The sequence below is a fragment of the Electrona antarctica genome (genome assembly GCF_951216825.1).
Source record: "Electrona antarctica genome assembly, chromosome: 9".
Classification (NCBI taxonomy): domain Eukaryota; kingdom Metazoa; phylum Chordata; class Actinopteri; order Myctophiformes; family Myctophidae; genus Electrona; species Electrona antarctica.
The window spans coordinates 15,447,354-15,591,532 of record NC_136790.1 but is presented as its reverse complement, the minus strand read 5'-3'; the positions used below and the strand labels follow the sequence as shown (position 1 = coordinate 15,591,532).

General features: G+C 43.0%; 5 protein-coding genes across 6 annotated transcripts; all 5 read right to left on the bottom strand.

The window, feature by feature from the left end:
• Positions 1-28,152: 28,152 nt before the first annotated feature.
• On the bottom strand, positions 28,153-29,433 carry gpr61l (G protein-coupled receptor 61-like; the record flags this gene model as incomplete). Its single annotated transcript, XM_079510581.1, has 1 exon — positions 28,153-29,433. One exon carries the CDS (start codon positions 29,431-29,433, stop codon positions 28,153-28,155), a length of 1,281 nt encoding a protein of 426 aa, XP_079366707.1.
• Positions 29,434-38,127: 8,694 nt separating this feature from the next.
• parp3 (poly (ADP-ribose) polymerase family, member 3) lies at positions 38,128-47,438 on the bottom strand. The gene is made up of 11 exons (XM_079510077.1): positions 47,241-47,438; positions 46,616-46,922; positions 44,855-44,980; positions 44,575-44,757; positions 43,575-43,713; positions 42,381-42,607; positions 41,946-42,104; positions 41,719-41,805; positions 41,241-41,418; positions 41,004-41,147; positions 38,128-40,145 (listed from the first exon to the last, which is right to left on the bottom strand). Exons 2-11 carry the CDS (start codon positions 46,880-46,882, stop codon positions 39,976-39,978), a joined length of 1,680 nt encoding a protein of 559 aa, XP_079366203.1. The 5' UTR covers positions 46,883-46,922; positions 47,241-47,438; the 3' UTR covers positions 38,128-39,975.
• Positions 47,098-50,936, bottom strand: LOC306929845 (progranulin-like; the record flags this gene model as incomplete). The annotated part of the gene is made up of 5 exons (XM_079510580.1): positions 47,098-47,160; positions 48,765-48,944; positions 49,194-49,538; positions 50,373-50,516; positions 50,892-50,936. 5 exons carry the CDS (start codon positions 50,934-50,936, stop codon positions 47,098-47,100), a joined length of 777 nt encoding a protein of 258 aa, XP_079366706.1.
• A 6,684-nt stretch (positions 50,937-57,620) lies between these two features.
• On the bottom strand, positions 57,621-105,718 carry grm2a (glutamate receptor, metabotropic 2a). Of its 2 annotated transcripts, none has more exons than XM_079510070.1 (6): positions 105,618-105,718; positions 73,211-73,480; positions 71,679-72,246; positions 67,739-68,811; positions 59,450-59,627; positions 57,621-58,020 (listed from the first exon to the last, which is right to left on the bottom strand). In XM_079510070.1, exons 2-6 carry the CDS (start codon positions 73,346-73,348, stop codon positions 57,950-57,952), a joined length of 2,028 nt encoding a protein of 675 aa, XP_079366196.1. In that variant the 5' UTR covers positions 73,349-73,480; positions 105,618-105,718; the 3' UTR covers positions 57,621-57,949. The 2 variants fall into 2 exon arrangements, with proteins under 2 accessions (XP_079366196.1, XP_079366197.1); XM_079510071.1 differs by having other exon boundaries at positions 104,687-105,706.
• LOC306929844 (uncharacterized protein) lies at positions 99,684-101,258 on the bottom strand (the record flags this gene model as incomplete). Its single annotated transcript, XM_079510579.1, has 2 exons — positions 101,212-101,258; positions 99,684-100,944 (listed from the first exon to the last, which is right to left on the bottom strand). The coding sequence occupies exon 2, from the start codon at positions 100,932-100,934 to the stop codon at positions 99,684-99,686; it is 1,251 nt and encodes a 416-aa protein (XP_079366705.1). The 5' UTR covers positions 100,935-100,944; positions 101,212-101,258.
• Positions 105,719-144,179: the final 38,461 nt, after the last annotated feature.

The window sequence follows — 144,179 nt, the reverse complement described above, 5'->3', positions numbered from 1 at the left end:
GACTCTTGTAACTGCTAAATACTCCACTGTCCGGCACACCTGCTATATAATGCCAACGCCACAGCAGTGTCGTAAGACCTATTGACGACGTCAGTCTAGCCCAGGTGTGAAGTGCACATGGTTCCAGACTGTTCCCAAGTACTGACGTCATATTGATGTTAATCTGTTCATTGCTGTCAGGCAATGCACCTCACACAAGAGTGTTGCAGAAAAGTAGTGAAAATAGCAGATCTACAAGCTCACAGCGCGTCGCAATGTGTTGTGTTGTCAGCTTGTAGATTGGCTATTTTCATTATTTTATAATATTGAATAAAAAAATCACACCCGTGTGAAGTGAGGGGAGCTCTTATCATCATACGTCGTCATCATCATCATCATCATACATCATCTCATTCTGGCCAATCACAATTTGCGTCCTCACTTTTGTCTTCAATGTTTGTGTTTACACGTACACACCCTCAAAGCTGGACATAGGAGGGGCTAGCGCCCCTCAAAAAAGAAACACTCTTGGACTAATAATCTGAGTTCCCAGAAGTTTTACTCTTGGACATACAATTTCCACCCGACAGCGACGATATGGAGTTCCACATGGTTCTCTGATCAGATACTAATACGCATCCTTGACAAACTGCAGGCCTAGTAACTGCTATCCATAACCAACAGATTGCACAGGGAAACCATGCCATTATTAGACCCAATTTCTGGTTATTATTATGTATTATTTATGAGGCGTGGATTGTTTTTATGGCATAGGGGTGAGCTGTCAAAACCAAATGTTCTTGTGCATACTGCCAGTAGGCCAAGGAAGTAAACCCCCTATTTGTCACATATTAGGTATAGTGTTAACGAGGATGCCATCTGTCAGGTTCAGCTATCCATTCAAAACTAAACCGCAAATCGTATTGTTATGAGCCTTACATTTTATTGTATTGCGTTCTTCACCAATAAAGAGTGGCACCAATATAATAGGCCAATGTGAAAAGGGTGCCATTTCTTTTAAATGTTTTTATTTTATTTAATATTTTTATGGAGGGACAGACAGTAGGCTGACAGGAAATGGGGAGAGAGATGGGGGGGAAGACATGCAGTGAGGGCCGTCGGGATCGGGAGTCGAACCCGCGGCACACTGCCAGACTGGATTACCAGCCAAGGTGCCTGGACCAATGAGCCATGGCCCAGGCCAAGGGTGCCATTTCTTGGGCGTTGAAATGCATGATTTGAGGCTTTTTTAGACAACATACATAATGTGCTTTGTTTATTTAAAATAGGCCTACAGAAAATGAAAGATCTGAAAGCATCTTCACACAAATAACATATTTTTCCCCGTCCCAGCCAGATATGTATTACAAAATACAAAAAAGTATTTGACATAAGTAGTTCAAAATAAATCCCTGTGATGTGACACACACACACACACACACACACACACACACACACACACACACACACACACACACACACACACATACTGGTTTTTGTGGTTTGTGGGGACCAACATTTTTTTCATCCCTCGTGGGGACCACCCTTTCTAAAGGTTATACAGCTATGAAAAAAATCAGGTATAACAACTATGGCTTTGTAAGCTTATACACGACTTTAAATATCAGAATTGATGAAGTAATTGCTGGACCATGCCATATGGGGACTTGTGAAAAATCTGGTTAACATGGTTGATGGGGACCTCATTTGAATATCATTTAAATAATTCACACAAGGTCCGCTCTAATGTGATTAATGGGGACCTTGCAACAAGTGTAATTACTAACTAGTAAAACGCCCTTAATTACTTAATACTAGTATTAAAATGTTATTGCCTTCTTTCATGTCCAATGAATTTGTAATTAAGTTATTAAGGTAACATACCATATGGGAAAATAATAATAATAATAATTCAAAACCATAACCAATTCAAAAATAGCTAAAACATAATTCAGTTTTCCAATTAAAAAATAGCCAATCTACAAGCTCAAAACGCATCAAAGCACAACACATTTTGAGCTTGTAGACTGCTATTTTTGACAGTATATGCATTGTGACCCCCTGGAGTGACTGAAAATATAGTGGCCCTCTCCATCATCAAAGTTGCCCAACCCTGACATAGATAATGCACAATGTTGACATAAATAAATGACACATAAATTGTAGAACAACAATTTTAATTGTACAAGCGAACAAATTGGTACTAATATCCTGACTACGCCACCTCCCGCTTGTTGAGGGGGCAGGAGGAACCCCTAGAGTGTAAACTTTGACCAACTTCCCCTTTAACAGGAACAATGTACGAGAGGCATTTGTGGAAAATGTAACAACTTTATTTATATATAACTACACAGTATATATTAAAAGGTTAGGGCAATACATCAGTGAGGCAGATAAGATAATAAAGTGAAAAGTATATAATTAGCTCAAATACATTTAGGGAAAGAAAGGGGACAGGCCTAGCACGAAAAAAAACTTGTGCAATACAACAATAAAATCAATACAAAACATGCAGTGCAGGGGGTTAACAAATACACACCAATAAAACCCAAACCAATAAAAGACAGTCATACTAAATAGTAGATAGATAGTAGGTATTTAGAACACACTTTCAGTTCTGTGATATATGGGGACATTTAACACACTTTAAGCTAATGTGCATCACGGGGCCATATAAAAACACACACACAAACAAACAAACACACATCTTAAAACATGCATCTTGGGGACTCCGTGCTAAATGTGCATCATGGGGACGTCTTCTGAAGTTTCAATTATTTTGCCTTCAAGCTTGCATAAATACACACACACATCTTAAAACATGCATATTGGGTACCCCGTGCTAATGTGCATCATGGGGACGTCTTCTGATGTTTCAATTATTCTGCCTATTATGTGATCTACAATATTTAGACTTTTAATGCTCTTTACATTAGGCTAATGTGCGTCACAGGGACATACATGCTGTTAGAGTTCTCAACGGGCCTGACAATAAAGCCTGGACCCGAACTGGTCCAACCCAAGGCTGGGCCCGGCCCGAAACATTACCATAATGTTAAGTCTGATAAGCCCCAGTAAAGGAAAAAACACCACCAGTTGGCTCTATGTTGTTAAATTTACATCATTATACCGAGTGAGTGTGTGAGAGAACGGACAGTCATACTAGACATTAGGACATTACACAACATCCTTGTAAGGTGTGCTCTCCCCATTTACCTTTTCAATGGAAGTGGATGTCTTGGCAACTGCTGGAGCCATGTGTGTCTGTTGGGGAGTCTCCAACCCCTGTTGCAGGCATGTCATTCAACATCTGTTTAGAATAAGATTCATTGAATATTTAAAAGAGTTAGGCATGTGAAAGTAGTGCACTTGACTATCAATGTTGAATGCACTTATTGGAAGTTGCTTTGGATAAAAGCGAGTTCGAAATAACTCATGTAAGATAATGTTACTAGTATTACAACATCCTGATGTAGTCCAATATACAATTTTGTTACATAGTAGGTATTTAGAACACACTTTCAGTTCTGTGATATATGGGGACATTTAACACACTTTAAGCTAATGTGCATCATGGGGACATATAAATACACACACACAAACAAACACACACATATCTTAAAACATGCATCTTGGGGACTCCGTGCTAAATGTGCATCATGGGGACGTCTTCTGAAGTTTCAATTATTTTGCCTTCAAGCTTGCATAAATACACACACACATCTTAAAACATGCATATTGGGTACCCCGTGCTAATGTGCATCATGGGGTCGTCTTCTGATGTTTCAATTATTCTGCCTATTATGTGATCTACAATATTTAGACTTTTAATGCCCTTTACATTAGGCTAATGTGCGTCACGGGGACATACATGCTGTTAGAGTTCTCAACGGGCCTGACAATAAAGCCTGGACCCGAACTGGTCCAACCCAAGGCTTGGCCCGGCCCGAAACATTACCATAATGTTAAGTCTGATAAGCCCCAGTAAAGGAAAAAACACCACCAGTTGGCTGCGGCTATGTTGTTAAATTTACATCATTATACCGAGTGAGTGTGTGAGAGAACGGACAGTCATACTAGACATTAGGACATTACACAACATCCTTGTAAGGTGTGCTCTCCCCATTTACCTTTTCAATGGAAGTGGATGTCTTGGCAACTGCTGGAGCCATGTGTGTCTGTGGGGGAGTCTCCACCCCCTGTTGCAGGCATGCCATTCAACATCTGTTTAGAATAAGATTCATTGAATATTTAAAAGAGTTAGGCATGTGAAAGTAGTGCACTTGACTATCAATGTTGAATGCACTTATTGGAAGTTGCTTTGGATAAAAGCGAGTTCGAAATAACTCATGTAAGATAATGTTACTAGTATTACAACATCCTGATGTAGTCCAATATACAATTTTGTTACATTGTAGGTATTTAGAACACACTTTCAGTTCTGTGATATATGGGGACATTTAACACACTTTAAGCTAATGTGCATCATGGGGACATATAAATACACACACACACAAACAAACACACACATATCTTAAAACATGCATCTTGGGGACTCCGTGCTAAATGTGCATCATGGGGACGTCTTCTGAAGTTTCAATTATTTTGCCTTCAAGCTTGCATAAATACACACACACATCTTAAAACATGCATATTGGGTACCCCGTGCTAATGTGCATCATGGGGTCGTCTTCTGATGTTTCAATTATTCTGCCTATTATGTGATCTACAATATTTAGACTTTTAATGCCCTTTACATTAGGCTAATGTGCGTCACGGGGACATACATGCTGTTAGAGTTCTCAACGGGCCTGACAATAAAGCCTGGACCCGAACTGGTTCAACCCAAGGCTTGGCCCGGCCCGAAACATTACCATAATGTTAAGTCTGATAAGCCCCAGTAAAGGAAAAAACACCACCAGTTGGCTGCGGCTATGTTGTTAAATTTACATCATTATACCGAGTGAGTGTGTGAGAGAACGGACAGTCATACTAGACATTAGGACATTACACAACATCCTTGTAAGGTGTGCTCTCCCCATTTACCTTTTCAATGGAAGTTGATGTCTTGGCAACTGCTGGAGCCATGTGTGTCTGTGGGGGAGTCTCCACCCCCTGTTGCAGGCATGCCATTCAACATCTGTTTAGAATAAGATTCATTGAATATTTAAAAGAGTTAGGCATGTGAAAGTAGTGCACTTGACTATCAATGTTGAATGCACTTATTGGAAGTTGCTTTGGATAAAAGCGAGTTCGAAATAACTCATGTAAGATAATGTTACTAGTATTACAACATCCTGATGTAGTCCAATATACAATTTTGTTACATAGTAGGTATTTAGAACACACTTTCAGTTCTGTGATATATGGGGACATTTAACACACTTTAAGCTAATGTGCATCATGGGGACATATAAATACACACACACAAACAAACACACACATATCTTAAAACATGCATCTTGGGGACTCCGTGCTAAATGTGCATCATGGGGACGTCTTCTGAAGTTTCAATTATTTTGCCTTCAAGCTTGCATAAATACACACACACATCTTAAAACATGCATATTGGGTACCCCGTGCTAATGTGCATCATGGGGTCGTCTTCTGATGTTTCAATTATTCTGCCTATTATGTGATCTACAATATTTAGACTTTTAATGCCCTTTACATTAGGCTAATGTGCGTCACGGGGACATACATGCTGTTAGAGTTCTCAACGGGCCTGACAATAAAGCCTGGACCCGAACTGGTCCAACCCAAGGCTTGGCCCGGCCCGAAACATTACCATAATGTTAAGTCTGATAAGCCCCAGTAAAGGAAAAAACACCACCAGTTGGCTGCGGCTATGTTGTTAAATTTACATCATTATACCGAGTGAGTGTGTGAGAGAACGGACAGTCATACTAGACATTAGGACATTACACAACATCCTTGTAAGGTGTGCTCTCCCCATTTACCTTTTCAATGGAAGTGGATGTCTTGGCAACTGCTGGAGCCATGTGTGTCTGTGGGGGAGTCTCCACCCCCTGTTGCAGGCATGCCATTCAACATCTGTTTAGAATAAGATTCATTGAATATTTAAAAGAGTTAGGCATGTGAAAGTAGTGCACTTGACTATCAATGTTGAATGCACTTATTGGAAGTTGCTTTGGATAAAAGCGAGTTCGAAATAACTCATGTAAGATAATGTTACTAGTATTACAACATCCTGATGTAGTCCAATATACCATTTTGTTACATAGTAGGTATTTAGAACACACTTTCAGTTCTGTGATATATGGGGACATTTAACACACTTTAAGCTAATGTGCAACACGGGGACATATAAATACACACACACAAACAAACACACACATATCTTAAAACATGCATCTTGGGGACTCCGTGCTAAATGTGCATCATGGGGACGTCTTCTGAAGTTTCAATTATTTTGCCTTCAAGCTTGCATAAATACACACACACATCTTAAAACATGCATATTGGGTACCCCGTGCTAATGTGCATCATGGGGTCGTCTTCTGATGTTTCAATTATTCTGCCTATTATGTGATCTACAATATTTAGACTTTTAATGCCCTTTACATTAGGCCAATGTGCGTCACGGGGACATACATGCTGTTAGAGTTCTCAACGGGCCTGACAATAAAGCCTGGACCCGAACTGGTCCAACCCAAGGCTGGGCCCGGCCCGAAACATTACCATAGTGTTAAGTATGATAAGCCCCAGTAAAGAAAAAAACACCACCAGTTGGCCGCGGCTATGTTGTTAAATTTACATCATTATACCGAGTGAGTGTGTGAGAGAACGGACAGTCATACTAGACATTAGGACATTACACAACATCCTTGTAAGGTGTGCTCTCCCCATTTACCTTTTCAATGGAAGTGGATGTCTTGGCAACTGCTGGAGCCATGTGTGTCTGTGGGGGAGTCTCCACCCCCTGTTGCAGGCATGCCATTCAACATCTGTTTAGAATAAGATTCATTGAATATTTAAAAGAGTTAGGCATGTGAAAGTAGTGCACTTGACTATCAATGTTGAATGCACTTATTGGAAGTTGCTTTGGATAAAAGCGAGTTCGAAATAACTCATGTAAGATAATGTTACTAGTATTACAACATCCTGATGTAGTCCAATATACCATTTTGTTACATAGTAGGTATTTAGAACACACTTTCAGTTCTGTGATATATGGGGACATTTAACACACTTTAAGCTAATGTGCATCATGGGGACATATAAATACACACACACAAACAAACACACACACATCTTAAAACATGCATCTTGGGGACTCCGTGCTAAATGTGCATCATGGGGACGTCTTCTGAAGTTTCAATATTTTGCCTTCAAGCTTGCATAAATACACACACACATCTTAAAACATGCATATTGGGTACCCCGTGCTAATGTGCATCATGGGGTCGTCTTCTGATGTTTCAATTATTCTGCCTATTATGTGATCTACAATATTTAGACTTTTAATGCCCTTTACATTAGGCTAATGTGCGTCACGGGGACATACATGCTGTTAGAGTTCTCAACGGGCCTGACAATAAAGCCTGGACCCGAACTGGTCCAACCCAAGGCTTGGCCCGGCCCGAAACATTACCATAATGTTAAGTCTGATAAGCCCCAGTAAAGGAAAAAACACCACCAGTTGGCTGCGGCTATGTTGTTAAATTTACATCATTATACCGAGTGAGTGTGTGAGAGAACGGACAGTCATACTAGACATTAGGACATTACACAACATCCTTGTAAGGTGTGCTCTCCCCATTTACCTTTTCAATGGAAGTGGATGTCTTGGCAACTGCTGGAGCCATGTGTGTCTGTGGGGGAGTCTCCACCCCCTGTTGCAGGCATGCCATTCAACATCTGTTTAGAATAAGATTCATTGAATATTTAAAAGAGTTAGGCATGTGAAAGTAGTGCACTTGACTATCAATGTTGAATGCACTTATTGGAAGTTGCTTTGGATAAAAGCGAGTTCGAAATAACTCATGTAAGATAATGTTACTAGTATTACAACATCCTGATGTAGTCCAATATACCATTTTGTTACATAGTAGGTATTTAGAACACACTTTCAGTTCTGTGATATATGGGGACATTTAACACACTTTAAGCTAATGTGCAACACGGGGACATATGAATACACACACACAAACAAACACACACATATCTTAAAACATGCATCTTGGGGACTCCGTGCTAAATGTGCATCATGGGGACGTCTTCTGAAGTTTCAATTATTTTGCCTTCAAGCTTGCATAAATACACACACACATCTTAAAACATGCATATTGGGTACCCCGTGCTAATGTGCATCATGGGGTCGTCTTCTGATGTTTCAATTATTCTGCCTATTATGTGATCTACAATATTTAGACTTTTAATGCCCTTTACATTAGGCTAATGTGCGTCACGGGGACATACATGCTGTTAGAGTTCTCAACGGGCCTGACAATAAAGCCTGGACCCGAACTGGTCCAACCCAAGGCTGGGCCCGGCCCGAAACATTACCATAATGTTAAGTCTGATAAGCCCCAGTAAAGAAAAAAACACCACCAGTTGGCCGCGGCTATGTTGTTAAATTTACATCATTATACCGAGTGAGTGTGTGAGAGAACGGACAGTCATACTAGACATTAGGACATTACACAACATCCTTGTAAGGTGTGCTCTCCCCATTTACCTTTTCAATGGAAGTGGATGTCTTGGCAACTGCTGGAGCCATGTGTGTCTGTGGGGGAGTCTCCACCCCCTGTTGCAGGCATGCCATTCAACATCTGTTTAGAATAAGATTCATTGAATATTTAAAAGAGTTAGGCATGTGAAAGTAGTGCACTTGACTATCAATGTTGAATGCACTTATTGGAAGTTGCTTTGGATAAAAGCGAGTTCGAAATAACTCATGTAAGATAATGTTACTAGTATTACAACATCCTGATGTAGTCCAATATACCATTTTGTTACATAGTAGGTATTTAGAACACACTTTCAGTTCTGTGATATATGGGGACATTTAACACACTTTAAGCTAATGTGCATCATGGGGACATATAAATACACACACACAAACAAACACACACACATCTTAAAACATGCATCTTGGGGACTCCGTGCTAAATGTGCATCATGGGGACGTCTTCTGAAGTTTCAATATTTTGCCTTCAAGCTTGCATAAATACACACACACATCTTAAAACATGCATATTGGGTACCCCGTGCTAATGTGCATCATGGGGTCGTCTTCTGATGTTTCAATTATTCTGCCTATTATGTGATCTACAATATTTAGACTTTTAATGCCCTTTACATTAGGCTAATGTGCGTCACGGGGACATACATGCTGTTAGAGTTCTCAACGGGCCTGACAATAAAGCCTGGACCCGAACTGGTCCAACCCAAGGCTTGGCCCGGCCCGAAACATTACCATAATGTTAAGTCTGATAAGCCCCAGTAAAGGAAAAAACACCACCAGTTGGCTGCGGCTATGTTGTTAAATTTACATCATTATACCGAGTGAGTGTGTGAGAGAACGGACAGTCATACTAGACATTAGGACATTACACAACATCCTTGTAAGGTGTGCTCTCCCCATTTACCTTTTCAATGGAAGTGGATGTCTTGGCAACTGCTGGAGCCATGTGTGTCTGTGGGGGAGTCTCCACCCCCTGTTGCAGGCATGCCATTCAACATCTGTTTAGAATAAGATTCATTGAATATTTAAAAGAGTTAGGCATGTGAAAGTAGTGCACTTGACTATCAATGTTGAATGCACTTATTGGAAGTTGCTTTGGATAAAAGCGAGTTCGAAATAACTCATGTAAGATAATGTTACTAGTATTACAACATCCTGATGTAGTCCAATATACCATTTTGTTACATAGTAGGTATTTAGAACACACTTTCAGTTCTGTGATATATGGGGACATTTAACACACTTTAAGCTAATGTGCAACACGGGGACATATGAATACACACACACAAACAAACACACACATATCTTAAAACATGCATCTTGGGGACTCCGTGCTAAATGTGCATCATGGGGACGTCTTCTGAAGTTTCAATTATTTTGCCTTCAAGCTTGCATAAATACACACACACATCTTAAAACATGCATATTGGGTACCCCGTGCTAATGTGCATCATGGGGTCGTCTTCTGATGTTTCAATTATTCTGCCTATTATGTGATCTACAATATTTAGACTTTTAATGCCCTTTACATTAGGCTAATGTGCGTCACGGGGACATACATGCTGTTAGAGTTCTCAACGGGCCTGACAATAAAGCCTGGACCCGAACTGGTCCAACCCAAGGCTGGGCCCGGCCCGAAACATTACCATAATGTTAAGTCTGATAAGCCCCAGTAAAGAAAAAAACACCACCAGTTGGCCGCGGCTATGTTGTTAAATTTACATCATTATACCGAGTGAGTGTGTGAGAGAACGGACAGTCATACTAGACATTAGGACATTACACAACATCCTTGTAAGGTGTGCTCTCCCCATTTACCTTTTCAATGGAAGTGGATGTCTTGGCAACTGCTGGAGCCATGTGTGTCTGTGGGGGAGTCTCCACCCCCTGTTGCAGGCATGCCATTCAACATCTGTTTAGAATAAGATTCATTGAATATTTAAAAGAGTTAGGCATGTGAAAGTAGTGCACTTGACTATCAATGTTGAATGCACTTATTGGAAGTTGCTTTGGATAAAAGCGAGTTCGAAATAACTCATGTAAGATAATGTTACTAGTATTACAACATCCTGATGTAGTCCAATATACCATTTTGTTACATTTTAGAACACACTTTCAGTTCTGTGATATATGGGGACATTTAACACACTTTAAGCTAATGTGCATCACGGGGACATATAAATACACACACACAAACAAACACACACACATCTTAAAACATGCATCTTGGGGACTCCGTGCTAAATGTGCATCATGGGGACGTCTTCTGAAGTTTCAATATTTTGCCTTCAAGCTTGCATAAATACACACACACACACATCTTAAAACATGCATATTGGGGACCCCGTGCTAATGTGCATCATGGGGTCGTCTTCTGATGTTTCAATTATTCTGCCTATTATGTGATCTACAATATTTAGACTTTTAATGCCCTTTACTTTAGGCTAATGTGCGTCACGGGGACATACATGCTGTTAGAGTTCTTAACGGGCCTGACAATTAAAGCCTGGACCTGAACTGGTCAAACCCAAGGCTTAGCCCGGCCCAAAACATTACTATAATGTTAAGTCTGATAAGCCCCAGTAAAGGAAAAAACACCACCAGTTGGCTGCAGCTATGTTTTTAAATTTAAATAATTATACCGAGTGAGTGTGTGAGAGAACGGACAGTCATACTAAATAGTAGATAGATTGTAGGTATTTAGAACACACTTTCAGTTTTGTGATATATGGGGACATTTAACACACTTTAAGCTAATGTGCATCACGGGGACATATAAATACACACACAAACCAACACACACACACACATCTTAAAACATGCATCTTGGGGACTCCGTGCTAAATGTGCATCACGGGGACGTCTTCTGAAGTTTCAATTATTTTGCCTTCAAGCTTGCATAAATACACACACACACACATCTTAAAACATGCATATTGGGGACCCCGTGCTAATGTGCATCATGGGGTCGTCTTCTGATGTTTCAATTATTCTGCCTATTATGTGATCTACAATATTTAGACTTTTAATGCCCTTTACTTTAGGCTAATGTGCGTCACGGGGACATACATGCTGTTAGAGTTCTCAACGGGCCTGACAATAAAGCCTGGACCCGAACTGGTCCAACCCAAGACTTGGCCCGGCCCGAAACATTACCATAATGTTAAGTCTGATAAGCCCCAGTAAAGGAAAAAACACCACCAGTTGGCTGCGGCTATGTTGTTAAATTTACATCATTATACCGAGTGAGTGTGTGAGAGAACGGACAGTCATACTAGACATTAGGACATTACACAACATCCTTGTAAGGTGTGCTCTCCCCATTTACCTTTTCAATGGAAGTGGATGTCTTGGCAACTGCTGGAGCCATGTGTGTCTGTGGGGGAGTCTCCACCCCCTGTTGCAGGCATGTCATTCAACATCTGTTTAGAAAAAGATTCATTGAATATTTAAAAGAGTTAGGCATGTGAAAGTAGTGCACTTGACTATCAATGTTGAATGCACTTATTGGAAGTTGCTTTGGATAAAAGCGAGGTTCGAAATAACTCATGTAAGATAATGTTACTAGTATTACAACATCCTGATGTAGTCCAATATACCATTTTGTTACATAGTAGGTATTTAGAACACACTTTCAGTTCTGTGATATATGGGGACCTTTAACACACTTTAAGCTAATGTGCATCACGGGGACATATAAATACATACACACAAACAAACACACACACACATCTTAAAACATGCATCTTGGGGACTCCGTGCTAAATGTGTATCATGGGGACATCTTCTGAAGTTTCAATATTTTGCCTTCAAGCCTGCATAAATACACACACACACACACACACACACACATCTTAAAACATGCATATTGGGGACCCCGTGCTAATGTGCATCATGGGGTCGTCTTCTGATGTTTCAATTATTCTGCCTATTATGTGATCTACAATATTTAGACTTTTAATGCCCTTTACTTTAGGCTAATGTGCGTCACGGGGACATACATGCTGTTAGAGTTCTCAACGGGCCTGACAATTAAAGCCTGGACCCGAACTGGTCAAACCCAAGGCTTAGCCCGGCCCGAAACATTACCATAATGTTAAGTCTGATAAGCCCCAGTAAAGGAAAAAACACCACCAGTTGGCTGCGGCTATGTTGTTAAATTGACATAATTATACAGAGTGAGTGTTTGAGAGAACGGACAGTCATACTAAATAGTAGATAGATAGTAGGTATTTAGAACACACTTTCAGTTTTGTGATATATGGGGACATTTAACACACTTTAAGCTAATGTGCATCACGGGGACATATAAATACACACACAAACAAACACACACACACATCTTAAAACATGCATCTTGGGGACTCCGTGCTAAATGTGCATCACGGGGACGTCTTCTGAAGTTTCAATTATTTTGCCTTCAAGCTTGCATAAATACACACACACACACATCTTAAAACATGCATATTGGGGACCCCGTGCTAATGTGCATCATGGGGACGTCTTCTGATGTTTCAATTATTCTGCCTATTATTACCATTTTCTTTAATATCACATCATTGCAGAGTCACTGGCTGCACTGCTACAGTGCTACACAGAAAGACAGCAGCTAAAGGAAGCTAATGCTACAACACTACAAACTGGACCAAACTCAACATATATACTTTATACAGTAGAAAGTCCTAACACAAAAACGAAATTGTATACCCATTCTGACTATTTTCACAGAAAATAATAGCAAAAAAAACGTTTCAGGAGCCCACATTGGATTACATTACATGAAATTACCACCAAACAACATCATCCTTATATCTTAACTTTTGTGATGAAGTTAAGTATCTTAACTTCATCACAAAATTATTTGTGTTACAAAACAGTAGTTTTAAGGTCATTACTAACCTGAAAGTACAGGAAAAGCAATCCCTCTAACTGATCTAAACTGTCTTCAGCCCATGTGAGCCATTTGAGCTAACTTAGCTAACTGAGCTAGCTTAATAATCAGAGCTAATTCACAAAATGTTATGAGCTAACTTAGCTAACTGAGCTATCTTAATAATCAGAGCTAATTCACAAAATGTTATGGTCAAATACTGGTTATAGTGATCTTTCAAATATCTGTGGTTGAGCACTGTTTTTATTAATTGTTCATTCAGAAAAAAATAGCTTACCTTGTGTTTTGCTTTTGCTTCCATCTTCACTGCCTTGTTCTGGAATCTCCTGTTCTGTTACGCCTGTTAACACTCAATTTGATGGTATAATCCCTCCTTGTGGGGAACAGGGTGGGTGGGGCCACATAATGATGTGGGTGCGGCCACAAAAGTGTGTGTGAGAATGTAATGAGTGCAATAGCAGCTAAAACCCTTAGGGGGAGATACTGAGCACCACTTACACACACACGATGATCAAAAAACGTCCCTTATGGGCCAAGGCTAAAAACCTCACAGGCACATATAAAGCATCTCCTGGGTTGGTTTTTTAACGGTTTCCCTCATGGGGACTAGGTTTTTTGTCCCCATACCGTAACTGGTCCCCATGACGTGACTGTGTAAACAGATTTGTGTCCCCACAAAGATATAAAAACCAGAGCACACACACACACACACACACACACACACACACACACACACACACACACACACAGAGACAAAGCTTTTATTTTCACTGAATTTTCACCTGCCATGCCTAGAACAGGCATGTAAGGGTTCACGTGCATGGCTAATGCAGTCAGTGGAGTGGTTACTGGTAAATGTAATCAATGAGCATGCAGGGATCTCTCTTTTCCATGCATTGTGATCCTTTGCTCACTTCTCTTGATCCTATTGGTGATTGGACTCAAAGCTGTAAACTGTAAAGCACAGCGGACCTAGCCTGGCGTTGCGATACTCTCGGGGCATATGCATATGCAATAGGGGCGGGTGAAGTGTGGCTGTGCCAGGCTACAGCAGACCATCATTATAGGTTCTTCTGATTCACTCAGAAGGGGCTATATGACTTTGCTTGCGTTTCCCCGCACCTGCGGGTAAAGATGTAACGATAATCTCTAAGGTCAGTGGTTCCCAAAGTGGGGTCCGGGGACCCCCAGGGGTCCTTGAGGGACCCCCAGGGGTCCTTGAGGGACCTTGTAACTCTGAGAGTGTAACCGGGTCCCTTTGGTTCCATTTGTACACTCTACATGATAAAACTATAAAACTACATGATAAAACTACATGATAAAACTACATGATAAAACGTCATGATAAAACTACAGGATAAAACTACATGATAAAACTACATGATAAAACTACAGGATAAAACTACAGGATAAAACCACATGATAAAACTACAGGATAAAACTACAGGATAAAACTACAGGGTAAAACTATAGGATAAAACTACAGGATAGAACTACAGGATAAAACCATAGGATAAAACTACATGATAAAACTACAGGATAAAACTACAGGATAAAATTACATGATAAAACTACATGATAAAACTACAGGATAAAACTACATAACCTGAACATAACCGCGAGCACGGGACCTGCGCAGTTCCAGCGGTAGTCCGACCGTCCCTGTCGGGATTACGCGAGGACCCCCCTGTAAATGACAACAAAACTAATACTAAGGTACTGGTTGTGGTACTTCTGGTTTACCGGAACAGGGTTCAACTCCCTGCAGTGCTCTGCTCAATTTGTTGTATTTACATGGTTTCTTTTTATTATGACATCTGTGCACAATGATACGACACCATGGACTATAGCCTGTCGCTTTTCCTTGATTTTCGCCTTTTTTTCAAATCCCTCGAAATCGGTAAAAACGACATGCTATAGTATGCTGTCTGAGACCATGGACTATAGCCTTTCGCTTTTCCTTGATTTTCGCCTTTTTTTAAATCCCTCGAAAAAGGTAAAAACGCCATGCTATAGTATGCCGTCTGAGACCATGGACTATAGCCTTTCGCTTTTCCGTGTTTTCGCCTTTTTTTCAAATACCTCGAAATCGGTAAAAGCGACATGCTATAGTGATTTTTGTCTTTTTTTCGAATCCTCAAAAATGATGAAAAACGGCATGCTATAGTATGCCGTCCGAGACCATATATCTCATGGTCAAAAATGATGATTTCAAACTTTTTATAATTCAGCTTACTGCTGGAACTTTATGCTTTGAAATGTTTTGTAGTTTCTGAGTTATTTAACTTAAACGCCCAATGCATTCTCAATGGCAATAGCACAAACTTTGGCATGCTACTAGTCCTACATACTTACACCTAGAAACCCCATTCCAACCTATTTAGGTTCATCTTACGGTGGACATGTTTGCCTGAAAAGGAATCTAGAAATATAGTGCTTCCAAATTTGAGACATTTATAATGGGGCTCAATGGCAGCTCTATGGCACGTCAAAAAATCACTTTCACCTAGAAACTCCATTCACACTTTTTATAATTCAGCTTATTGTCGGCACACATACTGGAACTTTTTACTTTGAAATGCTTTGTAGTTTCTGAGTTATTTAAGGTTATTTAGGTTCATCTTACGGTGGACATGTTTGCCTGAAAAGGAATCTTTGAAATGTTTCATCATTTTAGAAATATAGTGCTTTTAAATTTGAGAAATTCAGAATGGGGGTCAATGGCAGATTTTGGCAAGTAAAAATTTGAGTGGGGTTTGAACCCACAATCTCCAGATCATGCAGCCAGTGTGCTAAGTCACTGATCTACTTGCTACCTGCCACAACACAGTCTGCTGTTCCCTTTGAGTACAACATTGATACAAAAATAAAATACAAAAAATAAAATAACAGGAGATTTGTCTATTGTTTATTTTGCTGTTGTTTATCTCTAGACGTTCGAATGTTTATGAACCACAATGGAAACAAGTCTCTGGCTCTTCTGTCATTATCTATTCGGCCTTTTAAGAACAGCATGCACAGTGGCTCACTGGGTACAGAGCCTGCCTGGGAATCAGGAGGCTGCAGGTTCAAGTCCTGGCTCTGACATAGTGTCCCAAAATTATGAAAATATGACAAAATATATTATGCCGTCCCAAACCATGGACTATAGTATGTCGTTTTTTCATAATTTTCATCTTTTTTTCAAATCCTCCAAAATCATGAAAAACGACATGCTATAGTATGCCGTCCGAAACCATGAACTATAGTATGTTGTTTTTTCATGATTTTCATATTTTTTTCAAATAGTCCAAAATCACGAAAAACGACATGCTATAGTATGCCGTCCGAAAAAAATTATAACTTTGGCATGCTACTAGTCCTACATACTTACACCTAGAATCCCCATTCAAACCTATTTAGGTTCATCTTACGGTGGACATGTTTGCCTGAAAAGGAATCTTTGAAATGTTTCATAGTTTTAGAAATATAGTGCTTTCAATTTGAGAAATTTATAATGGCAGATAGTGGCAAGTCAAAAAATATTTCACCTAGAAACTCCATTCACACTTTTTATAATTCAGCTTACTGTGGAGACACATGCTGGAACTTTTTACTTTGAAATGTTTTGTAGTTTCTGAGTTATTTAAGTTAAACGCCCAATGCATTCCCAATGGCAATAGCACAAACTTTGGCATGCTACTAGTCCTACATACTTACACCTAGAAACCCCATTCAAACCTATTTAGGTTCATCTTACGGTGGACATGTTTGCCTGAAAAGGAATCTTTGAAATGTTTCATCGTTTTAGAAATATAGTGCTTTCAAATTTGAGACATTTACAATGGGGCTCAATGGCAGATATTGGCACGTCAAAAAAGCACTTTCACCTAGAAACTCCATTCACACTTTTTATAATTCAGCTTTCTGTGGAGACACATGCTGGAACTTTTTACTTTGAAATGTTTTGTAGTTTCTGAGTTATTTAAGTTAAACGCCCAATGCATTCCCAATGGCAATAGCACAAACTTTGGCATGCTACTAGTCCTACATACTTACACCTAGAAACCCAATTCAAACCTATTTAGGTTCATCTTACGGTGGACATGTTTGCCTGAAAAGGAATCATTGAAATGTTTCATCGTTTTAGAAATATAGTGCTTTAAAATTTGAGACATTTACAATGGGGCTCAATGGCAGATATTGGCACGTCAAAAAAGCACTTTCACCTAGAAACTCCATTCACACTTTTTATAATTCAGCTTTCTGTGGAGACACATGCTGGAACTTTTTACTTTGAAATGTTTTGTAGTTTCTGAGTTATTTAAGTTAAACGCCCAATGCATTCCCAATGGCAATAGCACAAACTTTGGCATGCTACTAGTCCTACATACTTACACCTAGAATCCCCATTCAAACCTATTTAGGTTCATCTTACGGTGGACATGTTTGCCTGAAAAGGAATCTTTGAAATGTTTCATAGTTTTAGAAATATAGTGCTTTAAATTTGAGAAATGTATAATGGCAGATAGTGGCACGTCAAAAATTCATTCACCTAGAAACTCCATTCACACTTTTTATAATTCAGCTTTCTGTGGAGACACATGCTGGAACTTTTTACTTTGAAATGTTTTGTAGTTTCTGAGTTATTTAGGTTAAACGCCCAATGCATTCCCAATGGCAATAGCACAAACTTTGGCATGCTACTAGTCCTACATACTTACACCTAGAAACCCCATTCAAACCTCTTTAGGTTCATCTTACGGTGGACATGTTTGCCTGAAAAGGAATCTTTGAAATGTTTCATCATTTTAGAAATATAGTGCTTTTAAATTTGAGAAATTCAGAATGGGGGTCAATGGCAGATTTTGGCAAGTAAACATTTGAGTGGGGTTTGAACCCACAATCTCCAGATCATGCAGCCAGTGTGCTAAGTCACTGATCTACTTGCTACCTGCCACAACACAGTCTGCTGTTCCCTTTGAGTACAACATTGATACAAAAATAAAATACAAAAAATAAAATAACAGGAGATTTGTCTATTGTTTCTTTTGCTGTTGTTTATCTCTAGACGTTCGAATGTTTATGAACCACAATGGAAACAAGTCTCTGGCTCTTCTGTCATTATCTATTCGGCCTTTTAAGAACAGCATGCACAGTGGCTCACTGGGTACAGAGCCTGCCTGGGAATCACGAGGCTGCAGGTTCAAGTCCTGGCTCTGACATAGTGTCCCAAAATCATGAAAATATGACAAAATATATTATGCCGTCCCAAACCATGGACTATAGTATGTCGTTTTTTCATGATTTTCATCTTTTTTTCAAATCCTCCAAAATCATGAAAAACGACATGCTATAGTATGCCGTCCGAAACCATGAACTATAGTATGTCGTTTTTTCATGATTTTCATCTTTTTTTCAAATAGTCCAAAATCACGAAAAACGACATGCTATAGTATGCCGTCCGAAACAAATTATAACTTTGGCATGCTACTAGTCCTACATACTTACACCTAGAATCCCCATTCAAACCTATTTAGGTTCATCTTACGGTGGACATGTTTGCCTGAAAAGGAATCTTTGAAATGTTTCATAGTTTTAGAAATATAGTGCTTTCAATTTGAGAAATTTATAATGGCAGATAGTGGCACGTCAAAAAATCTTTCACCTAGAAACTCCATTCACACTTTTTATAATTCAGCTTACTGTGGAGACACATGCTGGAACTTTTTACTTTGAAATGTTTTGTAGTTTCTGAGTTATTTAAGTTAAACGCCCAATGCATTCCCAATGGCAATAGCACAAACTTTGGCATGCTACTAGTCCTACATACTTACACCTAGAAACCCCATTCAAACCTATTTAGGTTCATCTTACGGTGGACATGTTTGCCTGAAAGGGAATCTTTGAAATGTTTCATCGTTTTAGAAATATAGTGCTTTCAAATTTGAGACATTTACAATGGGGCTCAATGGCAGATATTGGCACGTCAAAAAAGCACTTTCACCTAGAAACTCCATTCACACTTTTTATAATTCAGCTTTCTGTGGAGACACATGCTGGAACTTTTTACTTTGAAATGTTTTGTAGTTTCTGAGTTATTTAAGTTAAACGCCCAATGCATTCCCAATGGCAATAGCACAAACTTTGGCATGCTACTAGTCCTACATACTTACACCTAGAAACCCCATTCAAACCTCTTTAGGTTCATCTTACGGTGGACATGTTTGCCTGAAAAGGAATCTTTGAAATGTTTCATCATTTTAGAAATATAGTGCTTTTAAATTTGAGAAATTCAGAATGGGGGTCAATGGCAGATTTTGGCAAGTAAACATTTGAGTGGGGTTTGAACCCACAATCTCCAGATCATGCAGCCAGTGTGCTAAGTCACTGATCTACTTGCTACCTGCCACAACACAGTCTGCTGTTCCCTTTGAGTACAACATTGATACAAAAATAAAATACAAAAAATAAAATAACAGGAGATTTGTCTATTGTTTCTTTTGCTGTTGTTTATCTCTAGACGTTCGAATGTTTATGAACCACAATGGAAACAAGTCTCTGGCTCTTCTGTCATTATCTATTCTGCCTTTTAAGAACAGCATGCACAGTGGCTCACTGGGTACAGAGCCTGCCTGGGAATCACGAGGCTGCAGGTTCAAGTCCTGGCTCTGACATAGTGTCCCAAAATCATGAAAATATGACAAAATATATTATGCCGTCCCAAACCATGGACTATAGTATGTCGTTTTTTCATGATTTTCATCTTTTTTTCAAATCCTCCAAAATCATGAAAAACGACATGCTATAGTATGCCGTCCGAAACCATGAACTATAGTATGTCGTTTTTTCATGATTTTCATCTTTTTTTCAAATAGTCCAAAATCACGAAAAACGACATGCTATAGTATGCCGTCCGAAACAAATTATAACTTTGGCATGCTACTAGTCCTACATACTTACACCTAGAATCCCCATTCAAACCTATTTAGGTTCATCTTACGGTGGACATGTTTGCCTGAAAAGGAATCTTTGAAATGTTTCATAGTTTTAGAAATATAGTGCTTTCAATTTGAGAAATGTATAATGGCAGATAGTGGCACGTCAAAAAATCTTTCACCTAGAAACTCCATTCACACTTTTTATAATTCAGCTTACTGTGGAGACACATGCTGGAACTTTTTACTTTGAAATGTTTTGTAGTTTCTGAGTTATTTAAGTTAAACACCCAATGCATTCCCAATGGCAATAGCACAAACTTTGGCATGCTACTAGTCCTACATACTTACACCTAGAAACCCCATTCAAACCTATTTAGGTTCATCTTACGGTGGACATGTTTGCCTGAAAGGGAATCTTTGAAATGTTTCATCGTTTTAGAAATATAGTGCTTTCAAATTTGAGACATTTACAATGGGGCTCAATGGCAGATATTGGCACGTCAAAAAAGCACTTTCACCTAGAAACTCCATTCACACTTTTTATAATTCAGCTTTCTGTGGAGACACATGCTGGAACTTTTTACTTTGAAATGTTTTGTAGTTTCTGAGTTATTTAAGTTAAACGCCCAATGCATTCCCAATGGCAATAGCACAAACTTTGGCATGCTACTAGTCCTACATACTTACACCTAGAAACCCCATTCAAACCTATTTAGGTTCATCATACGGTGGACATGTTTGCCTGAAAAGGAATCTTTGAAATGTTTCATCGTTTTAGAAATATAGTGCTTTCAAATTTGAGACATTTACAATGGGGCTCAATGGCAGATATTGGCACGTCAAAAAAGCACTTTCACCTAGAAACTCCATTCACACTTTTTATAATTCAGCTTTCTGTGGAGACACATGCTGGAACTTTTTACTTTGAAATGTTTTGTAGTTTCTGAGTTATTTAAGTTAAACGCCCAATGCATTCCCAATGGCAATAGCACAAACTTTGGCATGCTACTAGTCCTACATACTTACACCTAGAATCCCCATTCAAACCTATTTAGGTTCATCTTACGGTGGACATGTTTGCCTGAAAAGGAATCTTTGAAATGTTTCATCGTTTTAGAAATATAGTGCTTTCAAATTTGAGACATTTACAATGGGGCTCAATGGCAGATATTGGCACGTCAAAAAAGCACTTTCACCTAGAAACTCCATTCACACTTTTTATAATTCAGCTTTCTGTGGAGACACATGCTGGAACTTTTTACTTTGAAATGTTTTGTAGTTTCTGAGTTATTTAAGTTAAACGCCCAATGCATTCCCAATGGCAATAGCACAAACTTTGGCATGCTACTAGTCCTACATACTTACACCTAGAATCCCCATTCAAACCTATTTAGGTTCATCTTACGGTGGACATGTTTGCCTGAAAAGGAATCTTTGAAATGTTTCATCGTTTTAGAAATATAGTGCTTTCAAATTTGAGACATTTACAATGGGGCTCAATGGCAGATATTGGCACGTCAAAAAAGCACTTTCACCTAGAAACTCCATTCACACTTTTTATAATTCAGCTTTCTGTGGAGACACATGCTGGAACTTTTTACTTTGAAATGTTTTGTAGTTTCTGAGTTATTTAAGTTAAACGCCCAATGCATTCCCAATGGCAATAGCACAAACTTTGGCATGCTACTAGTCCTACATACTTACACCTAGAATCCCCATTCAAACCTATTTAGGTTCATCTTACGGTGGACATGTTTGCCTGAAAAGGAATCTTTGAAATGTTTCATAGTTTTAGAAATATAGTGCTTTAAATTTGAGAAATGTATAATGGCAGATAGTGGCACGTCAAAAATTCATTCACCTAGAAACTCCATTCACACTTTTTATAATTCAGCTTTCTGTGGAGACACATGCTGGAACTTTTTACTTTGAAATGTTTTGTAGTTTCTGAGTTATTTAAGTTAAACGCCCAATGCATTCCCAATGGCAATAGCACAAACTTTGGCATGCTACTAGTCCTACATACTTACACCTAGAAACCCCATTCAAACCTATTTAGGTTCATCATACGGTGGACATGTTTGCCTGAAAAGGAATCTTTGAAATGTTTCATCGTTTTAGAAATATAGTGCTTTCAAATTTGAGACATTTACAATGGGGCTCAATGGCAGATATTGGCACGTCAAAAAAGCACTTTCACCTAGAAACTCCATTCACACTTTTTATAATTCAGCTTTCTGTGGAGACACATGCTGGAACTTTTTACTTTGAAATGTTTTGTAGTTTCTGAGTTATTTAAGTTAAACGCCCAATGCATTCCCAATGGCAATAGCACAAACTTTGGCATGCTACTAGTCCTACATACTTACACCTAGAATCCCCATTCAAACCTATTTAGGTTCATCTTACGGTGGACATGTTTGCCTGAAAAGGAATCTTTGAAATGTTTCATCGTTTTAGAAATATAGTGCTTTCAAATTTGAGACATTTACAATGGGGCTCAATGGCAGATATTGGCACGTCAAAAAAGCACTTTCACCTAGAAACTCCATTCACACTTTTTATAATTCAGCTTTCTGTGGAGACACATGCTGGAACTTTTTACTTTGAAATGTTTTGTAGTTTCTGAGTTATTTAAGTTAAACGCCCAATGCATTCCCAATGGCAATAGCACAAACTTTGGCATGCTACTAGTCCTACATACTTACACCTAGAATCCTCATTCAAACCTATTTAGGTTCATCTTACGGTGGACATGTTTGCCTGAAAAGGAATCTTTGAAATGTTTCATAGTTTTAGAAATATAGTGCTTTAAATTTGATAAATGTATAATGGCAGATAGTGGCACGTCAAAAATTCATTCACCTAGAAACTCCATTCACACTTTTTATAATTCAGCTTTCTGTGGAGACACATGCTGGAACTTTTTACTTTGAAATGTTTTGTAGTTTCTGAGTTATTTAGGTTAAACGCCCAATGCATTCCCAATGGCAATAGCACAAACTTTGGCATGCTACTAGTCCTACATACTTACACCTAGAAACCCCATTCCAACCTATTTAGGTTCATCTTACGGTGGACATGTTTGCCTGAAAAGGAATCTTTGAAATGTCTCATAGTTTTAGAAATATAGTGCTTCCAAATTCTTCTTAATACGTCTTCTTAATTCTTTCTTAATTATTACTTTCTTTCTTCTTTATTCGTCTTAATACAGGGAGCCACCATGTTCTCTGTAACAGTTTTAGGGTGTTCTTCTAGACGTGTTGAGCAGAAGGACTGGACTTGAACCCACAACCTGTGGCTCACATAGGCCTCACTCAGACCTTTACTGCATTGCTGTATGCTTGTTGGATGAATGTTGTGTAGTGTCATGGCCGCCCCAATGCATTTCCAATGGAAGTCACATGGTTTGTAGTCCACATTTTGGACTACAAGCTGTTGTATGGCTTTCGGCTGTGTTTCGACTGCGCCCCTCCCCCTCATACAACACAAATGTTGTGTCAAACCATGTGACTCCCATTGGAAATGCATTGGGGCGGCCATGACACTACACAACATTCATCCAGCAATGCAGTAAAGGTCTGAGTGAGGCCATAGACAGTGTCTTAACCCAGAGAACCACCATGCTCTTGGAGAAACTCCTCAGCTTTCCATCTCTGTTCTCATGTTCTTCTCCAAAACATGCTCCAGAGAGAAAGCACACAGAGCTCAGCTGGGTTTGAAATCACAACCTCTGGCTCACATAGACATGCCTTAACACTGGGAGCCACTAACCTCTCAGAGATAGCTTGTAGTTTGGCGTATAAAGTATGGAGTTTTTCATGTTTTTGGAGGATTTAAAAAAAAATCACACCTGTGTGAACTGAGTGGTGCAACTCCCCTCTATTGGTTCTCTGTATCGTTCCAATTTGTATCGTTCCAATTTCTTCTCTGTATCGTTCCAATTTCTTCTCTGTATTGTTCCAATTTCAGTTCCTATTAGTTCTCTGTATCGTTCCAATTTGTATCGTTCCAATTTCTTCTCTGTATCGTTCCAATTTCTTCTCTGTATTGTTCCAATTTCAGTTCCTATTAGTTCTCTGTATCGTTCCAATTTGTATCGTTCCAATTTCTTCTCTGTCTCGTTCCAATTTGTATCGTTCCAATTTCTTCTCTGTATCGTTCCAATTTCAGTTCCTATTGGTTCTAACACGATCTCTCTCTCTCTGTTTCTGGCACAACAGCGCCACTTTTGGTGCTCATTGGTACTGGTCACACACATAGTCACACACACACACACACACACACACACACACACACAAACAAACATAGTTGAACACGGACATTGCTGTTCCTTGGAGTGGTTGCACCACTCAAAAAAGATGAAAATCATGAAAAAAAACGACATACTATAGTTCATGGGTTCGGAAGACATGAGAATCAAGCAAACTCCAACTCCATACTCCAACTTACATGCAAAGGAAGACTGTGTTGTGGCAGGTAGCAAATAGGTCACTGAGTTAGTGTGCTGTCACCATTATGTGGAGATTGTGGGTTCAAACCCCACTCAACTCTTTACTGTGAAGTTTTCCTTTCCACATTATCAACATCTTGAATGCATTTTCTGGGGATGGGAAAAAATCATGGTAAACAGGTAACCATCTCAGTTTTGCTACTTTTGCGCAACACTCCATGAGAAAGTACCAGCTCAGTGGCCTTGTGGTTAGAGTGTCCGCCCTGAGACTGGGAGGTCGGGGGGTTCGATCCCCGGCCGGGTCATACCAAAAAGGATGGGACCCAGTGCCTCCCTGCTTGACACTCAGCATCAAGGGTTGGATTGGGGGTAAGTCCCTGCGACATACTAGCGTCATGTCCAGGTGTACTTGTACATCAAGCTGCCTCACGCTACAGAAACAGGAGATAGGCCCATGGCTCGGCAAGGCTACTTTTACCATGACAAAGTGCATTTACGAAAAATCTTTAAAAAGTTTAAATATGGAGACAAGGTTTCTGTCCGACAACAACATCAACCTTGCATAAGAGAGTGATAGTCCAGTACAGTACAACCTCAACCTTGCATAAGAGAGTGATAGTCCAGTACAGCGAAATGTTGCCTGCCATTATTTGCTGTAACCACCACACTACACTGACTTCCCCTTCTGTTTGTGAAAGACCAATACAAACAGTAGCCGGTTATAAAACAGAGCACTTTGTTATCACTCCCGAGACCACACTATCATCGGTCAGTAACGATTGCCATTGTACACTATCTTTGACCCACTGTTACCATGTCACTGGTTAGTCTAGGAGAGGAGCATTACACTCACTGCCCACACGCAGCACTCTATCTGCATGGTAATGACTGTCAATCAGAAGGCATTATATAGGCAGTGTGTGTGTAATCAGTCCTCGTGTGAAGAGCAGGCCACGGAGCCAGAATCACTATAGGCTCCAATCAGTGTGCAAAGCTAAGCAGGCATGATCCAGCCAAAAGGACGTTGTTGCTATGTGAGTCCTTGGCTCGCTCCGTTTCCATGGCGACGGGGCACAGACGACATTAACCCATTCAGGCCCGACGTCGAAATTAAAAAAAAAAAGTTTTCTAAATCATGACAATTTTCTGAAAGATTTGAGGCACATTTTAACGATTTTTCAAAAATAGCAGACCTACAAGTTCATAGCGCGCCGGTGGCGCGCTATGAGCTTGTAGATCTGCTATTTTTCAATAGCTAAATTATAACAATGTTTAAAACACCAAAAGGGGTTCCCGCCCCAAAATGGGTTAATGGTTAATGTGGTTAAACGCTAACGTGACATGGATGCGTTCCAGGTCTCAATGGGTTAACCCTCTAAGTCAGAATATCTCTATTGCGTACGGGGAGACTTTCAGAGGCAATGCGCCCTGATGCAGTCGTTCCTCGTCCAGCCGAATTCTTTGTTAGTGCTGTAACGCAGGGGTTCTCAACGTTTTTTGGCCGGGGACCCCCGGAAATGCTTTGGCAATGTCTCGCCCCCTCCCGACCCCCAATATGAATTGACTGCTACAATAACCTTAATAATAGAGACAATACACCATAAATAAATACTGAAACCAGATATAATCATCATTAGGGAAGGTGTATGCATGTACTATGTGTACTATATGTAAACTCTTCATTTCCACTTTCCAGCCATTCAGTTGCAAGTTATATAATTTGGGGACCCCCCAAAATAATTTGGCGACCCCCCGAGGGGTCGCGACCCACGGGTTGAGAACCCCTGCTGTAACGCATGCACGGCTTCTCAAACTTCTCAAACCCCCCAAAAAAAAGAATATCTATTTGGCCGCAGGTCCCCTATATTAAAGGTGCCAAGGACCCTCATACATGATTTGTGTTGTGTAAAATGTTTCGAAAATATTCTAAATATGTTTTTGAAAATAGCAGATCTACAAGCTCACAGCGTGTCACACCGTTTTGTGGGCGAGTAGGTTGGCTATTTTCAAATAGCTGATGTACTGTAGTGAATGTAGGGTTAAAGTGGTTCAACTGATTTTGATGCTATATTAACCCATTTAGATCCCCTACCGTTAGGGTCCATTTGGTTCCATTTGTACACTCTCAGAGTTACAGACCCATAAGGGTCCATTTGGGTCCAATTTAGCTAGGGACCCCTAGCTAAATTGTACCCCTCAAGTACCCCTAGGGGTCCCCGGACCCCACTTTGAGAACCACTGCCTTAGAACCCCCTTAAAGAGCACATTGAGAACCATTGCTGTAATTTAAAGAGAATAGCATACCATACTTAATTTTAATATTCAACAGTGTACTGTAAGTGTTACTGTAAGTAAATGTCCTCATTGGAATGAACAGCGGACATTGTCTGTGTGAAGAAGATCTCAAAGAAACCACTCATCTGTGTAATTGCCTGTGTTATTTAGTGTTTTAGTTTCATTTTTGTTTATATTCAAGAATGCACAAATTCACAAAACGGGGGGAAAAAACAACATTTCAACATCGCAATTAAATCAGACCATATAAATAGGGAAAGTATTTGGCATTACCATTTGAGTGAGAAACCAGTACCACATAACTAAACAATAACAGAAAGCAATGAAACAAAAGGCATTTAGGTTACATGGTTTTAAGACAGAATGCTGACATGTATTGGTCCACCAAGCCCCGTTCCCATGGTTCCCATGGTTCTGTATACAGTGGGGGACCTCATGTTTTTGTATTGTTTTGTATATGTTTTCATGTACTGTGTGTTGTTTCGTTGTGGGTGTTTGAACAGACATGTGAAGACCAATGTCCTTCGGGACGATAAAGATAATTATCATACTGTAGCTCATGTTGCCCAGCAGTGTCTAGACTAGGCCTGTTCCCAAGGGGCCAGTGAGGCTATTCAACGTTGAAGCTCTGGGCCCTAGTGGTAGGAGGAGGGACTACAGGCGGACCCGTGTATTCATGACCAGGAAACCCAGTGCAGCTGGGCTTTAACATTGAGCGCTCGGTTGCACTTCCGCATTTGACCACCAAAATTTGGTGGTCAAATGCGGAAGTAGACGTTCTGAGACGGTACTTCCGGCAGTCTTCCGGGTGCTTCAAAACGCCACTGAGCAACTTCCACTGACATGAATAGCTGGGGGGGGGGCGGAGCTTCGCGCCAGTTCAGTCTCTATCCTTTTATATACTCTATGCCTGTTCCTCAGGGATCTGTCCAGGAATTCGGACTCCTTGGTCCACAGTGTTTCTCGGGCTGGAGTTGGCACAGCTGGAGCGCGTTTCCGCCGTGCCGCTGCTGGTCCTCTGAATGAACTGGAGGAAGTTCTCCTGGAGGGAGCCCTCGTGGCTGGACACCCCCAGGTCCACGGGCTGCGTTGCGCAGCACCGCCGGAATTTCACCAGCTCCTCCCGGATCTGCCTGTTCAAGAGGCCATAGAAGAAGGGGTTGATGGCGAACGAGGAGTAGGCCAGCCACGTGACCACCTCCTCCAGGTCCCCGGGGCTCTGCGTGGACGAGCTCAGAGACATTTGCATGTGAAAGGTGAAGTAGGGCAGCCAGCAGAGCAGGAACTGACCCACGATGACCACCAAGGTGAGGGCGGCCTTGCCCCCGCTGAAGGCCCTCTCCGGGGAGAGTCTCTGAGGTAGACTGCGGTTGGTGGTGATCATGGTCGTCTGGCTGTTGATGGAGTCCGACCGGTTCTTGGCGGGGTTCGAGTCCGCCCACACCGGCGCGGGCGGCACCTGCTGCAGGGCGGCGGAGCGCGCCACCTTGTACACGGCACAGTAGACGCCGAAGATGACCACGGCGGGCATCAGGAAGCACACCACGCTGAAAAGCACCGCAAACACCCTCCGCAGGCGGCTGTGGCTCCAGTGGAGCGAGCAGTGGGCCGCCGCGATGGAGCTGTGGTTGCCGTACGCCGGCCAGCCGAAGAGCGTGACCAGCGCCAGCAGCGCCGACTTGGCCCAGATGAACACCATGACGCCGATGGCCAGGTTGATGCTCATATGCACCTCGTAGCGCATGGGGTGCACGATGTAGAAGTAGCGCTCCACGCTGATGGCCGTGATGGTGAGGATGGACAGGCAGATGAGGAACACGTTGAGGAAGATGTACACCTGGCACTCCAGCACGGTGAACACCACGGTGCCGAAGAAGGGCGAGTTGGAGATGATGCCCAGCGGCATGAGGAGGATGGCGCACAGCAGGTCCACGGCGCACAGGTGGCACACGAAGGCGAACCGCTTCAGGTGAGGCGCGCGCGCTATGGCCACCATGACGCCGGTGTTGGCCAGCAGAGCGATGAGGTTGAGGGTCACCATGAAGAAGAGCCCGATGAGGTCCTTGATCTGCGACTGGGAGCTCGTCACCACGCCCACGTCAGCGGGGACAGTGGGGTGGGGACCCCACAGGGCTGTTGTGAGGTTTGGCGCGGAGGCTATCAATGGACCAGAATTCCCCTCCATTATTCATGTGTAACTCGGCAATCCGACTTCATCCATTCCTATTTTAGGGATCCTTAATCTGGATCTCCTGTGTTGAAGAGAGAAAAAACGTGTTTCAGTTGAGCAAGCAATAGACATTGTTATGGCAAACACATAAACAACAACTTGGTAAATATTGGTGAACATAGCATGCTTGGTGAGTATAAATGTTTTCTTCTGTTCCACCAAAATGATATATAAGGAAAACTATTAATTGTGCACTGATTATGAAAATGCTCTTACATACAATACAGTATGTATTGCATATCCTGAGGGACTCAAAGCAGATAATTACATTGTGTTGGATAATACTATACTAATGCATTGCCCTGGCATATAAATGATCTGTGATAACTGTATGTACAGTATGTAGTTGTGAGAAGTAGTAGTCAGAGTAAACATAAAAAAGCAATTTAAACTAGAAAAGTGTGGTCTTTGGAGCGCAGATCTCTGCCAGGCTACCCGCCAGGACCCACACACTTTTGAAGGCGATTGCCTTCAAAAGTGTGTATAGCAATCATAATGGAATATGAAGAATCGGATGGAAACAACTGCCTCCAGAGATAGTACTGATTTGTGTGAGTTTAAGTAGTTGCAAAAAGGTAGTCTGGCACAAATGGGGTCCGTCATGATCCAAGGAAACCAGAAGAAGATTTTTGACCGTACAACCTATATGGTTCAAGAGTCATAGGCCAAAAGGTTAATCAGCCTGTTGTTATAGCGCCACCTTAAGGTCAATTTAAAAAATGTGGGTCAGAGGTTCTCACTTGGACAACTGGGAGTGTGCACGTAAAGTTTCATGCCCCTCAGTCAAGACCTTTGCTATAGAGAGTCGCAGTCCCCCCTACCAGGGCCCAGGACATGATTCCCCATTGATTTTCCTCATAGACTTCTCAAAAAGTATTTATTTAAAGACGTTTTAAGCGTCGTACAAAGCCAACTCTTGTCGTGACAAATCATGACAACAAACACAATTCAACAAAGAATTAGAAAGAAGAAAAAAACGGCACGTTACAACCCTTTTTTTGTTGTTTTTCTTCTTTGTAATTATTTGTTTGGTCCAAAATATTGTGTTTATTGTCATGATTTGTCACAACTCGAGTTGGCTTTGTCCGTGGCATAACCGTCTTTAAATACATACTTTTTTAAATGTCTATGGGAAAAATGCATTGGGAATCATTTCCTGGGCCTGGCGTTGTCATGAAAGGGGGCGGGACTGCGACGCTCTATACAGTAGGTGCTCACAGACGGACAGGCGGCCAGACAGACTGACGGCCGGACAAACGGATGGACAGGGGCAAAAACGTAATCTCTGGCCTTTGGCTGTCAGGCATTTTATGCGCGAAAGAACACCTGGCATGGCCGATGTCTGAACAGAAAATGTCTTTGTTTCCCCCCATTGCTATACTGTGTGTAACGTCATTAGCACTGATAACCCGTTCAGCTTTGTTTACCACTTAGCTTCTGGCTTGGCTTCTGAGGAGCAGCCTCTGGACCCATAACACTGTCTCCCAGATCCAAGAACAAAGTACCATGACCATCATATCGTTGCTGTCGGGCAGAAACCTTTTAGCTCCACATTTAGTTTTTTAGGGTTTTTTTTTTTTTTTAAATTAATGCACTACTTGATCATACTACAAACTACAGCATCAAGAGTAGCAGATCCACAAGCTCAAAATGTGCCGTGAAGCAACATATTTTGAGCTTGTAGATCTGCTATACTTTAGCTATTTTCTTTTTTATCCTGAAAAATAATACTTTTGGACCTATGAGGTGTCCACCCAACAGAGACGATATACAGCACAGGTAACACTCTGGAATTATCCGCCCTAAGATGCCATAATATATACCCTACTGTTAACCCATTCTGACCTGAGATCAGATTCTAATAATGTCTTCTACATCCTGACAGTTTTCTGAAAAAGTCGTTCTTTGATTTTTCAAAAATAGCAGATCTACAAGCTCGTAGCGCGCCACTCGGTGGCGCGCTATGAGCTTGTAGATCTGCTATTTTTCAATAGCTAAAGCATAACATAATGCTAACACCAAAAGGGGTTCCCGAATACTAGCTAAATTACTTTCAAAAAGCATATACCTAGAAATATCTGGCCAAATAACAGGATAAGCACATAACCCTATGTTGTTTTATTAATTTATATCCTTTAATTATCTCATTAATTGCTCTGTTTGGTCTGCCTGCTTTAGTATAATTTTATACCTGTCTCTCACTTGTATCTGCTTAGCTTGATTTTATTTTTTAATCTAAAATGTGTCTCGTACTGGGAGATGTGTCTCGTAATTCCTTGCATGAATGTCTGCATGCATTTTCTATATTCAGGACCCCATGAAGACTAGAGGCACACCCGTGTGCTTCTAATGGGAATACTTCAATAAACATAAACATTTATGGTGAAAATACACTAATGAATAGGCATGTTTATGTGAAAGCAAGATAATGTTGCTTTGAACTGAAGTCCTTCCACTCTTGTTTGTGTGCACTGTGCACTGAAGATAAGAGTAGTGAAGACACTCTTATCTGATGTCAGTGGTGGTGGGCTGAGTTTGTCACTACTACCAAGTAAGTCTAATTTAGGTAACAACGATTTCTGTTATCTAAACTGCTATAGATCTGAATTAAAATTCAGTCCAATAAAGTACATTAAAAAAAAAAAAGTTGAATGCACATGCAGTGGAAATCCACTCTAGCCGCTCTGAAATCTAACTCCATGCCCACATGACCTCAAATGTTTACGTAACAGACAGACAAATAATACTGTCTACACTATTCTGGCTGACCTCATAACACATTATATATAATATCAGTGTTATGTCAGAGTTTGTTCAAATGTGTGAGGAAAATGACAGATGACATTATGACACTTTTTTCATGTACACAGTTCAATTGTATGGTTGTTGTACTAGAGATCCACTACAGTTCCTAATTCTGGAAAAGATTGCATTTACTGAAAAAGGTTCCAATCGCCTTACTTATACACGGTTAAATCTGTCACTTCTCTAATGAATGGTATCTGATAGTAGTTTATTCTAATTTTCATCTGTTATTTTCATCGGTCTGTGAGTGTGTGTGTGTGTGTGTTGTGTGTGTGTGTGTGTGTGTGTGTGTGTGTGTGTGTGTGTGTGTGTGTGTGTGTGCGTGTGCATGTGTGCATGTGTGCGTGTGTGTGCATGCGCATGGGGGGTGGGGGTTGTCCAAGCTAGAAATATCCACATTGTTTCTGAAGATCCATGACTAATATGGATTAACACTGTAATGCACAGAAACTGACCATTATTCTCAGTGCTTCTGCACCACCTGATCTCCATCATTGGGAAGTTATCAGTATACAGAATAATGTTGAAGTACAAGGTATGGAGACTTAAGTTTGAATCATTTGTCTCATTACATTAATTTGTCTCATTACATACATTAATTTTAAACACACAGCAGGGCTTAAACTGTTCCTTGATTTATTTTTATTTTACATGATGAATTTCTTTTTTTTTTGCCCTGATCAAGGTCTATAGGTCATCAACCAAAACAAATTCAAGACAGACACTAGGACACAGACTGTGACTATAATAAACTGATTACATACCCATGATCCTGTGCTGTGTGTGCAGTGTGTCTGGCACAGTTCACTTCACCCAGGCCAGGTCATATTAAAACATCCTTCACATCTGTCAGTCTTTGCAGGCCTATAAGCCCAGAGGTACACTGCGGAGCCGTGGGTTTCTTCCTGACTGAGACGTTCTGTCTCAGTCTATTAATGCACCGAGTCCAGGTTAATAGCCCAGAAGGTGAAGAACATCATGGTCAGTCTAAGAGAGAGCCTCTCTCTCTCTCTCTCTCTCTCTCTCTGCGAGCTTCAGATTCTGCTGGAGGGTCAAGACAGAATGATCAGGGTACTCACATTAAAATTTGAGATAGTGCTGAGATGCTTTCTGTCTCTCCTCACTGCTGCTGCTCTTCTCTCTCTCATCACTGTCCTGTGCTGTGTATGGCAGTGACTGTCACACATTGTGTGGTGTGTGATGTGTGTTGTTTTTTTTTTTCTCTCTCTCTCTCCTTTTCTTTCAAATAGACACACACTCCACTGTCCCCTTCTGAGAGCTCAGTCAGTCATCGCTGGGTCCTAATACCCCTCGGTTCAAAGGTCCCTGCGTGCATGGTAGGTAGAATGAGGCAGAGGCTGGTATTTCATGTAGCTACACACGGTAAAATCATTCTCTGACCCCTTTTCCATAGGTTGGTTCCCAATGGGAACCGGTTCAGTTATTTTTGGTTCTTAGTCCATGAGCCAGTGCTCCAAAATCGGAACGTTAATTATGAATTGAGTGGGCAAAACGATACCTATATTACATTGTGTATAGCCTATAAACAATGTAATATAGGTATCGTTTTGATCCTATAAATTATAGGATCAATATAAGTAAATTAATATATGATAGGCCTAACCATTCCACACTAGTAGCTTTTTCATATTTTCTATTTTTTGCATATTTTCCTATATAATGCCTCATTTACACATTTTAAAATCACACCCGTGTGAACTGAGTGGTGCAACTCCCCCCCTTCCACCCATCAAAAATGGAAATACAATAAATCATTGTCTTTGTGTAAGTAATCAACTGGGTAAGTTTCATGGTGATAACAATTTTATATAGGTATGGTTTTGCCCACTCAATTCATAATTAACGTTCCAATTTTGGAGCTCTGGCTCATGGACTAAGAGCCAAAAAGAACTGAACCGGTTCCCATTGGGAACCAACCGGTGGAAAAGGGGTCTGTGTGTTAATTTATAGTATAGTGAAAATAATACCAATTGTGGATTCATTATGTACTGTATGTGTCTTCTGGGAAGGTTATGCCACAGACAGTGCTGTCAGACGTGAATCGTAAAATGTCAGATAATCCTGTGTAATCACAATGGATATGTCACTTCTTTTTCCCTCCCCCAATTAACATTCTCAATCTGTGTGCCATCACAATTGAAAGACGTCACAGACTCCTGCACTGAAATACAATGAAAAGGGGCACCTTTTCAACCTGTTTACATGGCAGTAAACCCTTAGATTGTCCCTAGATTAGGGACACTCCCTCGGTTAAATGGTTTAGGCTGCTGCCTGCTAGTTGAAAATGTTGAACATTTTGTTGTTTTTAACCTCCTGATCTCTTACTGTATGTTGGTTGCTTTCTCCTACACAGCTGTATGTGTGCAAAGGGATGTTTTTCGATACACAGTTGTACTAGTTTACGCCAACACTCCCAACAGTAAATGTAAACTGTCATTTTGAATATCATAATGTGTGTTCACTGGAGAGAACTGTATGTCCCGACAATGTATTAAGCCATTTAGACCTGACGTCGAGATTTAAAAAAATTAGGTGTATGTGTATAGTACAGTATGTGGTAGGTTAGGTAGTGGAGATAGTATTCATTGATTGATTGATTGATTGATTAAATACTTTATTACATTTCTGCCTAATAATATATTCAATCAATCAATACTACTACTCTACTACCTAACCTACCTAACACATTGTGGGCTCCATCTTGCGCCACGCTTATCCCTTATCCCTACCTAACTTATTTGCCATTTTTTACTATTTTGAAAATCATTTTAACCCATTTTGGGCGGGAACCCCTTTTGGTGTTAGCATTATGTTATGCTTTAGCTATTGAAAAATAGCAGACCTACAAGCTCATAGCGCGCCACCGAGTGGCGCGCTACGAGCTTGTAGGTCTGCTATTTTTGAAAAATCGAAGAACGACTGACATAGAAACATAGCTTTTTCAGAAAACTGTCAGGATGTAGAAGACATTTTTAGAATCTGATCTCAGGTCAAAATGGAATAGTTCAACTAGCCGATCTACATCTACAGTACGTTGTGATCTTGTAGATCAGCAATTTGAACTTTTTTTTTTTTAAATAGTAAAACATGGCAAACTAGAAAAAGTGCCCTTCTGGGCACAGGTCTCCACCAGGAGGATGTTTTTTGTGTGTGTGTGTGTGTGTGTGTGTGTGTGACGCGGCTTGGCCTGTTGTAGCGCCACCATGAGGCTGATTTGAAAACTGTCAAGTGGCATTTCTTCCTCAGGCTAGTGGGAATATGCATGCACAGTTTCACCGCAATCGGACGCTGCGTTGAGTAATTGTGGCAATTTGTACAAAACGGGTACAAAGCGGGCTACTCCTGAAAGGTTTAGAAGCCAATCGTAGTCAATGAAGGTGGATTATGAGAAATCAAACAAACGCGTCTTGATCACATGACTATGGAGAGCATGTGTAGCGATTTGCGTGAAATTTGGATATATTTTGAAGGAGTAATATTAGAAAATGTGTTTTACATATGTCGGCCTCCTGGTGGCACTATAAAGAGCAGATGTGAAAAATTCCAGGCAAAGGTTTTTCCTTGGCATCTAGCGAGTTGGCATACAAAGTTATCCACAGATCCGTGTAGTAAGAGGTAAAAACACTTTTCGGCGAGTTATAGCGCCACCATGAGGCTGAGTTGAAAATGTTCACGTGGCATTTCTTCCTCGGCCTAGTGGGAATGTGCATGCACAATTTCACGGAAATCACACGATGTGTCCATGATTTGCAGCATTTTGTTTGAAACTGAGCACTCCTGCAAACTTTGGAAGCCAATCTTAGCTAAACAGGATGGAGTCTGAGAAATCTGAAAGACCTGTTTCGTTGAATGGCTCTAGAGAGACTGTGTACCAATTTGCGTGATGTTTGGACAAAATCTGTAGGTGTACTGTCCAAAAACTTTTTTTGCACAAAGCGGCCTCCTGGTGGCGCTATAACAGGCCGTTCTGGAAATTCTGGGGCAGAGGTTCATCGTTGGCATCCAGGGAGTGTGTGTGCAAAATTTGACATCGACCGGGTTAACGGTGCCGGAGATTAGCTGTTCACAGACGGACGGACGGACGGACACACGGACGGACGGACGGAGTGCAAAACATACTCTCTCCCCATGCCTTCGGCCTGGTGGAGACAAAAAGTTTAGGGATAAGGGCTAAGGGGTGGCGCAAGATATAGCCCTATATACTAAACCTAGTTTACTCAAGTACATGAGCGAAATTAGACCAAAAAAGTTGAAAAAACAGAGGCTTGATCAACTCCGGTAATGAACAGACATTGTTCAGTTTGAGTATGTTAACACATTTTGGGGCGGGAACCCCTTTTGGTGTTAGCAATATGTTATGCTTTAGCTATTGAAAAATAGCAGATCTACAAGCTCGTAGCGCGCCACCGAGTGGCGCACTATGAGCTTGTAGGTCTGCTATTTTTGAAAAATCCAAGAACGACTGACATAGAAACATAGCTTTTTCAGAAAACTGTCAGGATGTAGAAGACATTTTTAGAATCTGATCTCAGGTCAAAATGGGTTAAAGCAATCTGGTAACACCTGCTATGCATCCCATGTCTATCATGCATAAGAAACATACTTATAATGCACTATTATCTGCTTAAGACACTATAAATGGGCCTGGGCCATGGCTCAGTGGTCCAGGCACCGCTGGTAACCCAGTCGCGGGTTCGACTCCCGATCCCGACGGCCTTTACTGCACGTCTTCCCCCCCATCTCTCTCCCCATTTCCTGTCAGCCTACTGTCTGTCCCTACATCAAATATATAAAATAAAGGCGAAAGCCACACAAAAAAACCATTTAAGACACTATAAATGGTCTTTTAAGTAGAAAGGACATCAATCCTATGCAATACCAAAAAAAAAGACTGTGAAAGTAAATGATTTTTATTTTCCTCTTTACAGGTCATAACATACAGATTAGATTTGAGGTAAAACTAAATATATTTCACGTTTTACCAGCTTGGCGGGGTTCTTCAGGATCATTTAGGACAGGGGTGGGCAACTGGCGGCCCGGGGGCCACATGCGGCCCCCACCTTCACTTAATGCGGCCCTCAGGTTAATGTCAGAATTCTGATATAATATTGGTTTCAGCTGATTACAATTCCACAACATGCAAACATGACCCGCTTTAATTACTTCAGTCTAAATTAGTAGCTCAATGCTTCAACACAAGTATAATTAAAGGCATTTGAAATGACATAAAAATATTAATTTTCAGGATTCTGATTAAAAAAATAGCAAAAATTCAAGATTTCAATTCGAATATAGCAAAAATAGCCGATCTACAAGACGACCGTAATATATGGCCCTAGGGAGTGAGTGTTGAAATATAGTGGCCCTCTCCATTGTCAAAGTTGCCCACCCCTGATTTAGGAGGTCAAAGTTCAAATCCTGATTCCTGAATATTCTCATCAACAATGAAAAAAGTTTTAGTTCTTTACCAGTACCAAATATTGTGTCTGTTTAACTGTGGTTATGATCCATTAAACAATAACCTTAATTATTTTTTTGAAAAATGATATTACAACTATGAGAATTAACATAGGAATCATAGGAAGTGTTACTAAACAAAGCCTGCCAGTGCTGTGTGTTTAAAATTATTGTTATAAACCAGAACCACTGCTGTATACCACTTTAGAGTGCACCCGTTCTTTTTTGTGGACTCAGGAAATGTACCAAATCTAGTTTTAGTGCCACCATATAACATATTATGGAATAACTTAACATTTCAATAATATATAGCATTATAGCCTCAAACAAGTCCACTCTAAAAGAATAAACACAGTTCCATCAAGATAGAACAACTTTATGTATTGATACCATAGAAGATTATAATGGGTTCAAGTATGGAGCAAAAGGCAGATACATTTACAGTACGTTCAAAATGATTGTTACTCATTAGCGCCACCCTGTGTTCAATTGTGAAATTTATCCGGAAGGTACTGGACCACACAGTGCTGCCAGGGTATTCACTACTTATAGTAGTCACTTCTCCATCAGTTCTTTTTTTTGCAATTACTTTAGGCTTATAACAAATAGTGCTCTTCCTACTTCCTCTTAAAAACACAAATGTACACTTCATTACTTCAACGATACAGCTTTATGCCATAGCCCACACACACACACACACACACACACACACACACACACACACACACACACACACACACACACACACACACACACACACACACACACACACACACACACACACACACACACACACACACACACACACACACACAGAAAATCAGCATTAGAGCAAATCAATTCGAAGCGCATTTGCAAATATGCAAATTTAAACCCTGCCTGGCAGAATTTGCATCGGTACTACCGCCCTAGTCGATATGTAAAAGGGATTGGGGGAGAAGCATTCTGAAGATGCTAATAGTGCAAAAGGTGCTGCATGAAATCTTTAAACTGTGGGGGAACCATCTCACTGGCAACCATGCATACAAACAACAGGTATGTAGTTGCATAAAGTTAAAGTATAAAAGGTAATGCAGTTAACTGATACATACAGTTTAGTATATGTACCCCACACACAGAACAGTATTTAAACAGTGCAAAAGCTAAGGCACAGAGAAACAATGATAAACTTTGGAAACAGGGACACAGTAGAGGCATATATTAAAGGACCACTTCACCACTTTTCAACATCTCTTCATATAATTGGTCCTCACTAATGTTCATGATAAAACACAATTTTTTTCCTACTCAGTCTGTGTCTCATAGGAGGGCTTTGGGCAGTTCGGACACCCGTCCACCAGTGACATCATCATTAGGCAGATTTTTTTTTAAACAAGATTTGTTTTAAAATATATTTAGATTTGTATTATCGTGAGAACGATGGCTTCAACTTTTGCATGCAACTTTTCAGGAAAAGAAAACCTGCCGTTTCTATTAGCTTGGATTCACCATCGATGATGTCACTGGTGGACGGGTTTCTGAACTGGTGAGCCCACCAATTATAGGAAGAGAAGTTGAAAAGTGGTGAAGTGGTCCTTTAAGCCCAGCCATAACTGTAAGAGTATAAAAACAACCATGAATGGAATCTCTGCATAACTGTAGTTCCCTTTTCCAGATCTGGGTCAGTTACGGTCTTAAATCTGCAGTTAAAATCTGCTGTTGAGCCAATCATGAGAAACAGACCCGGAAACAGGAAACCGGCACTCCACCGACTGGAACGCGACAGTTTTCTGCACCACGAAGGGCGGGACTTTCGCCCTATAGTTTTTAGACCGCAACGGAGGGGCTGCATCTTAAGCTAACTTGAGCCACGAGACGAGAGACACCAATTCGAGCGAGTTGCCGGGTCGAACCGGTGCGAAGTTTGCTTGAGCCAACTGAGCCCTGTTACCGAGTTGCGACCCGATAGGTAGAGAACAGTAAAACCTCGTCCCCTCCACTACAATGAACACAGCGTAGCGCTCCCTACTCCACTGACGGCCCGTCAGTCATCACCAAATCGCAAGCCGCGGCGCTCCTTCCAGCCCCTCCCTTTCGTGGGGCAGTCCCTTCTCTTCGTGGTGCAGATAACAGTCTGGAAAATGTAACTACAGTTATGCACAGAGCCTAATGTATGGCAAAGGAGGAACTGCTCATTTTTGTCAAGGACGTGCCTCATATTCCTAAGAACTACTACTACATCTTCAGCTCGAGTAGGTAGCGCATACGGCACTGGCTCTCTCTGTAAACGAGGTACTCGCTGTTGCCGAAGCTGCTTCCGGAGTACTGAGGCTCGTCCACCGGCTTGCCCTGAGGCACGGCCACCTTCTTGCCGTCCAGAGTGAGGAAGGTGTCCTCGGAGGGGGCTGAAAAGCACACGTTTCCACACAGAACGTAAATGTTTTGTTTCCCTCTGTTGCCATGTCTGTTATTTTTCCTACATTAGGGCATCTCGAGCTCACTTAATCCATTGAGACCTGGAACGCATCCATGTCACGTTAGCGTTTAACCACATTAACCATTAACCCATTTTGTGGCGGGAACCCGTTTTGGTGTTTTAAACATTGTTATAATTTAGCTATTGAAAAATAGCAGATCTACAAGCTCATAGCGCGCCACCGAGTGGCGCGCTATGAACTTGTAGGTCTGCTATTTTTGAAAAATCGTTAAAATGTGCCTCAAATCTTTCCGAAAATTGTCATGATTTAGAAAACTTTTTTTTTTAAATTTCGACGTCAGGCCTGAATGGGTTAAGAGCATGGCCACAATAAGAACTACAACAGCAGCTAATAAAACTTGTTAACCAAGAAAACAACTGCTACAGTTTATTACTGACGTTATCATTACTTGCAGTTTAATACATCATGAGCATTTATTAACCCATTCTGGGCGGGAACCCCTTTGGTGTTTTAAGCATTAAGTTATACTTTGGCTATTGAAAAATAGCAGTTCAACAATAGCAGTGCTACGAGCATGTAGATTTTTTGAAAGTCGTGAAATCGTGAAAATGTGTGCAATTCTTTGAATATATTCTTTCACAGCGAACGTTTTTAACTCAAAACATGCGTTTTTCAGAAAACTGTCAAGATTTAGAAGGCATTTGTAGAATCGTCCTCAGGTGTAAATGGGTTAAGCACAAATTGAACTGTTGACTACATTGTTAATTAATTAAACGGACAAAATGTGGACAAAGGTTTGTGTGAAGAATGCTGTAGTGTCTGTACCTGGTTCCACTCTTCCTCTCGCCACAACACTGTCGTAGCCGTCGGGTGCTTTCTTTAGGCTGTGATCATCTCGGGTGATGCTGTATTCTTTACCAAGCGCCACCTCATTCAGAAACATCACTCCAGTGTTCTGAGAGGTACGCACTGCAAAAAAATAAAATAGATTTTTTTTTTTTTACAAACCAGCCTCGGTTTTTACAATTACCACCATCCATCACCAACCATTCCAATACTCACCATAGGCAGCTGACTTGCTGTTTTCAGAAGCAAAGTAGATTCCGGAACCCACGCGCCCACCGGAGTGTGGCATGATCCGCAGACCGCTCTTCAGGATGGCTGCTACCACCGCTATGTTGGTGCCATGCCACAGCAGGCGGCGGTTCTCCAGGCCGTCGTTCTCTCTGAACCGCTCTGCCTGGAAACACACAGGAAAAGGATGTGCAAGTCAGAGAAGACAACAAAGTCATTTGCATTGATATTTAACCCATTTCGGGCGGGAACCCCTTTTGGTGTTTTAAGCATTCTGTTCTACTTTAGCTATTGAAAAATAGCAGACCTACAAGCTCGTAGCGCGCCACTCGGTGGCGCGCTATGAGCTTGTAGATCTGCTATTTTTCAATAGCTAAAGTATAACATAATGCTTAGTTAAAACACCAAAAGGGGTTCCTGTCCAAAATGGGTTAACACAGGATTCTCACAACATAATGGTTTCTACCTCACTAGCTCTATCCATTTCCCAAATGTTGACGATTTCTGGAGCCTGGGGTTCACATGCAGTTGCCTTCAAGTACGTTTTGATGATCTTTAAACAAAAAAAAAGGCGAGAAGAACACGAGAAAAAGAATGTGCGTCAGTTCAAAACACTGTCAATAGACAACATTTTTCACGATGCATACATTTCTTCATGGTGCTTCATAGTACCATATCACTTGACAGTAGTACCTGGAACTCCTTTGCATCTTTGCCCAGTACAGTAAGCCTGCATTTCAACGAGTTGTAGTCTTGGTCCAGAGGGTGAGGCACGGTCTCCACCGTCTCCTCCTCAGCCTTTAATTCCGTCTCGGACTTCAGTGTCTGGGCGAGCTCAATGTCAGCCAACACCTGCAGGAGACATGCGGATTGAGAAATTAACTTCAGTGCTGAATATCAGCTAAGGGTACATGGCATGCTACATTTGAAGCCTTAGGGCAGTATTATGCATGTCTTAAGTACCAGGTCTTATTACTTAACTTAAGACCTGGAGGCGTGATCAATGCCATTTGGCTATTCTGAGTGCCCAAACAGCATTTACCACGCCTCCAGGTCTTAAGTTAAGTAATAAGACCTGGTACTTACGACACGCATAATACTGCCCAAAGTGTGTGCGCAAAACATTACCATGAGCATCTCTTTCTTGCTCTCCACAATCTCTTTTGTGTCGATGGTTGGTGGTCTGCTCCGCCCAAAGTTGTGCGGGACAGTGGTGAAGAACTTGGATGAAAGTTCCTGCAGTAGATTGGCTCCCCTTTTTTTTTTGTTCAGGGCCGCCTCGATCTCCTCCAGGACCTCAAAGCCTTTTGCAATCTGTGTCTTACTCAGCTTGCCCAATGGCATCTTCTTTATGTCTGACACACACATATACACAAAGACATCCCTATATTAATCCATTATGACCTGAGATCAGATTCTAAAAATGTCTTCTACATCCTGACAGTTTTCTGAAAAAGCTGTGTTTCTATGTCGGTCGTTCTTCGATTTTTCAAAAATAGCAGACCTACAAGCTCGTAGATCTGCTATTTTTCAATAGCTAAAGCATAACATAATGCTAACACCAAAAGGGGTTCCCGCCCAAAATAGTAATCATGTTTACAAGATGAATTGGTTAGGGTTAGAGACCGGCTATCTTCTATTGGGCATAGAAGGAAAAAAGGAGGGGACCAAATACAGACACCAAGTGGTCAAAGAAACTATTGAACAAATACATATATATACACAACAGCATATGTCAATCTTTATACAGTATGTCTGTCAGTGTTTATTATTATTTGATCGATTAAGTATGGTGTAATTTTGACTCGCCTTTTCCATATGAAATTTCACAGTATGGTACATGTATGGCATCTACCAAAATACTGTGGTATACTGTATTATTTGTATTTCCACTGTATTACATTTTTGCACCTTTTACTGAAAATCGAAAAAAATAAAAACTACCAGTAGTATTTAGATTTTTAAGAAAAATAAAAAGTATCAACCAGCCAAAGGTTAATTTTTTTTACATAATACGATGGCCTGTGTATGAGTAAACTTTACCCTCGCTGTGGGTTGATAATTGACAGCCTGGAATCTATACTGGTTGAGCCTCAAAGTCAACAAGGGTAGGGTAAGTGACTATTATAGTAGATTGCTTCTACGTATGACCCTTTTAAATGCAACTAGGCATAATACCAGTCCAACAGGTATAATATTGGACTTGCATAACAGGGAGTATATGAACATGTCTTGGATCCATGAATGACCCTGAAGGGGTGGGGCTAGCCGCGGGACAATGGTGGCTAGCAGGTGGATTAATTTAAGAGACGACACACCCACCTAAGTTCATACACGCCATTGCTTCTTTAAACATGTCATTGCTGAAGATGAGCTTGATGAGCTTCTGTGTAGGATCGTCCAGGGTGGATGGCTGGTGGATTTTGGTGACTTTGGAAGTCTTCCCGTCAACAGCATCCACCTGCAGTATATAGCATCAGGGAACAGTCAGTTACATTAGCTTCGGGTTACTGAAATCGTGAGCCCCACCAGCGCTGGGGGCAGCCTACGGTTGATTTACGCAACAAGGCAGTGTAACAATGGGACATTTCACCAGGGCTGTGCAGAGAGCACTGAGGGGGCAGGTGCCCAAACACCCAGAAAATGGCACATGTGCACGCAGGCAGCGCGGCATTTTTGAGCTGGTCATTTTGTGGGGGTCCCTTCATGCCATTTCACTCTGCTAATGGAGCAAGATGTTCCACAATAACATGGCCCATGTCATTGGACAGAAAACTAAGCAATACATTTTCATTAGCATGTAAACATTAAAATATATAATATTGATATGGGCCAAAGATGTTGGGCAGGCCATATTTTTTCTCTTTTGGGTGGCAAAGGGCGCTTTGAGGCAAAAGGGTAGTCTGGACAGTGGACACCATGCTGTGAAACATTGACTCATACATTGTTCCAATTGCATATCTGGATATTACATCTATAATGTCAAGTCTGTCATGCAGGACAGAGGCTATAGATAATTTGTAGGTGATGATGTTTAAAGCGTTATTCTGATTTATCGGTGGTGAGGTGAACACCGCAACTACAACATGACGTCGCGGTGAAGAGCAAACCACCGCTCTCCCCAGCCCTTCTCTGTTTTTACTCACCACCGTTCCACGTTATTACAGCTCCGGTGGTCACCTCACCACCGGAGCGGTGGTCACCTCACCACCGGAGCGGTGGTCACCTCACCACCGAAAACCAGACTATGAATAGGCCTTATGCCCTCCATTCAGCAACCCCCCTCTTGTTCTACCGTGCCGTAACCTCGCTCAAATATTACCTTAACCTCGGCATCTTGTTCTCCGTCCACCTCTATCAAAGTGTACTTCCCAGCGTGAGACACGAAGTTAAGACGATCCGCCCAGTTGTTCTTCGACTTCTCTTTGAACTTTTTCTCAAAGTCCTTTATTGCCTTTTCAGCATCTCCACTTCCACTCGACAACTTGGATTGTCCCCCTTCCCCCTGAAATTACATTAAAAAATTGGACATGAAAGGTCAGGGGGGAAAAAAACTGGTTTGTCATTGGTTCAATGTTTAGTGTCTTGAACTCGAAACTTACCACTCTACCCCATCTGGTCCAACAATAATACTTTCCATTTTCGTGGAGAACTTGAACAACATAAAATTTGTTGTTGTTAGATCCGACGTTTGTTTGATTCAGCATGCAATCGTAGTCTTCATATACCTGTGGGACAGAATGAGACATAATAGTGTGAGGAGGATGGTTCCACTAATAAGATAAGATCAAACTTTACTGATCCCTGTAGGGAAATTCAGCTGCTGTCATAGCAACAGCATCAGTAAGAATGAAACACGTGAGGTGCATCATGTAAGAGTCAAGAAGTGTGTGTGTGTGTGTGTGTGTGTGTGTGTGTGTGTGTGTGTGTGTGTGTGTGTGTGTGTGTGTGTGACATAACTGGAGCACCAACTGACTCTTGAATCTGTTGTGCCGAGTGGGAATTCAGTCAGATCAGCCGCGGATGTCCAGATTCTCCAGAATTGAATATCCAAAATATCTCTGTGCCCGTCTGTGTGTCTGTGTGTCTGTCTGTCTGTCTGTCCGTCCGTGTCCCTTCTATCCATGTATGGAGGTGACCAATTGCATTGCTATGACTAATGAGTAGGCCTACTACTGCATTAAAGGTAGAGTAAGTGATATTTTTTTGAGTGGTGCAACCACTCCCTTACGGAGCTGTGTGTGTGTGTGGGTGGCTGGGTGGGTGTGTCTGAGCACGAAAACAGCATGGTTGTTTTTCACCACCTGTGCGCAACCTAACGCACACATAAACACACACGCACATATTAACTGTATATATGGTGATTTAGGGTGTGACAGTACAGTACAGTATGGGTACAGTAGAGGGACCCCCACACGGTAACTCTGTCATTTCTCAACCGTTTCGGACGCGGGGCGGCTCGCCGGAATCGGGCCAGCACCCCCCCCCCCCCCCCACCCACACACACACACACACACACACACACACACACACACTCACTCACTTCACACGGGTGTGATTTTTTTGGTTAAAACAAAACGTTTTTTTATTCTGATAGTAATCATTGCTATAGTGTTTGTTCAGTAACATGAGTCTCTCTGACTCTCCAATAGGTGACAACATTTCAGCCAATCAGGAGAGACTAGCCATTTATGAGCTTAATTTTTGAGTGGTGTAAACCACTCCTACAACTGGCTTTGTTAGTCTGTCTGTCTGTCTGTCTGTGCTCAAAAAATGAGCACGGTTGCTATGGTCACCCAGTTCACACGGGTGTGATTTCATTACGTCAGACATTACGTCAGACCACAGCTGATCAGTCTATATAAGACCTTACACCACTCAGTTCACACGGGTGTGATTTTTATTATGTGTTCCAGTTCCAATTTTGTCTGCTCATTTCTTTGTCATCACTTACAATTCCACTTGTTTAGTGTATCATTATCGTTGATACAAATACATTGGTATTGCGGTTTCAGTTTCATATTCTGAAAATGCATTTTCTGTTTAATAAAAAGCTGGGGAGAAATGTAGACTCCTGTGACTGAACAAACACTCTATAGCAATGAGCATTATCACACTATAGAGCTAATTTAACACTTATTTTAACCAAAGAAAATCACTTAAGTACTCTGACAATCATGGATGGCATCTCTTAGTCTGCGGCAGAGTTAACTGAAACTAAAATGAGGGAACATATTACTCTAGTTTTAGCTTCAAAACTTTTCTCCATTGCTCTGTAAAGCACTTTGAGCTGCATTTCATGTCATGAAAGGTGCTATACAAATAAAGTTGTATTATTATTATTATTAGTATTATTACTGTACCTCTGCACATGCTGAGATGCCACAATGCTCATCGACCTTCCTCTTGCCTTTGACCTGCTGTGGCCCTGCAGCCAGGAGGGCCTCTTTGGCCGAGGTGAAGGCATCCTTTGCCGTCTCAGCTGGCTCCTCCACCTTGACTTTCACCTTTTTCCCCCCTGCTTTAGCCGAGGTGAAGGCATCCTTTGCTGTCTCAGCTGGCTCCTCCACCTTGACTTTCTTCCCCCCTGCTTTAGCCGAGGAGGAGGCACCCCTTCTCTTTGGTGCCATGATGGTTGGTATAGTAGTACTCCTCTATAAATATCAACACCTCCAAAACACATTAGCTTCTTTAGTTTTTAGCACATCATGCTGGCTATAAGTTAACAGAAACTGAGCAACATTTCAAAGCGTAAAGCCTACATAATTACCACGTTTAGCCAAGAAAGACTATCATATATCATGCTAGCACTGCAGTGCTACAGTATACTTCCTAGTGCAGACAGTCAGCTGGCCAGGCACGTTGAGGCATGCCCAGACCAGGCAGGCAGAGCAAAGCCCGTGTACAACTTTAAAGACACAGTGTGACCAAAACAAACGAAACAAACCCTCTTCCTTAGTAATTAGTTTAGGACACTCACTGACTCACCTTTTATAACTGCATGGATATCTCCAGGCAGACCGAGGAGTGAGTTTGTTTGTTGTCGCTTCGTGAGTGATTCAAAGCTTAATTCACTCCGCCTGCGGCCTGAGATACACACACGTTGAGGCTGTGAGCTGTGACTGCAGTGCACATGCACTCTGCCCTAGCAGAGGTGGAGCCTTCTGACGGTGTCGCGCGGCTCGCGCCCACCTGTAATCGTTGAACTAGTGCAAAACTCAGCACCAAAATAATAGAAAATATAGTTCAACGTTGGCGCTTGGCAAACATATATTGTGCATTACCGCCACCTACTGTCTGTATACAATTGTTTCTACCATTATTATCAGTGTCTGACAAATTTCTGTGCCTCTATGAAGGGGCTAACTATATAAGCTCAATACTTTCAGTAGGCTACTGAGTAAAATAGCAGGGTATACATTTTTTTTATTTTCTGCATTATTTCGTTTTTTGTGAGAGACATTCGTCAAGTATGAAAAGACGACTTTTCAACCTATATCTTCATATAATTGGTCCTCACTAATGTTCATGATAAAATTAATATCACAATTTACTACTCAGTCTGTGTCTCATAGGAGGGCTGTGGGGTCAGGGGGCAGTTCAGAAACCCGTCCTCCAGTGACATCATTGATGGGGAATCCAAGCCAATAGAAGCTTTCTTTCTATTCCTGATCGGTTGCAATGTGATAACTGATAATGGAAGCCATCGTTCTCACGACAATAACAAATCTAAATCTATAGGCTATATATTTTTAAACTGCCTAACGTTGACACTGGAAGACGGGTTTCTGAACTGCCCACATCCTTCCAAATTATGAGACACAAAGTAGAAAACAATTGTATCATTAGCGAGGACCAATTATATGAAGATAGCTTGAAAAGTGGTGAAGTCGTCCTTTAAGTAAGATTAATATTTACATTCAGTGGTTGAAATGAAGATAACGGACATAAAAACATGTAGAAATACTCTGGATCGCAGACCACTATTAAAAAGTACCGTAGTCTCTCAAGCGTCCTCATTTAAAGAATTATCAAACAATAACTTGTGAAATCAGTTTATTTAAGTTGATGAAGCATTACATTTAACAAGGCAGCAGTGATTTATTCAAGAAATGCTTGTCAACCTGAAAACACGTATTTGGAGCCTAATAGAGACCAAATGTGCATTGTAATATTCTCATTTGTTGGTTGTCTTGCATGTTGACAAACCACCAGACTGCCACAGTTGGTGCATGGACTGTCTTCACAGAAGAGCACTAGATCTGAAATAAAAAAATAAATACAGACCAGGGCTTAATATTCATTCCATAAACTTTAAAGCATCATAACACATGATATTACAATACAACATGTTGGTTGCCAGCAATCCAGCTACTACTGTAGAGGATAAGGATCAAGTGTTTTGAGTTGAATACCTTTAAATTGTTTATCCTTGTGATAAGTCACAAACCTTAATTTATGACAAAAGGCTCCATAACCACACTGAAAATGTATATCCTTGTATATGCTTACCTCCTGTTCATACTCTTGGTCCTCCCACTTGGAGATGTAGTTGGCTGGTACGGAGGCCAGGGCCTGCCTTGGGGCAAAGGGGTAGCCGTAGCGCAAGCCCTTTTTCTTACATGTGGTGTATGTGTTGTCACAGTCATAACCATAAGGACAGCAATGGGCCCCATCCAAACAGCATTTACTCTGAGAAGGACGTACAGAGATACCAGCAAGAAGCCCAAAAGTGGTCAGCTGATAGTTCACAGAAATCTTGTTTTCATGCAGTTGAAAATAAACCGGACACTCATTAAATAATTCAATTATTTACACAGTGATTTGCTTAGACTAGTTCATACAAATAGTTTGTATGAAGTTTGTAGTTTATTAAGCCTCTACAAAAGAAATGACATCTGTGGTTTAATGCTGTACTCAATAAATCATAACTTAACGTACAGGGGAGTAGGCGCAACACCACCATCTGCCCACCAGCGTGAAGCAGCAGGAATAGCCATCATTACAGTATGTGGTGCTGTCACACCACACACCTTTAGTCTTGGATGGTTGGACCGTCTCCTCACGCAGGGTCATCTCCAGCTCCTGGCTGTGGTCGGGCCTGGTCTCAGAATCTCTCCCCAGTAGGTGAACCATTTGGAGGGACTGAGAACTTGGCTCCTGTGCCTCCACCTTCTCCAGCATGGGAAAGCTGTCCTGTTCTCCTAACCCTACACAGTACCCTGTGGCAGTATTGCAGATCTTGCCATTAGGGCAGCAGTGGCGCTTGTCAGCACAGCACACAGCCTGGGAAAAAAATAAACATAGGAAATAATACAAACTGTTGCGCATACAGGAAGACTCATTGCAATGACACATATTGCTAAGCATTGACTAATCAACGGTGAAAGAATGGCCCTATTGTAGATATTCACACATGGGCCATAACTTCCTACTGGTGGGGTTTCCAACCCTGAGTACGACGGATTAAAAGTGACCTTGTGTTCCCCACATGTGTCTTTCAATGTCTTTTTTGTTTTGTTTTGTTTTGTTTTTGTGTGTGAGACTATTGTCATCATGGCAGATATCTGAACAGCATTTGTGCCATATTTGTTGATGATAGGAGCAACTGTGTGTCCAGCTCTATTCACACTCACAATGGAATTAAACACAGTTCCACATGCGTTTCCTTTAACATTTATAAAGCACTTTCCAATGATGAATGGTGTGGGCAAATGTGGTGTAGTTCATGGTATTTTTTGTGCACCTGGGGTGTGCTTCATGAAAATCAAATGCTCCTCCTACTATGTACTAAAACCTTTCCACTCACACATAGCCGGCAATGCATACACACACCATTTCTAAATATATTCAACCTGGCAAAAGCGAATTGTTTGAAAAAAATATATATTAAAAATATATATTTTGAATCACTTTGGCCACTCAAAATATATTTTCTTTTTAGTTTCTGTTGCTTACTAATTTACCTTCCTTTTTTCCCCCCCGATGTTCCTCATTTTTCAAATAGCCTACATTTTCAAAGCATGTGACATTCATTTCCTGTCTATTACAGTAAACAATTGATTTCCAGCTAAGTCTTATTGTGATGCACATTCTATAGCAAAGCTGTTGTTGACTTACATTGGAATAAGGGCAACAGGCATATCTCCCAGGAGTCTGGGACAAACAGCAGGTTTCGCTATCCAGGCAGCGACCTCCATCGGGGCAGAAGTAACCCTGAGAAAACCCAGCTGCCATCAGCAACAGTGCAGCACACGTCCACATCTAAAAAAAAAAGAGAATGGTAAAAACAAACGATATATATATGGATTATTAATGACCATTATCCTTCGTGCCAAGCAGTCGGTCTATTCACCCTCTTAATTTGTATTGTTCAAATTCTGCCATTTACTGATTGGTTGAAATTGGCAACCCAAATGAAAAAGTATTTTCTATTGATTAAAGAGCTGGAGAGACCGCTGTTACTCAACAAACACTCTATAGAATTGATAATCAGAATCAGCTTTAACTTTACAAAAGAAAAAAGAAAAAACTGTAACCAGACACAAACATAATTAATTAATTAGTTAGTTATCAATGCCAACATTATTTGTTTTAAATAACATGTCTACAGTAACTTAAAGTGTCTGTGTGCCTTACCTTACCTTGTGCCTGGTTGTTGGTTTGAGGTGGTTTAGCTGTCATAAGTTAAGCACCAGCAAATGTAATGTGTCCCGTATAACCCGTATAACCACTCCTTTTTATACTGTAGGGTTTGCCCTTTCACTTATCAGAAAACTGATCGTTGTGTTCACCTTGTGTGAACTTTCTGTTCCTATAAACCAGGGGTTCTCAACCCGTGGGTCGCGACCCCTCGGGGGGTCGCCAAATTATTTTAGGGGGTCCCCAAATTATTTTCAAAAAAAATAAAAGATTTTTTTTTAAATTTTATTTTCACGATTTTTCAAAAATAGCAGACCTACAAGCTCGTAGCGCGCCACTCGGTGGCGCGCTATGAGCTTGTAGATCTGCTATTTTTCAATAGCTAAATTATAACAATGCTTAAAACACCAAAAGGGGTTCCCGCCCAAAATGGTTTAAGGTTATTGTAGCAGTCAATTTATATTGGGGGTCGGGAGGGGGTGGGGCGGGGGTCCCGAGACATTGCCAAAGCATTTCCGGGGGTCCCCGGCCAAAAACGTTGAGAACCCCTGCTATAAACTATAGGATTGATCTCAAGTTACGTGCGATATAAATAAAATGTATTATTATTATATCAGTCCTTGTTGGTTCATATGGTCTTTTGTTTCGTCTTTCACTTTATGGGTGAGAGTTATCTCAGTTCACCTGCATTCACCACTTAAAGGTTCATGAAACACTTTGTAGTTTGTTTTCAAGTTCAGGTTTGAAACTATGGATGGGAGCCGGGGAAAAACAGGGCAGACAACACAGCTCCAGCTAATCAAATTAATAATGGGTTGTTAAATGTACTTACTGTAGCAGTGTCAAGACTAGAGCTGGTCAAATATGCTTGCACATACCCAGTTCCCACTAGCCATTATTAATTTGGGGGTGGCTATAGATGGATACATAATACTTCCATTACACTTGTAGACTTGAACCATAAACCTCTAGCTAACTAAATCTAATGTTAAACAAATCAACATGAACTGATGCTAACTTCAAGTCAGATGACATCAACTAACCTTGGCCTACACCGTGAATTCCAGTCAAACAGGGACTTAAACACAGAACAGGTAATACAGTAGGTTAATAGTGAACAACCCTGTGAGTGTGTGTGTGTGTGTGTGTGTGTGTGTGTGTGTGTGTGTGTGTGTGTGTGTGTGTGTGTGTGTGTGTGTGTGTGTGTGTGTGTGTGTGTGTGTGTGCGTGCGTGCGTGCGTGCGTGCGTGCGTGCGTGCGTGCGTGCGTGCGTGCGTGCGTGCGTGCGTGCATTCCCCTCCAGTCACCTCACTGCTTCCGCAAATACGACATTCTCTTCTTTCCTGATCCTTTTCACATTGTCTTCCTTAACTCTCGCGTTGCTCCGGCATGCTGGTTTTCTTGATAGTTGCGGCAGGTTATTGCTGTTCACACTGCCTTCTCTTGCATTCTTCCCATATATCCCACCACACTTCCACACTTACTTAAAAATGAATCAAAATCTGAAGTCATTATATTGACCCCTCCTGCCCCAACACACAAATAGTTGACAATCTCACTTCAAATCTCGGGGCCCTTCCAAAAAGTAAGAAAAAAAGAAATAAGCCCCGGACACCTTGGTGTCATGATTGACCCAGAGATGTATTTAGACAGGGTGAGTGGTTCAGTCCTTTGTCCAGCTGAGACAACTATAAAAGGTCAGCAAACACAGCTGATACAAAGAAAGCAGGAAGTGAAGAAAGCATGAAAGATCGTGAGAGACCCAACTCATAACCTCAGCACCTGCTTCAAGGTTATGCCCTCGGGTAGGAGATATGGCGCCTCTAAATTCAAAAAGGCAAAGGGCAGTGCCACACACATTATGAGTGTTTCATTGTGTGGAGTGAGACTTTGCTTTCTTTTAAATAGCTTTTCCAATTTAGAATTGTTTTACTGGTGCTTTGCTGGGTGTTTTATTGTATTTGTGTAGTTATGCATTGTCCTGAATGTATGCATTGACCTGAGCAAAACAATTTTCTAATCTAATCTAATCTAATCTAAAACTCATCAAATGTTGTACATACAGTACTGATTTACTAAACTCCTTCTTCTCTTCTCTGAGTCGTGTCATTTCATTTGTCTGGCCTCGTATAGCTTATACTTTACTACATTCCTTCTTCCTTGGCTTTCATTTAGGTCGGAACCAAATTATCTTACTCAAGTCCTCACATCATCCCTCTGCTGTTTTGACCTACATTCTATGATTACTGTCCACTCCTTGTTACTCTCTCTTAAGTCTCATTGATCTGATTACCCCACTTGTCCGGTTATGAACCTAACTAGTTCCTATACCGCATGTGGATCACTTTTGGGTCACTGCTCTCATTCCAAACATGTATCTTTCTTCTGTATTTACATTCTGGGCTAGACATACCATTTTTCCTTTTGTCGTCATACCTTCTCTTACTCTCCTCATTTTGAACTTCACGGCCCAACTCTCTGTGATGAGGTGTGAGATCACATTTGGGCACATTTGGGCAAGTGGCTATGGCTGAATGTAGGCCAAGGAGTGTTTTTCGTGCAAAAGTAATGCTTGGAATGGATTCAGAATGTGAAAACCCCCTAGTTTGACATGTCACATGCTATTTAAAGCATTATGAAATATGATGTATGATGATAAGAAATAGATGCCTCCATTGGCCGCTGCAGTTCGTCGGAGCCATGTGTGTCAACGGGAGGGCGGAACCTTTATATATGTCTATGGGCGGAACAATTTACACTCTGGGTGCGGAAGTGTGCCGGAAGTGTGGAAGGCACGCGACGCTACGTGACGCTGCCACTCAAGTGACACGCGTCGTGCTTCCGCTTCGCAAGGAATCTCTGGAAAGAGGCGTCTACCTTTATATGTCTATGGAATGGAAGAAGGGGGGTGGAGAGTAGAGGAAAGATGGGTTGGCCGACCTTTGAGGGACTGTCCAACCCGACCTATACCGGCTTCACTGACTGTCCAACCCGACCTATACCGGCTTCACTGACTGTCCAACCCGACCGACCTATACCGGCTTCACTGACTGTCCAACCCGACCTATACCGGCTTCACTGACTGTCCAACCCGACCGACCTATACCGGCTTCACTGACTGTCCAACCCGACCTATACCGGCTTCACTGACTGTCCAACCCGACCTATACCGGCTTCACTGACTGTCCAACCCGACCTATACCGGCTTCACTGACTGTCCAACCCGACCTATACCGGCTTCACTGACTGTCCAACCCGACCTATACCGGCTTCACTGACTGTCCAACCCGACCTAGACCGGCTTCACTGACTGTCCAACCCGACCTATACCGGCTTCACTGACTGTCCAACCCGACCTATACCGGCTTCACTGACTGTCCAACCCGACCTATACCGGCTTCACTGACTGTCCAACCCGACCTATACCGGCTTCACTGACTGTCCAACCCGACCTATACCGGCTTCACTGACTGTCCAACCCGACCTATACCGGCTTCACTGACTGTCCAACCCGACCTATACCGGCTTCACGGATTGGCCGACCTTTGCCTGATGTTTGTGCCACTAGCTGCACCGATATAAACGATAACGTGTGCGATGACTTAAATTCCTTTACAGAGAGATTCAACCAAGAGAGATGTTCCGGTGGACTGTTCACCTGAACGCGGTTCAATATGGATACAGTGATCAAAACGTTGCTGTGGCGGTGGGGGACAACGTGTATTCCTTTGTGTGCAATAGGTGGAACCAGATTGTCGTTTACGTCTTAAACACAGCGTCTTTGAGCTGGAATAGGTTGGCAACCGGGAGAGGATCTATCGTGAATAAGGATTATTCCGGGAACTGGTGCTTCAAAGCTGTCCTGGTAGAAGATGTCATCTATTTATTGGATTTGCGCCGCGACATGCTTTATGCGTTAGATGTCGACAACCGCAGATGGTTCGAGCCCAGGACTTCAGGGGCCGTTCCAGAAATGAAGCAAGCACACTACTGTGCCTGTGCCTTGGGGAAGGTCATGTTTATCTATGGAGGACACAGACGGCTGACTGGATACAATAATGGCCTGCACAAGTTGGACACCACTACAATGGTCTGGTCTCTAATTGACACTACCGGAACTCCACCAGGTCCACCACTATGGTGGCACCACTCTGCCACCATAATCGGGACAAAGATGTTTGTATTTTGGGGCGAGAGGCGCCAGGACAACAACCTCAGAGTATTTGACCCGGAGACGAACCACTGGTTGAGCTCTACTTCTGCTTCCAAGCTTCCAAGACATCATTCAGCCATTGTCCACAATGAAGAGCTGTACACATTTGATTCAAGTTATTCAAATTATATGTTAGGGATATGGAACCACATGTGGAAATTCAACCCAGAGGGCTTCTCCTGGAAGGAGGTTCAGACCCTCGGAAACTGCCCGTCCCAGAATCTCCCACCGTGCTGTTGCATGGTGGGAGATCGTGTCATCTTCTTTGATAATGAACACCTGTTCATCTTAGACCTGAATCCTAGTCTCAAGACCTTGTGCAAGCTGGCGGTTATTCACAACGGTCTGGAGCAGTCAGGACTCCCGCACAACGTCAGGTGGGAACTGACAGCCATGGAAAACAAACCACCAGAACACCAGATAGCTAGAAAAGTAGTAACTAAATGCATATTGAAGATATAAGTGAGGGCAGAAGGGTGAAGACGCTAAAAGTGATTGGCCGGAATTACTTTTGATGATTTGATTGGCTGAGCACGGAATGTGATGTATGATGATGTATGATAAGAGCGTCCCTCACTTCACACAAGTGTGATCTTTTTTATTTTGTTTTCAACCGGGGCTGCCCGCACACCTTCCCTGGCCTTATCTAACTATAAATGAACCACGTCTCTGTCTGTCTGTGTACGGTTGTAATCTGTTTGCCCCACCGTCTTCAAATTCGACACCCCCACTGGGAGTGCAGTGCCCGGTGTAGAGTCGGTCAGACCCACGGTTATCCAGAACCGCCACAAAAGGGCCTCTGGACGGGGCCCCTCCCTGCCCATGGTCCATATAATATGGAGCTGGCCTGTTATGATATCACACTACACAATACAAAAAATAAAATAAAAATCACACCCGTGTGAACTGAGTGGTGCAGTGACGTCACACACTAACCATAGCAACCATGCTCACCATGCGTGGGGCCACGTACAGGTACACACATACACACATACACAGGTACATACAGACAAAGCTGGTTGTTGGAGTGGTTTGCAACTTTGCATCACTCAAAAAACATTACGGTCACCAAAATGGTACCAAAATCTGGCTCGGCCCCTGGTCTAATTATAACTGAGTGATTGATTCCTCTCAATGAGAATGTGCCTTAGTTCTGGCTAATAAAGGGTAATATTGAATTACCCTACTCTATATCGTTTATGCCAATGTATGATGTCACAGTTGGGAGAAAGAGGAAATGACTTTATCAAATTCAGCTATGTTACTTTATTATATAAGGCCATTGTGACAGTGACAGAGTCATATTCCTAAGTCTTTCTTATAGGAATATTGTGTCTACTCTCAACTGTGTAATATTGCAAGGTGAAGTTCAAGTAGGCTACCTACAGGTCCTTACATGGCTGGAAGCTCAGTCTGGTGTGCTGATGTCCTGCTGACGTCCTGCGCTGTTTTGGTTTGACCAACCTATACAGAGCCTTGCTGTTGTAGGTGGAGCATATCTGAGATAGTAGTTAAAGTAGCCATCTCATGAAGTTAAAAGACAAAAATAAACCTTCCATGTGGGGAGTATTTGAGTATTCACAACAGCCACATTGTTGCGATACAAATTCATACAATTGAGGAGTTTTGGCAGTAGAGGAAGACTCTACCGGTAATTCTTGAGGGTGGAGATGAAACAGACTTCGGCTAGTCGAATGATTTAATTTTTAACCATTGACCCTGTAATCAAGCTCCCTTCTGAAAATGTCACGTACTGTACCCACCACTGTCACAGAGCTAAGTACTGATGATTTCTTGTAGAATAAGACCACACATTGGCCAGAAGATGGCAGCGTTAGGTCACATTTGGACATATTTGGGACAGCTTTGGTGAATTTCATCCAGTATTAGCAGATGTTTAATATTTGGGACTACTTCATTGTCTCTCATTGCACAAAACTAATACTGTCCACTAAGATGTTTAATATTAGGAATAAATTGTTTACTCCAGCGTCTAGCACAGGGGTTCTCAACATGGGTGTCACGACCCCTCGGGGGGTTGCCAAATTATTTTGGGGGGGTCCCCAGATTATTTTTTATTTACTTTTTGCAACTGGAAAATGGAATTTAAGAGTTTACATAGTACATGCATAAACCTTCCTTAATGATTCTATCTTTTCAGTATGTATTTATGATGTATTTTCTTAATTGTATAAAGTAACAATTTAGTCATGTTACTTACAATCAACAGCTTTCCTGATCCACAAAAGGCTTCTAAAAATAAGTGTTAAACAGTTTGAAATAACATCAGCATGGATATTGTGGTTGAAAATCAGATTTGTGTTTACTTTGATTACTAGTGTGTGCAAGTATTTAACAGTGTAGCTGATCACTTAAATATTTACTATGAGTTCCACATAGTCCACTAAGGTACTTGACAGAATAGTCAATAAGCCCGCTCATTTTAATATTAATAAAAATCACATTTTCTTTATTTACATAAATTACAAGAAAGCACAAACTGGTTCACCAAATCTACATTAAAAACATCCTGTATATATTACATTTAACAGATTTACTATAATTTACTCCATGTTCGCAAGTAGAATCTTTAATAAAAAAATGGGCTAGATGGAACGTCATTGGCATTTCTTTTCAAACTCGCTACTAGTCAAAGAAGACAAAGAATCAGGACATTTTGTACTCACAGCACTTATAGAGGACAACACAATCAGGATGACCTTCTGCGTGACCTCTTTTAATAATCAGAAACACCTGATTCTGGACTAGTGATTAATTATGCAGAATAACTCTGTTTACAATGCTTGGCAGAGGAACTGGAGACTAGGAACCCTTCTGATCTTCACAAGGAGGACGTCGTGGAATCCACCACTTCTCGTCCGTTGCACACTGTCGGAACAACTGAGGCTGACGCTGCAAAAGACAAGCAAAATACAAAGATACTCAATAATACTTTTAGGCCTGGGCCGTGGCTCAGCGGTCCAGGCACCTTGGCCGGTAGGCCGAGTCTGGCAGTGTGCCGCGGGCTCGACTCCCGATCCTGACGGCCCTTACTGCATGTCACTCCCCCGTCTCTCTCCCCCATTTCCTGTCAGCCTACTGTCTGTCCCTCTATAAAAAATATAAAATAAAGGTGAAAGCCGCAAAAAAACCCAATAATAATACTTTTAGGAATATACATTTTATGTGGTGTGAGTGGAAACTGAATTCCTAATGTCGGCAGTGTTAAGCCCTAACCACACCAAAGGGTCGAGACGGTTTTAGACGGTCCGCAGGCTAATTAGTGTCAATTTGGGGGTCCTTGACATGAAAAGGTTTGGGAACCACTGACCTATTGAACATCCCCACACAGTACGTGGACGTAATGTGACGATCAGTGGGGGAAAGTAACCAAGTACATTTTCCTAAGTAGGCCTACTGTAGGTTTTTTTGGTTGGTTTCTTTTGGGGTAGGCTATTTGTACTTTACTTGAGTATTTTCTATAGGCCTACACATTTCGGCCATTTGAAAATAGCCCATCTACAAGCTCACAATGCGTCGCATTTCAATAGAGGGTATGCGCATGCTTAAAGTGAATGGCACATCGAGTGGCAAAGCAACATGCAAAGTGAGTTTAACATTGTTTAACGTTGTTTAATGCAATCAGACAGGACTTTTCTGTTTGGATGCATGCGTTTCAAGGCCAGAAAATAGTTTTTTGCCACTCAGTAGGCATTCCTGCATAACTTCCGGGTTTGATGATGATGTCACACGCATACCCTCTATAGAGCTGCTATTTTCAGAAGAAAGAAAACATTGGAAAAAAAACTTGAAACAGGACATCCAATGAGTACTTTCTAATGTTGGTACTTGAAGTACATTTTGATACTTTGACAATGTTTGTGTTTACATGCACCCTCAAAGCTGGACATAGGAGGGCCTAGCGCCCCTCAAAAATCGGAGTACTTTTCCTACCACTGACTGGTGACGATAACGACAGAAATGTTGTACAGTTGGGTGCCACCGATATTGTCCCTTATCATTTGACCCATTTAGGCCTGACCTCAAAATTTTAAAAAAATCCTTCTAAATCCTCTGTTTTCTGAAATAAATATTTTCACGATTTTTCAAAAATAGCAGACCTACAAGCTCGTAGCGCGCCACTCTGTGGCGCGCTATGAGCTTGTAGATCTGCTATTTTTCAATAGCTAAATTATAACATAATGTTTAAAACACCAAAAGGGGTTCCCGCCCAAAATGGGTTAACTGTCCTTTTGCGCAGATCACGCAAACCTCAGCAAAAAGAAAAGGACAATATCGATGGCCTCCAACTGTACATTGTGTTAGTCGGTATAGGTTGTACCTTGAGAGAAGCTGGAGCCGGGGGCAGTGTTGACGCTGAAGCGGGTGGTGGCCACTCGGAGTGTGCTGACGTTCTTCTGGGGCTGGAACAGGATGACGTGGACCTTGGGGGCAAAGAGGCATCCCAGCACCACAGAGCCACTCAGACTGACGGAGATACACATGGTGGTCGTCTGCACCTGGTGGTGTTATGAACAACAAGAGAGAGAGATGGAAAGATGACTCACCTCACCTCACCCGATATAGCCTATAGTACAACCACCTTCATGAACAAAAGGCATATTTTATGTTTGTTGGGACTTGGGGTAGTATCTTTGTGGTAAAGGTTTGTTTTTCTCTGAGTGAACGTGTGGAGCAGTTATTAATTTACTCCACTGGTTTTCTTTCTTTTTGAGGGGCGCTAGCCCCTTCTATAAACAGCTTTTGTCCCCACACGTCTCAATATTTGCCATTGACAATGAATGGAGAAATGACGTTAGAATTCGGCTAAATATGACGTAAATTAAACATCAAAACATTACAACACAAGGGAATATTTATACGTCATATGTAAATGAGAAAATCAACTAACCAATCACAGGCAACAGGCATTCTGATTGGCCAGTATGAGATGATGCATGATGATGTATGATAATAAGAGCTGATAATTCCGCTAAATATGACGTAAATTAAACATCAAAACATTAAACGCGAGCAAATCGGCTAACCAATCACATGTTGGTGAGAGCGCTTGGCCAATAAGGGACCACCTTATGTACCTTATGTAGCAATGTCTAATGTCCGCTAACATAACACGATGACAAGAGCGCCCTCATTTCACACGGGTGTGATTTTTATTCAGCTATTAGTGTAGATTTTCATCTTACACAAACATTAAATTCCCATTGACATTGAATGGAGAATTTACGTCATATGTATACGTCGTCTACATATGACCATTCGAGCAAATCGGCTATTTTCATCCTACACAAACATTTAATTCCCATTGACAATGAATGGATAATTTACGTCATAATATGTAGACGAGCAAATCGTCTGTTTTCGTCCTACACATTGTCCCATTGACAATGAATGGATGATGTACGATGATAAGAGCACCCCTCACTTCACGTGGGTGTGATGTTTAATACAGAAAATAAGCTAAATCAGGTATAAAGTAAAGAAGGAAGCGATCAGTTAAGGATTGTGTGGCCCCCGAAGCAGCATCCAAGAGAGGTGTAAATTATCTGTTTATTTGACTGGTAGTCAATATTGCCAAGCCTTCTTTCATTGAATCCGCCCGCACACCTTGATATATGTGCCACCAGGACGGTGTTTTATTTTTCAGATACACCCCCGTTTTGTTTTTGCTCACTCTATAACCCAGTATCGCATGATGATGGGTGGCAGGTGCATTTTCCAACCGTCCCATTTAGGCACAGCAGGTTTCTGCTATTCCTTTGAATGCTAATGATGGTATTAACATGAGGTTGGCACCGACTATTGGGCAGTTGAGTGGACACATTGTTGTTTTATGCAAGCTTATTATTGTAAATTTATCTCTCTACCAGGCTGGAGCCGGGTATAAACCAACCCGGTCGCAGCATGAACTCGTATTGTCATTGTTTGGTCTTTTGCTGACCGGTCGTCTGTCGCCCAAGCGCTGGGTGGATGGATGGATGGATGGATGGATGGATGGAATTTTATTTTGTCATTGGACACAAGTGTACAACGAAATTAATCTGTTGGCATTAATCCAAATGCAATACAAGAGGGTAATCATAATGCAAAAGTTGTTAGTATTGGCAAGAGTAAAAACAGTAAGAAAAATACAGTTTATGTACAGTCAGTAGGAGTTCATATTGTCCTGGGGGGGGGGGGGGGGGGCAGATTATCATTTGGTTAAAGAGTTCAAGAGAATAATGACTGAGGGGAAGAAGCTGTTTCTGGATCTGGTGGTTGAGGTCTTGAGGATCTGGTGGTTGAGGTCTTGAGGATCTGGTGGTTGAGGTCTTGAGGATCTGGTGGTTGAGGTCTTGAGGATCTGGTGGTTGAGGTCTTGAGGATCTGGTGGTTGAGGTCTTGAGGATCTGGTGGTTGAGGTCTTGAGGATCTGGTGGTTGAGGTCTTGAGGATCTGGTGGTTGAGGTCTTGAAGATCTGGTGGTTGAGGTCTTGAGGATCTGGTGGTTGAGGTCTTGAGGATCTGGTGGTTGAGGTCTTGAGGATCTGGTGGTTGAGGTCTTGAGGATCTGGTGGTTGAGGTCTTGAGGATCTGGTGGTTGAGGTCTTGAGGATCTGGTGGTTGAGGTCTTGAGGATCTGGTGGTTGAGGTCTTGAGGATCTGGTGGTTGAGGTCTTGAGGATCTGGTGGTTGAGGTCTTGAGGATCTGGTGGTTGAGGTCTTGAAGATCTGGTGGTTGAGGTCTTGAGGATCTGGTGGTTGAGGTCTTGAGGATCTGGTGGTTGAGGTCTTGAGGATCTGGTGGTTGAGGTCTTGAGGATCTGGTGGTTGAGGTCTTGAGGATCTGGTGGTTGAGGTCTTGAGGATCTGGTGGTTGAGGTCTTGAGGATCTGGTGGTTGAGGTCTTGAGGATCTGGTGGTTGAGGTCTTGAGGATCTGGTGGTTGAGGTCTTGAGGATCTGGTGGTTGAGGTCTTGAGGATCTGGTGGTTGAGGTCTTGAGGATCTGGTGGTTGAGGTCTTGAGGCATCTATTCTGTAGCCCTTTGGCCTCTGTGAATGGGAGGGGTGGAACAGTCTGTTGTTGGGGGGGTCCGTGGGTGTTCAGCAGAAACCAAGGAGTGGATGAGAGCTAATCAGCGTCTGCGCTCATGCAGGGCCCTGTGATCTTATAGTCAGCGGAGATGCAGGGAGAAAACGTACGTCTCTCTCTCTCTCTCTCTCTCTCCCCCCTTTTCACTTGATTTTATCCCTTTTGCGATATCATACACCCTGTCGCACTGCATGCCCTGTGCCCTGTCACGCCACGTGTCAGTTATTGGATTGGGACTGAGATCCAAAAGAAAGAAACAATACCTTGAGTGTGACATTTCTTCACGGCGCCTGGAGACAGGGTAAGATGTGAAGGTATAAAGGTTTCGTGTGCCCTTTATGACCTCAGCAACGCCAGGCAGGCACACATGGGGCCACACACACACACATGGGGCAACACACACACACACATTCTGTTCTTAAATCAGAAATAGTTGTGAATAGAACTAAAGATGAGAGGACAGTATATACTGCATAAGAATGAGCCGTTAAGTGGTTTTAATAATTCAACAAGATGTTGCTTAGGAAGAGCAGAAAGGCAAGAAATCTGCCTTTGCAGAAAAGACTCCTTCAGATGAAAAGGGTTGTGTAGGACAGGGTACGCACGTGTGGAGCATGGCGACCATGGTCCTATACCTGCCACTGCTGTATATTGTGCATATCTTCAAAATTGCATTATTCCTTAAGAACTTCATAGGGGATACTTCCTTTTATTGTATGATGTAAGAGCAAAACGGCCACTGTGTGCATACTGCATATGGTCATTTCATTGTGCTTTGTGTTATATGTTTATTGTCGAGCTTTGTACTGTATATTTGGAGTCCTTGGGCTTTCCAGACTCACACTCGCTGTTGTGTAGAGGAAGGAAGGGATTTTATAAAATGTTAATAAGGGCATGGCGAGGAGCTACGTAGGGAACCTGTTGCTTTGTTTCCTCCAACATTAACCTAATTTACCAAGCATTGCTCGCTCTTTTAATTATTTATCCTAATAAGAAGTTATGGCATCCCAAATCTAACTCACCGCATTCACACGTATCAGACACTGATCAAGCAAATGTTTGGTCGTTTTTTTTAGGCCACCACAATGCTTTTCCAATGGGAGTCACATGGTTTGACCAAACATTTGTGTTTGATTGCTGGTGGTGTTCTGCCCCTCCCCCCTCATCAAACAAAAATGTTTGGTCAAACCATGTGACTCCCATTGGAAAAGCATTGTGTGGTGGCCTAAAAAAACAAAAAAACTACCAAACATTTGCTTGATCAGTGTTTGATACGTGTGAATGAGGCCTGAGCTCACACTATGTTGACAATATCTGCCACTGCTACCATATACTGCTTGATTGCAGTGGCGTGCACAGATAGACACTAGGGGGTGCTAGAGCACCCCCTGCCCTTTTGGCAATGTGCCCTTTTGAAAAAAAAGGGAAAAAAAATAAAAAATAGCAGACCTACAAGCTCATAGCGCGCCACTCGGTGGCGCGCTATGAGCTTGTAGATCTGCTATTTTTCAATAGCTAAAGCATAACATAATGCTAACACCAAAAGTGGTTCCCGCCCAAAATGGATTAAGGCAACCGGCCGGTTCCACGCGCTGCACAAGGTGCCCTTTTTTAACTTGAGCACCTGCCCCTCTAAATGTCTGTGCACGCCACTGCTTGATTGCTTTATTGGTTGTTGCCCCATGCTTCAAAGGCACAGGTCGTTTCTTCATTCAACTGTCCAGGCAGGTGTGAGGATGATAGCACTGATGATTGGAAGGATGTTAATCAATAAAGGATGACAAAGCCGTAACAGAGATCAGTGGTGTAATACATTTACTCAAGTACTGTACTTTTTTTTAAGGTATTTTTGAGGGGCACTAGCCCCTCCTATACACAGATTTAATGTTGGTCTTGTTTGTTTTGAAAACGCCATTGACAATGAAGGGATAAACTTACGTCATAAGGTGTCATTTACGTCATATTGTCTCTTTATTGTTAATGGTGTTTAATGTTTGTGCTTGCACCGTTTGTTTTACATCACCATTACATCACCTAATCAACATGAGTTAGACTTTAATATATTAGCACCCCTCACTTCACACAGGTGTGATTTGTTTTTAACTTTACTACAGTATTTCCAATTTTCAGTACTTTTACTTCTACTCCACTACACCTCAGAGGCAAATGTTGTACTTGTTGTACTATTTTTTTGATGCCAATACTTTTGTACTTTTATTCCGAGTACATTTTGAATACGGGTAGTTTTACTTGTATCAGAGTATTTCTACATTGTGGTATTGGCTACTTTTACTTAAGTACAAACTGTGAGTATAGCCTGCTTCTTCCACCACTGACAGGGATACACCGCTGAACAGGTGAGACAACGTAAAATACAAGTATAAAATTTACTTTTTGGCCAGAAAGGGATTTGTTTTCCGCCGGGAAAAAAAATACTTTTAGTTACTCCACTATTATTATTGCCAAGAGAGAACCCTCATAGAGAGAAAAAATTCCACCGGTGAAAAAAAATCCCTTTCTGGCCAAAAAGTACATTTTATACTTGTGGTGTGGGGCTCAGAGAGTGTCCACTAAGGAAAGTAGGCTTTCTAATGACACAACCCGCCTTTGTATTGGTGAGTAGGTGAAATGTTCTTTTTATTTTCCTAACAGAGGAGAGGTTGGTCCGCATTTCATGCGAGCCAGGAAATAGAACGGTCGCATAGCCTCAATGCAACGGCAGTGCAAAGTGCAGGAGGCTATGGACCAGAGCTAGTTGTGAGGCTGCAAAGTAGCTGACATGAAATCACATGGACAAGTCAATAGCACATTGCTTTTTTTCCTCCCTTCTTTTTTGTATTTAGAGAGAGAGAGAGAGAGAGAGAGAGAGAGAGAGAGAGAGAGAGAGGAAAAACTCATTATGTTGACAGGATGCTGTTGTAAAGATTACTGATATTTGTCACCCCCAAATATGTCACCCAACAACAGTGTTTTCACAGGGGTGCGGGGAATGTTTCACATCGGCAGTGGGCTGTTTAATCAGCTCTGTTTGCTGTCGAGATGAGATGGCCAGCCCTGGCATCCGAGCAGAGCCCCTTCCCTCGGGGGACAGCGAGGATATCCTCAATATTTCATATTGCAATCAAATGTGTTATTCATGGCTCAGTGCGTGCGATTTAGTTTGCTTTAACATTTCATGAAAGACTCAGAATTCATACCTGGCCGTTTGGCAGGAGACCTGACTGTAACATATCAAGCTGCAACAACAGCATCTGAACAAGAGTATTTACAACTAGGGGAAACACAAGCAATGCCTGATTTATTCTTGGTGAGTGGCGGATTCTATACAAGCACGCAAATGTGTGGCAGGGCAACACATTAAACGCCTGCTATATTTACGGTGCACGACAGCGAGCACGACAGCGAGCAAGTATAAGTAATCAGACTCCGTCTCCGTGCCTGTGGAAACTCAAAATCTTTTGGCGTACATACAGGTATAGTGGCCAATTCAGTTGCTGCCTGGCTCCAGTAATGATTTATTCATTATGGCAAAGTGATGTTTTGTGTCCATGCATCTGATGAGCCCGTGGTCGTATACTGGCTGTCTGTTTGCCCCTGCCTCCTCCTCCACCTCCTCAGGGGCCTGGAGGAAGTTAAGGGTCCCTGGGAGCCATGCTGTGGTCCCTGGACAGACAGGGGACACAGCTGGGACTCTCTCACACTCCACTGCACACGTTTATGCACAGCGACATGTAGGTACGCTCACTTCCCATCATGCATTCTGTTTCTCTAGAGGTCATTTGTGTCAGGGGATTTCTCTCTCCCTCTCTCCCCTCGAGACCCCCCCCCCCCCCCCCCCATCACCCTCCCTCCGCCCCCACCCCTTCTTCACACCTCTTAAGACACTTTTTTAGGAATGGAATAAAGGTATCATTTAAGTCAGGGGTTCTCAACGTTTTTGGCCGGTGACCCCCGGAAATGCTTTGGCAACGTCTCGGGACCCCCGCCCCGCCCACTCCCGAGTACCCCAATATAAATTGACTGCTACAATAACATTAATAATAGAGACAATACACCATAAATAAATACTGAAACCAGATATAATCATTAGGGAAGGTGTATGCATGTACTATATGTAAACTCTTAATTTCCATTTTCCAGCCATTCAGTTGCATTTTTTTTTTTTTAAATATTTGGGGACCCCCAAAATACCCAAACCCACCGTTTGAGAACCCCTGATTTAAGTAAAAGGTTAATGTAACTCAACTCAAATTCAACCAAATGTGTCCAGTGTCTCATGCATAAGTTTATCATTTTACATGTGATTGAACACCTTTTCCTCTTTTCTTCTTGCGTGTTCATTGTCTTACATGCTAAAGATTTCCTCTTTTCAGATTTATATATAGCAGGGGTTCTCAACCCGTGGGTCGCGACCCCTCGGGGGGTCGCCAAATTATTTTAGGGGGTCCCCAAATTATTTAAAAAATAGCAGACCTACAAGCTCGTAGCGCGCCACTCGGTGGCGCGCTATGAGCTTGTAGATCTGCTATTTTTCAATAGCTAAATTATAACAATGCTTAAAACACCAAAAGGGGTTCCCGCCCAAAATGGTTTAAGGTTATTGTAGCAGTCAATTTATATTGGGGGTCGGGAGGGGGCGGGGCGGGGGTCCCGAGACATTGCCAAAGCATTTCCGGGGGTCCCCGGCCAAAAACGTTGAGAACCCCTGATATATAGGACATCTCTATGTGAAGGTCAAATATTCCCTGAACTTATAGTGTTGTGTATTGGTGCAACACGGATCTATTCTCGAGCTAAAAACAAGCCCTTTTCACAATGCGTCATCAGATTTGCCCTGGCGATGCTGACAGCTACTCGATAGCACTCAGACGATGGCACTACACTATGTGCTGTCAAGAAATGATTCCACTATTTGTTTGTTGTTCATTTAAAGATGGAGTGCCATGATTTTTACCCCCTAAAACATGATCATCAGGTACTAATGAAAAAAAAAAAGTGTACAGTCATAAAGTGTTAAAATTATGTTTGTATGTGGCCACACCCACCAGTTAATTAAGTATACCTGGTTTTCACCTCAGCACCACCCACCTGGCCACACCTGGGGGTCTATTAGAGTAATATATTCTAACCACACATGTGGGGTCTATTAGAGTAAAGTTAACTCCATAGACACAGTATACAAAACAGAAAAAGTAAAAATCACAGAACTAGACCTGAGGCCGATTCTAAAAAAATGTCTTCTATGTCAGTGGTCTCAACCTTTTTCATGTCAAGGACCCCCAGAATTATCTGTATTTGGCTGCGGACCCCCATCTGAAAATATGTTGTTCCAGGGACCCCCCAGAAGCTAATATTTGAGTTCAAATCGTTCGCTCCGAAAGAATATATATATTCAAAACACATTTTCATGATTTTTTAAAAATAGCAGATCTACAAGCTCGTAGCGCGGCACTCGGTGCCGCGCTACGAGCTTGTAGATCTGCTATTTTTCAATAGCTAAAAAAGCCAAAACCCATCTCGGTAACGTGACGACTTACCCGGTAGTCGCTGGCCGTGACATAAAAGATGGGCTGGAAGGCCAGCCAGATGATGCAGGTCGTGTACATAGTGAACCCTATGAATTTGGCCTCGTTGAAGTTCTCCGGGCACTTGCGCGTCTTGAAGGCGTAGACGGTGCAGAGGATGATGAGGATGCAGTTGTAGGTGAGCGACACGAGCATGCTGGAGTCTTTGCTGTTGCACTTGAGGGTGACCACGTCCCTCCTCTCGGGGCTCACCTCCTTCCGGACGCCCGGGGTCTCCACCAGGAGCCACACTACCACCACCACCAGCTGGCAGGAGATGAGCGCGCCGCAGATGGCCACCTGGGAGGCCGGGCTGATGAAGCGAGGCCGCTGGGCGCCATCCTTGACGCCGCTGAAGATGCGCGCGATGCGGTTGGTCTTGGTCAGCAGCGCCGAGTAGCACACGGCGAACGAGGTGCCCAGGCCCATCCGGCGCAGCGTGCACACCGCCGTCGAGGGCTTGGCGATGTATATGAACGTCATGCAGTAGCACATGAGCACGCCTATGAGCAGGATGTAGGAGAGCTCGCGGCCGCTCGCCTTCACCACGGGTGTCTCGTTGTGCTTGAGGAAGAGGCCGACGATGAAGAGCGTGCACGTCATACCGAGGCAGGAGATGGTGACGGGCCCGATGGCCCACGCGTCCTCCCAGCGGATGTACTCCTCGGGCAGGTCGTAGCAGCCCGTCAGGTTGGCCAGCGGCCACTGGCCGAAGCTGCAGTCGGCGCAGTTGAACTCGTCGTGCAGGTACTGGTAGGACTGGCAGGGGATGCAGATCCAGCAGCACACGTCCCCCGGCTGCATGCTCTTGATCTCGTTCTTCCGGCAGGGGTCGCTGCACTGGGAGGTGGGCACCGCGTGGCCGTGGACGGCCCCCCAGGGGATCAGGTGGGTGTTGAGGGTCAGGTTCTGGGCCCAGTAGCCCACCTTGCGGTACACGTAGCGCTTGCCCTCCTTGTGGTAGTGGAAGATGTTGTAGCGGCCGAGGCTGTCCCCGAACGCGTCGAAGCTGACCATGTTCTCGGTGTCCGTCGGTCGAAAGGGTGCTGACAAGGAAAGAGGAAGAAAAGAGGGGTCATCTCATGGCGAATGGATTTATAGAGCAATTATGTAAGACTGAAGTGTCTTTACGCTTCCTCTGATTGCCTTCGAGGCTGAATACATGATAGCAGAACTCCAAAATAAAAAAAGCCAGACTTTTAGGTCAGTTTCACATTTGTAATGTGCTACTTCAGGCTGCTAATGTGTTTTGGCATAGCAGCTGTGATAAAGGCAAAGCACGTTAGTGTAGTATAGTTAATTAGAACAATAATATATATATTCTTTGGAGTGCCACTCTGGTGTGTTCTTTGTGGGGGTTTTTTTCCCCCAACTATAAACTGTTAACGAGGTTTGTAATCATTATGTTCAGTGTTTTTATATTGATTACATTTTTGACTTTGATTTTTTGACCCCCCCCCCCCCCTTTTCCTCTCACTGTACATGTTTCTTTTCCCTTTTTACCTCCTTTATGATGAATTCCTGTTCTGTTCTTTGACTATATAGAAGTGTCTATCTGTACGTCTCTAAATGTTTTGATGAATTGAACATGGTGGACCCTCTTGTAAACAAGTGTAATGCTTAATTGGGTCGTCCACTCACAGTTAACAGTCTTTGTATTGAGTTTGTGCTTGAAATGTACTGTTAATAAATATTTCAATCAATCAATCAATCAAACAGTGTGGATTGATTGATCCTTCCTATAGCGCTAATAAAGTTATGTGGACGGTGAGCTACTGGTCAGGCCACATTTCCGAAAGGACAACCTGGTATTTGATCATTTTGATCATTTGACATGCCTCTCCTCCTGACAAGCTACTGCTCCTGGCTGCCCCAGATTGAACAGTGACTGTGAGAGACGGGGACACAGCTGCACATTGTGGATCTACATAATTGAAGCCAGAAAGGGTCGTTCTGCTTTCTTTAACCACATTTTGCGGCAATTTACTCTGGAATGAGAATTTCACAGAGAAAATTGGAAGTTGTTCAAATAGTAACTGCTTGTGATATATATATTTTTTTTAAAGCCAAAATATTCCATTTCTAAATAAACTTGGGGCTGAAATAAACAGCTATAGCATTTTAGATATTATTATAAATGACTTTTTATGTTGATGCAGAGCACTGAAATGTGTATTTTTGAGTGGTGCAAACCACTCCAACAACTGGCTTTGTACCCGTGTTTGTTCGTACCAAAAAAACGAGCATGTTGCTATGGTTAGCAACCACAAAAATTAGCATGGTTGCTATCGTTGGTATGTGACGTCACTGACTATAACAATAAATGTGTAGTTGCACCACTCAGTTCACACAGGTGTGATTTTTTAAAACATGGACAGCTATTGAACCTTCTAGTACAAAGTGTTTCTTCACTAGTCCGATCCAGAAGAACACAGTTTTCCGGCCACTGCTACAGAGCTGATCATGAGGTTATATTTTCCCTTCTTCTCTGGAATCCTGCCTCAAGACCAGAGGTAGAAAAGAGGTAGGTTGTTCCCCGATGTCATCGCTAAGGACACTGTGGACACATGCATCAGTAAGCAGGAACTGGGGATGGCAATGAAGGACCGGGAAGTCTGCCGTGGCATTGTGAAATCCATAATCTCGACCGCGGTCGAAAAAATTAGGATGAATACAAAGTAAGGATCATATTTGGCATGTTTACATCGATTGTGACCAACTCTTTAACGTGCTAAGAACCTAAAGATGGCCTGCATCCCTGAGGTATCCGGGTCATTTCAGACATGTAATACAATCTGATCTTTTCAGATACAGTAGTAGGCTACAGTACATTGGGTATTTAATTAAAATCTGCTGAGAGCAGACATGCAAATCTTAACCACATCACGTTGGCATAAACTCCCTAACCTCTATAGATCGGGTTTACACTTTGTTGCTTTATCAATATTTGAATTCTAACAATGAGACGACTATAAGCTCACTTACAGTACAAGTAGCCAGCACTTTTGATATCTATATCATCCATGACAGTCTGTTCATTCATATGCATAAGATACATATTTATAAATGTTAGTGTTGTGAATCATTTGCTGGGGTTTAAGCAATAGCATATCAATGACCATTATTTTGAAGAGTTTGCCCCAGTGTGTGATCTGCCTCTACAATGCTCAGGTTGAGGAATCCTCCCGTAATTATTTCACAGTGGAGTCGAGATGCGTGACAAAATGAGCCTCCAAGCGTGAAGCCACTCCAGCAGTCGTTTCATCTTTGAAAATTGAATCATAACGATGTCTTATTATCGCCACTGTGATGTGAAAACATCAGTGTCTTTCGCTGTTTCCACATTTAAAACGAATTGGTGCAATGAATCTAAATTGATATAATCAAATCTGTCAGCATGCATGCAGGGCATTTGGCAAGATATCATTATTGGGATTTATTTAACCCATTCTGGGCGGGAACCCCTTTTGGTGTTTTAAAGCATTTTTATACTTTAGCTATTGAAAAATAGCAGATCTACAAGAACTTGTAGGTCTGCTATTTTTGAAAAATCGTGAAAATGTGGCCCAAATGTTTGAATATATTCTTTCAGAGCAAACGTTTTTAACTCAAATCCTTGCTTCTGGAACAACACATTGTCAGATGGGGGTCTGCAGCCAAATACAGATAATTCTGGGGGTCCTTGATATGAAATATTGAGCACCACTGACATAGAAACATAGGTATTTCAGAAAACTGTCAGAATTTAGAAGACATTTTTTTAATCTCGACGTCAGGCCTAATTGGGTTAAAGGGAACAGGCATGGGGGAAAAAACACATCATAAATAAAATAAGCTGCTATCTGAAATGACAATTCACTTATTGCCTCTGGTAAAATAAAATGTGTATTCACTCAGCAACATTTTTACTCACCATCATACTTGACCTTGAGAATGTAGTCCCTGTAAAACTTCCGGCCGTTGCCCGGCTTCAGGGCCTCACAGACCTTGGTGGAGTTGGGACACAGGGCCTGTCTCATGTTGTGCAGAGCCGTGGCCATGGCGTAGACGGCGTTCACCACGAACATGATCTTGGACTCGGGCTCAAACGGGACGTCCCGCAGCGAGTGCCTGCCGCAGCCCAGGTCGTGGAGGCTGCACTGGAACTGGTTCTCCCAGAACTCCCGGAACCAGGGGTTCCGCGTGTTGTTGTACGGGTGCAGGCCCGTGAAGTAGTCATTGAAGTGGGGGATGGGGTACGAGGCCAGCTCGATGGTGAAGGCTCCGTCGGCCACGGCCTCGCTGCCCCTCACCACGCTCTCCTGCGCCCCCCAGCCGTCGCTGGCCACCCACGTGAAGGACACGTTCATGCGGTTGGCCGCCACCAGCAGCTCGCGGGCGTCCTCGCTGCGCGTGAACAGGATGACCACCTTAGCGTTGGACTTCTGCTGCAGCGAGCGGATCACGTTCTCGTAGCTATAGCGGCTCATGGAGCGGCTCACCTTCAGGGGGTGGGGGAAAAAAAGTACTCAAATATTTTAGTAAATAGTAAAAAGTATCAATACCGCAATGTAGATGTACTACCGTTACTCACAAGTAGTAGTAAAAGTACCAAAGTAAAATGTAAGTACTTTTGGTACTTAAAGTACCAAAAGTAGAAGTATACTCATATTGCCGAATGTCCCATTTCAGTTCAAAAGTTCAAAATGTGTACATAATCTTTTGAAAATAGCAGATCTACAAGCTCACAATGTGTCGCATCGTGACACATTGTGAGCTTGTAGATCTGCTATTTTCGAATGGCCGAAATGTAGGTCCATAGGGTTGAAGTGGTTAATGTATGTTTTCTAATCCAAATTAAAATCTCCAAAGTAACTCTAAAGTTTTCAAATTAATTAAATTGTAGTGGAGTAAAAGTACAAATGTTGGCTCTGAGATGTAGTGGAGTAGAAGTAAACGTATTGGAAATTGCAAGTAAAGTACAAATACCTCAACATTGTACTTGACAAGTACAGTACTTTGTAAAGGCAAAAGTGGTATGGGTGTAAACTAAGTTAGTTACTTTACGCCAGTGGTTCCCAAACTTTTTCATGTCAAGGACCCCCAAAATGATACTCATTCGCCCGCGGACCCCCCATTTGAAGATGTATGCCAAGGACCCCCATAAGAGAAGATTTTGATGGCTCTAGCAGTGATTTTCAACCATTTTCGTTTCAAAGGCCCCCAGTTTGACCTGAATTAGGCTAATATATGCATCTCTGAGACCCCAATTTGTATTGTAAAATCAATGTTAATTTCCATTTGGTTCCATTTGTACACTCTCAGAGTTACAGAACCGGTCAATTTGGTTCCATTTGTACACCCAGAGTTACAGAATCTAAGGGTCCAAAGGGTTCCAAACTATCATTTAGCTGGGGACCCCCTGGAACTCCCTCAAGGACCCCTGGGGGTCGTTTTACAGCTGACCTTGGCGGACGTGGCGATGCAGATGTGGCGGGCGCGGGCCTCCTGCTGGAAGGCGTCGATGCCCGTCTCGCCGTAGTCGCCCTCCGACGCCACGGTGGACACGTAGGTCCAGTTGAAGTAGCGCAGGATCTCCGCCATGGCCTTGGCCTGGTAGAAGTCGGGCGGCACGGTGCGGGCAAAGAAGTCGTAGCGGGTCTTGTCGCTGAGCTTGGCGCTGGTGGAGGCGTAGCTGATCTGGGGGATCTGGAAGAGCCGGAGCAGGTTGGCCACCTGGAATGAAGGGCGTATTTATATGTATCAGTGGTGGAGGAAAAGTACTCACATTTTTGTAATACTTAAGTGAAAGTATCAATACTGAAATGTAGAAACACTCTGTTACAAGTAAAAGTTCTGAATTCAAAATGTACTTGAGTAAACATACTTAAGTGTACCAAAAGTAGAAGTACTCACAAAATTGTCAAGTACAGTACTTGACTAAATGTACTTTGTTACTTGACACCACTGATACACATCAGGTTTTCGTTGCTTTACTTCAACAACTCATCCAGTAACAACTATGTATAAATTAATCTGATGTTTTTGAGTGGTGCAACCACTCCAACGAACAGCAATGTCCGTGTCCGTGTTTGTGTGTGACTATGTGACCAGTACCAATGAGTACCAAAAGTGGCGCTGTTGTGCCAGAAACGGAGAGAGAGAGATAGTGCTGCATGTTGCCTGCTAATGAGAGAGAGAGAGAGACAGAGAGGGGGGGGGGATTTGCACCACTCAGTTCACACGGGTGTGATTTTTTTCTTCAAATAGGCCTTATGGTGGCACTATTCCAGCAGACATTACAGTTAGTGTACAAAAAATATATATATCCAATTCCTTGGATCATGTTTCAACTCCCCATATGCTTTCACGCCATGCACATTTTTCGTTTTTCTCAATAACCTCCAGAGCACTGCACCAGCAAAAGCAATAAGGGGTGCCACAAATAACCATAATGTCATAGAAACGTTATTTCCCCCTGAAACTTCCTCATATCTGATGGCTGCAAGCGACAACTTACAAAGCACCTGGGTAGGTCCACCGGGCCCGGTGGAGATATTCACTCCAATGATTGCATTGATTTTATAGTTATAGTTTAAATTGACAGTAGTGAGTGTGTATAATGAGAATAATTGCCACGATGTTGAAAGATCCTGCTTGTAACATGTATGGATAGGGGAGAACGGGGTAAGATGAGCCAGTGGGTAAGTTGAACCACCCCCTTTATCTAGAAAACTATAAAAAACTGTGTTGCCATGTGACCTTAAATCTAGTAAGCATCCATCATTTACACCTGGCTGTGAAGTTGGGAAGCACATGGGGAAAGTAGAAAACATTATTTTACACAAAAAAATGTTTTTCGTAGGTCATGGTAAAATGACTGTTATACAAAGCAAAATGTACCTAGGTCTAAAATGTAATATCATACACGTTGATGATTTGCCAATGGATAGAACCATGTGAATCATTTAGCAAATAAATTGTCTGAAGTAGTTTAGTCTTTGCTACTCAAATTATAATTAATGACCTTTAATTTGCATGTACATACTCTTAAGAGAAGTTATAAGGTTCTGAATAACAAACTTTATTTAATTGTCTTAATATTGTTTAAATGATAAATAAACAAATAAATAAGACTATTTGCAAAATACCCTGTTCTCCCCTATAGTTAGAAGAATAAAAGGGAGATGGGATGCTCGATCGGACGGACGGACAGATGGACGGAACACCAGATAATCAAAGAATCCTCAAAACTTTTATTTTTGTGTGTAATAGGTTGTGTCAGCGTCGTGATGCCAAGCGCAGTGTGCATAATAAGCAACAACTGGCTCTTGCTTCAGGCACTTCCCTGGCTGCGAGCCTAAGGGGAGCCAGTCTGGCTCCACTACATCTACATCTAGCCACCATCCTCATAGCATGGGACCTTGAATTCCAGTAACATTCGTTGAAAAGGCTGAATGTTTTTCAGAAAACGTTAGGTTAGGATTTAGAAGGCGGTTCTAGAATGGACGGCTGTAGCTCAGGAGGTAGAGCAGGTCGTCCAATGATCCACGGGTCGGCGGTTCGAATCCCGGCTCCTCCTGTCTACATGTCGAAGTGTCCTTGGGCAAGACACTGAACCTCAAATTGCTCCCGATGTGCTGGTTGGTACCTTGCATGGCTTCCGCCGCAATCGGTCTATGAATGTGTGTGTGAATGGGTGAATGTAATGCACAATCTATGTAAAGCGCCTTGGATAAAGGCGCTATATAAATGCACCATTTACCATTTAGAATCAGCCTCGGGTCTAAATGGGCTTGCAAAGAAAAGGGGAGATGCTTCACCCATGCCAATATCCATTTAAACTCTAGACGGGCCTGCTGTTAAAGTTATTTGTGCAGCCGTGCCCGGCAGCCGGCGAAAACTAGAGTGGGCCCTCATCAAACCCTGTACACTCAAGACACTGCCACCGCTGCCACCCTTAGATCTCCATATATGGAGCTGACCTGTTCTGACATTCCATATGTTGATCTGACCTCATCAAACCCTGTACACTCAAGACACGCTCCATATATGGCCAGTACACGTGACCTCGCCCGGTCGCTTCTCGCCCTCAGGCGTCTTACTGGTTGTATTTGTATGTGTGTGTTGTGTATTTGTATTATATGAAATGTTTCATTTGTGTTTAGAACGCGCTCGAAAATGAGATTCTGCTATAAATCTGACCAATATGCATTGAATCAGATTAACTTCAGTCGGCAGACTTGATTATAATTAATCATAACCTTTGGAAGAGGCAAAGCTTGAAGCACTGGTGCAGGAGAAGCAGATCGAGGTGTAATGGATGAGGAGAGGAAGCCATATTTAAAGGGGCCGCCATGTTCAGAGCTGTGATTTGAGTGTAGAAAAGCGTGGCTGATTTGGAACAATCAGCAAAGCTGTGATTGGTGTGAAGAAAAGCACGGATGAATAGAAACAATCAACAGATGACTACTGATTACAGCCTGGCTCCCTGACGTGTCCTGCATTAACTAACTGACTAAACTGAACTATTTAGTTGGTGTCGAACAGTCGAAGTGTCCTTGAGCAAGACTCGGAGCCCCTAATTGCTGCCGACGTGCAGGTTGGTGCCTTGCATGGTTTCCCCTGCCATCGGTGTATTAATGTGTGTGTGAATGGCTGAATGTAATGCACAATCTAAGCACTTTGGATAAAAGCGCTATGTAAATGCACCATTTAAATTGATCTTGATCTACATCCCAGGTTATATCCTTTCTCATTAAAGTATTTCAATATTAAGTATTCTTTTTTCCCCCTGCTCCCTTAAATGCAAGGCATGCAATATTGGAGGAGAGCTAAATTCAATAACCTCTGTTGTATATTAACCACTTAAGCCTTATACTGCATTCGTCTTCGTATGGTGAATACAGAGAAAATTGCCGAGCGACAAGCTCACAGCGCATTGCACCGTGGCGCGTTGTGAGCGTTTACATGGACGTGCTATATTAGTACTAACATTATTTGTGGAAAATTCTTGAAAATGACACGATACACGATAAATTGCACAACGCATCTTGCCAGGGAGAAAGTAGCCTGGAACTCACCTATGCTTTTTATGGCATAGGCATCCTGCCGGGAGAAACTATGCGCAGCTGCTAGACATGAGAATAATTGATTAGAGCGACAGAGAGAGAGAGGAGTGTGTGTGTGTATATGTGTGCGTGTGTCAATTTAACAAAGGTGCAGACGATCAGAAATCAGCAGAGAGTGAGTGATGTTTGGCTACACTATGCCGAATTGAAGTGGACGAGGACCCACCAGACTTTTCTTTCCTCCCTGGAAATAAAAACGTCTGGGTTTCCGAGGCTAGGGAGAAAGATAGAACTAGTAGGGGCTGAGGGCAGATGTTAACATTTCAAAAGTTAACTTCTCTTGAGGTTTCTATAAGCTTGCTAGACATCCTGATTATGCAGATAGGCTAATAAACATATTGCTATGTAGCCTACCATCATCCAAAAACAACTCTCTCCTTAACCCGTCTTGACAACCTTCCTCAACATGTGGTGAGACAGCTGGTATAGCAGCGCGTTTGCTCTCCTCGGAAGAAAGCAGACTGGATCTAATGTGGCAACTGACAAGAGATACATATAAAGTAAGGCCTAATCTTTAGCCGAAAATAGATTCTCTCATATGAGCTGTCCGGTTATCCAGTTTAATTAAAAGAAATTCAACTTAATTTTTATTTGCAGGTAAACATAAAAATGTGTCATTCATAAACAACGTATTCCAGTCCATTTATGATGAATGGTCATCATTGTTAACATCTGTGTCGTTCTGTTGGTTTCTATATTCAGTCCATTTCTCCCATTTTTCAATGGATACTTCGTCTTGTAGTCTCAGTGTATGAATCCAGTTTAATATTAAAGCTGTAAACTTTCCTCTTCTACTGTATACGTACCCAGATAAGAAGAACCCGGTTTCCTGCACAAGTTCTGAATTCCACCATTTTACCATTGTGCTAATAGAGCCTGCCTGCCTGCTTGCTCAGGGGATACGTTGAAACTTGAGGTCAAAAGTTGTGTCAGATCTTGTGTCTAGGTGCGACATGACCTTTGACACAATCTAAATGTCACAATAGAAGAGCAGGGAGACGAAATATAATCACCACCAACTGTATATGTTATATTGCATGAACGTACTCCACCATGCAGATTGGACAACAATTACATTTTATTCATCATAAAAAAGTGACATGAGGCTCTATACAGCACTGTGCACTGCATATTCTGGCTTTAGGGACTTGATAGCACCCTCTCGTGGCATGTCTCGTCTAATGTGAATTTTAGAACTAGGTGTAAGTTGATTATAGAGACAGACAGGTATAGGATGTTTCATCTCATTAAAATTTCTCAAGAAGACTGTCGACGGACCAGGAGAGCTTGACATGCATTTTTTAAACATTACATCTCGGTGTACACCTCAGGACAAGCCGGGCTGCTCGGTATTGAACCAGCAACTTTCCCCGGTCTCCGCTGTTTGCCCCTGACCAAATCATTGAGCAGTACTTTACCAAGACTGAATCAATGTGTCTCGACCATGATAGATTGTTCACTAGTAGTGTAACACCCAAAAGCTTTGTTTATCCCTTACATTATTCAACATACACTTTGAGTTCTGTTATATAAAATACTAAATAGCCTTCAAGCCATGAAAACGCCTTAGGGGCAAAACAACAAAACTCAATTTTATCAATAAAAATTCTATGATCTGTCACATCAAAGGCAGAACTATAATCCAATAGTACTGCTTCCGTCATGTTTTTCCCGGCAATGTCTTTCATTGTTGTTGAGTGTGTCTGTTTTGGACACCAACCTACCGTACATTGACAATATAGCAATAGTCACAAACACACTTTACTTGAATGAATTAATTGCTGAATAGTCAGACAGTATTTAATGTCATTTCAAGCCTGGAGTTTGAAACCGATATGAGTGAAACACTCTAAGAAGGTTGGGGGCCACCTGATGATCTCTCTTCCAGGGCTTCAGGCCAAGGCTTTATCCACTAGAAATTGAATATTGGCCCGTCTTGAGAGACGCGAGGTTACTCCGTGGTGAGATTGAGAAATAAACTAGAAAAAGTGCCCTTCTGGGCACAGGTCTCCACCAGGAGGATAGGACTGTGTGAGATGTTTAGGAGTAATATAAACATGTTTGCCTTTGATGGCAATTGGATGATTTGAGGCATTTTGTTCCAAAAATTTGTTTTGCAAAAATCAACCTGTTGGTGGCGCTATAACAGGCCAATGTGAAAAGGGTGGGATATATTCCTCAGCCCAGTAAGAAAATGTGTGAAAGATTTCACGTAAATTGCATGCTGCGTTCATGATTTGAGGCTTTTGTTCAAAACGGGGCAATCTTGCAAACTGTGAAAGCCAATTATAGCCAATTATGATGGAATATGAAATATCGGACAGATCCGACTTGAGCACATGACCATAGAGATACTGTGTAACGATTTGTGAGATTTTTGGACAGAATCTGGAGGAGTAATATCAAAAAATGTGTTTTACAAAAGTCGGCCTCCTGGTGGCGCTATAAAAGGCAGATGCGGAAAATGCAGGTCAAAGGTTTGTCCTTGGCCTCTAGGGAGTGTGCATGCAACGTTTCACGCAGATCGGTGCAGTTTTAGGTAAAACATGTGAAAAGCTGCCTCATGGTGGCGCTATAACAGGCCGTTCTGGAAAATGTGGGGCAGAGGTTCATCGTTGGCATCCAGGGAGTGTGTGTGCAAAGTTTGGCATCGACCGGGTTAACGGTGCCGGAGATTAGCTGTACACAGACGGACGGAAGGAAGGACGGACGGACGGACACACACACACACGGACGGAGTGCAAAACATACTCTCTCTCCATGCCTTCGGCCTGGTGGAGACAATAATACAACAAGAGAATGACAGCTTGGCACGCACGACAAAATGCAGCCGCGTAACTAACATGTACATTTCAATTTTGTAGAAGAAGAAAACTAATATTGTTTTTGCCGTTTGCTTTGATTGAATAATTGATTGAACAAGCACTCCGTAATATGATTTGGGTGTGTTCTAAATAAAGTGTTAGTGTTGATTATCGTGTATTAATCTAATTATAGTTAACCAATACTATTACACTAAAAAGGATAAAGATGAAGGGAAAATAGACCTTTTTATAGTACAATAATGTTTCAAGTTTACACAAACAAATTACACAATAATCAACACAAACACTTTATTTTAGAATACACACAAATCAAATCATATTACGGAGTGCATGTTCAATCAATTATTCCATCAAAGCACACGGTTTAACCCATTCTGGGCGGGAACCCCTTTTGGTGTTAGCATTATGTTATGCTTTAGCTATTGAAAAATAGCAGATCTACAAGCTCATAGCGCGCCACCGAGTGGCGCGCTACGAGCTTGTAGGTCTGATATTTTTGAAAAATCGAAGAACGACTGACATAGAAACATAGCTTTTTCAGAAAACTGTCAGGATGTAGAAGACATTTTTAGAATCTGATCTCAGGTCAAAACGGTATAAACAATATTAGTTTGACTCTGCTACAAAAATAAAAGTTATAGTTCTCTTGGATCATACTTGTATCGTACGTGTATTATTTCCCACCACGGAGCATCTGACTATCCAGCATTATGTCCACCTCGGAGGACAGTCAAGACGGGCAGTGTCGGTAGGCCAATCACAGGCAGGCGGGGCGTTACCATGCCTATGCTCGGACGCAAGCGAGATTCACGCGCAGGGACAACGCTAAAACCGTCTTGACCCTTTGGTGTGGTTATGGGCTTAAGAAGGTTGGGGACCACCTGATGACCTCTCCTTCCAGGCCTTAACCCATTTAGACCTGACGTCGAAATAAAGAATAAATAAAGTCTTCTGAAAGAATATATATTCAAAGATTTGTGCCGCATTTTTACGATTTTTCAAAAATAGCAGACCTACAAGCTCGTAGCGCGCCACTCGCGCTATGAGCTTGTAGATCTGCTATTTTTCAATAGCTAAAGTATAACATAATGCTTAGTCAAAACACTAAAAGGGGTTCCCGCCCAGAATGGGTTTTAAGAAGGTTGGGGACCACCTGATGACCTCTCCTTCCAGGCCAATAACGGATTTATCCATTACAAATGGATTATAATCATCATTGATATATTTACAAACAGTGCAGTTCTTGACCCAGAGGGAGCCATCCAAGGTCAAGGACTGTACAGTCTGCACTCATATCTGTTTAAAATATGTCGAGGGCCTCTACAAATTGGAAGGCCAACAGAGCGTACAGTACTCTGTTCCACAAATTGCATCTGAGAAAAGCCTGACCTTGTGTCCTAAACCTGAGGTCTGACACAGTCAGCATACAGTTGGAGGCCATCGATATTGTCCTTTTCTTTTTGCTGAGGTTTGCGTGATCTGTGCAAAAGGACAGTTAACCCATTTTGGGCGGGAACCCCTTTTGGTGTTTTAAACATTGTTATAATTTAGCTATTGAAAAATAGCAGATCTACAAGCTCATAGCGCGCCACCGAGTGGCGCGCTACGAGCTTGTAGGTCTGCTATTTTTGAAAAATCGTGAAAATATTTATTTCAGAAAACAGAGGATTTAGAAGGATTTTTTTTAAATTTTGAGGTCAGGCCTAAATGGGTCAAATGATAAGGGACAATATCGGTGGCACCCAACTGTAATTGAGCGTGTGATGTGTGTTTCATCATATTTGCATCATACGGTATAGCCTACTGAAATATCTCAGCAATAATACCACTTCATCCTTAACAATAATACCACTTCATCCTTAACAATAATACCACTTCATCCTTAACAATAATACCACTTCATCCTTAACAATAATACCACTTCATCCTTGCGATGTCAGTGCAGGATCTCAATTTAATCACATTTAATCACTTTTATTGCGACCGACGGTCGCAGTTAACTATGGAATCGTGCATTTCCATGGGATGGAGATCCCTGGTGTCATCAATATTAAGCCCATATATGGAGATCCCTGATGTCATCAATATAGAGGGTATGCGTGTGACATCAAACCAGGAAGTTATGCAGGAACGCCTACTGAGTGGCAAAAAACTACTTTCTTGCCTTGACAGCCCATACATCCACACAGAAAAGTCTTATCTGATTGCATTAAACAACATTAAACAATGTTAAACTCACTTTGCCTGTTGCTTTGCCACTCGATTTGCCACTCGATGTGCCATTCACTTTAAGCATGCGCATACTCTCTATTGGCCAGCAACTCTACATCTTAGACTTCCCTAGTCTACACCCTTAGATCTCCATATATGGAGCTGACCTGTTCTGACATTCCATGTGTTGATCCTTCCCCATCCATCCTTCCTCTTCGATGTCTCACTTTTGACTGATACATGTCCATTTAAACTAGACGAGTTCTCAACAGGCCCGAAAATTAAGATCTTACCCCCCATGCCAAAAGCACCAGCGCTCGCCCAGCAGTCTGCTGTCACCCAGGCGGATATGTTGATCTGACCCCCCCATTCCAAAGCGCCAACGCTCGCCCAGCAGTCTGCTGTCACCCAGGCGGATATGTTGATCTGACCCCCCATTCCAAAGCGCCAGCGCTCGCCCAGCAGTCTGCTGTCACCCAGGCGGATATGTTGATCTGACCCCCCCCATGCCAAAGCGCAAGCGCTCGCCCAGCAGTCTGCTGTCACCCAGGCGGATGTGTGCACGCGACCTCGCCCGCTTCTCACCCTCAGGCGTCTTACTGGTATTAATATGAATATGTGTGAATGGTTGGGCACATATCGGAATTTAAATTCTAGATAGAGCACACTACAATGTTTTTATTTAATGCAATATGTATTTAAAAAGGGTAGGCGTAATTAACCAAGAACTTTTCAAGATTATGATTCAAATGACTCATGATAAATTATGCATTTGTGTATGTGTGATTTGAGTTGCATAAGTTGAAAACATGGCCACAGAATGAACCTCAAACCACTCCGTGCTGTTGTTGCAAGATAAATTATTAGACAGTATGGTTAATATTTCAAAAGTAATTTTCCTCTGAGGTTTCCCACGCACAGCAGAACATCACTGACAGTGCAGTTTCACAACAGTGTGATAAATCCAAACTCTTTGATTAGGCTTGACATACTGTATAATGGATCATTGCTATTATCCAAAATGTCATAATTGTTTTAATGAGGCAGACACAAAAGGCCAAAGCTCTATGTGTCTATTTTAGGTAGCACAATAATCCATTATCTAATGTGCGGTGGCAGTAGTAACATCACAGAATCATTCATTAAATCAGAAATGTACCGGTAATAGACCTGAGCCAGAAAAATAATTCCTCTTAATTACATCTATGATTTACACCTGTTATCTGACAGACACTATAGTACACAGTACACTACTATGACTGCTACACTGCTACACTGCGACACTGCTCATCTGTGGTGTCGACTGTCGATATAAGCAAGAGAGCATGATAAAACTCAAGGTGGCGCGCAGTGATAGTATGAGGCTGCTGCTACGAGTGCCAAGAATTAAGCTCCAGTGCTAGCCGTTATGTTTGTAAGTGTCGGGGCACCAACTTGCCCCGGAAGTTTTAAGAAACTTGACGTATAAATGTATGTGTAGAGCAACTGAGTCGGATAATGACATCATTACTGCTTTGACTAACCCTGTATACAGCTCGTATAGATTCTCTTCCAAACAGTGGAAGCATTGGCGGAGCCGCGGACTTGTCTGCATGTTAGACATTGAAAAACTGTGTTTTTATTTGATTTTCTTTCTTTTTCTACTGTGATGTATGTGTATTTCTGTGATATGGATCTCCCTGGGTCTGAAATAATTTAAGTATTGATTGAATAGAGCGTCGCAGTCCCGCCCCCTACCAGGGCCCAGGAAATGATTCTCCGTTCATTTCAAAAAGTATTTATTTAAAGACCTTTTAAGCCTACTCCCAAACTTTTTCATGTCAAGGACCCCCAAATTGACACTAAATATCCCACGGACCCCCATTTGAAAATATATGCCATGCAGGGACCCCCATTAAAGAAGATTTTTACGGCTCCAGCTGTGATTCTCAAGCAGTTTAATATCAAGGACCCCCAGTTTGACATGCATTGATTGATTGATTGATTGATTGAAGAATTTATTAACAGTTTGCAGAATTACAGTACATTTCAAGCACAAACTCAATACAAAGGCTGTTAACTGTGAGTGGACGACCCAATTAAGCATTACACTTGTTTCCAATAGGGTCCACCATGTTCAAATCATCAAAACATTTAGAGACGTACAAATAGACACTTCTACTTCTACTGCATTAGTCTATGGACGGTCGTTAATACATTTAATGGCATTTCTATCTCTGGGACCCCCATGTATATTGTAAAAATCAAAGTTAATTTAACTCTGAGAGTGTACACATTGAACCAAATGGACCCTAACGGGTCCATTTGGTTCAATGTGTACACTCAGAGTTACAGACGCATAAGGGTCCATTTGGTTCCTAATTATCATTTAGCTGGGGACCCCCTGGAACTCCCTCAAGGACCCCGGACCCCACATTTGGAACCACTGCTTTAGTGTACACAGTATGAGTTGAAGGAGCAGCTATATAATGATTTCTCACAACTGCCACTGTATCAGTGGCATAGCCACATATCTGTGCTTCATTATCTTTCCTCGGCCAGGTATAAATATCTCACCCAGCAAGAAGAGTGATTGCTTTTAATACAGTGCCAGGAAATTACATTCACCGCACTGACATTATGCATCACTTCTACACAGAACGCTGGCATTGTCTGGAATCTGGTAGAATATACAATTTAGAAGACAAAAATAAAACATTATCTCCTCTCCTCTCATTCCAGCATGGCCTTGTGGTTAGAGTGTCTGCCCTGAGAGAGGCTATATGCGTGACATCATCACACCCGGAAGTTATGCTGGAACGTGTATACTGAGTGGCAAAACTCTATACTTTCTGGCCTCGACAGCCCATATACATCCAAACAGAAAAGTCCAATCTGATTGTATTAAACGATGGTAATAACCCCCAACATCGCAGGTGTACGGAAAGCTTGAATTATCCTCAATTTCTATCTGCAAAGTGTTTGTTTCATAAAAGTCCACCGTAGACATAATTATTATGAGCTACTTTCTGTCTCGTTTTCAATAACGCAACGTCCTGCTGCCTCCTGCGTTATGTGCAATTTAGCAACAGAAGGGCAAAGGAAATGTATTTGACTAAAAAGAAAAAGATAGGCTCTTGCAAGGCTACTTAATTAGTATATAGCCTAATAGCTAGGCATGGCCAGACTAGTATTACTGCGTATAGATATTAGTCTGGAACTTCAGTGTGGAAGATTTATTTCCATGGGGTGGTTACAAACGGATTCCAACATCACAGCAAAAAAAAAACTCACTTTGAATAGTGTGCTCTGATTGGTCACCCACAACTCTGGGGTGCATGAGCAAAATGTAATTCAAATTAAAAAATGTTCTGGTTTCCAGGATAACTTAGCATATTATGTATACATTTATCAGAAGTTGCAGGATCTGAAGGACACAGTTTCTTCTGGTAAAACCGATTCCACATGGTCTATACAATGAGTGGACGCTCTCCCTCACACAACCGCTGACTTGTGCGGGTTTGCAATTTGCATGTCTGTATGCATTTCATTTGGCTTTCAAATTGCTTTTCATGCTTTTCATGTTGAAAGACTTTTATGGATATTACTGTATAGCTATTCAGCTCTCCATTTCACTTTTCATATCTACTATTTTCCATAAATTAGAGAGGGTTGTGTGTGTATGAAAGAACACACACACAGTGGGGGGGGGGGTCCCACATGGATTTGAAAGCTGAACACTAAGACTAGACAAAAACGTTTCCTGGTCAGTCCTGGTGGTTTACCCACATCCCCCCCCCCCCCCCCCCCCCCCCCCCCCCAGACTTTAACCCATACTTTAGCTATTGAAAAATAGCAGATCTACAAGCTCATAGCGCGGCACCGAGTGTGAAAAATCGTGAAAATGGGGCGTAAATCTTTGAATATATATTCTTTCAGAGCGAACGTTTTTTTAACTCAAATCTTTGCTTCTGAGGGGTCCCTGGGACAACATATTTTCAGATGGGGGTCGGCAGCCAATTACATACAGTACATATTTTTGGGGGTCCTTGACATGAAAATGTTTGAGAACGACTGACATAGAAACATAGGGTCTTTCAGAAAACTGTCAAGATTTAGAAGGCATTTGTAGAATCGTCCTCGGGTCTAAATTGGTTAACAGCCGCATTAAAGAAAACGATCAATATTTTATTTGTTCTCCCCGAAATACCTCATAAATTAATTAAATATCCTTTTCCCCCATATTGGCCTTTATTATTACATTTTTCTCAATCTTATTCATCATCGAAAACACTACTTTAACACTCAGGACTTTGCAGTGCCATTGCACTTACAGTAAGCTGCTCTAGTGTGACAGCCTAAATGCAGTGGGGAAAAGTGAATATTAACCCATTTTGGACTGAGGTCGATTAAAAAAGGCTTCAAAATCCTAACATTTTTCTGAAAAACCCATGTTTCTATGTAAGTGGTGCTCAACTTCTTTCATGTCAAGGACCCCCAGAATTATCTCTATTGGGCCACGGACCCCCATCTCAAAATATGTAGTTCCAGGGACCCCCCAGAAGCCAATATTTTAGTTAAAAATGTTCGCTCTGAAATATATATTCAAAGATTTTCCGCCACATTTTCACGACTTACAAGCTCGTAGCGCGCCACTCGGTGGCGCGCTATGAGCTTGTAGATCTGCTATAACATAATGCTTAAAACACCAACATGGGTTCCCGCCCAAAATGGGTTAAATAAAACATAGACTTATCAGGCAGAAGCCCATGGCCAATATTGGCCAATTATCATGTGGCTGAAATACTGGCTGTACCTTACAGTGGATATTCCCCGTATTGAATTAACACAAGAAGACCAGAGGCCAATTCAAAGAATGTCCTTTAAATCTTAACAGTTTTCTGAAAAACCTGTGCTATTAATAGCGGTGGAGCTCAAACGTTTTCATGTATTATTATGTATTCACCAGGAGGAAAGATTTGAGTTAATAATGTTCGCACGTTTTTTCCAAGAATAGCAGATCTACAAGATAAAAAATAATAAGCTCATTATAGCTAATCTAAAATGACACGTACTGTATGCAGAACTGGAAACATGAGGTTTGGGAGAACAGCAGATTTTGGAGGGACACTGATTGTACTTTATCCATACACAGATATCCAGAAGCTCCCGCTTAGCAACACCAAAGAATAAAACAATACAGAAGGCAACGGCGTCAACTTTGGGAGTGCCTGAGGGCTTGGGCACCCACTGAAAAAAGAATAAGGCAAATAGCACCCACTGAGATTAAGGCTGAAGATCCCCTCCCCCTGGTCATTTTGTCACGTAGGCACACACCTTTACGGTGTTCACAGAACAGGTATTCAAATGCTAATACGGTGGCTTTGTTCCAGTGACCGCACGGTTCATTCACACTCCGTCTCCTGCAGCAACACAACACTAACACAGTCAGCGGAGAGGCTGCTGTCTGTGTACCGTCGGCCCGTCTGTAAAGATTTTTTTAATGTGTTTTTTAATTTAATTTAATGTGTTCGTTAATTGTTGTGAACTGAAAGCGCGCACCACTGTATTTATTAGCAAACTGTAAATAAAGTACCAAAAAAAAAGGTTTTTTTCCCCGCTGCGGCCGGGGGGGGGGGGGGGGGGGGGGGTGGCAGGGAGGCGGGGTGGCTGGGGGGCGGGGCGGGGGGCACCCACTGCCGTTATAGGAACCTGCCGCCCCTGACAGAAGGCATTGGAAATATGAAAATACACTAAGATGATTTAAGATGAACATGAAGGCAGGAATGAACATGACTGACAGACAGACATAAAGAGACAGACAGACAGACAGACAGACAGACAGACAGACAGACAGACAGACAGACAGACAGACAGACAGCAGTGGTGTAAAGTAACGAAGTACAATTACTTCGTTACTGTACTTAAGTACAAGTTTTGAGAATTTTTACTTTTATTGAGTATTTTTCTGTACTTACTTTTACTTTGTTACATTTACAAGGAAAAAATCGTACTTTTAATCTGCTACATTAAAATTGGACACCTTTCGTTACAAATTAAAATCTTAATCGCATATTTCCGCGCAGTGTGCGCACAACATGCAAAATATGCGGGGCTCGCTTGATTTCAGTCATTTCACAATCCCCACATTTTCAGCATAACGTTTATAAAGTCATCGCCTCGCCCTCACTCATTCGTTCACATTCTCTGTTGTGCTGTGTTGTGAACACATACCGGTACAACACAACTCACCCACCCAGCCGATGGCAATACTAATCACTGTAGTCTTACCGTATATTGCATCAAAACTTCTGTCGAACAAGACGGTCGTTAAAGTTGATAGCTGTTTCAACTTTCTCCCTCGTATTTCTACTTTATTGAAATAATGTCATCCACATTGCATAGCCTACTGCAGGCTTTGTTGACTAGATGTAGAAGACATTTTCAAGCTCTGGCTCTTGATCGATTATTTATATGGAGAAATCATTTAAGTGCCACAATTTGTGTATTTTTCCAGTTTTTCATGTGTCTATGAGGTGACAGTACTTCATTAGACACCCTGGAGTCGTTGTTATGTGCAATGATATGTTCACTTTGTATTTAGAGTTTCTTCCTGGAGGCTGAACCCTTGACAGTCAAACGGGCCAATGAAATAAACAGTAATATAGTGACATCACACTATCAGCCCCTCCCCTAACCCCTCCCCTTTTATCATACAACTACAGCTGTGGGTGCGGCTTAAGTTCAGGTGGATCACCATCCATCACCACCCACCAGGCAAACCAGGCATACTTAATGAACTGGTGGGCGTGCCCACATAAAAACAACATTTTAACAAATACTGTACACTTTTTTGAAAAAAGTATACCTCCTTATATAACAATAAGACCTGATGATCATGTTTTAGGGTGGAAAAAAATCGTGGCACTACAGCTTGCCCAATGCCCTCGCAGAGTGGAGTGGGTGGGGCTTAGTGAAGGGCATAATATGATGTCTGTTTTGCAATGGCTCTCTCCATTCAAGGACCCCTAAATTAATATGTATTTGACAGTGAAATAGATTTGTACGTTGTACTTTGTACTTTTACTTTTATACGTACATTTTAAAACCAAGTACTTTTGATACTTAAGTACATTTAATGTGAGCTACTTTTATACTTTTACTTAAGTAATTTTCTAATTGGTTACTTTTACTTTTAGTTAAGTAACTTTCAAGTAGAATAACTGTATTTTTACTTAAGTAAAATATGTTTGTACTTTTGCCACCACTGACAGACAGACAGACAGACAGACAGACAGACAGACAGACAGACAGACAGACAGACAGACAGACAGACAGACAGACAGACAGACAGACAGACAGACAGACAGACAGACAGACAGACATGGCCATCAAGCAGATAAAAATGGAGATTATAGTGTATAGCTAAGAGAAACAAGGATAAACTCAAAGACAACATCAGGCCTGGCTAGTGTGGAGATGACATGATTCTTTTTTTCCTATACATGAAAAGCCCATCTGCTCGTCCCAGAAGAGAGAGAGGACGGACCTCTCAACGTGCCTCCAAAGCAATAACACGGTATTCCCAGGGCAGCGGTTCTTAGCTACGCTCACTGTCACTCATATGCAGCACCAATGCAACTCTGAAACACACATTTATTTACTGTACAAACACGCATGCACAGGGAGTCGGGAATGCATGTGCATGTAATTATACTGTATGCAGAGAGAGAGAGACAGAGAGAGAGAGAGAGAGACGGAATTCGTCCAATGTATGTGTGAGAGATACTTCTGGATCAACATCAATCTATTCCTTAACCCATTTCGACCCGACATCAGATTCTACAAATGTCTTCTAAATCCTGACAGTTTTCTGAAAAAATGTCAGTGGTTCTCAAACTATTTCATGTCAAGGACCCCAAAAATTTTAAATTGGCCACCGACCCCCATCTGACAATATGTTGTTCCAGGGACCCCCCAGGATCAAAGATTTGAGTTAAAAACGTTCGCCCTGAAAGAATATATATTCAAAGATTTGCGCCACATTTTCCCGATTTTTCAAAAACAGCAGACCTACAAGCTCGTAGCGCGCCACTCGGTGGCACGCTACGAGCTTGTAGATCTGCTATTTTTCAATAGCTAAATTATAACATCATGTTTAAAACACCAAAAGGGGTTCCCGACAAAAATGGGTTAAGAGTTCAGTTGCCTGGCAACAGCTTTTAAAACGCTCCGCCAGGTGGTAACATTAGTTCGCTGGATAGAGGAGGGAATAGGGATGCTTTGTGATCAGGGGGTGGATAATTCAAATCTCTCATGCATATACCAACACAAGGCTTTCAAGCACCCACACTTCCTCCAAGCACGTATGTTTCGTGTTCCAAACCATAATTATTGAACTGTCTAGACCATGTAAAATGGTAAATGGTAAATGTGCATTTATATAGCGCCTTTATCCAAGGCGCTTTACATAGATTGTGCATTACATTCACCCATTCACACACACATTCATACACCGATTGCGGCGGAAGCCATGCACGGTACCAACCAGCACATCGGGAGCAATAGGCCTATCTCACAGCCCGTTTTTCACGCCCACTTCCGGTAAATAGTGGTGACTTTAACATGAGCATTTACACGTTTTTTTCTCTGGAGAATCTAAGTACATTTTCTAATGTAAAAATGTGACAGACCAATATTATTATGAAGCAAACAATATGGTAAATCAGCTCGAACAGATAGAACAAACCTTACCTTGAGAAAACAAAAGTTGTAGACTTCTTAAATTACCTCTGTTAACATGAAGCGTCTATGGAGTGACGTCACGCTATCACCACTAACCCCGAAAGGGGGCGTATTAAGGGGGGCGGGGAAATTCTGTGAGATAGGCTTATTTGGGGTTCAGTGTCTTGCCCACGACACTTCGACATGTAGACAGGAGGAGCCGGGATTCGAACCGCCGACCCATGGATCATTGGACGACCTGCTCTACCTCTTGAGCCACAGTCGCATGTCTATGCATTGGAATGGAAGTAACGACGCTCACTAGAAACATGGGCTGATTCTCATTCATCATCTGTTTCAACTCCTCTGTGCCTCGCTTCATTCAGTTGACAATCAGTGACATTATTACCTTTGGGATGCTCAAAAAATATACAATTTATACAATTTGGTAGAATATACAATTTAGAAGAAAGAAAATAATACGTATCTCCTCTCCTCTCCTCTCATTCCAGCATGGCCTTGTGGTTAGAGTGTCTATTGAAAATTGAAAATTAAAGGGGTTTAATTTTTGCAATAATGACCAGCTCACAATATCGTAAAATCAAATGTCCGCTTCCAAACTGCAGTAAGCAGAGACACAGTACTGTATTGTGTAAACAGTTGACCGTCATTCCAAAATAACAGCCCACAGAATGCCCTTATTAACTGATCATATATTTGTTATTTGAGTGTTCAACCATGAAGCCTAGTAATAAATAGATATATGTATGGCTTGGCAGAATTGACGTAGACAATGTTTCTGACAAATACTTTTTGTCAGAATTATATTCATTCATATACCTATCGGCCATCACGGGGGAAACATTAACCCATTTTGGGCGGGAACCCCTTTTGGTGTTTTAAACATTAATTTAGCTATTGAAAAATAGCAGATCTACAAGCTCATAGCGCGGCACCGAGTGCCGCGCTATGAGCTTGTAGGTCTGCTATTTTTGAAAAATCGTGAAAATGTGCCTCAAATCTTTGAATATATATATATTCTTTCAGAGTTTCAGTTTTAAACTCAAATCTTTGCTTCTGGGGTGTCCCTATGGAACAACATATTTTCAGACGGGGGTCGGCGGCATATTACATACCATTTTTGGGGTCCTTGACATGAAATATTGAGAACCACTGATATAGAAACATGAGTTTTTTTTTTTTTTAATTTCGACGTCATGACAGGCCTAAATAGGTTAACAGAGTCGTACAGGAGGATGTGATGTACATTATATCTTGACTACACAAACACCGTGGTTCTGCCGAGCCACTGAATAATCCAATCACGCGTGAATTATGCATGATTTGGTGAAGCACGTTCTTTAGTTTTAACCCATGAAATATGCATTTTCACCGCATGGCTTTACTGATACATTTCATCATTATATTGAACTTCCTGGCATGCATTCTATCATGTGTGTGTGTGTGTGTGTGTCCACGACGTTTTTTTAACCCATTTTGGGCGGGAACCCCTTTTGGTGTTTTAAATATTATATTATATTATATATTATATAATGTTATAATTTAGCTATTGAAAAATAGCAGATCTACAAGCTCATAGCGCGCCACCGAGTGGCGCGCTACGAGCTTGTAGGTCTGCTATTTTTTTTTAATATTTTGAGGTCAGGCCTAAATGGGTTAAACCCCTTCATATGACTCATGTCATGTGTGTCCTCCAGAGATTGGCACCGGGCGTCTACCTCCAGATGATGCTAAAAATATAACTTGTTTTGCGTGCATGATAATATTTGAGCTCTGCGACTCGAGCCACTGTTGCTCGAGTGCGTTATTATTCCATTTAGACCTGAGGACGATTCTACAAATGCATTCTAAATTCTGACAGTTTTCTGAAAACCCTATATATATGTTTCTATGTCAGTGGTTCTCAAACTATTTCATGTCAAGGACCCCTAGAATTATATGTATTTGGCCGCCGACCCCCCCATCTAAAAATATGTTGTTCCAGGACCCCCCCCCCCCCAGAAGCAAAGATTTGAGTTAAACACTTTCACTCTGAAAGAATATATATATATATTCAATGATTTGAGGCACATTTTCACGATCTTTCAAAAATAGCAGATCTACAAGCTCGTACTCGTAGTAGAGTGTCGCGCTACGAGCTTGTAGATCTGCTATTTTTCAATGGCTAAAGTATAACGTAATGCTTAAAAAACACCAAAAGGGGTTCCCGCCCAAAAGGGGTTATTCCGGTCAGACGGTGAGAGAACTTTCAGTGTGTAAATGTCAAGCACTATGTTCATATCGATAACCATCCATGAATTCCTGCGTGCGCCCTTGTGCGTCTGTCACCTTTTGAAAATGTTAATATCATTCACCTCTAGATGACACGGCGTCACTAATTGGCGCGTCTCGGGGTCTTGCAGGGAATGTGCTAAAAACATTTAACAGCAGAAAGGCAAGAGGCTTTCATCTACATATCCTTTGTTTGCAAGACAGGTATGGCAGCCGGGTGCCACTGAGAATGATAAGGACACAAGACAGGTATGGCAGCCGGGTGCCACTGAGAATGAGAAGGATACAAGACAGGTATGGCAGCCGTGGTGCCACTGAGAATGAGAAGGATACAAGACAGGTATGGCAGCCGGGTGCCACTGAGAATGAGAAGGATACAAGACAGGTATGGTAGCCGGGTGCCACTGAGAATGAGAAGGACAAGACAGGTATGGCAGCCGAGTGCCACTGAGAATGAGAAGGATACAAGACAGGTATGGCAGCCGGGTGCCACTGAGAATGATAAGGATACAAGACAGGTATGGCAGCCGTGGTGCCACTGAGAATGAGAAGGATACAAGACAGGTATGGCAGCCGGGTGCCACTGAGAATGAGAAGGATACAAGACAGGTATGGTAGCCGGGTGCCACTGAGAATGATAAGGATACAAGACAGGTATGGAAGCCGGGTGCCACTGAGAATGAGAAGGACAAGACAGGTATGGCAGCCGGGTGCCACTGAGAATGATAAGGATACAAGACAGGTATGTGCAGCCGGGTGCCACTGAGAATGAGAAGGATACAAGACAGGTATGGCAGCCGGGTGCCACTGAGAATGATAAGGATACAAGACAGGTACTGTATGGCAGCCGGGTGCCACAGAGAATGAGAAGGACAAGACAGGTATGGCAGCCGGATGCCACTGAGAATGAGAAGGATACAAGACAGGTACTGTATGGCAGCCGGGTGCCACTGAGAATGAGAAGGATACAAGACAGGTATGGCAGCCGGGTGCCACTGAGAATGATAAGGATACAAGACAGGTATGGCAGCCGGGTGCCACTGAGAATGATAAGGATACAAGACAGGTATGGCAGCCGTGGTGCCACTGAGAATGATAAGGATGAATCCATGATGTGCTCTGTAAAAAAAACTATAGGCATTGATTTCAGACAGCTGGTTCTACGGTCCTGCCAAGTGTGTGTTTTTCTTCACCCATTTAGACCAGAGTTAAAAACATTCACTTTGAAAGAATATATATTCAAAGATTTGCGCCACATATTTATGATTTTTCAAAAATAGCAGACCTACAAGCTCTTAGCACGCCACTCGGTGGCGGTTCCCGCCCAAAAAGGGTTAAAGATGGAGTGCAGTTTTTCATGTGTTTATGAGCTGACATTAGACCCCTTGGCGTGGTTGTTATGTGCAATGATGTCTTCCCTTTGTATTTAAGGTTTCTTCCTGGAGGCTGAAACCTTGACAGTCAAACGTGCCAATGCAAAAAACTGATATAGTGACATCACACTATCAGCCCCTCCCCTAACCCCTCCCCCTTTATCATAAAACTAGAGCTGTGGGTGCGGCTTCAGTTCAGGTGGATCACCACCCATCACCACCCACCAGGCAAACTCAATGAACTGGTGGGCGTGTCCACATTAAAAACAACATTTTAAGAAATACTGTACACTTTTTTGAAAAACTTCTTCCTGCTTACATAATAATAATACCTGATGAACATGTTTTAGGGTGGAAGAAAATCATGGCACTCCATCTAATTAACACTAATTATGCTAAGGACGTGTATAGTACGTCCTGGGAATCAAAACCACGGGGTGCCATGGAGCTTGGACGTGTATTGGCGTCCTTAGGTCTTTTTTATTGATATCCTGACGCACTGCCGTTCACTTCCTTGTTTACGGCTCCATTAGAACGGCTCACAACTCTAAATCTAGGGCGCACTCCATGTTTTTGACCAAAAGGGCAAATGTTCGGTCTTCATTTCTGACTTCGGGAAGCATCTCGTTTGGAATATAAATGCTTCTAGAGAGACTTTAGGACAGGTGAATCAGCGTGAGGTAAGAACGGAAGACTAAGCCTCCCGGTTTTGAAGGGAGAACGGAAGGCGGGGCTTTTCAGAGTAAAAAAGCCTCTGCCTCATCTGCTGGCACTGTAGCGCCCTTTGTTGAAGCATAACCCCGGGAAACAATTTAGGCATTTAGCAGACACTCTTAATCCAGAGCGATTTACATTAAGCAAGAACAAAAAGCATGCCAATACATCACATACATAAAAAGTAGTTATCATGAAACATGCGTAAGCTAAGAACGTAACAGTGTCTATTCTATCTAATGAAACTATACAAAGGCAAAAATAGTGTTAACTGAGCATTTGACATTCCAGAAGTGTTGTTCTGCTGCGTGCCGCGCCCCAGTGATTATGATGTGTTGCACGCATGCGGAGGACGCGGCCATACGAGCGAGGCACATTTAACGGCTCACCCAGACACACATGCTTTTGGGCGTTAAAGGAAAGCGGTGTCCCTTCCATGCATTAATTAGATGCCGTGCAGCCCCGAGGCAAGATGTTCCCGGGCTGTTAGTATAGAATGTAGGACATCTGTGATTAACTCCTATCTTTATAAGACTCTAAATGTGGAAAATTCCCTCTATATGAAGAGACAAATCACCCAGAGAAACCCAAGTGAGAGCAGAATGGGCTCCATTCTTCAACACGTCACAAAAGTAAAGATCGTTATTTTCTTTTAATAAGTCAGTGTGGGTTTTTACAAATATTGAACGTAAAACCTCCTAAATAAGCGTTAGAAACGTTAATTACGTTTATTTTTATTTTTATTTTATTGATATACAATGTATCGTGGTTAGTACGAGTCGAGTCACCACCAGCTGAGCTTACGTCAACGAGGAATCTCAGGAACGCAATATGTTGACAGCTGGGCGTGACGTATATGCTCAGCGACATTGCATTCATATGTAGTTTCAAGGCTTTTGCGGTCACATTAATTCCATTTTCTCTAGAAACTGGCTGTATCAAATATGAATGGACATCATTAACGACGCACAGCCACTCCCCTGACAGAAACGCCGAGGTGGTCGGTTTATTTTTCAAACACAGTTCTTATATGAAGCGACCTAAAATCGCCGTTTGGGGATCTCAATGCAAATAAACAAATACATGAACCTGGAGATTGACACCCTCTACTGAAAGTGACGTCAGACTTCGGAGCTCTATTTCTTTTTAGAATCGTGGTCAAATGGCCTGTGACATTGATGATGCCAATGATCTGCTCAGTGTGCAACTCAATTCTATCATTTGTTGGTCTCAATGTCTCTGTGAAATATTAGCATTGGTGGAAAAAGTACTCAATATATTATACTATAATACGGCAATTATAGAATGTCCGGAATTCAAAATGTGCTTGAGTAAAATTACAAATGTATTGCCATCAAAATGTACTTACTACCGAAAGTAAAAGTACTCATTATGCATTAATGTCTAGCAATAGTGGATTAAAAGTACAATATTTGCCTCTGAGATGTAGTGGAAAATGGAAATACTCAAGTATACAAATACCTCAATATTGTACTTAAGTACAGTACAGTACTTAGTTACTTTACAATTTACACCACTGAATATATTATCATTCCATCTCCTCATGGAGCATGCTCTGCCAAGCCTCTCCGCACGCACGCACGCACCCCGACTGCAGTCAGTCAGTCAGTCACAGAGCCAAGTCTCTCCACACACACACACACACACACACACACACACACACACACACACACACACACACACACACACACACACACACACACACACACACACACACACACACACACACACACACACACACACACACACACACACACACACACACACACACACACACACACACACAGAGCCCGGCTGCAGTCAGCCAGTCACAGATGGGGACCAGAACACAGAGCCTGGTCTGGCGCTGGCACAGACCCTCCTCCGCCTCCACTCTATTCCTAATCTGTGCCCATGGAATACCATCAAGGCTAGGCCTGCAGCCATCCTATACACACCACCGCCCCCCGGAACAGAACAGAGTCCATCCAAACATCACTAACGGCAACAACAAAATAATTTAATAAAGCAACAAGCTTGTTCATTGTGACAGGTTTATGTAGCACGTTGCGACATTCTCACACCACGGCATGTTTCCATGGTGTCCAGGATCTCCAAATGAATATTCCAAAGGGTCTGTGTCGTATCCTTGTCTCCTGGGGGATTCACACATATCCTGCATGGCCACCTGCTGTTCTTAACCTTTCGCATTGGCTATACGGCCCTAACGACCCGTCCTGGAGACTGCATGACACAGCCAAGAAGACACCAGTCAGCCACACAGAAGGGCAACGTGGTGGGAAAAAGTACTCACATTTTTTACTTATTAAAGGGCAAGACCACTTTGGTAAAGGTGTAGGTTGTGTGTAGTTAAACAGTACTTGCAATGATGTAGGCCTAACTCCAAATGTGGACAAGAAATCAAAAATAATTGCTCCAGTGGTTTGAAATTGATAATTCAAAATATGCTTTTCATTGACTTACTGTACATTGTACACTGAAACAGCTCTCAAAGTCACTCTAGTATGTAAACAAACACAAACAAAGTTGATTCAGACAATAATTGGCCTGAGCTGACGTTTTAGGATTCTGGTCTAGAGGGGCGGGTCGCGGCTGGGATTCGCACACGCCCGGATTGGATCGCACCGATCTATCAGTCACCCCCGGACCCCCCCACATAATTTGGAGCGACGCCCACCCGGAAGGGTTGACTCCCACTCCTATAGACCAGAGCGGCCAATGCGTTCCTCCAGGCTTTCAATTTTTGCGCCGACGAAAATGAAGGCCTGGATACCGAGGCTAGACAATAATAGACTATAGAGCATCACCAAACCCAGTACTGTTTCAACCTCCTGTTGATTTTGCCATTTTTATTAGGAAGAAAACCCGGACTGGATCCATCTTCAAATAGTAAAATCAACAGGAAGTAAAAAAAGAAAAAAAGTGGTGTAAGTAAAAGTGTGGAATTCAATATGCACTTGAGCAAATGTACAAAAGTATTGTGAGCTCACAATGCGTCGCATAGCCGATCTACAAGCTCACAATGCGTCGCATAGCCGATCTACAAGCTCACAATGCGTCGCATAGCCAATCTACAAGCTCACAATGCGTCGCATAGCCGATCTACAAGCTCACAATGCGACGCATAGCCGATCTACAAGCTCACAATGACTCACAATGCGATGCATTGTGAGCTTGTAGATCGGATATTTTCAAACGATTTTGTACACACTTTAAACTTGTGAAATGTGCCATTCCGCAATGTGAGTACTTGTACTTTTAGTACTTTAAGTACATTTTGATGCCGATACTTTTACATTTTGAATACGAGACTTATACTTTTTCCACCACTGCAAAATTATAATGATAATAAAATTAATATTAATAATATAATTATTATAATATAATAATTATAATTATAATAACAATTATAACCTCCAGAAAAATGTGTTTCTGTGATCACATAAATCAGCCACATGGTGCAGATTATGCAGGTCAATTAAATGTAATATCAATTTAATTTAATATGAGACAAATATTAAACATCTATGTTTACATTATAGATAAATATTAAACATCTATGTTTACATAATAGTTAAAACTAAACAAAATGGACAATAACACCAGTTCTTTATTTTTACACCCCATTTTATTTTATTATCTTTATATCAATTGAACAGAGAAAACCAACCAAATAAAAGAGTAGCAAGTAGGAAGAATGAATGCTAATTTATTCCTAAATAAATATTTACAGTAGTCTCTAAATTCATGATGGTAAATTAAATATGAACTGACAACGTCAATAACAGCAATATGAAAATCTCCTTTGTGTTGTTTATGTTAAAACTGACATCTGTCAATCGTTGCAGTTCATTTGTATATACTGTACATAAACACAGTGATATTTTACCTTATTTGATTTGATTCATACATGTTTAAACATTTATACAAACTGGCAGCAGAAATATGATGATTTCCATCAGATTTAAGATGCTGTCATTCAGGATGTCGTGACATGTAATAACACTCAATAATATGATGATTTCCATCAGATTTAAGATGCTGTCATTCAGGATGTCATGATATGTAATAATAACACTCAATAATATGATTATTTCCATCAGATTTAAGATGCTGACATTCCGGATGTCATGACATGTAATAACACTCAATAATATGATGCTTTCCATCAGATTTAAGATGCTGTCCTTGATGCATGTCATGACATGTAATAACACTCTAAATGGTGACGTATAAAAGTCCCTTATACCTTTATGTCAAATTATCTACAACATTGTTTCCCAAACAGTGGCTCGGGACCCAACTGTGGGTCACGGACCGACGGGTCTCAGTAAATATCCCCCTTTATTTGATTTGTTTCTTTTTAATATTTTGTATTTCTGAAGATTTTACAAAAAAAAGAAAATATTTACATACGTTAAAAATCACACTCATGTGAAGTGAGGGGCGCTCTTATCCAGTGCTCAGCCAATCAAATCATCACTATGGGGTACACACACACACACACATTTTATAAAAAATAATGTCATGAATAAAATGAAATTCCATAATTCCAAATTCCACAAAAGCAACCTTTGAGCAGAAGTGAAAATAGCAGATCTACAAGCTCATATTAAACCGGTTCCCCCTGAAGAGCATCTCAGTCCGCCCCCTCCCCATCCCCACCAGTCTAATCAGTGTGATTGACAGGAGAGATGATCAGAGGAGCAGAGTTTGTACTACCAGCATTACGACATGGATTGAAGTATGGATAGAGTTTCTCAGTGAAGGAGCAGCCAGTGAAAGAGTAGAGATGAACTCTGGTCTCCACGTCACAAAAGGAGACCCGACCCTCCTCATAATCCACAAACACTCCCACTTTCTGGAGCTCCTCTCTTACAGGGAGGTCGACATAAGGGACAGCAGCAGCCTTGTACTCATTTCCATTCCTCAAATGTATTGTCCAGTAACCATTGTTGGGACTCAGTGTGATCTTCCTGTCGATGGACTCTCTGGCCACTCCTAAACTCCACTCTGTCTTCCCTCCAACCTGAACCTCATAGTAATACCTTCCTGAGGAGAAGCTTTGTTTTCCTAAGACACTGACACCTTTAGAGAATCTCTTTGTGTTGTCAGGGAGATCATTCAATTGGTTTCCATGATGCACTTGTTTTCCATCCTCAGACAGGATGAGTTGAGGATGTGCTGTATCAGGGTCCAGAGTTACATCCACCTCATATTGCTTCTTCATCTCTTGGCTGAGTGTATTCTCCAGCTGAGACACAGCTATTCTCAATGTCCCCACATGTGAAGACTGATGGACATTGACCTTTGTCCAGTCCTTGGTGGGTCTCCACCCTGTGTTGATGGATGTGGAGTTCTGGAGGAGGTGGAGGTGGTCTTCAGTGTGTGAGATCTGTTTCAGCTCAGAGCTTCTCTTCTCTAACTGAGTGACTTCCTGTTGCAGATCTTCAATGAAGCCTTCAGCCTGTTTCTCTGTTGTTTTCTGCTTCTCTTCAACCCCATCAATGAACTCAGCCTTGCTTCTCTCAATACAGCTGATCAGAGAAGTGAAGACCTGCACACTGCCTGCTATGACTGTATCTGCATCTTTCCTGCTGAGCTCTACTGAGCGTTTGACCTCCTGAATCTTCTCTTGTCTCTCCTGGATCATCTGCTGAACTTCAGCCTCTGTCTTTCCCAGCTCAGCCAGAAAGTCTTCCAGGTTCTTGGGGTCGATGAGTTTGTGTCGTTTTAACCCTGCGTGTGTCTGGTGAGGCTCCAGGTGAGTGTGACAGTAGGACATCAGACACACCAGGCAGGACTTCAGGGCTTTGAGTTTGGTGTCGGTACAGACTTCACAGGAGACTTCATCTGCTTCAGCAGTGCCAACCGAGAGGCTGCTAAACTGGTTGGACAGGAGACTGCTGGCGGACGCCATTTTATACACACTGAGGAGAAAAGTGTCAAGTATCAGTGGTAGTTGTTGAATGCACTTGTTGATGGTTATTAATAATAGGATTGTATTGGAATAGAGCAGGATAATGTTTAAAGATGTGCCATAGAGGACATGGAAACATTACGACATGTTTTACCAGTTGAAACATCGGACTGAGGATTATAGGACTATAAAAACAGGAAGAGCACGTCCGATACAGTTTAATTATACCTCATATTATTGTCTTTTAGTGAATAATAAGTCATTATATTTTACTCACCGTCTTTAATGGTCTTTATTTCTGATAAAGTCCTGTCGAAGGTTTTGTAGAGAGCGAGAGAGAGAGAGAGCGCTCCACAGTTTACTTTGGTTCTGATTTGTTGAGGAAGTCCTTTTTGCACAATAACATTTCCTTCACTGCCTCCACTCTGCATCCTGTGGACATTAACCCTTCACTGCCTCCACTCTGCACTGCATCCTGGACATTAACCCTTCACTGCCTCCACTCTGCACTGCATAAATGGTAAATGGTGCATTTATATAGCGCCTTTATCCAAGGCGCTTTACATAGATTGTGCATTACATTCACCCACCGATTGCGGTGGAAGCCATGCAAGGTACCAACCAGCACATCGGGAGCAATTTGGGGTTCAGTGTCTTGCCCAAGGACACTTCGACATGTAGACAGGAGGAGCCGGGATTCCAACCGCCGACCCATGGATCATTGGACGACCTGCTCTACCTTCTGAGCCACAGTCGCCACATATTATTAACCTTATTGAACACAAACAATAATGACTAAGAACACTGGATGTGACTTTATTAGTTAATTTAACATTCACATGTTTCCCTTTTCTCACTCGCTGAAATAAAACTTCTTGAGAGTAAAATTTAACCACCAGATTTGGTTAAATTTTACACTCAAGAGTTAAATTGTTATTTTTGTGGTTTTGTTTAATTTTCAATGAGCTTGTTCAATTGTGCAGGCTCAAAATTTCAATGTATAAAAATCTTTTGAAAATGGGCACTGCAGGTCTACTTGGAACGATGCAAGTTGGAAATGGATGCCCCACCCAGATAGTATGTCTGTGTCCCTTTTATACCCATATATGGAGTTATTTGTCAGGAATGCCCAAATATGGAGTCTATGCAGACGTTAGAATGATGTCAGAACAGGCCAGCTCTATATATGGACACTGGGCAGAGACCTTTTGTGGCGTTTCTGGACAACCGTGGGTCCGACCGACACCGGGCACTGCACTCCCTGTGGGGGTGTGGAACGAGTGTGTCCAATTTGAAGTCGGTGGGGCGAACGTTTCTCGAGTTACGTGGATCACACACACACACACACACACACACACACACACACACACACACACACACACACACACACACACACACACACACACACACACACACACACACACACACACACACACACACACACACACACACACACACACACACACACACACACACAGTAACTATAGTAACTTAAAAACTTCAAATCGTAGTGGAGTAAAAGTACAATATCTTTCTCTGAGATGGAGTAGAAGTAAAAGTATTGGACATACTCAAGTAATGTACAAATAGCTCAAAATTGTAGTCAAGTACAGTACTTGAGTTAATGTACTTATAGTTACTGTACACAACCGATGAGCAGATGTCTGCAGAGCAACCACTGTAGTGTGTGTGTTGTTGACGTGGATATTTATATGCTGCTCGGCGACATTGTGCAGTCGATCGCAGAGTAATAACAACGTCTCATCCTATTATGGCACACTAACATCATCGCGCTCCACAGCAGTGGATTTGCAGAGTGGGGGAATCATCGAACCAGTCAGTCGATATGAAATGGGCTTACTGTACCATGAGTCCACATCTTCTTCACCCATACAATACCATGCATAAGTGCACGCTCACTATATATGCCCGTATGCCGACAATAGTTTTTCTCTGTCATTTAAAGGAGCATTCAGTGATTTGAGTGATTTGGAAAACCACCCAGTCCACCCCGGTAACAAAATGTGCACATGCACGCTCTACAGTGGGGGGAAGTGCAACAGGCCAACAGCATGTGCACCAAGGCCCGCCCCCACTCGATCATGATTGGAGGAAGGCCTCTCTCATCCTGATTGGATGAAGGCTTTGCCACCCGCCACCAAAACTGAAACTAGGGGTTTTTTTACCCCAGGGGCTCACTGGGGACAGGGAGGAACTCCTTATATGGTCAGCACACTCTATAGTAGGGAGGATTATCCAGAAAAAAAGGAAAAATAAGTGATATTTAGATTAAGTCAAATCACTGAATATACCTTTAAAGATGGAGTGCTGTGATTTTACACTAGGAGAAAGATTTTTTTCAAAACAAAGTGTACAGAAAGTGTTAAAATTATGTTTTCATGTGGCCACACCCACCAGTTCATTAAGTATACCTGGTTTTCACCTTAGCACCACCACCTGAACTTAATCCTCGCCCACAGCTGTGTGTTGTATGATAATGTGAGAGGGGTAAGGGGAGGGGTCAGGGTTATGATGTCACTAAAGTGGTCTATTTCGATTGGGCCTTTTGACTCAAATGCTTTCAGCTTTCAGGAGGAAACCAAATATACACAGGGAAGACATTTGAATATTCCTTCTAACCACACCTGGGGGTCTATTAGAGTAATGTTAACTCCATAGACACATACAAAACAGAAAAATCACAACACTGAGCACTCTATCTTTAAAGTTGTGCTTGTCAAAGTCACTACTCTTTGATGTTTGCCTATATGACACGCATAAAATAGGGATGCCTGCAGGTTGACAGTTATAAATTGAACTATAATGTCACCACAATGTACAATACTGACTATTCACGTCATGATAGGTCTCTCTCCCCCACCAACTACAGTGTGTGTAGACAGTTGTGGAAATCTGTATACTTAATCTAATCTAACAACCAAGACCTTTACTTCTGGTGGTCCCTGGGACAAAATAATCCTTTCAAATGGGGGAGTCCAGTGCAGCTTAATGACATGGAAGTGATTTAAACTAAAGCAACAGCGAGGGGTAATGAAATGAAGTTGAAGACAGATTTACTTGCGGTGGAATGAGCCTCAACTGGGGCTATCTAGCTGTCCCTTTAGTCTAATAGCTATACTGAACTATAAACCTGGTGTTTCATATGAAGGAATTCAGGGGTGGGGAAAAAGTAGTCAAATGTTTTACTTTAGGTAAAAGTATTAATTCTGCAATGTAGAAATACTCAAATTCAAATTTTACTTAAAGTAGAAAGTAGTCTTTATGCAGAATGTCCCATTTCACAAGTTTTCAAATGTAAAAAAAATGCATACACTTTCCTTAATGATTATATCTGGTTTCAGTATTCATTTATTATTTGTATTGTGGATGGGGAGGGGCTGGGGACCCCCGGAAATGCTTTGGCCATGTCTCGCGACCCCCCGGGGGTCGCGAGACATGGCCAAAGCATTTCCGGGGGTCCCCAGCCAAAAACGTTGAGAATCCCTGCTTTACACGACTGAAGTGGTAAGATGGTATTTTGGTGTTTGGGAAGAAGAAGTATTTTGCTGTTGGGGGTAAAGAAGAAATGTGATTTTGGTGATTTGAAATGTGACTTGAGTTTATGTTTACATGATTATTCTGATTAATCTGATGTTCAGGGTTTGACTAAATTTTTGTGATTTGAAAAGAGATTACAGCTTTGGGTCTTTTCAAACCTTGGTAATAAGGGGGATGTGGTGTAATGTCATTACCTGGGTGAACACATTAATGATGACGTCTTATTCAGGTGGCCGGATGTTGATTATGAAAACAAGCTGAAGACGTTGATTGTTGCCCTGCAAACTATTGCTCAGTAAACTATATTTACCCAAGTTTTCTACATCTAAACAAGAACACAACAACTACCACTGCCTGCACCTCACAGTCACAGGGACAGTAGAATGTAGAAGAAGTTGGAGATGACCTAGAAGACCTGCAGGCTTGTAATAGCAACTCCATAAATTAGAGCAAGACAAGGACACTCTCTGCGGAGTCCCATGCAGTCAGACGCAGCGCTGCACTAAGATCACAGCTCGTTCATCAAATCCCTTATTTCCAAACATTCCTTTTCTCTGGGATCCTCTTTGTAGGTTCATAGAAGATTCCCACTACACACCAGTGTTGGTTTTGTCGACTATATAAACTATGACGAGAAAATGTTCGTCGACAACCTTTTTTCCCACTGACAAAAACGAATAAAAGTTTAAATAAAGTCTAAGCTTGTTTTCCTGCCTGCATATATTCCCTGTAAGTGTTGCATTTTGGACTGCTGTTCTCCTGCCTGGAACTTTTTAAGAATTGCCTTTTTGTGTTATTAACTTCTAAAATCTACTCTGTCTATACTGTGGCTTTGCATTTGGGTTCAATCTACTGTAAACCTCACCTGACAAATTTTTACTCGGCTGCATGGTGAAAATGGCTGATCTACAAGCTCACAATGCGTTGCAGCGCGACAAGTTCGTAGATTAGGTCTATATTCGGTCTGCAACACCCACGTGATGACTTGTTTTAGTTCTACTGGACCTCTTCTCCATTATTCCCTCCCTAAACATATTGTCTAGTTTTTATTTGTTGACAAAATTGTCAGGTATTTAGTCTTAGTTTTAGTCATCATAGCAGTTCAAAAATGGAAAGCTTAGTTACAATAATGCAGGCCGTAGATCAAGGGGTCCACAAACACAAAGAGTCCAGGTACAAACAAAGCACTGACAATAGTCCAAGGGGAAAAGCAATAAAGTATAAACTGACAGAGTGAGTGTGTGAAAGGAGTCCAGTTTTATAGGTGGTGGGTTGATTGCAGAAGTGTCCTCAGGTGTGAAAGGGGCATGGCACTGTTGGGCTGATGAGGGAGTGTGTGGGCAGGTGTGTGGCAAGGACTGATGGAGATGGAAAGGAATGTGGGAGTGGCTGAAGTGTAGCCTGGCTAATAAGCCAGACCGAATCAACCGTTGCCTGCCGGCGGATTTGTTGTGTGATATTAGTCTGGCTTATTAGCCAGGCTAGCTGAAGTGGGGACACGGTCTGTGGACAGACAGACCGTGACAAAATCTGCCATTTCAATGTCATCGCTGCCCACCAAGAATAAGTTTAGTTGACTAAATCAACTGTAGATTTGATTTAGTCAACTAAAATCGTATGATATTTATAGTCAACTAAAACTAGACTGAAAGTAAAACATTTCAGGTGACTAAAATATGACTAAAACTTAACAGAATTTTGTTCAAAAGACTATGACTAAAACTAAATAAAAATGTGCTGTCAAAATCAACACTGCACTACGATCCCAGATCCAGATGCCTGTATAGAATTGTAACGCGGGAACAACTGCCATTCTATGCCCTGCTACAACATTGCCCACAGCCATATGTGTGTCTTTACTAGATGTAATCTGTTTCTATTGGCTCTCAGCCTCAGAGAGTTCTGGGTATTCTGTTCAGCCCTGTTAAGTCAGTTATGTTCCGGTGTTCAATGAGTGTAGATGTACAGAGGAATCCTCCGTCTCCGCCCGACCACCACGGACTGACTCACCCACCAAAGAGACTGTAGTAGTGTGTGTGAGTTTACTTGTACTGCTGCTGTATTATCGCCGACCTATGAAGTCCTGTTGTTATTGTGTCAACCTGTTTGGAAGTACAGTAGTACTGTATGTCTGCCGTTCTGCCAGTAAACATCCCGCTACTGAAAACCCTTGTTGTGGCATCATTCCTCACCTCCACACCACAGAAAGTTAGTCCGCAACAGAATGTTTGGCACAGCATTTGGTCAGCAGAGAGATGCATACAGTATCATGAAGGCTAGTTCATACTTCATGGCCGGTGAAACAGATCAGCTCAGCTGAAAATAAGGCATCACGCACGTTGTTTTAACCGAAGACCCTCCCCCTTGTTCTAATGGCCAGAGCCCCCCCCCCTTTTTAGTAGACCAAAAAGTCAATGACCCCCTTTTTGAAAAAACGCAAATAAATCAGTTCTTATTTGAGATCTTCTGCTTCTGAGGCTAAATGTAATAGTAAATTCATTCATTAACCCAGGGGTTCTCAACGTTTTTGGCCGGGGACCCCCGGAGATGCTTTGGCAGTGTCTCGGGACCCCCGCCCCGCCCGGCCCCCAATATAAATTGACTGCTACAATAACCTTAATAATAGAGACAATACACCATAAATAAATACTGAAACCAGATAATCATTATGGAAGGTGTATATGCATGTACTATACGGTATGTAAACTCTTCATTTCCATTTTCCAGCCAGTTGCAAAAAAAAAAAAAAAAGTTTTTCTTTTTTTTTATATATAATTTGGGGCCCCCCAAAATAATTTGGCGACCCCCAGAGGGGTCGCGACCCACGGGTTGAGAACCCCTGCATTAACCAGTGGTTCTGTCGAGTCATTCTTTGTTCTTCTTCTTCTATTTATTGTAGCATGGCTGGCAAAGACGCAAAAGGAACGCACAGGTAACGCGTTTCCACTTAAAGAGCCCTCATCAGGGACCAACAAACAATGGCGGGTACCGTATGTGCATGCATAAAGTGAGTGGCATATCGTGGCAAAGTGAGTTTAACGTCGTTTAATACAAGATGTTCTGTTTGGATGAGTGGGCTGTCAAGGCCTGAAAGTAGGCGTTCCCGCATAACTTCCGGGTATGATGATGATGTCACACGCATACTAGCCTCGGAAACCCAGACGTTTTTATTTCCAGGGAGAAAAAAAAAGTCTGGGTCCGAGTCCACTTCAATATGGCATAGAGTAGCGCAAACATCGCTCACTCTCTGCTGATTTCTGATCGTCTGCACCTTTGTTAAATTGACACACACACGCACACATGTACACACACACACTCCTCTCTCTCTCTGTCGCTCTAATCAATTAGTCTCATGTCTAGCAGCTGCGCATAGTTTCTCCCGGCGGATCCTATGCCATAAAAAGCATAGGTGAGTTCCAGGCTACACGCATACCCTCTATACTTTTAGTTGTTTATGCTATAGTGACAAATTTCATAAAATAAATAAAAGAACAAAACTGTTGCAACCCTGTCATCAAAACATGTAAGGACACCATGGTGGGATTCATACCGACTGCTCAACAAGCAGCAGACTCCCGCTGCCTGTCATTTTGTCATAGCAAAAAGCAAATGGCTCCAGTTCGTCATTGAATATGAATGGAAAAGGAAGCTCCTCGACTGCAGCAAACTATTTATTTAAGCTCATCGACAGAGTAAAGAAAGTCATAACCTTGAAGGAACACCAAAAAAAAAGGCAGCACACCCGGCAATACATTTCACACTGTGGAGTTATTCTCTCCCCCCCCCCCCCCCCCTAAAGGAATGAGCAGTGGTTTATCAGGCGTTTATTAACTATCTGTAGCCATTGATTGACTCTGGACGTCTAGGAGCTAATTCTCTACACATACGTGTCAGAGCTGTCTGTAGTCGTCTTACTTAGGCTGCTGGACACCGTCCTCGGGCTGCCTGATTTGTGTGCGTGCGTGCGTGCGTGCGTGCGTGCGTGCGTGCGTGCGTGCGTGCGTGCGTGCGTGCGTGCGTGCGTGCGCACACATGCGGCCTTACACATTCCTGATCCGTGACAGAACAAACTCTCCCTCTCCACAATGAACTGCAATTATATTGATATGGCCGTCACATTAGCGGCATGGATACAGGGGCCCAATTAGCAGCAGGCCCCGAGTAAAGCCAAGCCGAGGCGAGCGAGCGAGCGGTACGGCGGTATACCGCTGAGAGAGAGAAATCATGCTGTCACTAGTCATCTGTCTGCTCTGCTACGAGAGAGAGAGAGAGCGCAGCATCTGCAGCACGTCTGCGTCTGACTCTGACAGCCGCTGCACTGCTGGAGTGTGAATTACCAGGACGAGACAGAAAGAGGTCCTCCCCAAATGAGATAAGTCAACCGTGTGGTGGAACAGGTAAACAGATTACCCACTTAGCAGTGACGTTTTATTTGTGCTATATACCCTATATGCTTACCCGCTAGCCCAGGGGTTCTCAACCCGTGGGTCGCGACCCCTCGGGGGGTCGCCAAATTATTTTAGGGGGTCCCCAAATTATTTTCAAAAAAATAAAAAAAATAAAATAAGATTTTTTTTTTCTTTTTTAATTTCACGATTTTTCAAAAATAGCAGACCTACAAGCTCGTAGCGCGCCACTCGGTGGCGCGCTATGAGCTTGTAGATCTGCTATTTTTCAATAGCTAAATTGTAGCAGTCAATTTATATTGGGGGTCGGGAGGGGGCGGGGCGGGGGTCCCGAGACATTGCCAAAGCATTTCCGGGGGTCCCCGGCCAAAAACGTTGAGAACCCCTGCGCTAGCCCCTTAGATAGCACTTTTGTAGACTTGGATAGCATTTTATAAATGGTAAATGGTGCATTTATATAGCGCCTTTATCCAAGGCGCTTTACATATAGATTGTGCATTACATTCACCCATTCACACACACATTCACACACACATTCACACACCGATGGCGGCGGAAACCATGCAAGGCACCAACCAGCACATCAGGAGCAATTAGGGGTTCAGTGTCTTGCTCAAGGACACTTCGACACTAACTCTGGGGGAGCCCGGGTTCGAACTGGCAACCTTGCGGTTTCCATCCAGCCACTCTACCCCTGAGCCACTGCCGCATATACATGGGGGCGGCTTATATAAGTTATACAGACTAATAGCATGTTATACAAGTAGACAGCACTAGAATTGCATTGTATGTAGTCATAGCACTTTATAGTATATATGTATAGTACAGTATGTATAGTTATATGTGTAGTTTCATTATATGGAGATTCCACTGTTACGTTATGTTTCATGAATACTACTTTTTATGTATGTGATGTATGTGATGTGATGGATTAAGAGTGTCTGCTAAATGCCTAAATTGTAAATTATATGATGACATGCCCAAAACTGTGACACCAGGTATACGTAAATGGAATGAAGTTCCCTGTATGTATTTATGTGAATTCCCAATTTTCCATCAGTGCCTTATCCCGTATCCCTAAACCTGTTTTACTATTTTGCAAAACATTTTAAAATTGTTCAACTAGTCGATCTACATCTACACAGCTTGTAGATCGGCTATTGTTGATTTTTTTTAGGGATTTTAGGGACACCGACGAAAATAGGGCTCTTTGTCTTCGTTAGTCAGCATTAATTTGTATAAAACATGCTTGTGGCATCCTGAACGTCAACTTAATAAAGAGCAACATTTTGAGCAAGTTTCCGACAGTGAAACTTGTTTTTTTTAAAGATACCCTTTTAATAGATGCACTTTTGTCCTACGCACCTGTCACCAACCTGTTGAGGTGTGCATCAGCCTTTTTCTAGTAACTCTGAGAGCCTAAAATGGACCAATGTGGGTAAAAACCAAAAAACAAGAAAGTTGCCTACTGCATGTGCATCTATTTTCAACGGCAAGCACGACACATGACGTCGGTCTGAATATGCAGCGTAAACCAACAATAATGACTACTACAATTATGATACTATCAGTGTATACAAATCCTATAACGGTTCGTCCCGGCATGTCAAAGCATATCGTACCTGAATGGAGACGTCGCTGTAGGATCCCCCGATCACGCCGGAGATAGCCAGCGGCACGTCGTCGTGGATGGCGTAGGAGCCGTCGGGGCACGTGTACTCGCTGTCGTCCACCTTGGTGAGAGACGCCCGCACGAACTCCAGCGACTGCTCCAGGGCGTACGTGTCCTTGGAGCACGTGTCCAGGATGTGAGCGCCCAGCCTCAGCCCGGGCAGCAGGCGGTCGTCCCCGTTGATCTCGTCCAGCGCCAGCAGCATGGCCTCCAGCCGCTGGATGCCCCGCTGCGCGTTGATCTTCCCACAGTCCTCCATGCCCTCGCCCTTCTGGTGCACGGGGAACAGCCCGCCGATCATCAGGTCCCCTTCCACCGTGATCTCCCGCTTGGTGGCGTCCGTGTTGTAGCCCACCACGGGCAGGCCCTGCGCCGCCGGAGGAGCCTGCAGGGCCAGGAGGGAGAGGCACGCGCACAGCAGGCCCAGGCGGGACAACAGAGGCCGGAAGAAGAGGGGTCGGCGGGGCCCCGACCCAGGGGACGACCTCCCCGATGACATGTCCCTGGGGCAAGACGAGGTCACAGTCCTACCAGGGGGGGGGGTCCCCTGTTGTTGCTCGTGATGTTCGGGATTGTCGCCGAGGGGGAAGGCGGCAGGCGGCGGCGGCAGGCGAAACAAAGGCGCAGCCAGCACCGTTGGATCTCAAAGCGTTTTAGTTTTGGCTGAGGCCATTTACGGCAGCAGCATCGATGCCATCTCCTTTAGTTCCTTTTCTTTGGAGTGCTGGTAGATTACAGGCTGTGCATGGAGCAGACAGACAGATATAGATTCAGGCACAGTTATTGAGCTGTATAGTACAATAAGACCTTTGTCTGTTTATGAGCACTGTGCCCAGAGCTGTTTATGAGCTCCGTGCCCGGGGCTGACACTCGTCTCATAAAAATACTTGAAATCATCGGCGTGTAGGTGTGTAAAGTTGTCTCCCTCGATGGAATGATATTAAGAGTTCACTATAATATTCTAGAAAGTCAGAATACAATAAAAATGTCCTGCACACGGTCTACAATTGCACAATAATAAAGACATCTTTATTCGGGCAACGTTTCGGTCAACAGGCCGTCTTCTTCTTCAGGCATGCATTACTCTGGAGAGTAAAACATATATTTGAAAACTATTTCCTGGGCATAATGGTGAAAAATTAAAATAGACGATCTACAGTACATACTGTAGTCACATCATCATGTCACACTGCAATGGAATTGTGAGCTTATAGATCAGCAATTTTCCTACTATAGGGTTTACACATGCATTTAGTTTACACATGCATTTATTTATTTACTACGACACTACTGTAGTTTGTACTTATAATCGGCAGATATTCAAAATCAAATGACTTTACGGAAACAGATCGGGAGCAAAAACAAAATGTGATCCGGAAAATAGCCGATCTACAACCTCACAACGTGTCACATCGTTTTTTGTTTGTTTGTTTTGTGCCAGGCTCCCAGCTGGCACAACATATTTTCAGATGGGGGTCCGTAGCAAAATACATGTCAATTCGGGGGGGCAGCATTTCACTTTTCCTACATGCTGACGCAAATGCTATGTATTCATATATAGTTATCAGCTTCAGAGTGACGTGGTGCATCCATTACACCCTCCTTGGTTAGAACATTTCAAACTGTCTGACCTTTTCACAAACTGAGAGTGTATAGATAGATATAGATACCAGCCCACTCTCTCCCCACTCTCTCCCCAAGCACATCTTCAACGAGTGAAACTGAACGGGAGAAAACAGAAAGTCCTTCACGCTTATCTTATAATGCAGAGCCACCACGGACATGTTTCATGTTTGGTTGTAAGAACAGAATACAAGACATACAGTACAGTAATAAAGCACACAAATAACTAATACGGATGGATGGGTGGGTGGATGGATGGATGGATGGATGGATGGTTGGTTGGTTGGATGGATGGATGGATGGATGGATGGATGGATGGATGGATGGATGGATGGATGGATGGATGGATGGATGGATGGATGGATGGATGGATGGATGGATGGATGGTTGGTTGGTTGGATGGACTGACAATGCCGTTTTTTAGAAACCCGTCACTAGCGAGGCAATAAAAGAGACAAGTAAGGCCACATAATGTAATGATGACCATATAGGTGGAACATCGTTAGGCCTGTATATACTGTATATATATTCAATTAAAATACTAGACCAGGGGTGCTCGCTGGCCAAGTGGTCCAGGTGCATGCCACATATAGGCTTTGGCCTGACAGCGTGTTGCGTGTTCGAGTCCCATTCATGACCATTGCTGCATGCATGTAGTCTCTCTCTCTTCACTTGATATATCAATAAAGGCAGAAAAGCCAAAATTAAACAAATCTTAAAAGAAAATACTAGACCAATGTATAGCCTATGTCACAGAACAGTTCTCTAAATAAAGGAGCAGCATATAGATATTTATTTTAGCTACAGTGTGTTGTGGGTGAGTGGAGAAAAGATCTTGACCTAAAGTAGTCTCTCTCTTCTCAGTCTACGCAATGAGGACATTCTACCATAAATGGTGCATTTATATAGCGCCTTTATCCAAGGCGCTTTACATAGATTACATGCATTACGTGCATTACATTCACCCATTCATACACCGATTGCGGCAGAAGCCATGCAAGGTACCAACCAGCACATCGGGAGCAATTTTGGGTTCAGTGTCTTGCCCAAGGACACTTCGACATGTAGACAGGAGGACCCATGGATCATTGGACGACCTGCTCTACCTCCTGAGCCACAGTCGCACCATTTAAAGACCGGGAAAGCATCAAGTGTCATTTTAGATTTGAGCATTATTTTATACTTTGGCTATTAGCCAAAGTGTGCAGAGCTTCCCTTTATTTTTCTCATACTTTGGCTATTAAAAAATAGCAGATATGCGGCTTGCTGCTTGTAGATCTGCCATTTCTGGCTGTGTTCCGTTCACCTCCACCATCTGTTCTCTCCATCCAGCTCTGCATCCAGCTCACTGATGGGCTATCAAAACCAATTGCTTTTAGCTTGTTAACCAGTATGGAGTGGTTCACGGTGTCAAAAGCCTTTTGGAGGTTCAGCATGACCATGCCGCAGTATTTGCCAGCATCCACCTCGTGTTTGATCTGGTCGCTCAAATAGAGGAGGCATATGTGTCAGTGGAGTGGGATGTTCTGAAGCCGGATTGAAATTCGTACACTAATTGTTTTGAGGCAATTTACTTTTCACCTGTTCATAGACATTTTTGAAACGGAGAAACCCATCGTGGTCATCTGGGAAAAATAAGCAATTTTCCTTAATGTGTGAAGCGAGATGTGGAGGTATTTGATTAATTATGCAATTTTTTTGTGGCACGATACTTTTCAACCTGTTCATAGACCTTTTTTTCCATCACTTTCGAGATGGAGCTAAGAATAGAAATAGGGCGGTAGTTGCCGGGGTCTAATTTGCTCCCTTTCTTGTGCAGGGGGGTTACTTTGGCCAGTTTGAAATCTTTTTGTTATGTGCGTGATGATTGGAGCTATAGAGATGTCTGAGTCTCTGAGAAATTTGGAGGGAATATTGTCATGGCCAGACAGTGGCCTTGTGGGGTTGAAGGGAACTCAGTTTTTTAAGTACCTCCTTGTTACCATTACTAGTTAAAATCATCTTTACAAACACCTAGGTTTTTGTAGAAGGCTTTGATGTGCTCTACACCAAAGCGCCCGGAGTAGGAGAGCAGTTTGTTAACCAGCGTTGTTGCAATGTTTGTAGAAGAAGATGAAGATGTTTAATTAGTTGGCTACTTCAAGCTTGTCAGTGATGAGGGTGTCGTTCGATGTTTGTAAACTTGGTTTTTAGTTTCTGACGCAGCCTAGAATATAGTATATATTCTTTTAAAGCGAACATTTTCAACTCGCATCCTTGCTTCTGGGGCTCCCTGGAACAAGATATGTTGACATAGGGGTCGGCGCGCAGCCTTCACATGAAACAGTTTGAGAACCACTGATATGGAAACATGCGTTTTTTTCAGAAGGCATATTTGTAGGAATCGGCCTCAGGTCTTCTAGTGGGTTAAATAAATCCTCCAAGGATTTCCCAGCCTCTCCGAGGAGATGTCAGCGTTGGGCAGGACTTTGTGTGCAATCATTTACTTTGTCTGTCTCCTATTCATGCCCGAGGCAGTGTATGGCTGTTCTGCTGGATAAAACTCTTTCCAATCCTCGCTTTCTCTTGGATGTCTGTGTCTGTCTGACCTCTCGTTTCGAAAGCATGCAGCAGGGATTGTACAGCTGTTTCACACTCACATGCACACATGGGTACACATACACACACACACAAAGCCTGCACATATCACTCACATGCACACATGGGTACACATACACACACATAAAGCCTGCACATATCACTCACATGCACACATGGGTACACACGCACACACACACACATAAAGCCTGCACATATCACTCACATGCACACATGGGTACACATACACACACACAAAGCCTGCACATATCACTCACATGCACACATGGGTACACATACACACACATGGGTACACGTACACACACATGGGTACACATACACACACACATGGGTACACATACACACACAAAGCCTGCACATATCAAATCTTGTCCCAGGGGGGATGGATATTGCGTCAAATCAAATAAGCTGGATTTAGCGAAACGCTCACAAAACACAGTCTGGCACAAATATGAGCCGTCAGACAAACATGCAAAGTGACGTGTCTTCAACTGTACCCTTCAAACGTTCCAAAATGCAGAGTGAATCTGCATACAGTCATTTCTTCATAGGAAAATCTGTGATCCAAACGACAAGGATTATTCGGTCTTACTTTTTGATAACTGATGGGCACTGCTAGCTCCTCCTATATGTTCAGCTTTGAGGGTCTGTGTAAACACAAACATTGAAGACAAAAGTGAGGACGCAAATTGTGATTGGCCAGAATGAGATGATGTATGATGACGTGTGATGATAAGAGCGCCCCTCACTTCACACGGGTGTGATTTTTATATTCAGAAGGACCGCTAACACAATAAGCCTATCTCACAGAATTTCCCCTCCCCCCTTAATACGCCCCCTTTCGGGGTTAGTGGTGATAGCGTGACGTCACTCCATAGACGCTTCATGTTAACAGAGGTAATTTAAGAAGTCTACAACTTTTGTTTTCTCAAGGTAAGGTTTGTTCTATCTGTTCGAGCTGATTTACCATATTGTTTGCTTCATAATAATATTGGTCTGTCACATTTTTACATTAGAAAATGTACTTAGATTCTCCAGAGAAAAAAACGTGTAAATGCTCATGTTAAAGTCACCACTATTTACCGGAAGTGGGCGTGAAAAACGGGCTGTGAGATAGGCCCATCAGAACGGGCAAACCACATGACATACACTTCATGTAGAGCCTATAGTTCTTGTGCTGTTGTCACAAAGTCCACAGATGTGTTTTCTCCTATAGGTGCTTAATAAGAACGTTTGCATGGCTTGTCATTTGGAAAAGTACATTTAATTGGTATATATAGGCGCACACAGAACGCATCTGAAACGGTGAAACCCATCGTGGTCATCTGGGAAAAATAAGCAATTTTCCTTAATGTGTGAAGCGAGATGTGGAGGTATTTGATTAATCCACTATTGTCCGTTATGCAGCATGGAGTAAATGTGAAGCGGCGTTGCCATCCAGACCCCAGAGAACCAGGGGGTCAATGTCCAGACAGGAGCTGGAGATGGAGATGGATCATGTGGATATACAGATGGGTCAATGATGAGGCTATTGGAACAGCCTGCACAATAAAATGCTCCATGTCCATTTAACTCTGAGAATGGGTCCATTCGGTTACATTTTGTAGAACTCTCAGAGTTATACAAATTAAGCGTTATGTTATGAATTCGGAGTGTTGGGAATTAACACTTGTTCTTTTCCAGTGCGGTGTCTCTCCACTCCAGCCCTGGAGGCTTAATTAGGCGAGAGTACTTTAGGGGCGGGAGAAGTTTATCAGAGCGAGTTATTGAGCCATAATGATCTGCCTCGTATACTCACTGCCAGCCTTCACGAGTCGAGTCAGCGTCGCTGACACGCAGTAATTAAACGTATCAATGGGAGATTAGAGCATTTTGAGCCAGGGAACACTAACTAAATGGGTATGTGTTTGTAAAGAGGGATAGTCTGACCCCTCAAACAGAAGAAACCGGCGAAAAGGGGATCTTTTGACATTACTTCATTCATACGTAGCGTATTGATTTGCGTGCCCTATTTAGATACAATGTAGGGAAACCAAGCATAAAGATGGCATTTTCCGAAACATCGGGCGTGTGCGTGCGTGTTTGGTCCGACATACTAACAGTCCGACAGGCATTAGACCGACACACCCTACCCAAAACCCTAAACCTAACCTCACAGGAAGCCACGGGTTAGTTTTAACCTGCCACGCACATCGGAAGCCACCATGGGGGTGTGTTTTAACCCGCCACGGGTTAGTTTTAACCTGCCACGCATGTCAGAAGCCACCATGAGGGTGAGTTTTAACCCGCCACGGGTTAGTTTTAACCTGCCACGCACGTCGGAAGCCACCATGGGGTTGAGTTTTAACCCGCCACGGGTTAGTTGTAACCGGCCACGAATGTCGGGGAGCGACGGTGTTGTCAGACTGTTGGTATATGTCTAACCCATTTAGGCCTGACGTAGAAATAAGAAAAACGTTCGCTCTGAAAGAATATATATTCAAAGATTTGTGCCGCATTTTTACAATTTTTCAAAAATAGCAGACCTACAAGCTATGAGCTTGTAGATCTGCTATTTTTCAACAGCTAAAGTATAACATAATGCTTAGTTAAAACACCAAAGGGGGTTACCGTCCAGAATGGGCTAATCAACGTATATGCACCCCGTGAGAGTGGGAGAGAAATACAAACAGAAAGACAGACAACATGCCAGTGTGTGCATGCATATGCATATTCACACAGATATGTATTCACAAAACACACATCAAACTAGTCTTTAGACCAGAGCCTACTGAAAACACACATCCAACTAGTCTTTAGACCAGAGCCTAAAACACACATCCAACTAGTCTTTAGACCAGAGCCTGGCTACTGTCTCTCTCTCCCCTTTTGTTTCCATGGCAACGTGCCAGCAGACGATGCAGGGTAAGAAACACACACAGCCCAGGACAGCCTGGGCCCGTCTGACCAGGACAACCTGGGCCCGTCTGACCAGGACACCCTGGGCCCGTCTGACCAGGACACCCTGGGCCCGTCTGACCAGGACAACCTGGGCCCGTCTGACCAGGACAGCCTGGACCCGTCTGACCAGGACAACCTGGGCCCGTCTGACCAGGACAGCCTGGACCCGTCTGACCAGGACAACCTGGGCCCGTCTGACCAGGACACCCTGGACCCGTCTGACCATCTGACCAGGACAACCTGGGCCCGTCTGACCAGGACAACCTGGGCCCGTCTGACCAGGACAACCTGGGCTGTGTGTGACCAGGACAGCCTGGGCCCGTCTGACCAGGACAGCCTGGGCCCGTCTGACCAGGACAGCCTGGGCCCGTCTGACCAGGACAGCCTGGGCCCGTCTGACCAGGACAGCCTGGGCCCGTCTGACCAGGACAACCTGGGCCCGTCTGACCAGGACAGCCTGGGCCCGTCTGACCAGGACAACCTGGGCCCGTCTGACCAGGACAACCTGGACCCGTCTGACCAGGACAACCTGAGCCCGTCTGACCAGGACAACCTGGGCTCCGTGTGACCAGGACAGCCTGGGCCCGTCTGACCAGGACAACCTGGGCCCGTCTGACCAGGACAGCCTGGGCCCGTCTGACCAGGACAACCTGGGCTCCGTCTGACCAGGACAGCCTGGGCTCCGTGTGACCAGGACAACCTGGGCTCCGTGTGACCAGGACAGCCTGGGCCCGTCTGACCAGGACAACCTGGGCCCGTCTGACCAGGACAACCTGGGCCCATCTGACCAGGACACCCTGGGCCCGTCTGACCAGGACAACCTGGGCCCGTCTGACCAGGACAGCCTGGGCCCGTCTGACCAGGACACCCTGGGCTCCGTGTGACCAGGACAACCTGGGCTCCGTGTGACCAGGACAACCTGGGCTCCGTGTGACCAGGACAGCCTGGGCCCGTCTGACCAGGACAGCCTGGGCCCGTCTGACCAGGACAACCTGGGCCCGTCTGGTCTGACCAGGACAACCTGGACCCGTCTGACCAGGACAGCCTGGACCCGTCTGACCAGGACAGCCTGGGCCCGTCTGACCAGGACAACCTGGGCTCCGTCTGACCAGGACAACCTGGGCCCGTCTGACCAGGACAGCCTGGGCCCGTCTGACCAGGACAACCTGGGCCCGTCTGACCAGGACAGCCTGGGCCCGTCTGACCAGGACAGCCTGGGCCCGTCTGACCAGGACAACCTGGGCCCGTCTGACCAGGACAACCTGGGCCCGTCTGACCAGGACAGCCTGGGCCCGTCTGACCAGGACAACCTGGTTCCGTCTGACCAGGACAACCTGGGCCCGTCTGACCAGGAAAACCTGGGCCCGTCTGACCAGGACAACCTGGGCCCGTCTGACCAGGACAGCCTGGGCCCGTCTGACCAGGACAACCTGGGCCCGTCTGACCAGGACAACCTGGTTCCGTCTGACCAGGACAACCTGGGCCCGTCTGACCAGGACAACCTGGGCCCGTCTGACCAGGACAGCCTGGGCCCGTCTGACCAGGACAACCTGGTTCCGTCTGACCAGGACAGCCTGGGCCCGTCTGACCAGGACAACCTGGGCCCGTCTGACCAGGACAGCCTGGGCCCGTCTGACCAGGACAACCTGGTTCCGTCTGACCAGGACAACCTGGGCCCGTCTGACCAGGACAGCCTGGGCCCGTCTGACCAGGACAACCTGGGCCCGTCTGACCATCTGACCAGGACAACCTGGGCCCGTCTGACCAGGACAACCTGGGCCCGTCTGACCAGGACAACCTGGGCCTGTCTGAACAGGACAACCTGGGCCCGTCTGACCAGGACACCCTGGGCCCGTCTGACCAGGACACCCTGGGCCCGTCTGACCAGGACAACCTGGGCCCGTCTGACCAGGACAACCTGGGCCCGTCTGACCAGGACAACCTGGGCCCGTCTGACCATCTGACCAGGACAACCTGGGCCCGTCTGACCAGGACAACCTGGGCCCGTCTGACCAGGACAACCTGGGCCCGTCTGACCATCTGACCAGGACAACCTGGGCCCGTCTGACCAGGACAACCTGGGCCCGTCTGATCAGGACAACCTGGGCCTGTCTGAACAGGACAACCTGGGCCCGTCTGACCAGGACACCCTGGGCCCGTCTGACCAGGACACCCTGGGCCCGTCTGACCAGGACAACCTGGGCCCGTCTGACCAGGCAGTGAACTATGCGTTAACCCATTTAGACCTGAGGACGATTCTACAAATGCCTTCTAAATGCTGACAGTTTTCTGAAAAACCTCAATGTTTCTATGTCAGTGGTGCTCAAACAGTTTCATGTCAAGGACCCCCAAAAATATATGTATTTGGCCGCCGACCCCCCATCTGAAAATATGTTGTTCCAGGGACCAAAGATTTGAGTTAAAAACGTTCACTCTGAAAGAATATATATTCAAAGATTTGTGCCACATTTTCACGATTTTTCAAAAATAGCAGACCTATTTTTCAATAGCTAAATTATAACATAATGTTCAAAACACCAAAAGGGGTTCCCGCCCAAAATAATAGTTAAAGCAGAAATAACATGCATTTTAAAACAGTTTTTTAATATTTAATATCATATTGTCTATGTCCCTCAAACTTATTTCTAATGGTTTGCGCCTCAATCACCACTCTGATATAACCGGTCCCTTGTCATTTCTTTCTGGACTTTGAAAGCAGTGTTAGCTGCAGTGCCACAATGTCCTGATGTGGTGGGGGGCGCCGATATGCAAATTATTTAATATTTGAGTCATAATAATAGTGATGCTAGATAAAAACCAGGCTTGTTTCCATTCCATGCCAGCTTGGAAAATCAACAGTAAATGGTAAATAAATGGTAAATGGTGCATTTATATAGCGCCTTTATCCAAGGCGCTTTACATAGATTGTGCATTACATTCACACACACATTCACATTCATACACTGATGGCAGCAGAAACCATGCAAGGCACCAACCAGCACATCAGGAGCAATTAGGGGTTCAGTGTCTTGCTCAAGGACACTTCGACACTATCTCTGGGGGAGCCCGGGTTCGAACTGGCAACCTTGCGGTTACCATCCGGAAACTCTACCCCTGAGCCACCGCCGCCCCTATGTCCACAGTGGTGGACATTGTAAACAAAGTGGAAATGCAAATTTGGAATTGACGACAGAAGTGGAGGAGGAATTATACAAAGTAGGGTGATACTGATTACATGCATATACGACCAAATCAGTTGAGCTGTTCCTGAGAGCAATTTCCATGAAAGCTCCTATATGATGTGAAAGCCTGATTATTCAAAAATGCGTATTTGTGACGACAGTAAACAGATAGGGGAGCCCAAAAAACACAAACAAATTTGAAAAAGTTGAATTTTATCTTATAGGTCCTTTAACTGTTTCAGCCCCAGTGCTGTATTGGCCCTGGCCGCTAGCGCGCCAGTGCCAGACGTTTTTGAAAAAAACTACAAAAATGGTTTCTTTGCTGCTTGTTTTCTCCGAAAAATACTTTTTTTGCAAAACACATTTTTGGAACAAAATGCCTCAAATCATGAACGCAGCGTGTTCATGATCAATCAATGATCCAATCATCCAATTGCCATCCAAGGCGTAAGAAGAAATGGCACCCTTTTCCACATTGGCCTATTATAGCGCCACCAGGAGGCCACAACCTGACCTGCCCTGGTGGAGACCTGTGCCCCCGAGGGGCACTTTATCTAGTATGTACATCTTTTTTTATCCACCTGTATTCTCAGCAGCATTTCACTTTTCCTGCATGCTGACGCAAATGCTGTGTATTGGTAGTTATCAGCTTCAAAGTGAGGCGGTGCATTGCAACCCTCCCTGGTTAGAACATAGAAAACTGGCTGACAGGCACCTTTTCTCCCTCACAAACTGAGAGAGATAGATACCAGCCCTTAATTCCACTCTCTCCCCAAGCACATCTTCAACAAGTGAAACTGAACTTTCGCGCTTTTATCTTATATAACGCTATAAGCCCCCCACGGACATGTTTCATGTTTGGTTGCAAAACCAGATTATGTTATTCAGCACAATACAAGATATACACGTAACAGTACAGTAAGTGCCCAAAATAGCTAATATACTATTTGTCTGAACTGTAAACCAGCGGTTCCCAAAGTGGGGTCCGGGGACCCCCAGGGGTCCTTGAGGGAGTTCCAGGGGGTACCCAGCTAAATGACAGTTAGGAACCAAATGGACCCTTATGGGTCTGTAACTCAGAGAGTGTACAAAGTTGTACACTCTCAGAGTTAAATTAACATTGATTTTACAACATAAATTGGGGGTCCCAGAGATAGAAATGCCATTAAATGGGCTTCCGGTTGAGAATCACTGCTAGAGCCATACAATTCTTCTCTAGTGGGGGGGGGGGGGGTCCCTGGCATATATTTTTCAAATGGGGGTCCCGTGGGCTAATAAATGTCAACTTGGGGGTCCTTGGCATGAAAAAGTTTGGGAACCACTGCTGTAAACTGTCCAGGTGTATTTATTTGGAAAAACATAATAGTGTATTAGTGAACAGTGCAGTGCTACAACACTAGTAAACCACTTTAAGAACAGAGGCATTGTGGCTGACGGACACTTTGTCAGCCTGTCTGCTCCTGTGGGAGGCATGTGTCTAATTCTCTCTCTCTCTCTCTCTCTCTCTCTCTCTCTCTCTCTCTCTCTGTCTCTCTCTCTCTCTGTCTCTCTCTCTCTCTCTCTCTCTCTGTCTCTCTCTCTCTCTCTCTCTCCCATCTGTTCCTTGTTCTGCATTTCTGTTGCTCACATATAATTACAGATCAAATTAATATCAAATATTGAAATATTGAAGCAAGCAACTTATAAACTGTCTGTGGTGTTCACAATAAAGTATAGTATACGTTATGGTACAATTATTAAGTGAAATACACCTAAAAGCATTCATGGTAATGCAGGAATTATTATGCAACTCCCAAGCCAAAGTATGACGCTGTTGGCACTTCCAACACACCCACGTGACGCAGACCCCGGTCCCCTATTCGCACCACAGAGTAATAAAAGGATAGAGACCGAACCGGAGCGTTAGCCGCTATTGACCGATTCCGTAACGGGTCTCATGGTCGCAGCCTATGTATTTCCTGTAGGCGGAGACGACACATCTGCGGTTTCCCCGCACCAAGCTTCTACTACAGTGAATGGAAAAGGGACTGATGTTAGTCTGCCTCAAACGTTACTCTTTTACCTGCTTTTTACTAACACTAACATTACAAAGATGCCCAGAACATCGGGATGAACCTGTGTAGTTTATGGCTGATACATGAAAGATACATCACGTCAGTCTTACCCAATACCCAATCTTTCTGTTTTAGGAACACAAGGCTGCTGTACTTTATACCTCATACTAAGCATTAAAGTAAGAATGTTGCCACTACTGTTGGAGCAGCCATACAATACACAGGTTCATCCCGATGTTCTGGGCATCTTTGTAATGTTAGTGTTAGTAAAAAGCAGGTAAAAGAGTAACGTTTGAGGCAGACTAACATCAGTCACTTTTCCATTCACTGTAGTAGAAGCTTGGTGCGGGGAAACCACAGATGTGTCGTCTCATAGGGGGGCTTGAGCACCTGCCCTTTTGCAGAAAGTGCCCTTTCTCAAAAGAAAATTTATTTGTTTTATTATTATTTTTTCGAGGGAAAGGGCAAAACAAAGTTTTATTATTATTATTTTTTAAAGGTCTTGTGTGGGGGGCAATAACGGCTTGTGTGGGGGGCAAATAAGGGCTTGTGTGGGGGGCAAATAAGGGCTTGTGTGGGGGGCAAATAAGGGCTTGTGTGGGGGGCAAATAAATCAGTCAGTTTTAGTTTCAGACTAATGACAACATATTTCTTATTTTACTGTCCAATGACATGAAATGGCACAAGGGAAGGACTCCACAAAAAGCCCACCCCCAAAAATCGGCGCGCGCTACGTGCGCCCACACATGTGCCCACACATGTGCCCTTTTTTGGAGTTTGAGCCCCTGCCCCCCTAGTGCTCTCTGCACGGACCTGGTGTTCCAGCACACAGCACCATGCGTTGATGCCATGTGTGCATATGTGCCAGCACCCAACACTATGTCCATATAAAAACTATGTCCATATAAAAACAACAGATAAAAGAAAGACAGAGTGTGTAGTGTGCCAGCACACAACACCATGCGTTGATGCCATGTGTGCATAAGTAGGCTACTGTAGTGGTTCTCAAAGTGGGGTCCTTGAGGGGGAAAGGGGTCCTTGAGGGAGTTCCAGGGGGTCCCCAGCTAGTTACGAACCAAATGGACCCTTAAGGTGGTTGCACACCGGCCACGTTTTTCGGAAAACCGATGTAGAAACGCCGCTAAAAATCCGATTTGCGCCCCGGTGTGTGGAGACCTTTATGGGTCTGTAACTCAGAGTGTACAAATGGAACCAAATGGACCATAACGGGTCCATTTGGTTCCATTTGTACACTCTCGGAGTTAAATTAACATTAATTTTACAATATACATCGGGGTCCCAGATATAGAAATGGGGGACGGTATAGCCTAATTCAGGTCAAACCGGGGGGTCCTTGAAATGCATGGAAAGTGATGAGAATCACTGCTAAAATCTTGTCTTATCGGGGGTCCATGGCATATATTTTCTAATGGGGGTCCACGGGGCTAATGAGTGTAAATGTGGGGGTCCTTGACATGAAAAAGTTTGGGAACCCCTGAGCTATAATACGAGAGTTCAACTGGGAGACCTGGCAACCTGTCATTCGTTACATTCCTATCAACCTCATTGGTCCTGCTCCGATCACATGTTCACAACTCAATCACCTCATTGGTCCTGCTCCGATCACATGTTCAGAATGTGAGTGCAGTACAGTACATGTCAGGCTGGTGGCGCTATAAAAGGCAGATGTGAAAAATGCAGGTGAAAGGTTTTTCCTTGGCCTCTAGGGCAGTGGTTCCCAAACCTTTTCGTGTCAAGGACCCCCAAATCAACATTTATTAGGCCATGGACCCCCCCCATTTGAAAACATATGCCAGTGACCCCGATAAGGGAGGATTTTTACGGCTCTGGCAGTGATTCCGAAACATTTCATGGACCCCCCAGTTTCACACGCATTATGCTACGGACCCCCGATTTAATGGCGTTTCTATATCTCTGAGACCCCAATTTATATTGTAAAACCACTGTTAATTTAACTCTGAGAGTGTACAAATGGAACCAAATGGACCCTGAGTTACAGACACATAAGGGTCCATTTGTAACTCTCTTATTGAGCTAGGTACCCCTCAAGTACCCACAGGGGTCCCTGGACCCCACTTTGGGAACCCATGCTCTAGGCAGGGAGTGTGCATGCAAAGTTTCACACAGATCAGAGCAGTTAAAGAATGCAAATGGGCCTGTTATATAGAGCCACCAAAGTGGCATGTCGTCCTAGTGGGAATGTGTGTGCAAAAAAAATCACGTAAATTGCATGCTGCTGCTGCTGCTGCTGCTGCTGCTGCTGCTGCCCGGGGCGGCTGGCATAGCCGTCTGCTGCCCGGGCGGCTGCAGGCGTAGCCGTCTGTGCCGTAATCCAGCTTTACAGAGTGTCGCGGGTTCGAGTCCTGATCCCGACGACTTTTGATGTGTGTCAGCCCCCCCCCCCCCCCCCCCCGCCTCATCTCTCTCCCCATTTCCTGTGTGATTACTGTTCATCACTAAAGGCAAAAAAAGCCAAAAAAAGTCTTAAAAAAAATAAAAATAAAAACTGACCAATTCTGCAAACTTTGGAAGACAATCTTATAGCCAATCTGGATGGAGTATGGGAAATCAAACAGATCCGTGTTGATCACATGACTATAGACATATAGTGTACTTTGTAGGCTACTGATTTGCGTGACGTATGGATATAAGAAAATGTGTTGTGCGAAAATTGGCATCATGGTGGCGCTATAACAGACCGTTCTGGAAAATTTGGGGCAGAGGTTCGGAATTGGCATCCAGGGAGTATGTGTGCACAGTTTCGTAGCGACCAGGCCAACGGTGCCGGCGATTAGCTGGTAACAGACACTCAAACGGACGTGCGGACGGACGGACAGGGGCGAAAACTACACTCTCCGCCACGCTATCGCCTGGCGGAGACAATAATGAAAAAAACACATTACAAAAAACACGTTACATATTATGTGACAGCTGGGGGGAAAAAAGTATGACTATGCTTCCCCACTCAGCATTTTGTCTTCATACTAACTTCAAAGATCAACATGTTTCCCTCTCCTCTCCTCTCCTCTCCTCTCCTCTCCCCTCCCCTCCTCTCCTCTCCTCTCCTCTCCTCTCCTCTCCTCTCCTCTCCTCTCCTCTCCTCTCCTCTCCTCTCCTCTCCTCTCCTCTCCTCTCCCCTCCCCTCCCCTCCCCTCCCCTCCTCTCCTCTCCTCTCCTCTCCTCTCCTCTCCTCTCCTCTCCTCTCCTCCCCTCCCACTCCCCGCTCCAGCAGATGGCCTTTTTAATTCAAGAGCGCAAAGCCTGCCAGCCTCTTACACACTTCAAACCAGACAGTGTGTACATGTGTGTGTGTGTGTGTGTGTGTGTGTGTGTGTGTGTGTGTGTGTGTGTGTGTGTGTGTGTGTGTGTGTGTGTGTGTGTGTGTGTGTGTGTGTGTGTGTGTGTGTGTGTGTGTGTGTGTGTGTGTGTGTGTGTGAAGGGATGGGAGGAGAGAACAGGGAGAAGGCTGGAAATAAATGCAAAGTATGCAAACGGGATGATATGAGCCCAAAGTGCCCAAACAGAGGAAGTATAAGGAGTGAATGGGTGGCTATGAAATGGGAAGGGGAAGGCGGGTTGGAAGGGAAAAAGATGTCACCCAGACTCTTTTCTTTTTACAATCACCTTCTCCTGGTCTGGTGAGCAGCATTAATATGGTAATATCCCCCCAGGCAATAGCAAGTGTTGAAGACATGGAGGTCATCTATATGCAGCCGTGAGCTGGGATGAGACGGGCTCCAGAAGATCCTCTGTGGAATGCCTTGGAGGGCTGGCTGAGAGCAGCCAATGGTAATGGGAGACCGTCCCAAAATCACATTTCCAGCTGACAAAGAGAGCTGGGCCTGCATGCGGGGGAGGACTGTGGGGATGGTCTGCTAATGGGGAGGTGGGGAACTCTAGAGGAGTGCATTAAGCGCACGTACCGCTGCGTTAACGACGTGCGGCGAGGCCGCGATCGACCTCCTCGTGCGCGAACGGCGTATCGACATCTATAATCGGGTTTGGGTTTCCTGTTGTTGTAATAGATGAAGTATAGGCCATGTTGTCTTCGTGAAATGTGTCCTGTCTTGAATTGTTACTAGAAACGTCGGAATCATGCATAATAAGCTTTATGTTAAGAGGGGGGAGAAAAGGAACTTCTTATTATTGATCCAGACAAGACACAGGCTGATCCATTTTATATAGAGAGTATGCACATGCATGATTTCCCCATCAGGACACGCCCCCCTCATCTAGACTGAGTGACAAAACATTGAGCAGCATGGAGTGTAGTTGGAGTTTGGAAGCGCTCGTTGGAAATCACTCAACCGTCCTGGGTACCACCTGTTCTAAATGTCACATAATGCAGGAGGCAGCGAAATGTTGTGTTATTGAAAACAAGCACTTCCAAGCACTTCCAAGCACTTCCAAACTGAAAAATAATCAAATGCAGGGCATTTCTTGACAGAAAGTAGCTCATAATGTTTCTATGGTGGATTTTTATGAATCAAAAACTTTGCAGATAGAAAGAGGATAATTCAAGCTTTTCGTACAGCTGCAATGTTAATGAGTTTAACATTGTTTAATGCAATCAGACAGGACTTTCTTTGGATGAATGGGCTGTCAAGGCCAGAAAGTAGTTTTTTGCCACTCAGTGGGCGTTCCCGCATAACTTCCAGGTACGATGATGCAGACAATTGCACGAGTCCCTCCGATCCGAGTCCGAGTCGAGTAGCAAGTCATTTGGTCCAAGTCTCAAGCAAGTCTCAAGTTTTTCTGTTGTGGGCAAGTCAAGTCAAGTCGAGTCACAAGGTTATGTCAAGTCGGGTCGAGTCACAAGGTTGTCGAGTCAAGTCGGGTCGAGTCACAAGGTTATGTCAAGTCAAGTCGGGTCGAGTCACAAGATTGTCGAGTCGAGTACTGTACTGTACTGTACTGTACTGTACTGTACTGTACTGTACTGTACTGTACTGTACTGTACTGTACTGTACTGTACTGTACTGTACTGTACAAGCTCTCCTCCCTGGCCTCTGTGTGTTAGGCTGCACAACAGTGACACTTGATGGTGGTGTCCGAGTCAGCTTGTCTCAAGTCGAGTCGAGTCTGGAGTCATTGTCTTCCAAGTCAAGTCGAGTCTCAAGTTTTTACCCTTAAGTCCAAGTCGAGTTGCAAGTCGTCAAATCAATGACTCGAGTCGGACTCGAGTCGAGTCATCGAGTCTCGAGTCCAATACTCTGCGATGATGTCACGCGCATACCCTCTATTCTTTCAGAGATTTAGCAACCCATCTGAGTTTTGAAGAAGCATAAGTGAACACGTTTAATACAAGAATGATTTACTGGATGATCAATGAAAAAAATAATTGAAGGTGCATCGGTAGATTATTCATTGTCTTCCAACAAGAAGACAGCTGCTGACCTTTGTAGATAAGGTCATTCATACAAACAGTAATTATGGAGCAAGAGGGGAATTAAAGTTTAAATCATGTCTTTCCGGACAAACTGGGGCAATGTTTGTGAATGGCACAAGAACTGCAATTAAGAGAATGTCAATCACATCAGATCCCTGTGTCGTAATTAGATGACTGCAACTAATGGTGACGTTTAACCATTTCCAAACCGGCCGTCCCTCTTTTGTGTGCATGTCACAAATGAAACCCAAGTTAACCCATTTTGGGGCGGGTACCCCTTTTGGTGTTTGAAAAATAGCAGATCTACAAGCTCATAGCGCGGCACCGAGTGCCACGCTATGAACTTGTAGGTCTGCTATTTTTGATCGTAAATCGTGAAAAAGTGCCTCAAATCTTTGAATATATTCTTTCAGAGTTTGTTTTTTTAACTCAAATCTTTGCTTCTGGTGGGTCCCTGGAACAACATATTTTCAGATGGGGGTCAGAGGCATATTACATATAATTTCTGGGGTCCTTGACATGAAATATTGAGCACCACTGATACAGAAACATGAGGTTTTTCAGAAAAAAATACATTTTAAAAATATATTGTTTTTATTTCGACGTCAGGCCTAAATGGGTTAAACCTTGTAGATCTGCTATTTTTTTTGTCAAAGTTGCTTAAAAAGGACTAAAGTGCACAAACACGTTAGTGGTTTAACAGCACTTTGAATGTGTTGCTGTCTTTCCTGGTCAAATGTACACACAGACCAACTTAAAGGGGTTTCCAACCTTGTCGATTTAGTAGGAGTTTTGTCCCCTCAGCTGTCGCGGCAACCCATTTTGGGCGGGAACCCCTTTTGGTGTTAGCATTATGTTATGCTTTAGCTATTGAAAAATAGCAGATCTACAAGCTCATAGCGCGCCACCGAGTGGCGCGCTACGAGCTCGTAGTTCTGCTATTTTTGAAAAATCGAAGAACGACTGACATAGAAACATAGCTTTTTCAGAAAACTGTCAGGATGTAGAAGACATTTTTAGAATCTGATCTCAGGTCAAAATGGGTTTAAAGAACTGCCCCGTCGATAGGATGGTGCTGTACATACAGTGGGGACCTCATGTTTTTGTATTGTCTTGGTGTTGTGTGTTGTTTTGGATGTGGGCGTGTGAAGACAATATTCTTCGGGACTATAAAGATTATTATTACTCGTCGTCGTCGTCCTCTCGGTCAATAGGACAGTGGTTCCCAAACTTTTTCATGCCAAGGACCCCCAAATTGACATTTATTAGACCACGGACCCCCATTTGAAAAATATATGCCAGGAACCCCCCCACTGGAGAAGAATTGTATGGCTCTAGCAGTGATTCTCAACCGGACGCCCATTTAATGGCATTTCTATCTCTGGGACCCCCAATTTATATTGTAAAATCAATGTTAATTTAACTCTGAAAGTGTACAAATGGAACCAAATGTTGTACACTCTCTGAGTTACAGACCCATAAGGGTCCATTTGGTTCCAAATTATCATTTAGCTGGGTACCCCCTGGAACTCCCTCAAGTACCCCAGGGGGTCCCCGGACCCCACTTTGGGAACCTAGGAGACTTCGCCGGTCATCAAATTATTGGCTTATAGGAACATGACAAAAAACCAAAGGAAAATCCACAAATTCAAGGCTTCATGTGGTGCGTAATTGATAGAAAAAAATAACCAAGTCATCATTTGTTTTATTTTTGGGGTGAACTAAATCTTGTGTTGGTTGGTTCACATCCTCCCTCCTCGTCGCACCCTCATTCATCTCAGCCTCGACAGTCAGTTAGTTGCACCTGTGCTGCCGTGTGGGGGAATCCCCTTGGATGTGTTCCAGAGGCTCCGCAGCAGCGCTGCTTATTACTTCAGCATGCCTCTCTTGGGAGAGCCTGGTTTTTACCTCCCTTCCCTCATAAAACATTCATCTCCGTCTCTGTGTCTCCGAGAGATCATTACTGCCATGCCTCTGATTGGCTCAAACAGGGTGATGGATGCGTGGCTGTTTTTTTGTTACACGGGATGTGTGTCGTAACGACGTGTCCCTCCATTATTCATCGTCACAACACCACACTGCTAACCCATTAACCTGTTTTGGGCGGGAACCCCTTTTGGTATGTCTTAAGCATTATGTTACACTTTATAGCTATTGAAAAACAGCAGATCTACAAGCTCGTAGCGAGTGCCGTGCTACGAGCTTTGTAGGTCTGCTGTTTTTGAAAAATCGTGAAAATGTGGCGCAAATCTTTGAATATATATTCTTTCAGAGCGTTTTTAACTCAAATCTTTGCTTCTGGGAGGTCCCTGGAACAACATATTTTCAGATGGGGGTCCGCAGCCTAATACATATAATTCTGGGGGTCCTTGGCATGGAAAGGTTGAGCACCACGTTTTTCAGAAAACTATCAGGATTTAGAAGACATTTGTAGAATCGTCCTCAGGTCTAAATGGATTAAAGACATACGTTTGCATCTACTTGGTACAGATAGTAGTCCTTAGGGTGCATCTACTTGGTACAGATAGTAGTCCTTAGGGTGCATCTACTTGGTACAGATAGTAGTCCTTATGGTGCATCTACTTGGTACAGATAGTAGTCCTTAGGGTGCATCTACTTGGTACAGATAGTAGTCCTTAGGGTGCATCTACTTGGTACAGATAGTAGTCCTTAGGGTGCATCTACTTGGTACAGATAGTAGTCCTTAGGGTGCATCTACTTGGTACAGATAGTAGTCCTTAGGGTGCATCTACTTGGTACAGATAGTAGTCCTTAGGGTGCATCTACTTGGTACAGATAGTAGTCCTTAGGGTGCATCTACTTGGTACAGATAGTAGTCCTTAGGGTGCATCTACTTGGTACAGATAGTAGTCCTTAGGGTGCATCTACTTGGTACAGATAGTAGTCCTTAGGGTGCATCTACTTGGTACAGATAGTAGTCCTTAGGGTGCATCTACTTGGTACAGATAGTAGTCCTTAGGGTGCATCTACTTGGTACAGATAGTAGTCCTTAGGGTGGTTGCATACGTTCCATTGGCTAACCTTCTTTTGTCGCAACAGTTCACAAATCTTGCTGCTGTGTTCGCACATTGTTGTGTTTCCCAATAGGTATGGGAGGTTTTTTTTCGTCGTTGCTCATAGTTTCAATTTCAAACTCACTTTGGGTGTGTGTAATCTGCAGGAAGTATATGTGACTAAAGACTAAAGACCCTAAAGACTAATCAATGTGTGTATTCCTGCACTCTGAATCTGTGAAAATGCACAATGCACATTTTCACGACCGTCTTGGTATAGCGGGCAGGTGGTTATAAAGTGTAGCTCTGTTTCCACCACATTTTGTGTGCAGTGGGTGCATGCATAGTCTGTCTTCCCTTGGGAGCAGGGTCTGTCTGTAACATGCAAGACTGTGTTCACTGAGTCTGTACCTATAGTTAAGGCTTTCCTAAGTTTAGAGTCGTTTAAACGTGCTCAGGTATTATACCTATCAATTATTGAAGCCTTGAATTCATGGAGATTCTTTTCGTTTTTGTCTCATTCCTAAGCCAATATTTTGAGACTCAATGGAGACTCTTCTTTGGGTGAACTACCCCTTTTAAGACCTGATTCTGCAAATTCCTTCTAAATCAGTAGTTCATGAAAATAGCAGATGTCCAAGCTGGCAGCGCGGCACTTTTGAATATACTGTAGCCAACGCAAAAAATCTAAAATAGCACAGAACTTTGTGTTCCTGGTTTTAAAGGGTTTACAAGGAGGAAATGGCTTGAAGTGCCATGATGGAGTTTTTAACCCATTTCGACTGAGACCGATTCTATAATGTCTCGTAAATCCTGACAGTTTTCTTAAAAACCCATGTTTCTATGTCAGACTTGTCAGTCGTTCTCAAACATTTTCATGTCAAGGACCCCCAAAAATATATGTAATTGGCCGCCGATCCCCATCTGAAAATATGTTGTTCCAGGGACCCCCCCCCCCCAGAAGCAAAGATTTGAGTTAAAAACCTTCGCTCTGAAAGAATACATTCAAAGATTTGCACCACATTTTCACGACTTTTCAAAAATAGCAGACCTACAAGCTCGTAGCACGCCACTCGGTGGCGCGCTATGAGCTTGTAGATCTGCTATTTTTCAATAGCTAAAGTACAACAGAAAATGCTGTACTTTAGCTATAGCAAAAGGGGCTCGCGCCCAGAATGGGTTAAAGCATGAGAGGCCATGAGAGGTGTTTACAAGGAATTCAAGTAAAAGCCAACTGAGTGTGTTAGAGCTTTGAAAATCCATTTATTTGTTTGCATATATATACGACTGCACTTTATCAGGTTTCGTACAGAGGCTTCATTCTCGCCTGCAAACACTCCAGCAAACAGAATTATTTAGCAAATGTTTTGTTTGTTAATTATTTATTATAACCTAAAATGCATCCTGTTTTCGCTGGAAAATATTTTCAGTGAGCATCATTATGATGATACAGTATAGGCTTAATTTGCTTATACAGGAAAATATGTGACTAAATTTGACTGAGGGACTGCCATTGGATGTTTTTGAATTTTCGTTTTTTCATGTCATATGAAAGCAGGGAATCATAGCTTCAAATTGACATATTGGTTGTTCAGTTTGACCCACCAGTTTTGGAGATGTGGCTTATAGAGTAATGTCTTGCAGAGAAACAGCGAGTTGAGAAAACAGGCTTGAAAGGTTGGTGAGGAGTTCCAAACATTACACCTAGCTACATGTTTAAGCATTTACTTCATATTTACATGTCGATTTCAGCTCTGACACTTATTTCAGACATGCTTTAGTATGTGAAGAGTCTGCCTGTGCCACTCATTTTGAAAAATATATTTTTTTTCCCCTGATCCATGATGATATTCATGCTGACAGAAAGGGTGAGCTGAGCGTTCATATTCCACTCTGGTGACTGGAGTGAAATCCAGGTCAGGCTCATATGATCATTCTCCATTCATTCACAATTTCACATCCACACACCCCACTGTATACTATTCATTAATAAACTGATACATATTGCCAAAGGTTTTGGTTGTAGTTAGGGGTTGTGAGCGGACGTAGAATACGCACATCGACAGGCTGGGTGCTGGGCTAAAGAAACTTTAGTAGATAGTGGATGGAGCCCGCACACCACAGGTACAAGAAAGACCTTCTTTATTGAGAATTATCTGACAACGTTTCGATCTATTTGATCTTCATCAGGTCATGATGAAGCGATAGAGAGAAGAGTAGATCGAAACGTTGTCAGATAATTTTCAATAAAGAACGTCTTTCTTGTACCTGTGGTGTGCGGGCTCCATCCCCTATCTACTGTAGTTAGGGTTGTCCCAATCTGATCACGTGATCGGAAATTGGAGGCCGATCACGATCATTTTCAAATGATCAGAATCGTATCGGGAGCAAAAAAACATGATCGGGAAATCCCGATCATGTTATAATTAACACTTTGATTGCTGCAAGATCTCAACAGGCCTATTTGGATGTTGCTGCCGTTTAACATTGCACAAAGGCCTTGTTCGGGGGCCCACAGTAAAATGTTCTCTTATAGCGAGAATCACACGCCTACATCAAAAGAAAGCTGAACTTGTCCACTTCAATTAAAAAAATACATTTTGATTTTACCATGTTCCATTCTGGAGATATTGACCTTTTTGCAACACCTGCATTTGCCTGGAAGTGGTTATCTTGAACAGCGAGCAGAGTTATGGATGGTTTAAAGTCAGAGACATTGACAGGCAGATATAAAATTTAACCCAATAAATATCCTATACATCCTATACACCGAATGAAAGCCCTGAATGTGTACTTTTACGAGGAAAACAGTAAACATTGATCCCATCTACAGTTAGACAGTAATTGGTTATTGAATGCAGCTTGTGCCCACCAGATAACTTCAGAGAAGACATGGACGTGAACTCCTCAATATTCACAAAATAAGGCCTATAGCGACATATAAATACTATATACCGTATGAAACAGAAGACTCTCTGCTTTCATAAGGAAAAAAATTGTACTGTAATAATAAAAAAATCACACCCCTGTGAAGTGAGCAGTGCAACTCTACTCTACTTATTCACTACAGCTCGCTATATACGGACTGAGGCAGAAAGTCATGTAAACCTTTTATTTACAGTTTGGTCTGTAAACTTCTACTGTAATAATAAAAATCACACCCCTGTGAAGTGAGCGTTGCAACTGTTCTGTACTTATTCACTACAGCTCGCTATATACGGACTGAGACAGAAAGTCATGTAAACCTTTTATTTACAGTTTGGTCTGTAAACTTCTACTGTAATAATAAAAATCACACCCCTGTGAAGTGAGCGGTGCAACTGTTCTTTATAGTTGCGCGGTGCAACTGTAGAGAACAGTTGCACCGCTCACTTCACAGGGGTGTGATTTTTATTATTACAGTAGAAGTTTACAGACCAAACTGTAAATAAAAGGTTTACATGACTTTCTGTCTCAGTCCGTATATAGCGAGCTGTAGTGAATAAGTACAGAACAGTTGCAACGCTCACTTCACAGGGGTGTGATTTTTATTATTACAGTAGAAGTTTACAGACCAAACTGTAAATAAAAGGTTTACATGACTTTCTGCCTCAGTCCGTATATAGCGAGCTGTAGTGAATAAGTAGAGAAGTAGAGTTGCACTGCTCACTTCACAGGGGTGTGATTTTTTTATTATTACAGTACAATTTTTTTCCTTATGAAAGCAGAGAGTCTTCTGTTTCATACGGTATATAGTATTTATATGTCGCTATAGGCCTTATTTTGTGAATATTGAGTTCGGGTCCATGTCTTCTCTGCAGTTATATCTGGTGGGCGCAATGTGCATCCACCCAGTATCCAATTTATGACAAACTGTACATGGGATCAATGTTTTCTCTTTTCCTCGTAAAAGTACACATTCAGGGCTTTCATTCGATGTATAGGATGTATAGCATATTTATTGTGTTTATTGTTATATCTGCCTGTCAATGTCTGACTATAAACCTTCATAACTATGCTTTCTTTTTGATGATGATTGCCGCCTCGCCTAATCTATCTCACTGCTTTCATTGTTTTGATCGCAGTAACATTGGGGGGGGGGGGTCATGGGCACATTGGGCAGCAAAAGTCTTGATCCGTACGGCTATAAAAAGTCCCATTCCACCGTTCGGTTCAGAACTATAGTATAACGGCGAGACGCGTTGTCATCAGCTGATTTTGTTTTTCAAGCTAGTGTAGGGGAACATGCCTGGGCATGCTAGCCTGGCACGGCCAGACTCATAGCGAGGGTTCACTGATGTTTCCTCCGGGGAAGAATCTTCAGTGAATCCCCGCTATGAGGCTGGCCAAGCCAGGCTATGGGCATGCAGCTTGGGGGCGATGGAGGGGGAAAAAAGCGTCACCCGGCTGTGATGTCGACGAGAAGGAAAAAATGACTTCCACAGATGACAACACCACGGTTTAGGTCGCGGAAAAGTTCGTTATACATTACACCCGGGTCGATTACGTCCCCGACGCGTTCATTGCGGTCTTATCACTACAATTATAATGAATAAAAAAGCGTTACAATCACACGTCTGAGCGATCTCCGATTATGACGGCTCTGCATGGCGATACGTGATCCACCAACGGAACACTGTCTTGTCGTGGCGGCCCCTCGATACTGTGGCTAGTTCGTAGTATTGTAGGCTCGGGGATCGTTTGGTCGCTACAGTATGAAGAAGGAAACATGCATCTGTCCATGTGTGTTGCAGATGTTATGCATTGCAATGCCGATCTGGTGCATATGTGTTTAGGCAATAGGCAGCGTTCCGTTCAGCGTTCAACTGGCTTCTACACGTAAAGCGGCCAGCCCTCCTGTTTTCAGGAGGGGAGGGGGGTTTTTGTTTTTTGTTTTTTTTTCTGATCACGTGAGCGGGAGTAAGCAGCAATGATAGGGCGATGGTTCTTCATTGTCCGGGTGGGTAAAAAGATGAATGAAAGTATTCTATAAAAAAGTGATTGAAACGTATTGATACGTGATCCGCACCCGACGTTTGATTAATTGATAACGTATTGATACGCGATCCGCGTTGGGAGTGTTAAGGGACCAAGAAGTCACGAAGTGACTTTGTTCACTCATTGTTTTTGTGTGTTTTTTTTCTTCTCCTTCTCCTGCCAAAAATAGCAGTTCTGGCTGAACCGTGCAGTCGGTTTTCGCGAAACGCGGTAATCTGGTAGAGGGCCATGCCAAACGGTGACTATGTGAAGCCCATGACGATTGGCCAAAATGGTGGCACTATAGCACTCAATTGAAAATGCAAACTTTGAACGTGCATATCTCATGAACCGCTTGACCGTTGGCACACATATGTGTCTCCTCATGCCGAACAACTTTCGTGTTCTGACTTTTGACCTCTGACCTTTAGATCACCCGCCATTTTGAATTATATGAAAAACAGTAAATACGTGGCCTAAATATGTAGGTTGAACTCTGCTGAATGAACAAACTGCAACAGTTTAGGGCACCAACATTATGTGATTGTCTACAGTGTAATTGGGTCACCAATTTCACCGTAACAACACCATGCTGGAGTGACCGAGTCTGAGTGAGCCTTAGAGTATATATGAATAGAGACGCCACCGGATTCCTCCTCCCATCCACTTGCATTAAGTTGCTCAAAAGCGCATGAGGCGATTTCACTCCTCCTTCCGGGTAGGAACAGAGTGCATTCTGGGATGGATTGGGCCCATTCACATGAACGTGCTGGCCGTTGACTATCATTGCACGCGTTCACGTATGAAACAGCGGCGCTCACGTATGAAACAGCGTTCACGTGTCATCATGAACGTGCGCAATGATAGTCAACGGACTAGCGCGTTCATGTGTTTGGCCCAGCACTGCAATACCAAATTCGGCCACTATGTCCATTTCTCCTCAGGGTTTCCTCCGGGTGCCGTCTCTATTCATATATACTCTAAGGAGTGAGCGAGTGGATGAGATTTGGGGTATGAGGGTGGATAGGGGGTGGGGGGCATGAGGGTGGATAGGGGGTGGGGGGCACGAGGGTGGATAGGGGGTGGGGGGCACGAGGGTGGATAGGGGGTGGGGGGCACGAGGGTGGATAGGGGGTGAGGGGCACGAGGGTGGATATGGGGGGTGGGGGGCACGAGGGTGGATATGGGGGGTGGGGGGCACGAGGGTGGATATGGGGGGTGGGGGGGGCACGAGGGTGGATAGGGGGTGGGGGGCATGAGGGTGGATAGGGGGTGGGGGGAACGAGGGTGGATATGGGGGGTGGGGGGGCCACGAGGGTGGATATGGGGGGTGGGGGGCATGAGGGTGGATAGGGGGTGGGGGCCACGAGGGCATCTGCACATCTCGCCTAAGGCTATACTATAAAAGGCTATAGGGCCGTCCCTATAGGCTATAGGGCCGTCCCTATAGGCTATAGGGCCGTCCCTATAGCCTTTTATGGAGGATGCACAATGCAAGTGCACATAAAACACACACGCTCACCGCCGAGGGAAATGCAGGACACGCCGACGCAATTATTATTTAGCGGTAATTTAAAGAAAAGTCTTGCAGTGTGGGTGGGTGGGTGGGTGGAGGGCCGGGCCAGGGGACACTAAAAGGCTGCAGCTCATTTTGAAACAGTCGTAAAAGTCCTGGGGGTATAGATTGAGTCAAAGGGAGAAAAACAAAGAGATATAATGCCATTGACCAGATGGTGTGGGTGGGTGGCAGGTGTACTGTATAGATAGATAGAGGCTATATGGATGGCATTGGCAGACAGCCAGCTAATGTAGCTCACCTGTGAATGTGTGAGAGAGAAACATTTGCCTGCATGATGAGGACCATATAATAAAGTAAGTATAGACTACTAAATGAATTGCATTTTATAGCGCTTTTCCAAGTGCTCAAAGCGCTTTACAATGGTTCATTCATTCATTCATTGGGAGGTGAAGCGGCGAACAGTCGACGCCAGCGTCCTCACTTCCCACATTCACACACCAATGGTGGCAAGCTTACACCTCATTGGAGGCAATGTAGGGTTCAGTGTCTTGTCCAAGGACACTTCGACATGTGGACAGGAGGAGCCGGGATTCGAACCGCCGACCCAGGGATCATTGGACGACCTGCTCTACCTCCTGAGCCACAGCCGCCCCACTATGGAGCTAAAAAAAAAAAACGGATGTGTGCGGATGTTCCTTCTTTCTCTTTGATATTTGCCTCGATGCCTTCACATCAAACACAGGCAAAAGATCAGGCACACAATCCTCTCTGTGAACATGTGTGAGAGAAAGACAGACCTCAGACAGACGTCAAGAGGCGAAGACAATTACTTTAGGCCCATATATCAGGTGTTTGCAGTTAAACCACAGCAGGCGACCTATCATGTCCATATTCTGGTGCAAATGTTCTGTAAAAATAGCTATAGGCTATACGTAGTATACGCCCTGGAGGAACTCTATGAATCGGCCCTAAGCTGTCGTGTTTAATTAATAAGTGCGATTTTTACATATTCCCAACTTTGAGTATGCAAATGCTTATTATTATTATGTGATGGCTCTGGTGTGTTTTCAGTATAGATGGCCGTATGACTTATTTTCTTTCTACCCATTCTGGACGGGAACCCCTTTTGGTGTTTTAAGCATTATGTTATACTTTAGCTATTGAGAAATAGCAGATCTACAAGCTCTAAGAGCTTGTAGATCTGCTATTTTGGAAAAATCGTGAAAATGTGGCACAAATCTTTGAATATATATTCTTTCCTCCGAGTGAACGCTTTTAACTCAAATCTTTGCTTCTGGAGGGAGGGGAGGTCCCTGGAAAAACATATTTTCAGATGGGGGTCGGTGGCCAAATACATATAGTTTCTGGGGGTCCTTGACATGAAAATGTTTGAGAACGACTGATATAGAAACCATAGGGTTTTTCAGAAAACCGTCAGGATTTAGAAGGCATTTGTAGAATCATGCAGTTCTCAGATCTAGATGGGTTCAAACTATAAGTAAAAATGGAAGCAGCAGGTGGATCAGGTGTTAACATATCATTTGAAACTGTGTGATAAGAGTGATCCATCATCCTGCAGTTTAATCACTGCTGACAGGACAGCTAATAAATCCCTGCACGTGTGATAAGAGATCTGGGTGACAATATACAGCAATGCAGAGGAGCACATCTTTCACCCATCCACCGTGCTCTGAGAACAGAGGAGCACATCTTTCACCCAACAACCACCGTGCTCTGAGAACAGAGGAGCACATCTTTCACCCAACCACCGCCCTGCTCTGAGAACAGAGGAGCACATCTTTCACCCAACCACCACCGTGCTCTGAGAACAGAGGAGCACATCTTTCACCCAACAACCACCGTGCTCTGAGAACAGAGGAGCACATATTTCACCCAAACACCACCGTGCTCTGAGAACAGAGGAGCACATCTTTCACCCAACAACCACCGTGCTCTGAGAACAGAGGACCACATCTTTCACCCAAGTTACTTTCTATAGCAGTGGTGGAAAGTAACTAAACAGGCTACATTTACTTAACCCCGAGGCCGATTCTACAAAATGAATGTGATAGAGAAAAATTCCATACACCCACAATGGATTGTTTTTTTATCTTCTCACACATGTCGTAAGAATGGGTGGACGAAAGGAGAAGCTCCCAACTTCATTTCTCTTTTTTTAGGAATATTTTTTAATATAATATGCACGTTTTTCCACTGCTTCTTTAGCAGGGTGGGAGTCTCGTGTTATACCCGACAGCAGGGACGGATTAACCCCTACGAGGGCCCCTGGGCCGGTCATTTTTGCAGGGTCCCAATAGCGCGCGTGCTTTTCCGTGTTTTTATCATCTTTTTAACCTAAATTTAACAATCTCAACACCCAATGAACGGCCCCAGGAGCCCTTTTCAGGGTGTCAAACCCAGTACCGCGCGGTCCAATTTCCCCGAAGGGCCCCTGAGAGCCAAGGGCCCCTGGGCCACCGCCCCAATGGCTAATTTGTCCCAGCGTAACAGGCATAATAGCAGCATGTAGTAAACATTAACCTGCTGCTTAGGGGTATTGTGGGAGGAAAGGCCCTCTCCTCTGAGGTAAAAGCCCCCCCCCCCCCCCCCCCCTTCCCCCCCGGCTGTATCGGTATTAAGAAAAGAAAAAAGCACCAAATGTCACCAAGTGTTGTTTTAAATTCCCGGCTCCCAATATCCTTCATGCTCAATGCAACACTTAATGATCTCCTCTCATCAAGGTCTAATTATTCCGAGCAACTTCGAGAATAAATATACAACGTGAATGAATTCCACAAAGACAATATGGAGGTAAATAATGATATTTGACCCCTATGGGTGTCCCGAGCCACAGGTTGAGAACCACTGCTATATGAAAGGGGAAGCCACACTGCAAAACCCAGTATTATGCATGTCTTAAGTACCAGGTCATATTACTAAACTTAAGACCTGGAGGCGTGGTCAATGCTGTTTGGCCACTCAAAATAGCCAAATGGCATTGATCACGCCTCCAGGTCTTAAATTTAGTAATATGACCTGGTACTTAAGACACGCATAATACTGCCCTAAGTGTCCATTTAACCCATTTAGACCTGAGGACGATTCTATACAAATGTCTTCGAAATCATGACAGTTTTCTGACAGTTTTCTATATCAGTGGTTCTCAAACTATTTCATGTCAAGGACCCCTAGAATTATATGTATGTGGCCTCCAACCCCATCTGAAAATATGTTGTTCCAGGGACCCCCCCTGCAGAAGCAAAGATTTGAGTTAAAAAACTTTCGCTCGGAAAGAATATAATATTCAAAGATTTGCACCACATTTTCACGATTTTTCAAAAATATAGCAGATCTACAAGCTCGTATAGCGTGGCACTCGGTGCCGCGTTATGAGCTTGTAGATCTGCTATTTTTCAATAGCTAAAGTATAACATAATGCTTAAAAACACCAAAAGGGGGTTCCCGCCCAGAATGGGTTGCAGAGAGTTAAATTGATACTGAGGATTTCGTCTATAGACGTCTGTGTTGTCATGCGTAATTTGAACTGTGTCAGGTATAAAAGGTTGAGCTTGTAGATCTGTGATTTGAACTGTGTTTAGGTAGAAGGTTCTGTTGTTACTGCAGCTAAAATAATTACCCTGCAACTAAAGCCCTGTATGGATAAACCAGACATCCGGTCTATAAGCCCTTTACAGATGAACCACATACTGTACCAATTAGAAGCAGATAGAACGCAGGCTTATGCTCCATCCATCCATCCATCCATCCATCCATCCTATATATCGTTGCTGTCGGGAGGAAACCTCATAACTTTTTTCCCCCATAAATCAGTGCTATTGAACACCCTTTACGTCTGTGTGTTGTTTCGAAAATATTGAACCAATGGAAAGTAGTAAAAAGTGCTTTGGACAAAACCTCTTAACTCCATTGGACCCTCAAAATGTCTGCTAAAACAACTAACTCCACCACCTCTTCCCCTCTCATGGAAGTAATTGACAATATATAAAGTTACAAACCCAACTTTGATGGGGCTGTATTGCTTTGTTTTAAAAATATAAGGTTTTCTTAATTTCCTAAAAAAAAAATGTTTTCATTTCCTGAAAAATGAACATTTTGTAGTTATGAGGTTTCCTCCCGACAGCAGAGATATATAGTCCAGGGGTCTTCAATGTTTTTCAGGCCATGAAGGACCCCTTCCTTATCTGATGATGGAGAGAGAGATGAAAGCAGGGACCCCACCCCCCCCCCCCCCGTCCGTCCCCCCAAGCACTCACTACGACTATGTGACGTATATAAATTGTGTTGCAGATGAAACTTTACCACAGATTTCATGGATATATATACTGTATATAGTGTCATAGACTTGTGTGTCAGATTCATGTTATTTAATGTGTATTTCTCACAATGGTGTGAGCTTGTAGATCTGCTATTTTTCGGCTAATGTTCCCTCCAGAATAGAGATTCTACTCTAGCGGTCAGCGGCTATGTAAAAAAAAGTCCTATCACGGAATTATGTACACCCCCTGTAGTAACTCTGAGGACCCCCTGTTGAAGACCCTTATTTAGACTGATAAAGACTCAAGAGTTGGCCTGGGCCATGGCTCAGCGGTCCAGGCACCTTGGCTGGTAATCCAGTCTGGCAGTGTGCCGCGGGTTCGACTCCCGATCCCGACGGCCTTTACTGCATGTCTTCCCCCCACATCTCTCTCCCCATTTCCTGTCAGCCTACTCTCTGTCCCTCCATAAAATATATAAAATAAAGGCGAAAGCCACAAAAAAACATTTATAAAAATAAAAAAAAGACTCAAGAGTTGCCATATAGCAGCATGCCTGACAGCGTGTTGCGGGTTCGAGTCCCGACGACCTTTGCTGCGTGTCATTCCCTGTCTCTCTCCACTATAGGTCCTATCAATAAAGGCAGAGAAGCCCAAAAAAAAAAAGTTGTCTATGCTTTGTCTGTGGAAAAAAAGCATAGAAAACTCTCCCATGCAACAACACTGCCTGCTCCAGTCCAGTCCTCCCTCCGTGGGGAAGGTTTGTTAGCCCATTCTGGGCGGGAACCCCTTTTGGTGTTTCAAGCATTATGTTATACTTTAGTCATTGAAAAATCAGCAGATCTACAAGCTCATAGCGCGCGCTACGAGCTTGTAGGTCAGCTATTTTTGAAAAGTCGTGAAAATGTGGCGCAAATCTTCGAATATGTATTCTTTCAGAGCGAACGTTTTTAATTCTGCTTCTGCAGGGGTTCCCCGAAATAACCTATTTTCAGATGGAGGGTCGGCGGGCCAATGACATATAATTTTTGGGGGTCCTCGACGTGAAAAACTTTGAGAACGACATAGAAACATAGGTTTTCAGAAAACTGTCAGGATTTAGAAGACATTTGTAGAAATCGTCCTCAGGTTTAAATGTGTTAACCCATTTTGGGCGGGAACCCCTTTTGGTGCATTATGTTATGCTTTAGCTATTGAAAAATAGCAGATCTACAAGCTCGTATCGCGCCACCGAGTGGCGCGCTATGAGCTTGTAGGTCTGCTATTTTTGTCAGGATGTAGAAGACATTTGTAGAATCGTCCTCAGGTCTAAACGTGTTAAGTTTCATTGAACACGTCACTCGTGAGTGCACTTGGCCTTGAGCCACTGCTGGCCACTCCACACACCACCCTGACACAGAAACAAAGTGTGAAGTGAAATCCTCTAGGACTGTAGAGAGGAGAGGAGAGGAGAGGAGAGGAGAGGAGAGGAGAGGAGGAGAGGAGGCAGCAACACATGCAGCACAGCGTCACCGCCTTCCTTCCTTGCATTCTGCCCTCGGTTCCCCAGCATGCTCATGGCATGCAAACAGGAGCCGAGTAGCAGTACTGTTAATGTTCTTCCTCAGCATGTCATACATAATTTACAATAATCAACATTAGTGGCTATATTATGAGTGCTTCATGGCTCTCCTTTATTCCACATATACGATTCCAATGCTTTATAACCCATTAAGACCTGGAACGCATCTGTAGCTTTTAACCACTTTAACCATTATTTTAGACTTTATATATAGCTGTTGAAATATTTAGCAGATCTACGAGCTTGTAGACCTGGTATTTTTGAAAAATCATGAAAAATGTGTGCAAATCTTTGAATTAAGTCACAGCGAACGTTTTTAACTCAAATCTTTGCTTTTGGGGGGGGTCCCTGGAACAACATATTTTCAGGTGGGGGTTGGCGGCCAATTAAGTATAATATTTGGGGTCCTTGACATGTAGAGAACACATAGAAACATAGGTTTTTTTCAGAAAACTGTCATGTTCTAGTTTAGAAGACA

What these genes read in the sequence shown, in the direction of transcription:
- grm2a (XM_079510070.1), bottom strand. Translation starts at nt 73,348, where the DNA reads ATGGCGGAGATCCTGCGCTACTTCAACTGGACCTACGTGTCCACCGTG. An exon ending in GCATCGCCACGTCCGCCAAG is followed by an intron (nt 72,247 to 73,210) that starts GTCAGCTGTAAA and finishes CACCCCCTGAAG; the next exon opens with GTGAGCCGCTCCATGAGCCG. An exon ending in CGGCTCCAGCTTCTCTCAAG is followed by an intron (nt 58,021 to 59,449) that starts GTACAACCTATA and finishes TGTCTTTTGCAG; the next exon opens with CGTCAGCCTCAGTTGTTCCG.
- parp3 (XM_079510077.1), bottom strand. Translation starts at nt 46,882, where the DNA reads ATGGCACCAAAGAGAAGGGGTGCCTCCTCCTCGGCTAAAGCAGGGGGG. An exon ending in AAGATGCAAAGGAGTTCCAG is followed by an intron (nt 41,806 to 41,945) that starts GTACTACTGTCA and finishes TTTTGTTTAAAG; the next exon opens with ATCATCAAAACGTACTTGAA. An exon ending in GAGAGGAAGAGTGGAACCAG is followed by an intron (nt 40,146 to 41,003) that starts GTACAGACACTA and finishes TGTGCTTTTCAG; the next exon opens with CCCCCTCCGAGGACACCTTC.